Source organism: Carcharhinus amblyrhynchos, chromosome 30 (assembly GCF_965287045.1).
Source record: "Carcharhinus amblyrhynchos chromosome 30, sCarAmb.v2.hapA, whole genome shotgun sequence".
NCBI classification, from domain to species: domain Eukaryota; kingdom Metazoa; phylum Chordata; class Chondrichthyes; order Carcharhiniformes; family Carcharhinidae; genus Carcharhinus; species Carcharhinus amblyrhynchos.
The window spans coordinates 21597351-21741529 of record NC_137353.1 but is presented as its reverse complement, the minus strand read 5'-3'; the positions used below and the strand labels follow the sequence as shown (position 1 = coordinate 21741529).

The 144179-nt window shown below is 47.3% G+C and overlaps 1 protein-coding gene across 3 annotated transcripts; it reads right to left on the bottom strand.

The window, feature by feature from the left end:
• Nucleotides 1-55202: 55202 nt before the first annotated feature.
• Nucleotides 55203-115390, bottom strand: epha2b (eph receptor A2 b). 3 transcript variants are annotated; one of them, XM_080215184.1, is made up of 17 exons: nucleotides 115273-115390; nucleotides 104326-104393; nucleotides 102487-103144; nucleotides 76964-77119; nucleotides 76447-76776; nucleotides 73622-73746; nucleotides 70472-70637; nucleotides 69117-69207; nucleotides 67967-68025; nucleotides 67387-67512; nucleotides 67112-67294; nucleotides 66916-66977; nucleotides 65443-65652; nucleotides 64397-64546; nucleotides 62146-62339; nucleotides 58819-58974; nucleotides 55203-57209 (listed from the first exon to the last, which is right to left on the bottom strand). In XM_080215184.1, exons 1-17 carry the CDS (start codon nucleotides 115352-115354, stop codon nucleotides 57101-57103), a joined length of 2925 nt encoding a protein of 974 aa, XP_080071310.1. In that variant the 5' UTR covers nucleotides 115355-115390; the 3' UTR covers nucleotides 55203-57100. The 3 variants fall into 3 exon arrangements, with proteins under 3 accessions (XP_080071310.1, XP_080071311.1, XP_080071313.1); XM_080215185.1 differs by having other exon boundaries at nucleotides 69117-69210; nucleotides 70478-70637; XM_080215187.1 differs by having other exon boundaries at nucleotides 70478-70637.
• Nucleotides 115391-144179: the final 28789 nt, after the last annotated feature.

The following is a 144179-nucleotide window of genomic DNA, read 5'->3' as shown; positions in this document are numbered from 1 at the left end:
GGGAATCTTATTGAAACTTACAGAATACTGAGAGGCCCAGCTAAAGTGGCATTGGAGAGGGTGTTTCCACTAATAGGGCAGACTGAACTTGAGGGCAGTCTGAGTGAAGGGTGCTCCTTTAAAACCGAGGTAAGAGAGAATTTCTTCAGCCAAAGGATTGTGAATCTATGGAACTCATTGCCCCAGAGGGCTGTGGAGGCCAGGTCATTGAGTGTCTTTAAGGCAGAGATGGATAGTGCAGTGGGGAATTCTTCTGGGTGGCCTGATTAATTTAAAGACTAAATCTTTTCATTAGACATTTCATTTCACAAAGGCAAAAAAAGTTTATTCAGTTCAATGAAATCCTTCAATTAAAGTAGTTTTTATTAAACCATTGAAACGTTAGAATCAGAAACATCACAAATTAAAAATATTCAGACTAACATACAATTAAGGCAAGGCAAATTTCTTTCGGCCGAAAGGAAGATCTCTGATTTCACCTATATAGAAAATTAGTTATGAGGCTTTCTTAAAAGGTCTTAGATCTCATGCCAAAAAGCAGAATGGTATAATTTTTGTTATCAGATTATACAGCCCAGAACATAATTAAAAGCAATTTCATTCATTCACAGTTGTGTCCATCTAACAATGGCATGTTCTTCAATCAATTATATTTTGACACCTTCACGTATTGATCTGCCATTTGTCCATCCAAGTTCTCTCCCAAAAATGGCTTCTTGTGATTCAGCATTTCTCTAACCAGTTTAAACCGATTCTAATATCAAATGGAGACACCTTTATCTTTTGGCATTATCACCCGGCCTGGGTAATTTACTTTGATGTATAATTTGTGCCTGTCTTGTGCCGGTATCTTTCACGAATACATCTTTCATTTTACTGGCATGTTACAAATTCATCTCTTAGAGACATTATTAAGATGTCACTTAGATATTTCACATTATTCTCAAACCACATATTAAAACGTTAACTGCTAATTATCCTCATGTTGGGTATTTAAAATTAATCAGAATTCTCAGATACATATAGGTTCTTGATCGATAAGGGGATCAAGTGTTATGGGGGGAAGGCAGGAGAATAGTGTTGAGAAATTTAACAGTCATGATCGCATGGCAGAGCAGGCTTGATGGGCCGAATGGCCTTATTCTGCTCCTATATTTTACAGTCTTACAGTCTAACACAGAACAGACAATCTGGTAATTCATTGAATTGCTGTTAGTCAGAGCTTGCTGTGTGCCATACTTCTTACAGCACAACAGTAATTACATTTCAATGGTACATGTCCCCTGATGTTGTTGAAGGTGCTATACAAATGCAACTTATTTCTCTACTTGTTAGCAATGTTATCCCAGGCTGGGGGCCCACCGATTCCTCAGGATATTGTTGTGAGTAATGCGATTCTGCAATTGCCTGACTTTCTGTGTGTTAAGCTGGTGAATCGAACAGGGCCACAGTTTGAGTAGCGAGGGCTTTCGCAGCCCCTCAGCAGAGGCAACCTTCGACAAAGGCATGTTGAGGAGCGCTCATCCAGATTCCCGGGGTGATTAACCTGCTAACCCTTTGATCATTGTGTGGGCAAACCCAGAAAAAACCTGGTAGCCAAACCAAACAAAAGGGAAATAAAATGTGCTAGAATTAATCAGGGAGTCAGACACTATCTGTGAAATGTTCGTCAGAAGCTGTGCTGTTGGAGAGGAAGATTGTGATTACAGCTTGGTGGCAGTATGTTATAGAATGATCTTAAGACACTGGGTTCCAAAGCCTCCTATTGTTTGGACTTCCAATTTTCGACACCTCCAATGTGATATTAGAGCAGCGCAGTGGCACAATAGTTCGCACTGCTGCCTCTCAGCACTAGGGACCTGGGTTCGATTCCCGGCTTGGGTCACTGTCTGTGTGGAGTTTGCACGTCCCCCACCCCCGTCTGCGTGGGTTTCCTCCAGGTGCTCCAGTTTCCTCTCACTGTCCATAGATGTATGGATTGGTTGGATTGGTTATGCTAAGTTGCCCCTTTGTGTTGGGGGACTAGCTAGGGTAAATGCATGGGTTTATGGGGATTGGGCCAGTGTAGGATTGTGGTCGATCTGGATTTGATGGGCTGAATGGCCTCCTTCTGCATTGTAGGATTCTAAGATCACCTGTCATTCTTCTAAACTCCAAGCGGTGTAGGCCCAATCTTCTATGCTTTTCTCACAAGATATCCCCCTCATTCCTGTAGTCAGTCTAGAGAACCTTCTCAGAACAGCTTTGAACCCAATTATATTCTTTAAGCAAGGAGACCAAAATTGTGCACGGTACTTCAGACACAGTCTCACTAAGGCCCTGTACAGCTCCAGCAACACTTACCTACTTTTATATTTAATTCCCATTGCAATAAATAAAAAAATTCAATTTGTCTTCCAAATCACCTGGACACAAGTGTTGTGATTGGTGTACCAGGACAGCCAGATCCCTCTGTAACTCGGGAGTCCACAATCTCTCTCTGTTTAAATAACATGCTGCTTTTCTATTCTTCTTATCAAAGTGGAGAGGTTCACATTTCCCCACGCTATACTCCGTCTGCCACATGTTGCCCAATCACCTAACCTACCCATATCCCTCTGTAGGCTCTGTGCTGTGACCTGCGGGTTTGCCAGTATCAGATTTGGGGGGCATACCCCAAAGGTTCACAGGGGAATCCCTCGCGCAACTCCCCAGCTAAGCATTTGCATGGCAATCGTCTAGAAATGTGACCATCACCTGGGCAATTGCCCTGGGAAACATCTGAAAATCCCTAACTTTGGATAATTGTTCCAGGTTTGTGCTAATAATTATTCTGAAAATCTATTGGGCAGGTTGAGAAATTTAACATAAAAGTGCCAAGGGGGCGGGGCCTGGTGGGGCGGGGCCTGGTGGGGCGGGGCAATTAGTGGGGGCGGGAGGTTCTGCTGCCACTCTGCATAGGGACCAGCGGGGGAATGAGGTAGGCATGTGATTGGGGCTGGCTGGGGATGGGGAGGGGGTTGGGATTGTGGGGGGGGCACTGCGGGGATTACTGTTGGGAAGAAGAATCGGTGGGGGAGGAGGCTGGAGATTGCGGTGGGCCGGGGAGGTGAGAATTGAGCTGGGCCCTGGAATGTTCGAGGGCCAGCGATCGAATCACGCGGAGGGAATGGGGGGGGTGGGGGCACAGAGATCCGACAATGTGGGGGCCGTGGGGCTGGCCAGGTCGGGAGTGCGGGGCCACTGCGAGTGCGCCAATCTCGGGGCTGACAGAACTCGGCACTCACAGATCGGTGCACGCGCATTGGCCCACTCAACACACTGATTTCTACAGCAGGAATAGGCCCCGCATCCTGGAATTTAATGATATTCAAAATGGTGGCCTCTGCAGAGCGTGGGAGATTCTTCTCTGAACTCCCACTGAAAAATCAATGTGAATTACTCCAGTTTTCACACGAGTGCAACACTTGGAATTTTTTGGGGAGAATTCCACCCGTTGTCTTTCAATAGCAATCATGTGAGTTGCTTGATGTATCAATGCACGCTGCTTACTGACATGGGGGGGTTACTGAGCTGGGTAGGGTCAGTTGGTAAACGGTAACATTTATCATGATCATGTGATTTTAGCACGATCAGCTCCAGACCTGAAACTCGATCAATTATCTCATTAACATCTGACCAAGCGCAGCCACTTGCGAAACTTACAAGTCCTTTTGTTCCGGGTGAACGGTGAGCCAGCACGACCCAGGCTTCACCCTGGCCCACAAGAGGCTTCAGAACTCAGTTTATTTTTATGAAGGGCATTCCAAAGGTATTTTGAATTGATTAATCAATTAACAAGACTCGGGGCTGTCTCAAAACACTCAACAGTGTGAAAGGCCACAGCAGCGGATGTGCATCAGCGCCAATCCACCACCTTATTTGGGAAAGGTCTTTGGAATTATACATGCCTAAGGCAGCCACGTCTGTATCAGCTTTTAAGAATTACAGCAGAAGCTTTGTGGATCGGAGAGATACCACCTAAAAAGTCACTGAAACAGCTGCAAGAAATGGCGTGGCCAAGGTAAAACAGCTAAACCTTGAAAATGGGAGAAGGTATCTTTCTTAACCCGTCTTGACTCAAGTTCATCTGACGGCCGATCTCTTGGCAACTCAAACACAAGAAACTGCGAAGCTCACTGATAATCCTCTGCTTTTACCCAATCTCCACTCCAGATCCAGAATCAATTCAGCTGAGAAACTACAGGCCTGCTATGAAAGAGATTGAAATTATTTCAACTTATTAGTATCTTTCCCCCTCATTTGCACCTTACTTTTGCGCGGGTGAAAGTGTGAATGAGATGTCGCATTAAAATTCCAGGGCAAGAGTGCGATAATAAGTACTTGTCGCCATTTTTAAACTCACAAATGCTTGCTGCTGGAAAGTTTTTAAACCGGGACAAACTACTCTGAGGGTAAGACTACACACCAACCTCACAAATTAAAATGTTATACAATAAACACATCCACTCTGTCCACGACAACAGATTTAATCAGTGTTGTTGCATAACTTGTCAGAACGTTGTTCTTTTGAAAGTAAATTTGAATCTAGGCCAGAGGATTAACATTTATGAAATTAATAGCAATTTAATTACTGATTCAAGAACAAGTTTCTCCACATGAAACAGAAGGTGATGATGAATGGGTAAGATTGCCTGAAGGAGCAGTAAATATTAATGGGCTGTCTGAGTCTCTTGCTGCTAGTACTATTTATACACCTGGAAAAAGCGTTCTGCATCAGTATTGTTCCACTTAATGAAGATGCTAAGTTTTATACTGTCTCTTGTCATGCTATCTCATTGATGTGAAGTAGGTAAGTATCATTAAAAACGATCTGGGTGAATCAAGTAGGTGGCCAGACAGATAGATTTTAATACAAAAAATGTAAGGGATGGTATACTAGAGTGGCACAGCGGTTAGCATTGCTGCCTCACAGCGCCAGGGACCCAGCTTGGATCACTGTGTGGAGTCTGCATGTTCTCCCCATATCTGTGTGGGTTTCCTCTGGGTGCTCCAGTTTCCTCCCACAGTCTGAAAGACGTGCTGGTCAGGGGCATTGGCCATGCTAAATTCTCCCTCAGTGTCCCCGAACAGGCGCCAGAGTGTGGCAACTAGGGGATTTTCACAGTAACTTCATTGCATTGTCAATGTAAGCCAACTTGTGACACTAATACATAAAACAAATAAAAAGGAACATGAAATGCTACGTGATAAAGCGACGTTCACTAGCAAAATGGAAAATGTTAACCAGCCTGCGTTAATTATTAAGTTTAAAGTTTATTTATCACCAGTGGGCTTACATCAACATTGCAATGAAGTTACTGTGAAAATCCACTGGTTGCCACACTCTGGTGCCTGTTCGGGTACACTGGGGGAGAATTTAGCATGGTCAATACACCTAACCCACACGTCTTTGGACTGTGGGAGGAAACCAGAGCACCCGGAGAAAACCCATGCAGACACGGGGAGAACATACAGACTCTGCACAGACAGTGACCAAAGCCGGGAATCGAACCCGTATCCTGGTGCTGTGAAGCAGCAGTGCTAACCACTGTGCCACCAGGCCACCCATAATCAGTAACATCTTCCTGTCTTGACACACCGGAAAGAGTGGGGTAGGATTATTCTGGCCCCTTCCCCCAAACATCCCCCGGTACATTTTCCAGCAGCAGAGGTAGCTCGCCATTGGCCGCTGGGCGGGGTTTTCCAGTTTCGCCGATGTCTATGCCTGCTTGCCTGGCTCTCCCGCCCTGCCGTCAGGGCACCAGCCACGGAAGGTTGCCTTTGGCAGGACTGGAAAATCCCAGCGGCAGGAAGAGTCGGAAAATCCCACCACTTTCCTCTCCACCAATGCTGCCTGACCTTGCTGAGTGTTTCTAACGTTTCCTGTTTAGATTACCAGAACCCGCGGTATCTCTGTAATTGATCCTGTTTTGTTTACCTGGCCAGATATTTTAAATAAAGAATCTTGTAAAGAGCTCCTGTCACTTTGGCCATTATTCATCTGTCTGGTTGCGTGCAGCTGTCTGTGGGTGGAGGCTCATTTTACCAGTGAGAGTGGGACAGTGTTGAGCATCGATCAAGTCTGATCTGATCTAAAGCTGTCATCATGATTTATAGCTACTAAAGAAGAAAGTCCTTCTATATCCGCCTTTTATAACCTCCAGTAATGAAGCACTTTGGAATGCACTCTTCGTTACAGTATAAGAAAAACCCATGACGTGGAGATTTTGGACTGATGTGGGCACGGTAAGAAGTCTCACAACACCAGGTTAAAGTCCAACAGGTTTATACGGAATCACAAGCTTTTGGAGCACTGCACCTTCATCAGGTGAGTGATGAAGGAGCAGTGCTCCGAAAGCTCGTGCTACCAAATAAACCTATTGGACTTTAACCTGGTGTTGTGAGACCTCTTACTATAAGGAAAAGCAGTAGCCAATATGGATGCGGTAAGGACTCACTGATTCTAATGGGTTCAGTGATAGGGGCGGCATGGTGGCACACTGGTTAGCACTGATGCCTCACAGCGCCAGGGACCCAGGTTCGATTCCCGGCTTGGGTCACTGCCTGTGCAGAGTCTGCATGTTCTCCCTGTGTCCGCGTGGGTTTCCTCTGGGTGTTCCAGTTTCCTTCCACAGTCCAATAGACGTGCTGGGCTGGTGCATTGGCCCTGCTAAATTCTCCCTCAGTATGCCCCGAACAGGCCCCAGGCTGTGGCTGTGAGGGGACTTTCACAGTAACTTCATTGCAGTGTTAATGAAGTCCAAAGATGCGCAGGTTAGGTTGATTGGCCATGCTAATTGGCTCTGGTGTCAGGGGAATGGCAGGGTAAGTATGTGGGGTTATGGGAATTGTGGGTGGAATTGTGGTCAGTGCAGACTCAATGGGCCAAATGGCCTCCTTCTGCACTGTAGCGATTCTAATGGATTCTATGAATGTAAACCTGCTTGTGACAATAATAAATAAATAAACTTAAATGACCAGAGGGTCTGTTTTTTTAAGTGTTTACCAAGGAAAGCTCCCCAGCTCTCAGTGCAAGATAGGCTGTGCAAGCTTACGGGGATAAGGCAGGGGAATGATAACAAAAGGAAAAGAAGTAAGAAAAGTACAGGAACAGGCCCTTTGGTCCTCCAAACCCATGCTGATCATGGTGTCCTAACTAAAGTAAACTAACCTTCTGTCCTTACGCAGTCGCATCCCTCTATTTCCTCCCTATTCATGTACCCACCCAGATGCATTTTAAATGTTGCTAATGTGTCTGCTTCCACCACCTCCTCTGTGTCTTAGGCACCCACCACCCTCTGTGTGAGAAACTTGCCCCCACACATCTCCCTTAAACTGTCCCCCCTCTCACCCTGTACTTTGGCATTAGGTAGAATGCTCGTACACAGAAAATAGAAACATGAGTAGGCCATTCGGCCCTCCGAGCCTGCTCCACCATTCATTCTGTTCATAGCTGACCGACCAATTCAATATCCTGATCCCCCTTCCCCCCATATCCCTTGATCCCTTTAGCCCCAGGAGCTTTATCTCATTCCTTCTTGAAATCGCACAATGTTTTGGCCTCCATTTCTGTGAATTCCACACATTCACCACTCTCAGAGTGAAGAAATTTCTCCTCACTTCAGTTCTCAAAAGTTTACCCTTTATCCTCCATCTGTGACCTCTAGTTCTGGACACCCCCACCATTGGGAACATTCTTTCTGAATCTACCCTGTCTAATCCTGTTAGAATTTTCTAAGTTTCTATGAGATCTCCCCTCACTCTTCTAAACTCTAATGAATATAATTCTAACCCACTTAGTCTCTCTAAGACTTAGACTCTCTATGACAGACCTGCCACCCCAGGAATCAGCCTGGTAAATCTTTACTGTACTTCCTCTATAGCAAAGACATCCTCCCTCAAATAAGGACACCAAAACTGCACACAATACTCCAGGTATGGCCTCACCAATTCCCTATGTAATTGCTGTAAAACATCCCTATTCTTAAAGTAAAATCCTCTCGGTATGAACAGTAAGAAGTCTCAAAACACCAGGTTAAAGCCCAACAGGCTTACTTAGCTCTCTCTACCCTGTCTCATCAAAGATTCCCAGGTTGTAAATTATACAGGTTTGGCGCTGAGTGAGACTCCCTCTACATTACCCCATGAAGCAGACTAAAACTCCCTTGGAGTGCTGCTCCTTCGTCAGGTTAGTGACTCATCAAATGAAGGGGCAGCACCCCGAAAGCTCGTGATTCCAAATAAACCTGTTGGACTTTAACCTGCTGTTGTGAGACTTCTTACTGTGCCCAACCCAGTCCAACACCGGCAGCTCCACATCACGTTTCTTGGTGTGAAGGCCAACATACCATTTGCCGTCTTTATCTGCCTGTTGCACCTACACGTTTACATTCAGAGAGCCTGTCCAGACATGATGGGCTAAACGGCCTCTTTCGACACTGTGGAGATTCTGTGATTCTGATGTGCTGTGGGATCTTTCACAACTACCAAAGAGAGTCGCTCGACCTTAATTTAACACCTCATCTGAAAGGCAACATTCCTGACAGTACAACACTCCCTCAGTATTGCACTGAGGTATCAGGCGATGATGTGGAGATGCCAGCGTTGGACTGAGGTAAACACAGTAAGAAATCTCACAACACCAGGTTAAAGTCCAACAGCTTTATTTGGTAGCAAAATCCACTAGCTTTCGGAGTGCTTGCCGCCCCTTTGTCAGGTGAGTGGGAGTTCTATTCACAAACAGGGCATATAAAGGCACAAACTCAATTTACAAAATAATGGTTGGAATGCGAGTCTTTACAGGTAATGAAGTCTCAAAGGTACAGACAATGTGGGTGGAGGGAGCATTAAGCACAGGTTAAGGAGATGTGTATTGTCTCCAGACAGGACAGTTAGTGAGATTTTGCAAGCCCAGGCAAGTCATGGCGGTTACAGATAGTGTGACATGAATCCAATATCCTGGTTGGGGCCGTCCTCATTTGAGCAGAGACTGATAGCCAACTTCCGCACACATGAGGACAGCCTCAACCGGGATCTTGGGTTCATGTCACACTATCTGTAACCCCCACGACTTGCCTGGACTTGCAAAATCTCACTAACTATCCTGCCTGGAGACAATATACATCTCTTTAACTTATGCTTAACGCTCTCTCCGCTCACATTGTCTGTACCTTTAAGACTTGATTACCTGTAAAGACACGCATTCCAACCATTATTTTGTAAAGTGAGTTTGTGTCTTTATATGCCCTGTTTGTGAACACAACTCCCACTCACCTGATGAAGGGGTGGTGCTCCGAAAGCTTCTGGCTTTTGCTACCAAATAAACCCGTTGGACTTTAATCTGGTGTTGTGAGATTTCTTACTGTGTCAGGCGATGTCAGATTATGTGCTCATATTGCTGGTGTGAGGTGAAAACCTCTGATTCAGAGACAGATCACTGCCATAGGGTCAACTTGGAAATTGATATTTGCTGTTTCAACACTTGCTGGTTTTGTTTTGAGGTGAAATCTCTGCTGCAGGAATGTCAGCACTAGGAGTGGCACACTGCTTTTGAACTTTTCATAACCAGTGCCAGCACCAAGTAGGTCAGGGTAGAGCAAAGCTCTCTCTACCCTGTCCCATCAAACATTCCCAGGTTGTAAATTATACGGGTTTGGCGCTGAGTGAGCCTCCCTCTACATTATCCCATGAAACTTGTCCAGGTTAGAGATGGTACGGGTTAGAAGCAGACTAAAACTCCCTTGGCACTGCCTTAACCTCAGAACGGCACCTCTTTCTGCACCAGTTTAATATTCTGGCCATTCTCACACTGGCCATCAGGTGACAGGATAAGCACCAGCTGGGAGGTTGTATCGCTAATGAAAGCTCTCTTTTTCTTGTGAAAATATACTCTCATCACAAAACACCCGAACCATTGCAAAACATTTCAAACTGTCAAAACAAGATCGCGTTGCTCTGAGCTGTTTGAATACAACAAGGAGAGGGCTGTACGGCGGCACAGTGGTTAGCACTGCTGCCTCACAGCACCAGGGAGCCGGGTTCAATTCCAGCCTTGATTGACTGTGTGGAGTGCGCACATTCTCCCCATGTCAGCATGGGTTTCCTCTGGGTACTCCTGTTTCCTTCCACAATCCAGAGCTGTGCAGTTTAGGTGGATTGACCATGCTAATTTGCCCTAAAATGCATAGATTTGGGGGATTAGTAGGGTGAACATGTGAAATTATGGGAATAGGGCCTGGGTGGGATGCTCTGTTGGAGAGAGTGTTGCCTCGATGGGCTGAATGGCCTGCTTTTGCACTGTAGAGATTCTATGAAAACAAACATTTCAAAATGGTCATTATAGAAAGTGCAGTGATGTTGAGATTATCTTCATAAGTCACATTGAACTCAGAGGTGTTTCTAAACAGTTGCATTTACAATGTGCAGTCAAAAACAAGTTTATGGTCGCCAGCCCCTCGGTGTACTATGGCTGAAAGGTCTTTCCACACTATGCCTTGGCAACATCTGCCCCAACTGGCAACATCTGCCCCAAGCTGGCGTACATTTTGGACTGTGGAATGTGTCAGTCTGCAACACCCATTTGAGGATATCTCTTTGCAGAGGAAAGATCAACGGGTTTCGGGCAAATCAAAGCGCATCTTTCACCAAGTTCACAGATTCCCTACAGCGCAGAAGGAGGCCATTCAGCCCATCGAGTCTGCACCAACCACAATCCCACCCAGGCCCTATCCCCATAACCCCCGTGCATTTACCCTAGCTTGTCCCCCTGATGCTAAGAGGCCATTTAGCATGGCCAATCCAACTAACCCATACATCTTTGGCGTGTGGGAGGAAACCGGAGCATCCGGAGGAAACCCACGCAGACACTGGGAGGATGTGCAGATTCCACACAGACAGTGACCCAGGCCGGGAATCGAACCCAGGTCCCTGGCGCTGTGAGGCAGCGGTGCTAACCACTGTGCCACCGTGCTGCCCTCCAGCTGGCGATTCTCCTGCAGCAGTCACTGTGCGTCTCCGTGCGTGTGCCCCTGGGCACAGACCTGTGGAGCACAGAGTCCCGCAGAGTCACAGAGCTGTTCGGGGTAAACCTCACAGAAAACTGTGAAAGTGCTAATTCAGAACCAGTTTGTCGTGTGGGTGCAGGTTAGTTCACAGCTCACATCGGGTCCCTTCAGTCAGAAAAAGGAAGACTTATTTAAGATATCCTAATTTGAATATGTTTGATATTTCTGAATTTTCACAGTTGAAAAACACTGTCATTATCCGATGCAATCAGGGTGGGGCTGCAAGTTATTACAAAGAACAAACATCTCAGGGTGCAGTTCTTAGTATCAATTGTTGAACTTGTTTAAGATTTAAATATTGTTGAGCACCTTCAAAGGATGTGCCGGTAACCAGCTTCCTTCCCCACCAGCATTACGTGTGGTAACAGACCCAAAGGACAGTGAATCACTCAGCGTCAAACCCAATTCTTTGAGTGTGAATGACAACTCCATTGAAGCCAATCACGAAACCATTATTGACGTCTGACTGATTTAAATAAAGATATCTCTGCTGTTAAAGTCACCGGGACAATGTAGCAGGAGAAGGCCATTCGGCCCCTTGAGCCTTTTCCAGCATCCCAATAGATCACTGTTCACCACACTTTCCCCCTCTATCCCTCCATACTCTCACCCAGCCCCGATCCATCTGGGTTTTGAATTTTTTGATTGATTTAGGCCTGGTTTCCTGGCCCTGAGCTGGCACAACTGCCCCCCCCACAGAGAACGCAGTGACCCCAACAAAGGTTTGTTGACCTTCAGCGGGACCGGTCAATCCCGGCGGCGGGTACGGAAAATCCTGCCAGGAGCCTCAGAGGAAGAGTTCCAAACTCGCACTAGGGGTGCAACAGTGGTCAGCCTCACAGCACCAGGGACCTGGCCTTGGATCACTGTCAGTGCAGAGTCCGCACATTCTCCCCATGTCTGCGCGGGTTTCCTCTGGGTGCTCCGGTTTCCTCCCACGGTCTGAAAGACATGCTGGTTAGGTGCATGTTAAATTCTCCCTCTGTCTACCCGAACAAGTGCCAGACTAGGGGGATTTTCACAGTAACTTCATTAATGTGAGTCTACTTTGACACTCATAAATAAATAAGTGATATCCTGACGTGAAGGAGTGCTCCCTGTCATTGCCCCCGGAACAGCCTGTCTCAAGTTGTGAGATGATGCTGCCTTATTCTGCTTTTTTCTGGTTTCCCCTGCCAGAGGAAACAGTCTCTCTTTATCTACATTATTGAATTGTGAAGCATCTTAAAAATCTTAATTAGATTATTCATTAATGCTCCACAGTCCAAAGGAATGTGAACCTAGTCTGTGCAACTAATCCTCATAGTGTAACCCCTTCAGCTCCAGCTAACCGCACCGTAAGGTAAATCTATCCATCCTGAGATGGCAGCTGGTATTTCTTCCCCTCAGTCCCTAAGGGCATGTTCTCTAGTGGTAGATGTGACACACTATTGATTTGATTTATTATTGTCAGATGTACAGTGAAAAGTATTGTTTCTTGCGTGCTACACAGACAAAACAGTGTTCATAGAGTACATCAGGGAGAAGAAAGGGAGAGGGTGCAGATTGCAGTGTTACAGTCACAGCTAGAATCATACAATCCCTTCAGTGCAGAAGAGGCCATTTGGCCCATTGAGCCTGCACCGCCAACAATTCCACCCAATTCCTGTAACCCCGCATATTTACCCTGCTAATCCCCCCCCACCCCAACCCCAACCCCCCAACCCCTCCAACCCCAACCATGCTAACCGTGCTCCTGGGGATGTGGGAGAGGGGGGGTGGGGTGCACTACCTTCCGATTGTGCTGGTGGAAAGAACTGGAAAGTTGTGCCTATGGTGTCTGGAACTGGATGCAGTCCTCCAGCTGTGATCCAACCAGATACAACCACAATATAACATCCATTCCTCTTGTATTCCAACAAAATAAAGTCTAAAGTTCCATCAGCCTTTTAAATTAATATTTTGTACCCACTAGCTTCTTAATGATTTGTGAGGGTGACACAGTGGTTAGCGCTGCAGTCTCACAGTGCCAGCGTCCTGAGTTCGATTCCGGCCTTGGGTGACTGCCTGTGTAGAACAAAGAACAGGACAGCACAGGAACAGGCCCTTCGGCCCACCAAGCCTGTGCTGATCACATGGTCCTATCTAGCCCAACTGCCTGCATCCCTCTATTCCCCGCCTGTCCACGTGCCGATCCAGATAAGTCTTAAATGTGGCTAACATGCCTGCCTCAACCACCTACCTGGCAGTATATTCCAGGCACTCACCACCTCCCTTGAACCTTTTCCCCAAATATCTTGTGCCCCCTGTGACTATCATTTCTGCCCTGGGAAAAAGCTTCCAACTATTCAGCTTATCTATGCCCCTCATCATTGTATAAACTTCTGTCAGGTTGCCTCTCGGCCTCTGTCTTTCCAGGGAGAACAATCCCAGTTTATTCAATCTCTCCTCATAGCCAATACCCTCTATACCAGGCAACATCCTGGTAAACCTTTTCCGTACTCCCTACAGGGAGTTTGCACATTCTCCCCGTGTCCCAAGATGCACAGGGTAAGTGGATTGGCCATGGGAAATGTGAGGTGTTGGGGGGGGTGGGAGCTCTCTCAGACAGTCGATGCAGGCTCGCTAGGCCGAATGGCCTCCTTTGGCTCTGTCGGGATTCTATCACTCATAGAGTCTGCACCGTCTCTCTGATGGAGAATCCTCCCCAGGCCTTCTCTCCGCCCCATCCTGTACACTTCCCATGGCTAATCCATCTAACACACCTTGGGACACTAAGGGGTAATTTAGCATGGCCGATTCACCTAACCCGCACATCTCTGGACTGTGGTTCCTTTTTCTACTCTGCCACAGTTTCTAGCTTCTCATCATTTCGAAAATATTCTGCTCTTATCTGGCTTTGGTCAAACTGGATGAACTCACAGTTTCCCTACCCCTGAATGCCATCTGCCACAATCCGCCCACATGATCTATCCATGACTCACTTTTACTGCCATCTATACAGTTTGCAGCATCGGGTAACTAACTGCCATTAACAAACTTGGATAGATAGCTCTTTATTCCTTCATCAAAACCATCTATATATATAGTGAAAAGCCTGGGCCTCAGTACAGATCCCGAGGGAGGGAGGTGTGTGGCGGGGGGGGGTGGTGGTGGAAACAGTATATATCACATCAGGAAGCCAACATACAGCTAAACCACACAGACCAGGGAAACCCCACGTTCGCCCTCCAGCACTGAGTCCATTGATCTCATTCTGGCAGCGTTAACAGCACTTCTCCAAGATAAGGAGTGGAGAATGTTTGCTGCGACAGAGGGTTGGGGGGTGGGGTTGGTTGCGGGTGAGCAATCAGATTCTCAGAAAAACGATAACAAGATTCTTGTGACGCCTCCGCAGATGTATACTCCCTGTCTGGACTCACTGTTGAGGGATGTCCATTCGGGTGACAGTAACAGAGGACTGTAAAGCACCCTGGGTGATGTATCTCAACAAGATGTGGAGTTGCCGGCGTTAGACTGGGGTGGACTAGTAAGAAGTCTCACAACACCAGGTTAAAGACCAACAGGTTTATTTGGTAGCATGAGCTTTTGGAGCACTCATCTGGCAAAGGCGCAACGGTCCAAACCTGATGGGCTTTAAACCTGGTGTTGTGACACCTCTTACTGTATCTCAACAAGAGTCAGGGAGTACAGAGAAAGGGATTGTGAGTTATCAGCTCTATTTCAATCTTTGCTTTGATGCGGGACTTTACAAATAGGCACAGTGGTTTTACCTCTGAGAGTTCTACACAAGCCGCTAAGTATAATGCGGAGAAATGCACTGAGGGGTTGAAGAATGCACATGCAATAAATTCTGAGGGGTTATTCTGTAGTCTGAGGCTATGGGTGTGATTTTCCCTCCAATAACTAACTGCCCAATGAGTGGGAATACGGGAGCTTTTCCTGCCCCCTTTTTGGGCAAGCTAAGTTGAATGTGCACCTGTACATCACATCAGCTCGGGGGGTAGGGAGGAAGTGAGGGGGCTTTGGGAGGGAGGGAGGTGGAGCCTAATCCCGCCCGAGAGGCCAGCATCAGACAGTAGAGGGAGCTAGTGCGCATGCACGATCTCCCAGTATACTGGCAGATTAGTTGACAAGCGTTTGTCCCTCCCTCGATTGTCAGCCTCACGATCGCCGGCCCCGACCCCCACCTCTGCCGATCACCAGCCCTGACTCCCCCCCACCTCACTACAACCCCCTACAATGGCTGAACTCCTGATGGCCAAAGCTGGCTTCTGAACCCTGATCCCACCGCCAGCCCCCACCCCACCAGTATCAGGATCCGCAGCCCCACAGTCTGTGAGGGCAATAAAATATTCAGGGAACAGTTGGTGGGAGAACCCAGACACCCCCTGTTTTGTGATTTGATTTATTATTGTCACATCTACTAACATTGTATCTTGCACGCTATACAGGCAATGCATACCGTTCATAGAGAAGGAAACAAGAGAGTGTATTAAGAGAATGCAGTATTACAATAATAGCTGGAGTGTAGAGAAAGATCAAGTTAGTGAAAGGTAAGTTCATTCAAAAGTCTGATGGCAGCAGGGAAGAAGTTGTTCTTGAGTCGGTTGGTACGTGACCTCAGACTTTTGTATCTTTTTCCTGATGAAGAAGATGGAAGAGAGAATGTCCGGGGTGTGTGGGGTCCTTAATTATGCTGGCTACTTTGCTGAGGCAGCGGGAAGTGTAGACAGAGTCAATGGATGGGAGGCTGGTTTGGCTGCTGAATAATTCTGTGAGCGCTGGCGCTGGAAGCTTGAGCCTCCGTTTGCTGTTCTGCCACCTTCATCTGAAAGAACTTTCTTAATCAGCTTAGACACAGCGACACATTGAATACAAAAGGGCAAAGGTACCTGTCTCACGTTTGGCCCTACCCCTACAAGAATATGCAGGCAAGTTGGATTTGATGGAGGAAGAAGGTTCAGTGGGGACATCCATTCTCTCTGCCTCCTGGTTAGCACTGCTGCCTCACAGGGTCAGGGGCCCGGGTTCGCATTCCCGGCTTGGGTCACTGTCTGCGTGGAGTTTGCACATTCTCCCCATGTCTGCGTGAGTTTCCTCCAGGTGCACCAGTTTCCTCCCACAGTCCAAAGATGTGTAGGTTAGGTGCATGCTGAATTGCCCCTTGGTGTCCCAAGTTGTGTAAGTTAGGCAGGGTAAATCCCTGGGGCTATGTGGATGGGGCCTGGATGGGATACTTTGTTAGGTGCACACTCAATGTCCTCCTTCTGCACTGTAGGAATTCAATGATTCCTGACTGCAGTCAGGTACTCAGTTGCAGGAGGATCGCATTGAGAGTGGTGCAGCCCTCTCTTCATGCATTTAACACCTGCTCCTAGATCTTATGTACATCTCTGGCGTTGTGCGCCTTCATTCTGTGACCGCCCCAATCCAACGCTGGCATCTCCACATCATGATTCTATGGATAAATGGCTCACAGACCTCCCAGGAGCAGAACCACCGTCTCTGTCCCCATCACAACTCCCTCTATTTAAGAAGCTGTTTAAGAGCAGCTCCTTCACCCCCCTTTTCCCAATCTCCCAGCCAAACCATGTGAATGGGCCCGTGCCCCTGTAAAGCCAGGTCAAAATAGACAGCAGAGGCTGTGCTGAAAAATGGATAAGAGAAACTCCTCAAGTACAGGTAGACACAACTTCCGAATGCGTGTCATTGGAGACTCAGGGCCCAGCTGGCCCTACCCATGGCTTACCTTGTATAAAGCACCGCATAATACGCGTACCGCCTAACCTTGAGATCGGAATCTCTCAACTCTCGTCAGCATCTGCAGATAGCTCATCTAATTGAAGCTGGCAATTGCTGGTGGTGCAAGTTTAATCATTGGACCCCTAATTGATGCAGCCAGTCATTAGGAGGGAGGATGGGTGCAGGAAAATGTTGTCGCCTGTGCACAGAGACAGAATCAGAGGCAGTGCAGACATGTTGCACCGAAACAAGTATTGACATTTACCCACAGCAATTATACTTACCCACTGAAGCGAGCTGGAACTTTCAGCATCCGGCGAGGATGCCTGGGATAGTGGGCGCACACAGATAAGTGACTGCAAATTAGACTGGTGGAATGCGCAGCTCAGAAGCATCATTGTTCCGCTGACCCCAACCCCTTCATTCCCATTCACAATACCATGAGTTAATTCATTGCACTTGTTCCCAACTTGTGGAGTGGAGAAAGCAAGCAAAAGACTACAATCAAGGGCATTGTTTTATCATTTCCATTCCTCTCCTCCCATTAGGTGCTCCCTGAGTTTAAGCAAATTCCTGACATTCACATGCATGAATACAGCTTGACTGGAACCTTTAAATATCTCCCCGTCCTGTCGTTGCTTGTTATCGTTTTCTGAGTCAAACAGGCGATAATTATCTGCACAGGCGTAGTGTCTAATTCTTTCCGCCTGTTGCCTGTTTTTGCTGCAAGGCTCAGAACCAGCTGATGTGGAAACTTGCGGGCAGGGTCTGGGCTACAGGTTCCTGAGAGTAACATTTCAGGCTGCAGAAAGGTCCACCTTGCAATGCAGTGTGAGGAGCATTTCCCAAAGAAGCAAGCTGCTGTCTCCTCACATTGAGTGAGGGGGGACAAGGGAGAGGAAGTCTGGCCTGTCCAGGGACAAGCACAAATCCCGCGCCAACTTTTATATTGTTCACATGCCATGCTAATACCCAACCCCCCAACGCCACAGCTCCTGAACCAAAAGGCACCGATGTCCAAGTGGCGCCTCAAAGCAAACAGCTGCACGATGGAACAGTGCTGCCTCACAGCTCCTCGGACCCAGGTTCGATTCCCGGCTTGGGTCACCGTCTGTGTGGAGTGTGCATGTTCATCCCGTGTCTGCGTGGGTTTCCTCTGGGTGCTCCGGTTTCCTCCCTCACTCCAAAGATGTGCGGGTTAGGTGCATTGGCCATGCTAAATTGCCCCTTAGTATCCCAGGATGCGTGGGTTAGAGGGATTGATGGGGTAAATATGTAGGGTTACGGGGATCGGGCCTAGGTGGGATTGTTGACGATACAGACTCAATGGACCGAATGGCCTCCTTCTGCACTGTAGGGTTTCTATCTATGATTCAAATGGTGCAAGACTTGCAGAAGGCTTGTGTGAGGAAACTCGTGGCACTGAACTTGCCACAAAACTAAGGTAAGAGTGGTATGTGTTAGGAGTAGGAGGATAAAGTGTGCACAACAATGTCAAAAGGAGGGAGGAAGTGAAGCACAGAAGGGCAGCATGGTGGCACAGTGGTTAGCACTGATGCCTCACAGTGCCAGGGACCTGGGTTCAATTCCAGCCTCAGGTCACTGTCTGTGCAGAGTTTGCACGTTTGCTCCATGTCTGCGTGGGTTTCTTCCAGGTGCTCCGGTTTCCTCCCACAGTCCAGGTGCAGGTTAGTTGCGTTGGCCATGTTAAATATGCAGGGCTATGGGGATTGGGCTATGAGAGTAGCATCTTACCCAGGACTACCCCCACATGGGATGGGCCTGGGTAAGGTGCTCTCTGGAGAGTCAGTGGGGACTCGATAGACCAAAGGGCCTCTTTATGCACTAGCGGAATTCTGTGGTTCCAGGGAGGAAAAGTCACTTAAATTTCATACGAAAACAGTGATTTACTTACAGCAATGCATCTGGGGTTAGGCCCTCCGACAGAGTTTTTAGGGTTGCCTCCTCTCCAGGTTTTGGCCTGGAGCCTCCAGGGAATGAAGATCAATCTCCAGGACAAAGCTGTGTGCAGCCCTGGAGAGGCGGCACAGTGGTTAGCTTTGCTGCCTCGAGTGCCAGGAACCCGGTTCAATTCCCAGCTTGGGTCACTGTCTATGTGGAGTTTGCACATTTTCCCCATGTCTGCCTGGGTTTCCTCTGGGTGCTCCGGTTTCCTCCCACAGTCCACAGACATGTGGGTTAGGTGGATTGGCCATGCTTAATTGTCCCTCAGTGCCAGAGGATTAGCAAGGTAAATGTGGGGTTACGGGGATAGGGTCTGGGTGGGATTGTTGTTGGTGCAGGCTCGATGGGCTGAGTGGCCTCCTTCTGCATTGTAGATTCTACAAAATCACTGGGACATTTTTTTTACTTTGACTATTTTTTTCTTTACCAGATGTAAACATACTGAAAATGGGAGAAGGAAAGCATTATAATTGATAATGTCAAGCATTATCCAATTGAATAATGAGTCACTTTGCTTTCCAGTTAGCACAGGAAGGCGGTGCGTCACACAGTTGGATGTGTTGGTTGAATAATGGCTAGAGTGTGGGGGCAAATCATGTGATAATCTCCAGGAATATGTTTAATTACAGTTGCCAGTCCTCGGTGTTTAATATGTGAGGTCCATCAGTGTGAACCCAATGTCAAATAGAAATATTGTGCTGGGGTGCTTGTAAGTTGGAGCAGAACCTTTAGACCATAAGATATAAGGGCAGAATTAGGCCACTTGGTCCATTAAGTCTGCTGCCCCATTCAATCATGGCTGATATTTTTCTCATCCCCATTCTTTGCTCCATAACCCCTGATCCCCTTATTAATCAAGAACCTATCTATCTCTGTCTTAAAGACACTCAATGACACAGTCTCCACAGCCTTCTGCAGCAAAAAGTTCCACAGATTCCCCACACTCTGGCTGAAGAAATTCCTCCTCATTTCTGTTTTAAAGGATGGAGTTACAGGAATAAGGCCGAGGTGGGATTGTTGTCAGTACAGACTCGATGGGCTGAATGGCCTCCTTCTGCACTGTCGTAATTCTATGATACTGTGAGTGGGAAAAGAAGTTCAATAATGTGACTGGGCATGTCAAGGTGAGACATTAATTACTCACTCTTCACTTGCTTGGGGCCTGGCATAAACTTCACCTTTTAAACTAACTGGATCGGTTGCCTAATGCCACCTTCATTCAATCTTATCATGGGAGAAACTTGCACATGATGCCTGCAGAAGACAGGGCCCTGAAAGGGGTATCAATGTTAAGGATGGCATCCGCAAGAAAGAACATACCACAGACAGATTGTTGTGGTCTGAGCCAACTTAATGAGTGCCCACCTACAGTCACTGTGGCATGGCTGAGAAGCCACATGATAAAACCAAAGACCAATTAATATTGTCTCCTGTACAGAAGCAGAGAAAGCAACTCTGCTGGTACAGAGGCAACAGGTGAAATCTCAACCGGTGGCATTTGAATTCAATTAATAACAATCCGGAATCAAAAGCTAGTCGCTGTAATACTGACCATCAAACTATCAATTGCGGTAAAATCCCATCTGGTTCGCTAATGTCTTTTAGGGAAAGAAATCTGCCGTCCTTACCTGGTCTGGCCGATATGTGACTCCAGAGCCACAGCATCGTGGTTGACTCTTAACTGCCCTCTGAAATGATCTAGCAAGCCACTCAGTCAAGGGCAACTAGGGATGGGCAACTAATGTTGGCCTTTCCTAAGGGAAAAAAAGCAATCCTTGTGTGTCTTCTGCAAGGTATTTGTCATTTTTCTTTCTCAGCTTCCGTTATTAAATGTAGAAGGAAGGGGCATGGAACAAGAAAGGCCACTCAGTGTCGCTGAAAAAACACACATGTTGTCAAAGCTTTTTGTCTTGCACTCATCAGGACAATTTGCAAGAATACCAAATGTGAAGGGAACAGCAACTTATGAGAAGAGAATACTGATTGGATCTTGATCATGAAGTATGAATGCTTTTTCTCTTTACGCTTGGTATTCTTGCAAATTGTCCTGATGAGCGCAAGATGAAAAGTTTTGGTGACATGTGTCTTTTTACAGCAATGCTCAAATTTTGTACTACCAAGACCATTCAACCCATACAGCCTGCTCTATTATCAGACCATTTACATTTCATACTGTTACAAAGTCCCCCCATCTATTTCCTGTAGAATATCTTGTGTCAGCCCATTTTTCAAAATTGGGATTCATCTCAAAGAAAATCTTGAAGGATGCCAGACCATTCAACCCTTCTCAAATCTCCAATGTGTTCATCCTCCAGAAGGAACTTACCAGTTGCAGGCAATAAAATATCACTTATTTCAATTTATAAATCAAAGAAAAAGGTTTCAGTACCGCAACTGCATTACTCCAACACTTCAGGCCTCACCCTGGGCCATTCCCCAGCCTCAACAGGTGTTTATTTATTTATACTGAGTCAGCTGACCACCACATCATGTTGTCGTTGGTTACATAGTGCACTGGATCAGCTGACCCTTACAGGTCATTATAACTGGCCACACTACAACAGATCCAATGTTATCATTGGTTAGATTTTAACACAGTGTTCAATCCCAAACTGGCCATCTTCCAAAACAACAATGGCTTCCATTTATCCAGCTTTGTTATTGTAATGAAACATCCCAAGGCATTTCAGAAGAGTTTCATCAGATGAAATTTGACACCCATCCACATGAGGCAATGTTAGGGCAGGTGGCCAAGAACTCCATCAAACAGAAACATTTTAAAGCGCTTTTTGAAAGTGGGATGGAGAAGAAGAGGGCTTTAAGGAGGGAGCAAATTCCAGAACAGAGTGTTGAGACACCCAAAGGGGTGGTCACCATAGAATCCATACAGAACGAAGCCATTCGGCCCGTCAAGTCTGCACCAACCCTCCATCTCAGCATCTTACCCAAGCCCTATCCCTGTAACCCCATATATTTACCCCGCTAATCCCCCCATCTTGGGACACTAAGGGGCGATTTGTCATTTCCAATCCTCCTAGCCATCTTTGGAACATAAGAACATAAGAAATAGGAGCAGGAGTAGGCCATCTGGCCCTTCGAGCCTGCCCCGCCATTCAATAAGATCATGGCTGATCTGTCATGGCTCAGTTCCACATTCCCGCCCTCTCCCCATAACCCTTAATCCCCTCTCTTATCAAAAACCCATCAACCCGCGTCTTAAAAATATTTAGCGAGGTAGCCTCCACCACTTCAACGGGCAGAGAATTCCAGAGATTCACCACCTTTTGAGTGAAGAAGTTCTTCCTCAACTCCGTTCTAAACTGCCCCCCCCTTTATCTTGAGGCTGTGCCCTCTAGTCCTACTATCCTTTCTGAGCGGGAAGAGTCTCTCCACCTCTATCCTATCCATCCCATTCATCATCTTATACGTCTCAATGAGATCTCCCCTCATTCTTCTAAACTCTAACGAGTACAAGCCTAGTTTATTCAGCCTCTCCTCATAGCTCAACTCCGGCATCAGCCTAGTAAACCTCCTCTGCACTCCCTCCAAGGCCAAAATATCCTTGCGTAAGTACGGCGCCCAAAACTGCACATAGTACTCCAGCTGCGGCCTCACCAATGCCCTGTATAGCCGCAGCAAGACCTCCCTACTTTTATATTCAATCCCCCTCGCTATGAAGGCCAGCATCCCATTCGCCTTCCTGACCACCTGCTGCACCTGCAAGCTGGGTTTTTGCGACTCATGCACAAGGACCCCGAGGTCCCTCTGCACCGTCGCCTGCTGCAGTTTTTCTCCACGTAAGTAATAATCCTTCCTACCATTATTCCTACCAAAGTGGACCACCTCGCACTTGCCAACATTAAATTCCATTTGCCATTTCCTGGCCCATTCGCCCAGCCTATCTAGATCCTTCTGCAGACTCTCCACACCCTCCGCACAATTTGCCGTTCCTCCAATCTTGGTGTCATTAGCAAATTTCGACACCATACACTCGGTTCCCTCCTCCAGATCATCTATATAAATGGTAAATAGCTGAGGCCCCAGCACCGACCCCTGAGGCACTCCACTAGTCACCAACCGCCAATCCGAATAGCACCCATTGACCCCCACTCTCTGCCTCCTATTTGACAACCAATCCTCTATCCACGCTAACACCCTACCCCCAACTCCATGCCCCCTGACCTTCTGCAATAACCTCTTGTGAGGTACCTTGTCAAACGGCTTCTGAAAATCAAGAAAGACCACATCCACTGGCTCTCCTCTATCCACCGCCCGAGACACATCCTCATAGAACTCCAGTAAATTCGTCAGACACGACTTCCCTTTAATGAAACCGTGCTGCGTCTGCTCTATCAAGCAATTCCCCTCAAGATGCCTCGCTATTTCCTCCAACATTTTATTCCAACATTTTACCTACAACAGACGTTAAACTAACCGGCCTATAATTCCCCGCGTTTTGCCTGGCACCCTTCTTAAACAACAGCGTAACATTAGCCGCTTTCCAATCTTCCGGCACCTCCCCGGAATCCAGCGACGTCTAGAAAATAACCACCAAGGCATCCACTATAACCTCCGCCATTTCTTTCAGAGCCCTTGGATGCATTCCATCCGGTCCTGGGGACTTGTCCACAATCAGCCCCTCCAGTCTGTCGAGCACCGCCTCTCTAGTAACAGTAATGTCATCGAGACCCTCCAGTCCTACCACCTTTCCATCTCCAACACCCGGCAAATTATTCACGTCCTCCTCCATGAAGACCGAAGCAAAAAAGTTATTCAAGACCTCAGCCATTTCCCCATCCCCTACCACTAAGTCCCCCTTCTCATCCTCTAAGGGTCCAATGTTCACCCTAGCCAGCCTCTTCCTTTTTATATACTTATAAAAACTCCTGCTATCCTTTTTTATATTAAGTGCTAGCCTAGCTTCATAGTTTCTCCTACCCTTCTTTATCAATTTCTTTGTCAATCTTTGTTGACGTTTAAACCTCTCCCAATCCTCTTCTCGCCCACTACTCTTAGCTACTCTAAACGCCTCCGCTTTTAATTTAACACTTTCCTTCACCTCCTTCGTTATCCACGGCTTATTACCTCTCCTCCTACAGTCCTTTTTAACCATCGGAATAAATTTCTGCTGAGCACCAAGAAAGATCTCCTTAAAGATCCTCCACTGCTCCTCAGCAGACCTACCTTCCAACGTGCTCCCCCAGTCCACATTCGCCAATTCTTCTCTCATCCTACCGTACTCCCCTCTGTTCAAACAAAGGACGCGTGTCCGGGAACCCACTTTGTCCTCCTCCATCTGCACCAGAAACTCCACCATACAATGATCACTCTCCCCAAGAGGATCCTTCACCGCAAGGTCCCTGATTCTACCTGCCTCATTACATAGCACCAGATCCAAGATAGCTCGCTCCCTCGTCGGCTCCAACACACACTGTTCGAGGAAACTATCCCGGCAGCATTCCAAGAACTCTTCCTCGAGCCCACCGCGTCCAACATGGGTCGACCAATCAATATGCAGATTGAAATCCCCCATAACTACGGCTGTTCCATTCCTGCACGCCGCACTTATTTGCGCGTTAACAGCCCGCCCCACCTCCAGATCATTATTCGGACTGTGGGAGGAAACCGGAGCACCCGGAGGAAGCCCACACAGACATGGGGAGAATGTAGAGACTACACACAGACAGTGACCTGAGACTGTAATTGAACCCGGGTCCCTGGCGCTGTGAGGCTAACCACCGTGCTGCCCCATTGGTGGTGAAATTAAAATTGGAGTTACACAAGGTGATTGGAGGCGCAAATAGGTCAAAGGGTTGGAGGAGGGATGACAGGGTTGAATATTTTAAAATCAAGTCATTCTGCAATCACAATCTTTCCCAAATCAGACAGCATGTGATCTATAATGTCCTCTGGCACATTTTTTTATCCTATTCAGCACCAACACTGTATAACCTACGGGCTCCTTCCCAATAAGGTATCATGTAGGTGTATTGTTAAAGGAATTAGACTATACCATTCATCATTCGCAGGCAGTTACTGGGTGATTGAGGGTGGTGGGCACGGCTGATTCTCATCCTTTGCTCCTTTGGCCTATTAAGCCCATTCCACCCTTCAATAAGACCAGAGCTGATCCGACTGTGGCCACAAGGCCACTTTCTCACTTGCCCCCTCCTCCCCCAACCTTTGACCCTCTTGTCAATCCAAGGTCTCTCTAACCCAGTCTTCGATATATTCACGGTCTCATCTTCCAGTATTCTTTGTGGAAGAGAATTCCCACGTTTAACTGCGTTTAGAATAAATAAATTCTTCCTCATCTCTGAATTAAATGAAAGACCCCTTCATCTTTAAACTGCAAGCCCCCACCTCCTGCCACCACCACCCCCCACCACGATGCCCCATCGCCCCCCCCACCACCACCCCTCTCCCCCAGTGCCACTGCCCCCCCCCCCCCACCAACACCCCAACCCTTCCCCTCCCCCCCACCCTCTTCCAGATTCTCCTGCAAGGGGAAACATCCTTTTTTCTCACTCATTCATGGGTTGTGGGCATCGCTGTCCGGGCTAAGATTTATTACCCACTCCCAATTGCCCTTGGTGGTGAGCTGCCTTCTTGAACCACCGCAATCCATGTGTTGTAGGTACATCCACAGTGCTGTTAGGGAGGGAATTCCGGGATTTTGTCCCAGCGACAGTGAAAGAGTGGCGATAGATTTCCAAGTCAGGATGGTGAATGGCGAGGAGAGGAAGTTCCAATATGTCTGCCGTCCTGTCCTGCTGGAGAATAGCAGTAGTGGGCATGTATGGTGCTGTCAAAGAAGTGTTGGTGAGTTCCCCAGTATTTGCCCTGTCAAACTCTCTCTGAATCTCATATGTTTCAATAAATTCACCTCTCATCCTTCTAAACTCTAATAGTTAGAAGCTCAACCTATCTTCATAGGACAACCCCTTCGTCCCAGGAATCAGCCTTGTGGATCCTTCCAAATGCTGGGATATCCTTCCTTAGGTAAAGTGACCAAAACTATCCACAGCACTCCAGGTATGGTCTCACCAAGATCCAGTAAAGTTGTAGAAAGACTTTTCTACTTTTATACTCCAACCTCCTTGCCTGCTTCTTGTATTCATCACAGACATGGGCATCGCTGGCTAGGCCAGCATTCATTGCCCATTGCCTTTGAGAAGGTGGTGGTGAGCTGGTTCGCCCATCTTGTTCACTAATGTCCTTTAGGGAAGGAAATCTGCCATCCTTACCTGGTTTGACCTACATGCGACTCCAGATCCACAGCAATGTGATTGACTCTTAGTTGCCCTCCAAGGGCAACTAGAGATGGGCAATAAATGCTGGCCAAACCAGTGAGCCCATGTCCACTGAATGAATGCCTTCTCGAACTGCTGCAGTCCGTATGGTGTAGGTACACTCACAGTGCTGTTAGAGAGGGAATTCCAGGATTTTAATCTAAAGACAGTGAAGGAACAGCAATATATTTCTAAATCAGGATGGTGAGTGGTTTGGAGGGGAAATTTCAGTTGGATGGCATCCCAATAAGTCTGCCACCCTGTCCTTCCAGATGGTCGCAGTTGTGCATGTACATCCATGGTGCTGTTAGGGAGGGAGTTCCAGGATTTGGATTCAGATATAGTGAAGGAGCAGTGATATATTTCCAAGTCAGTGTGGTGCGTGACTTGATAGGGAACTTCCAGGTGATGGTGGTGTTCTTGTTTGTCTGCTGCCTTTGGATGTTGTGGTTTGGAAGATGCTGCAAATGGAGCCTTGGTGAGTTCCTGCAATTATTGCGATTTGCAAATCTTATTCCTAATTTGCATTGCTAATAACTAGCTGCACCTTCCTGCTAACAGAGTATGATTTGTGTAATCCTTCAGTCTCACACAGAGATTTAGGGGCGTGTATGAACACATACTTTGCCAATCTATTCCTCAAATGTGTCTGCTGTCTGTCAACCAGGTAAATCACACCGTGGTTATGGCACAGAAGGAGGACTGGCCTGTTCTGTCTGTGCTCAGTGTCCAAATCTCACGTCCCTGCCTTCTCCCTGCACATTTTCTCTCGCTACATAATTATCCAATTCTTGTTTGGAAAGCTACAATTGAATCTGCTCCTTGTGATAATGAGAAAGTGGAATAGTGATAGAAAAAAGATGAGAGACCACAGAGAGACACAGACCTGGAGGCAAAGAGAAAGGAGACAGAAAAGTAAATACAGAGAGAAGCAAAGAGGAAGGGCTCAGAATGGGGAGACTCAACGCAGACTGGGTGACCGCTTTGTGGAAACACCTTCGCTCCACCTGCAAGCATGACTTCCTGTCGCTTGCCATTTTAACTCATCATCTTGCTCTTGCACCCACATTTCTATCCTGAACCTGCCACAATGCTCCAGTGCAGCCCAACGCAAACCAAAACACCTCACCTTCCAATTAGTCATTAGCCTTCCAGACTCAACATTGAGGTCAACAATGTTCAACAGTAAACTTCCCTCTCCATCTTAAACTATCCCCTCCCCTTTTGTGGTTTGTTTTCCATTGATTTTCAGCTTCCTGGCCGCCCCCAATTCAACTCCATCCCTCCCCTACTTGGCCACCTGCCCCTGGTTGTTCAATTGCTCCATTAACACATTCTGCTCTCTCATCCTTTGCCCCGATTAACACTCTTCATCCCTAATGGCACCGTTAACACTCCCGTTGTTCTTATGTCCGGGACAAATGTGTCCCTATTTCCTTTGCCATGACCTATCCCTGGTTTTCTATACTGCCTAACCTCCTTCATTCCCTTTCCAAAATAAATTCTGTCCATTTCATAGGAGCACAGAATCCCCACAGTGCATCAATTCTGCACTGACTCCCCAACAAAGCATCTTACCCAAGCCCTATCCCCACAGCCCCACCTAGTTAACCCACTAATCCCTCTAACCTACACATCCTGGGATACTAAGGGGCAATTTCGCCTGGCAAAACCCCCTAACATGCACATACCTTGCTTCAGTTCTGTCAAAGGGTCACTTATATCTGAAACGTTAACTGCGTTCCCCCCTCCAAGGATGCTGCCTGACCTGCTGAGTTTATCCAGCATCTCCCATTTTCTACAAAGATTGGACGGTGGATTTTATGTCGAGCCTGGGCTAACTAGCTCTGAGGAATGTTCTGAATTGGAGAAGATATGAGGCTAATTGCAGAGTACCAGTCCACAAAAGGTGCCTGTCTGCCAAATACAGCAGTGTGTGTGTGTGTGTGTGTTGTGTGTCTCTATCCTGCAATTATAGATGGCTACATCATCTGGCACTGAGATTTTGGGTGGTCTCATTGATTTAAGAGAAACGTAAACATATTTAATAAATTGACACCGGAGGCTGCTGTGAGTTGAGTAATCCATTGGCAAACCTCAGTGTGAACAATCAGGAAGGAAATTCCACATGACAGCTGGATAGGTTTAAGGAAACAGCAGAAAGCCACATACAGATGTGTCCAAGACCTGCCAGTGTGTTTGCATACAATGCACTCAAGAACATTTTGCTAATTCTTGTCAATACCTCCTTTGCGGAAGTCTGATGATTTGAGATTGTAAAGATACGCACGGACCTGTCTGAGCAGTATCTGGCAATTAGTGATTACACAAGTTTCAGTCGGCTGACTCAATGAGACTCTCTGTGCTACCTGGAAGAGTAGGAGAGACTAGGGTCCAAGGACACTTGCCTCAGAGTGAAGGGACAAACCTCTGGAACTGAGATGAGGAGGAATTTCTTCAGCCAGAGGGTGGTGAATCTGTGGAATCCATTGCCACAGAAAGCTATGGAGACCAGATCATTGAGTGTGCTTAAGACAGAGATAGGTTCTTTGGCCTTTATAGTGACAGGGATAGAATATAAAAGCAGGGAGGTCTTGCTGCAACTGTACAGGGCGCTGGTGAGGCTGCAACTGGAGTACTGTGTGCAGTTTTGGTCCCCTTATTTACGAAAGGATATTTTGGCCTTGGAGGGAGTGCAGAGAAGGTTCACCAGGCTGATACCGGAGATGAGGGGGTTAGCTTATGAGGAGAGATTGAATAGACTGGGCCTGTACTCGGTAGGGCTTAGAAGGCTGAGGGGGGATCTTATAGAGACTTACAAGGTAATGAAGGGGCTAGATAGGGTAGAGGTAGAGAGATTCTTCCTGCTTAGAAAGGAAAACAGAACTAGAGGGCACAGCCTCAAAATAAGGGAGGGGGCAGTTTAGATCGGAGTTCAGGAGGAACTTCTTCACTCAAAGGGTGGTGAATCTCTGGAATTCTCTGCCCATTGAAGTGGTGGAGGCTGCCTCGTTGAATATATTTAAGTCACAGGTAGATAGATTTCTGATAAACAAGGGAATTAGGGGTTATGGGGAGAGGGCGGGAAAGTGGAACTGAGCCACGACAGATCAGCCATGATCTTATTGAATGGCGGGGCAGGCTCGAAGGGCTAGATGGCCTACTCCTGCTCCTATTTCTTATGTTCTTATGTCCTTGATTGATAAGGGGATCAAAGGTTATGGAGAAAAGGTGGGAAAATAAGGCTGAGAAACTTATGATCGAATGGCAGAACAGACTTGATGGACTGAATGGCCTAATTCTGTTCCTATATCTTATGGTCTTATCTTGTATGTTCCCTCGCTTTTTCAATAACTTCTTGGTGCTTCCACTTTCTCTATCTCCTCTCCAATGTTTTCCTGTACTCTCTCTCTCTGTTATTGATTTGCTCTTTCATTTTTTGGCTCCTGCCCAGTGGCAATTCTCCTGGCCTTGCTCGGAATGATTTGCCCAATGTTCCACTTTTGCAATCAGGCGGGGGGGGGGCTCCGTACTCAAGGCACTGAACCTTTGAATGCTTGGAAACAAATGATTTTTTTCCAGTTTCAGAGGTAATGCCACACACATCAGCTGGGCCCCCAGTAATATGCTATTCAGTACAATAAATCCCACAACTAATTCTCTTTGACTGTGCTATGGACTGAAGCCATAGAGAGCTTCAGCCTGTTCACTGACTGTAAGAAGTCTCACAACACCAGGTTAAAATCCAACAGGTTTATTTCAGAGCTTTCGGAGGGTTGCTCCTTCATCAGGTGAGTGGAGAGGTAGGTTCACAAACACAACATGTATAGACACAGACTCAATTGTAAGGTCATGGTTGGAATGCGAGTCTTTATAGGCAAATCAAGTCTCTACAGGTACAGACAGTGTGAGTGGAGAGAGGGATAATCACTGGTTAAAGAGATGTGAATTCTCTCATGCCAGGACAGTTAGTGAGACACATGGAAAGGCAGAATCACCGAGAGAAACTGATAGCCAAGCTCCGCACACATGAGAATGGCCTCAACTGGGATCTTGGGCTAATGTCACACTACATGTAACCCCCACCACTTGACCTGGGCTTGCAAAACCCTGCTAACTGTCCTGGCTTGGCACAATTCAAACTTCTTTAACCTGTTGTTATCCCTCTCCCCACTTGCCCGTACCCGTAAAGACGCGATTATGTCTAAAGACTGGCGTCCCAACCATTACCTTGCAATTATGTCTTTGCCCATATATGCCGTGTTTGTGAACCTACGTCTCCACTCACCTGATGAATGTGCGGTGCTCTGAAAGCTTGTGATACTAAATAAACCTGTTGGACTTTAACCTGGCGTTGTGAGACCTCTTACTGTGTTTCACCCCGTCCAACGCTAGCATCTCCACATCATTGACTGACTGTGCTGCAGCTAAAGGCCACACCAGCTGATGTAGGACCCATTGACTCTTCATATTGTTTTTCACTTGCCAAACTGAATTGTGTGCATTATAACAACAACAATTTGCATTTATATGGCACCCACAATGTAGTAGAAAGTCTGAGACACGTTCACAGATGTGATTGTCAAACAAAATTTGACATTGATCTGCATGAGGAGGTATTAGAACGGGTGACTAATAGCTCGGTCAAGGATTTGATTTGATTGATTGTTGTCACACGTATTGGGATACAGGGAAAAGTATTGTTTCTTGCACACTATACAGACAAAAACATACCGTTCATGGAGTACATAGGGGAGGAGGAAAGGAGAGAGTGCAGAATATAGTGTTGCTGTTATAGATAGGGTGTAGAGAAGGATCAACTAAATGTAAAGTAAGTCCATTCAAAAGTCTGGTGGAAGGAACTAGTCTTGAGTCGCTTGGTACATGATCTCAGACTTTTGTACCTCTTTTACAACAGGAGAAGGTGGAAGAGAGGGATCAGAAGTCTACCACCTGGCCCACCATGGAATTGGCATGGGGGAGGGTCAGACAATGGAAATCTCCGTTAACCTTAGACGGGAATTTCCAGTCTCGCCTGAGAGAGGCCGTAACATTCTGCCCAGTATGTCGGGGGTGTGTGGGGTCCTCAGTTGGTTGCTTTCCCCAGGCCTCGGAAAGTGTAGACGGAGTTAGTGGATGGGAGGCTGGTTTGTGTGATGGATTGGGCTTTGTTCACAACCCTGTGTAGTTTCATTGCGGTCTTGGGCAGAGCAGGAGCCACACTGAGCTGTGATAGAACCAGAAAGGATGCTTTCTATGGTACATCTGAAATAATTGGTGAGAGTCGTAGCGGACATGCCAAATTTTCTTAGCCTCTTGAGGAAGTAGAAAAGTCAGTGGGTTTTCTTGACTGTAGCGTTGGAGGAGAAAGTGGTCTATTCTTGTTGTTTGTTTCCCAGATGTTGTCAATAATCGCACTTGAAACTCGGAAAGATCAGAAACTTTTTTTGTTTCAGTTTTCCTTGCTATTTGGTGCAAAGAAGAATTGGATTTAACTGATACATCACATGGCTCTATTGTAGAGAGGCCAGATGTCCAGCTTTAGGCCGGACAGTCCGACTTTTGAGCACTCTATCCTCCGTCTGGCGCCACCTTGAGCCGGATGTTAATTTGTCCTTTTTTGGGTCTGACTAAAAAACTTTGGGATTTCATTCCCTGAGTTTCTGGTTTACAGCACCTGGTTATGAATCCTCACCGCCCACCCGCTGGATCCATCGCTCCCCCACCACTGAGCCGCCATCCCACCCACTCGCCGATTGGACATCAGATTACCGTCGCCCCATCGTCATTCCTCACACTGCACATGCTCCAGTCCCAGCCCCGCCCCTCATTCACTCCGATTGCTTGGAGGACCAGCTGCTCCCGCTCGGTCCTCCAGCCCTGCCGCCTCTCCTCCTATTGGTCCAGAGCTGCCGTCAATCAGCTGGGCATTGTGACGGTGACAGATGGTGGGCGTGGCCACAGCCTCAGGCTGACGTTTTTTTGGAACCGCACTATATGGTAACCGCATATGCAAAGTCCTCCTTTTTGGAAATTTGGAAATGGCCGCCTTACTGTAAAGTGGCCTCCTTCTGCACTGCCATGTAAAGTGGACCCCCAGAGCACTTACACAACAACAGTAAGTTCCTAGCTCAATGGTCCTAGCTCTTTGCGGACCATTCAACAATATTTAACAAAAGGTTTTCAGGAGAAGAATCAAATTAGGGGGGGCGAGGTCAAGAGGTTTTGGGAGGGGCATTATAAGCTAAGGGCCTAGGCAGCAGATATTAAAACCTGGTTGCTGTTTCTCTGCTACCAGAACCCAAAACAATTTGATTCCAGGGCGCTGCTCCTGTGGAAGCTCGGCCTACGTCAAGCCTAAGGGGATTTCCAGTTGTGTATGGGCATAAATGCCAGTCTGTGTCAGCTCCCACAACTCGGGAATTTTAGGAGCTATTTGATCTAAGTCAAAAAATGATAGCTTGGTTCAAATTGGCTTTTTAAAATCATTTTATCATTGGATTTACTCCTTCCTCCAAGAACAGTCTTATTCCAAAAATAGCCTCAGATTTGTGATCAGAGAGAATCATGTTAATCAGTCATATTATCCTTCTTTTCCAGGGGAGTGAGTCCTCTACCCTAAGGACTGGGCTGCTTACACATTAATTGGCACTGAGCTACAGCAGCTCCGCCTGAGGAAATCTTATCTGACGTTCCTCATCCTGAGACACCTGAAGGATACCTGTTGTTTGTCAGTCAAGTGGGATTAGGGTTCACGTCGCTTTGTGAGGAAGTTGACACCACTCCCAGGTTAGCTTCCAAGTGTCTGCTTTGACCTGTTCTCGATGTGTAACGACATGAACCGACTGTTGAGAGCTGCCAACCATGTAAGTCATTGCCCTGTGCCAGGAAACTGGTTCCAAGCTAAATCACTTTGTTCTAGAAGGCCAGTTACTCATAGAATAGAATCCCTGCAGTGCCATTCAGCCCAACAACAACAACAATCCCACCCAGGCCCTATCCCCAGAACCCCACATGTTTATCCTGCTAGTCCCCCTGACACTAAAGGGCAATTTTAGCATGGTCAATCGAGCTAACTCCCACATCTTTGGACTGTGGGTGGAAACCGGAGCACCCAGAGGAAACCCACACAGACACGGGGAGAATGTACAGACTCCACACAGACAGTGACCTGAGGCAGGAATTGAACCCAGGTCCCTGGCTCTGTGAGGTAGCATTGCTAATCACTGTGCCACCATGCCACCCAAATCCAGAGACATCGCATCGCTTCTGCCTCAAATCCCAACACTGTGCACAGTTGGGAGATTTCTTCCAGATACTAGGGAACAACAGGTGACAACAGGTGTAGGCCTCAAGGCCTAGAATCTCAGGCCTGTATTCGAACCAATAACAATACTTGGTTGCGAAGGGGTCACCTCTCATTTCTAAATAGTTCCATGTCCCTTGATACCCTTAACTACCAAATCTTTAGCAATCTCAGTCTTGAAAGCTCCAATTGACCCAATATCTACAGACTTCTGGCTGGGGTTCAGGGAGGGAGGGTAGATTCCACAGTTCTACCACCCTTTATATGAAAAGAACATTCCTGAATCCTCAAGCCCTAACTTTAACATCAAACTTTCTTTCTTGATTCCCCCACTAAGGAAAATTATTCCCCTGGACTTGGCTTAGGTAATTCCATCAAACACCTCAATCAACTCATCCCTTGTAAACCCAGGGGAATGAAAGCCAAGTTTGTGCTAAGCGTCCTTATAACTTAACCCGCCAAGATCTGGTATCATTCCATTGATTCTGCGACATTGCCTCGTCGGCACTTACAGAGTGCTAACATAATGCAGCCGGCATTGACAGAGAGTGTAGCACAGCCTAGCCAAAACTGACAGGATGCCAGCACAGTGAAGTAGCATTGCCACACAGTATTCACATTAATTAACTGGGCACATTCTCACTTCTATTCAGTATGGTGCAGGTTAAGCTCCAGTAGTCCTGAGCATGTAATCATGACTGACATTTCAACGTAACATCATAGAAATGTATAAAATAGAAGCAAGCCCTTCGAATCTTCCTCGCCATTCATCATGATCATGGCTGATCATCAAATTCAATATCCTGATGCCCCCCCCTTCTCCCCATGTCCCTTTAGCCCCAAGAGTTACCTCTAATTTCTGCTTGAAATCACACAAAGTTTTAGACTCAACTACATTCTGTCACAATGAATTCCACACATCCACCACCCTCTGGGTGAAGCAATTTCTCCTCACCTCAGACCTAAAACGTTTATCCCTTATCTTCAAACTATGGTCTCAGGACTCCCCCACCATTGGGAACATTCTTTCTGAATCTCTCCAGTGTAATCCTGTTAGAGCTTTGTAAGTTTCTATGAGATCCCCTCTCACTCTTCTAAACTCCAGTGAATAAAATCCTTAATTACTTAGTGTCCCCTCATATGACAGACCTGCCATCCCAGGAATCAGCCTGGTAAACATTGCTGCACTCCCTCTATAGCAAGGACATCCTTCCTCAGATAAGGACATCAAAACTGCACACAATACTCCAGGTATGGCCTCACCAATGCCCTATACAATTGCATCAAAAAAATCCCTATTCCTATACTCAAAGCCTTTTCACTATGAAGACAAACATACCATTTGCCTTCTTTACTGCATGCCGTAACTTACTTCCATTGACCGATGTACGAGCACACCAAGGTCTTGCCGAGTATCCACCTCATTCAATTTACATCCATTCGAATAATAATTGAAGGAGCATTGCCCTCTGAGAACTGTTACCTTAGTTTTAGAGCGTGGTGTGTCTGACCACATTTCACCTGTTGATTTACATGGACTGTGTACATACTGAGAAGAACATCAGAGTTTTGTTTGACTTGTGCAATCATTATAGATCTGTGTGTATCTGTTAAACAAAGTCAGATTATCCTCACAATTGGGTATAAAAATTCTCATATGGCTATTCAAAGAAGAGCAAAGGAGCGTTTGCTGGTGCTCTGACCATCATTAATCCCTCAATAAACGTCACTAAAATTATTTGATTATCTGGTTGTGGAACATTTCTGTGCACAAATTGTTTCTGGGGAATGAATTTAATGGGGCACCAGGGTCTGTCCCCCTTCCAGTGAGAATGTCAGGGGCGAACCCACCCCCACTCACTTGGTTTGCCCCACAGAGGTCAAATGCTCAGAGAAGCATTAATTGATTTAATTGGAACTTTCACCTTCAACTAGGCAGTGGTCCCACCTCAGATAGTTGCCAGCCAATCAAGTGGCCAGCAGCTCGCTGGTCTCCATTGGAAGTGGCTTCCAATCCTGGGACTGCTGCCAGGAAACAGAGGTTATTTTAAACAATCTATTTTTGTATTTGTAGGTGTTTGAAACAAGGTGTGGTGTTAAGTAATTTTGTGTTTCTGTATAAGAAAGGGTTAAACCTTTAGTTACCTTCATATTAAACAAAAATGCCTGCACATCTGTGGGTTTCAGTCAATTCAGTGGCTGCATTATAATGAAAGGTTTTACAATGTGAAAGAAAACAGGCTTTAAAGGAAATCTAGGTTGTTGCTTAGCAACCATGGGTCACCCTCACTGTAGTGTTCTGTTGGGCATGGCAAGGTACTGAACAGATTGTGTGGAAGCGTGAATACACATGGCAATCCATGGCAGTGGAATACTGAAAGGAGAGATTAAAATCCTGGAAGCTGATCCTTGGTGAAGGCATCTGAGAGAAACTCTTGCATGGGAGAAGATTCTAAGGTTTTTTTTTCAAGAGTGGACTTTGGAAACACTTGGGCGATAATCAGAATTCGGATGAGATCAGTTGGCTCACAGTTTGACAAGCATCTGGGGAGAATTGATGAGAAATCCACAGAAGTTAGGTGGTATCTGTCACTTAGTTTCAGAGTGTGGTGCATCTGACCACATTTAGCCTGTTGATTTACATGGACTGTGCACATACTGAGAACATCAGAGTATTGTTTAATCATTATAGATCTGTGTGTATCTGTGAATGTGCAGTGGGGGGTGAAGGAGTAGTGTGTTATAATTCATCTTTTCATGTTTATGGAATGTTGTATTCTTTTGTTAAAAGTTCATCAGCTGCCCTGCAACTCCACATCTCTAAACAAATATAAGATTTATGATCTATTGAGCCTGGGTTCCGCTCTGTGATCTGACTGCCCATCAGCTGGGATTGAAACACTGCGGGCAGCCCCTGATGCTGAGGAGCTGGAGTGAAGATAAATCGGGGGTGGTTGTTGCTATTGCTGGGGCCAGGCTACAGACATCTGAACTATAAGGTTCCAACATAGAATCCCTACAGTGCAGAAGGAGGCCATTTGGTCCATCGAGTCTGCACTGACCCTCCGAAAGAGCGTATTGCTCAGGCTCATCTTCTGCCCTATCCCTGTAACCCCGCACATTTATCATGGCCAATCTGCCTAACCCACACATCTTTGGACTGTGGGAGGAAACTGCAGCACTTGGAGGAAACCCACGCAGACATGGGGAGAATGTGCAAACTCCACACAGACAGTGACCCAAGCTGGGAATCGAACCCGGGTTCATGGCGCGGTGAGGCAGCAGTGCTAACCTCACCGAGGTGGGTGAGGTGACTGGGAAGCCAGGATAGATAGGCTGGGGTGGGGAAGGCAGTGGGAACTGGGATGAGTGTGAAAGTGATAAGGGGAAGACTTAAGATAGGACCAGGGGGCCCACTAAGGAGGCACCCTCCCCCCCCTCCCTGCCTGCCACCCGACTGCATAGTGGAAGCTACTGGGAGTTTGGTGTGGATCATTTCTGCCAGTGGCACAAAGCACTGAAGTGACTACCAGCCCACGGGCAAGGGGACTACTCACACTTCCCTGAATACAACAGCAACAGGGCAGGCAGTAGACAGTGGGCACAGCACCTGTGGCATTTTACAGGCACCCTTCCCCCAACATTTAGCTAAACAGGGTAAAAATTCTGCCCTACCTTACAGCAGCAACCAGATCCCAAACGCAGCTCTAAGGTGCTTTGAGGTTGTGAAATGCACTTTCTAAAAGAAAGCATTTTCTTTCTTTGTAGAAAAAGTCAAATGAGCATCGGTACACAAAATCATAGAATCCCTACAGTGTAGAAGGAGACCATTTGGCCCATCGAATCTGCACTGATCACAACCCCACCCAGATCCTATCCCCATGCATTTACCTTAGCTAGTCTCCCTGACACTAAGGGGCAATTTCGCACGGCCAATCCACCCAACCCGCACATCTTTGGACTGGACATGAATCAGATCACAACTGCTTTGCACACCAGATGTAAATGGCACAAGTGACACAGTCCCTCATCAAGTGGAGTGTAGAAATGTGGGATGTGTAATGCACACTTGACACCATCTCACACTTAAATTAGTGCTTCCACCAGGAACATGTTGCTTCTTCAGAAAGAACTCTTTAAACACAGACAATAAAAACATAACAAAACTAACTCCAACTTATAAATCAAAGAAAGGGTTTAATAAAGAAACTTGAGGCCTCGCCCTGGGCCTTTCCAAGCTTCCCACAACTCCCAACAGGTTCTTATTTGTAGTGAGTCAGTTGGTCAGCTGACCCTCACATCATGATGTAATTGGTTCCATGATTAACTGGGTCAGCTGACCCTTACAGCTTGTTACCATTGGTCATATTATATCCAATACAAAGTTGTCACCGGTTACATTCTAGTATATGTTACCTCAACACAGCATGGATTTCTGAGGTTACTTGCGCTGACCTCGTAATAAGAGGATTGTTGGTTCCCACAAGTGGCCTGAAGTGTATGAAAGCTGACGGCAGTAAAGAACGTAAGGTTTTTTATGTAGTGTGTTGCCAGGTATCAAGTCAAACAAACAGCAGCCACTATCACTTTCAATGGAATACCTGAGTGCTGAGGACATTGCTTACTCAGTATGTCCTGATTAGATCTTCAAAGCTGAAGGGAGTGGTGTATAATGAATGATTTCATCCAGACAGAATAAGCTGGAGCTGGAAACATTCCAAACCCATCACGGGATTACCTTCCCAGTGAAGGTTTCACAGGAGAACTAATGTCACCCTCATGGCCAGGCTCCCCACTCAGGAAAACCTTGACACAAGAGTGAGAAGTGGGAAGGATTCACTTGAATTGGGGGTAGTAACAGCTAGAAGAGTAGAATCAGGGTGGATGTGAAATGGTTTTGACTTTGCACTGATACAGGGTGTGATTCAGGTGTGAGGTGGCCCGGTCATGTTTAACAGCCGTCTAGGGGACAATTTAATACCTCTCTTTTACACCTCTTGTAGTGAACTCATCGAGATCTTAAAGATTACGAAGGAGTTTGAGCAAGGAGGTGTTTCAGCTTGTGGGGAAACCCAAAACTAGTACATTCAAAACATTCACTGATAAATTCAGTAAGGAATTCAGAAGAATTTTCTTTACCCGTGGAGTGGTGAAAATGTGAAATTTGCAACCATTGGGAATATCTAAGGGGAATGTACAGGAGGTCTTGTGGCAGAAGGGTAACATTTAATGTGCATCCATAACACGGCCAAACAGATTGATTATCAGTCTGTAAATCCATTCAATACATCTAATGGCAGGCGGTAAGGAATAGGACAATTATCGGAGAATTAAAATCCGTATCCCTCTATTCCCTCCCTATCCATGCACCTATCCAGGTGCCTCTTAAATGTTGCTAATGTGCCTGCTTCCACCACCTCCTCTGCCAGCGCGTTCCAGGCACCCACCACTCTCAGCGTGAAAAACTTCCCCCCGGATATCTCTCTTAAACTTTCCCCCTCTCACCTTGAACATCTGCCCCCTTGTAATTGACACTTCCACCCTGGAAAAGCCTCTGTCTATGCATCACACAATTGTGTAGACCTCTATCAGGGCTCCCCTCAGCCTCTGTCTTTCCAGTGAAAACAATCCTAGTTTATTCAGTCTCTCCTCATGGTCAACATCCTCAAAACCAGGCAACATCCTAGTGAACCTTCTTTGCATTCATGCCAAAGCTTCCACGTCCTTCTGGTAGTGTGGCGACCAGAACTGCACACAATATTCCAAATGCAGCCTAACCAAGGTTTTATACAGATACAACATAATTTGCCAACTCTTGTACTCAATGCCCCAGCTGATGAAGGCAAGCATGTCATATGCCTTCTTAATCACCTTGGGCACCTGTGCTGCATTTTTAGGGAACTGTGGACCTGCACGCCCAGATCCCTCTGTATGTTCTGTAAGGTTCTGCCATTTACAAGAAAATTCACAAATAAGTCTGATCCTTCAAAATGCATCACCTCACATTTGTCCAGATTAGACAGGTCGGATCAATTACCCACTGGCCACTAGGTTTCAGTTCCTCTTTCCTAATTGCAATGTTTACAAAGCACTTGAGATGCATTGAATTGTGAAGTGGAAAATAAGACAAAGCTCCTGGCTAGTGGGTAAGTGATACAACCTGTCAATCAAAGCACTTCAGTGGGGCCAGACACCAGATGCAGCTTTCTCAATGTTAGAATGCGAGCTCCCCAATGAAACTCGATGCCTGCCCCGATCTCTGTAAAGCCAGCGTGTATATTTTTAAATGGTTAATGTGGGTGTATGCCACCTGACGGGCTCTGCTAAACACCAATGGGAAGCACTCTGGTTTTCCCGCTGGCGGGAGCACTGAGAGTGCAGTCAGGTGAATCACGTTTGATGGCCGGAATTTTACTGCGACGCCTGCCCCGGAATTGGGGCGGACACAGCTCACAGAACGGAATTCTCTGTTGGCCTTGGGCGGGATTTTACAAGCCTCATCCAAGTGAGGTCGTAAATTAGCAGACAATATCTCTGTTATTCTTTAATTCGACAGATGTCTCTTTGCTACGTGAGGCTTCTGCTTTGACCAGAGAGGAAAGAGACATTTGTTGGAATAAAGAATATCGCAGAGCCTCATAGCAATTGCAGCATTTACCGCCTGGTGAATTTGTCATCTCACCTGCGCCCTTTCACTTTTAGTATGGGGAGTGCTGTAAGATATGGGCCTGGAAGCAACAAAGGGTGCAGTTGGAGCTCTCCATAGCTCAGGGCTAGACGCAGGTAGCTCTTACACACTGGAATATTTCCTCTGTAAAGTGTTTTAAGGACGGCTTCACTCTCAGCATTCCAAGAGTTGGAGGAAAGCCTAAAGTTGTGACTTTAGGGAGCGTCTCAGGTACCCACTCCTACTCACCATGCTGCAGCTATGGTTCCAGAGTAGCTGCACAGTCCTGGAGTGAAACCCCTTTCTGCTCAAGAAGGGGATAGTATTGGCCTGATGTGTCAGCAGGGTGCCAGTAAATCCCATCCTGCGCTTCTGGGGACATTGAGCCACACAGTCCGGGTGCAGCACTGCTGTGTATTCTCTGCTACACACGAGGATGTTTATCCGATCATTGGACCAGCACTGTCAGCCACTACCGATGGTGAAACTGATACTGGCCGCGATTTTCCAGCCGCACCGCGCCCGGCACAGATTGCGCTGGAGCGGAGCGGGGCCGGAGAATCGTTGGTGAGGGGTGTCAGCGCCAGAGTGAAACCCAGCTGTGACCCTCCCAGCCATCGCACCCAAATGTAAGGGGTGGGAACCAGATTAGCAAAGGTAAATAAATATTTAAATGTGCTGCGCCAGTTTGTGTCCAGGCTCTCCCGGCTCCCGGAATTCTCTGACACCCGGGCACAGTGAACCCGGTGAGAATCATTCCTGATTGCTACAAATAGAGACCAGGCATGATGGCCACACTGCGGGGGGGGAGCTCAGGGGCAATTGAAGCCCCCAGGTGGCCAGGGACATGGCTGGGCAGTGCCCATCAAGCAGTGCCAATGTGACACTGCCAATGTGACAGTGCCAACTGCACCATGGCAGTGCCAAGTGGGCACTGCCAGGCTGCTGGGGACAGTGCTAAGGGTGTGGGGCCCCAAGGGGGCTGGGCCATGTAGAGAGTCATAACAGAAAAGTCATAACAGAAAAGGGGGGCATTAAAGTTGGGGGGGGCAGTTGCGGAACTGGGTTATAAAGGAGGACAGGTCGGGGAGGCCCCAGTGTCCCACTGCAGTGATTTCTGTTGGGGAGGAGGATGGGGCAATATGCCTTTAATGAGACAGTGGGAAGGGGGGGGCTCCCTGATGTCCACTGGGGGAGGGAGGGGGTCTTCAATTTCACTTTGCGATCGTGACGCCCTTTAAAAACAGTGCCCGCTCCCATGAAGCTGGATTTACTGGCATGTTTAGGCCCCACTCCTCTCAGAACCAGAGCAAAACTCTCCCAAAAAAATGTCGGAACACTGCCATGTGATCACACTGGTTTGCTGTTTTTGGGAAAATCCCACCCCTTTTCCCTGTTGCTTGGAAGGATTGAATGGTATAAAAAGTCAAAGAATCTGAAGTCAAGGCTTAGTAACATTGGCAGTTACTAAATTCCCAATCCTTACCCTGGACTTGTTTTCCAGGTACGGCTACTTCCCTGGAAAACTGTAATTTCCCATGCAGCTGCCCCTGGACACAGGGAGGTATAAATGCCAAGGCCTAAAGACAGAGGAAGTGACGATCAGACGCACCACCAAACCTGTCTGACATTATCCTTCTCTTTCTCTCCAAACTCTAGAACTTGCAGAGGGTGAGGAATACTAAACTGGACTTCATTCACATTATTTAACGTGCTTCCACCTTTACAGTTTTCTTGACTAACAACCCCTGAAGCATAATGAATGTCGCTTCAAGAAGGAGTGAATGGTTTTCATAGAACTATAGAGTCTCTACAGTGCAGAAGGAGGCCATTCAGCCCATCGAGCCTGCACCTACAACAATCCCACACAGGCACTCACCCTGTTACCCTGGGTATTTACTCTGCTAACCACCCCCCCCCCGACACTGAGAGGCAATTTAGCACAGCCAATCAACCTAAAGTGTGCATGGGTGGCACAGTGGTTAGCACTGCTGCCTCACAGGGACCCAAGTTCAATTCCAGCCTCAGATCACTGTCTGCATGGAGCTTGCATGTTCTCCCCGTGTCTGCATGGGTTTCCTCAGGATGCTCCAGTTTCCTCCCACAGTCCAAAGATGTGCAGGTTAGGTTGATTGGCCGTGCTAAATTGACCCTAGTGTTAGGGGATTAGCAGAATAAATATGTGGGGTTACGGGAATAGGGCTGGGTGCATTTGTGGTCGGTGCAGAGCAGATGGGCCAAATGGCCTTCTTCTGCACTCTGGGGATTCTGTGATCTTTGGACCGTGGGAGGAAACCGGAGCACCCAGGGGGAAACCTATGCAGACGTGGGGAGAACGTGCAAACTCCACACAGACAGTGACCCGATAAAACCTCGGGTTCCTGGCAGCAGTGCTAACCATTGTGACGCCCAATTTTAAATGAAAGGGGAAGGAATAAAACAGCAACTAAGTATTAATTTTTCTGGATTAACATTCACGTATGTGCTTCAACGTTATTCCTTTCTCACACTTACACCTTCCAACAAGTCACTGCGGAGTGGGAACCCTCAGAATCCTGACTTCCTTAACCCCTCCCTACTCGAGAGAGTTAAGATCAAACAAAGTGTCCTAACTGTACAACTCAGGGTGCACCTGGTGAATAGCTAGGAGTTAAAACTCTGTTGTGTACAAAGATATTGCCAAGAGAGGTCGGACAATTCACGTCCTGTTCAAAGAACTGGGAAACAAATAATTATTAACTCTCAAAGTGGAGATTTGAAAGCATGATGGAGCGATGGGGCTCAAGGAAGGAGGGGTTAACAAAAAGAAGATAAGTGTCGTTTAGTCGGCTGTGCAGAGATTCTGAGGAAAAAAGCCAGGAATGATGGGATTCTTCATGTACAGAGCACCAAATGTTGATAAGGTCGCTATTTATTAATGTCACAAGGCTTACATTAACGCTGCAATGAAGTTACCGTGAAAATCCCCTAGTTACCACACTCCAGCGCCTGTTCGGGTCACCTAACCAGCACATCTTTCGGAATGTGGGAGGAAATCCGAGCACCCGGAGGAAACCCAGTTTCCTCCCGCATTCCAAAGATACACATGTTAGGTTGACTGGCCACGCTGAATTGGTCCTAGTGTTAGGGGATTAGCAGGGTAAGTATGTAGATCTATGGGAATAGGGCCTGGGTGAGTGGTTGGTGCAGGCCAGATGGGCCAAATGTCCTCCTTCTGCTCTGTAGGGACTCTACGATCTTTCGGACTGTGGGGGGAAACCGGAGCACCCGGCGGAAACCCACACAGACACGGGGGAGAATGGAACTGCACACAGACAGTGACCCAAGCCGGGAATCGAACTGGGGTCCCTGGCGCTATGAGACGGCAGTGCTAACCACTGTGCTAAGACAGTAAGTGGACAGTGCGAGGTGAGCTTTGCATGAAGATCTGTTTGTGCTGAGGAGGAAGGGGTGATGATGAGTGATTGGCAGGTACCATTAACAAATTGCTTCTTCAATCAGTGAAGACATGTTTTGTTGGCTGGACGTTCGCCTGTTTATTGATACTCGGAGCTCTGCCATACATTCAGAGTTTCCTGACAAGGTGTTGATGAAAGGACCCTTCTGTTGCACGCAATCATTGTCAAGTTGCGTGTCTTTGTTCCCAGTTACCCGCACTCTGAATCATGTGGGTGTATTGTGTTTGCTGAGTTATAACTAAGGCGGCTCACACAAAGCAGTTTATCTTGAGGAAAGACAGCTCGTTGCCAATAATGTGCTATTTACTTTTTTTTATTACCCTCTGGTAAAACAGATATAATGAGGTTGTTAATGAGGGCTGTCATCAGCAGATCACAAGTGATGGGCAGTTGATATTTGAAGGTGCAACAACACAAGTAATTGGAGCTGGAGTAGACCTGTCGAGTCTGCCCCACTATTCAACGCAATCGGGGCCAGCCCTGTTCTCCAACTCTATTTTCCCACCCTTGGCTTATATCCCTGAGAGATCAAACATCTGCCTATCCAAGCTTTAAATGTATTTAATAATGGAGTGGTCTGTGGGTGCGTGGGCATGGCGGAGCGGAGTGGGTAGGGCCTGGCAACCTGAGTGTGTATAGGACCAGTAGGGCCAGTCAGTCAGTCAGAAAATGAGGGGTTTACAGGGTGTAGTCAATAGTGTGACGTTTGGGCCCATGTTCGGGTTGGCAGAACGAACATTTGCAGCATTAGTGGTGAGGCTGATTCAGTGATACTGGTGGGTGGGGGTGGTGGGGGGGGGGTGCAGGTCCAGCCTGAGGTTAAGGTAATCAAAAGGCCCGAGAGGGAGGGTCATGCGAAGAACAGCTCTAAGAAAGATATCGGGAAGGCCTAGGATTCGAGGGGGAATGTCAAACAGAGGAGAGATGGTGGCACAGTGGTTAGCACTGCTGCCTTACTGTCAGGGACCTGGGTTCAACTCTTGGGTGACTGTCAGTGTGGAGTCTGCATGTCCTCCCCATGTCTGCATGGGTTTCCTCTTAGTGCTCCGGATTCCTCCCACACTCCAAAGATACGTGGGTTAGATTGTTTGGCCGTGCTGTTTGTCAGGGGGATTAGCAGGGTAAATTCATGGGATTACAGGGATAGGGATTGTTGTCAGTACAGAGTCAATGGGTCGAATGGCCTCCTTCCTGCACTGCGGGGATTTTATGACTCTATGAGATGACATTTCCAATTGGACAGCAAATAGTCCAGGGTGGTGGAGGGAGGTTGACCGGTTATAGAAAGGCGCAATGTGACATTGGGAGCAGGAGGAGAGTGGGGGTAGCAGGTTTTCTGCACAATTCTCACGGTGGCCATTTTTGTAATGCCTCCAGAAGCTGGTGCAACAGCAGGTCTGGCGATGCAATTGGGAGGAGCTCAGTGTGGTGTGGGTGGAGTTTTGTCTCTGGACAGTAGGAGTTGTCTCCCTGCCTCACACTCACTCCCAGCTCACTGTCTCCCTCACACTCACTCCCAGCTCACTGTCTCCCTGCCTCACACTCACTCCCAGCTCACTGTCTCCCTGCCTCACACTCACTCCCAGCTCACTGTCTCCCTCACACTCACTCCCAGCTCACTGTCTCCCTCACACTCACTCCCAGCTCACTGTCTCCCTCACACTCACTCCCAGCTCACTGTCTCCCTGCCTCACACTCACTCCCAGCTCACTGTCTCCCTGCCTCACACTCACTCCCAGCTCACTGTCTCCCTCACACTCAATCCCAGCTCACTGTCTCCCTCACACTCAATCCCAGCTCACTGTCTCCTTCACACTCACTCCCAGCTCACTGTCTCCCTGCCTCACACTCACTCCCAGCTCACTGTCTGCCTCACACTCACTCCCAGCTCACTGTCTCCCTCACACTCACTCCCAGCTCACTGTCTGCCTCACACTCACTCCCAGCTCACTGTCTCCCTGCCTCACACTCACTCCCAGCTCACTGTCTCCCTCACACTCACTCCCAGCTCACTGTCTCCCTCACACTTACTCCCAGCTCACTGTCTCCCTCACACTCACTCCCAGCTCACTGTCTCCCTCACACTCACTCCCAGCTCACTGTCTCCCTGCCTCACACTCACTCCCAGCTCACTGTCTGCCTCACACTCACTCCCAGCTCACTGTCTCCCTGCCTCACACTCACTCCCAGCTCACTGTCTGCCTCACACTCACTCCCAGCTCACTGTCTCCCTGCCTCACACTCACTCCCAGCTCACTGTCTGCCTCACACTCACTCCCAGCTCACTGTCTCCCTGCCTCACACTCACTCCCAGCTCACTGTCTCCCTGCCTCACACTCACTCCCAGCTCACTGTCTCCCTGCCTCACACTTACTCCCAGCTCACTGTCTCCCTCACACTCACTCCCAGCTCACTGTCTCCCTCACACTCACTCCCAGCTCACTGTCTCCCTGCCTCACACTCACTCCCAGCTCACTGTCTCCCTGCCTCACACTCACTCCCAGCTCACTGTCTGCCTCACACTCACTCCCAGCTCACTGTCTCCCTCACACTCACTCCCAGCTCACTGTCTCCCTGCCTCACACTTACTCCCAGCTCACTGTCTGCCTCACACTTACTCCCAGCTCACTGTCTCCCTCACACTCACTCCCAGCTCACTGTCTCCCTGCCTCACACTCACTCCCAGCTCACTGTCTCCCTGCCTCACACTCACTCCCAGCTCACTGTCTCCCTCACACTCACTCCCAGCTCACTGTCTCCCTGCCTCACACTCACTTCCAGCTCACTGTCTCCCTCACACTCACTCCCAGCTCACTGTCTCCCTCACACTCACTCCCAGCTCACTGTCTCCCTCACACACATTCCCAGCTCACTGTCTCCCTGCCTCACACTCACTCCCAGCTCACTGTCTGCCTCACACTCACTCCCAGCTCACTGTCTCCCTCACACTCACTCCCAGCTCACTGTCTGCCTCACACTCACTCCCAGCTCACTGTCTCCCTCACACACATTCCCAGCTCACTGTCTCCCTGCCTCACACTCACTCCCAGCTCACTGTCTCCCTGCCTCACACTCACTCCCAGCTCACTGTCTCCCTCACACTCACTCCCAGCTCACTGTCTCCCTGCCTCACACTCACTCCCAGCTCACTGTCTCCCTCACACTCACTCCCAGCTCACTGTCTCCCTCACACTCACTCCCAGCTCACTGTCTCCCTGCCTCACACTCACTCCCAGCTCACTGTCTGCCTCACACTCACTCCCAGCTCACTGTCTCCCTGCCTCACACTCACTCCCAGCTCACTGTCTGCCTCACACTCACTCCCAGCTCACTGTCTGCCTCACACTCACTCCCAGCTCACTGTCTCCCTCACACTCACTCCCAGCTCACTGTCTCCCTGCCTCACACTCACTCCCAGCTCACTGTCTGCCTCACACTCACTCCCAGCTCACTGTCTCCCTGCCTCACACTCACTCCCAGCTCACTGTCTCCCTCACACTCACTCCCAGCTCACTGTCTCCCTGCCTCACACTCACTCCCAGCTCACTGTCTCCCTCACACTCACTCCCAGCTCACTGTCTCCCTCACACTCACTCCCAGCTCACTGTCTCCCTGCCTCACACACTCCCAGCTCACTGTCTGCCTCACACTCACTCCCAGCTCACTGTCTGCCTCACACTCACTCCCAGCTCACTGTCTCCCTGCCTCACACTCACTCCCAGCTCACTGTCTGCCTCACACTCTCTCCCAGCTTACTGTCTCCCTCACACTCACTCCCAGCTCACTGTCTCCCTGCCTCACACTCACTCCCAGCTCACTGTCTCCCTCACACTCACTCCCAGCTCACTGTCTCCCTGCCTCACACTCACTCCCAGCTCACTGTCTCCCTCACACTCACTCCCAGCTCACTGTCTCCCTCACACTCACTCCCAGCTCACTGTCTCCCTGCCTCACACTCACTCCCAGCTCACTGTCTGCCTCACACTCTCTCCCAGCTCACTGTCTCCCTCACACTCACTCCCAGCTCACTGTCTCCCTGCCTCACACTCACTCCCAGCTCACTGTCTGCCTCACACTCACTCCCAGCTCACTGTCTGCCTCACACTCTCTCCCAGCTCACTGTCTCCCTCACACTCACTCCCAGCTCACTGTCTCCCTCCCTCATGTAATTCAATCGCTGGAATATCTACATGTCTGAAACATTCACTATTGCTGCAGTCGCTGGAGCAGAAGAGGCTGTGACAAAGGAGCGTTCTTGCCAACGAATATCAGAGGCCTTGCGCTAGCACCAGACAGGAGGCCTGGTCAGGAGGGCATCATAGAAGAAGTGATTGGCAGCAGGGTTGTGGCCATGATGCTCACCCGCCCTTTGTCTCCAGGAGGTTCTTTTATAGATGGCCATTGGCTTCAGCGGATCAGGGGAGTTCGCCAATGAAAAGTGTCCCCCACTGCAGAATTTTGTGCGCCCATGCCCACCATGAGAGAACCTTACAGCACAGAAACAGGCCCTATGGCCCTCCAAGCTCATGTTGATCAAGATGCCTTAACTAAACTAAAAACCCTCCTGTCCTTACTCGGTCCGTATCCCTCTATTCCCTCCCTATTCACACACACATCCAGATCCCTCTTGTATGTTGCTAATGTGCCTGTTTCCTCTGGCAGGGCCTTCCAGACACCCACCAGTCTCTGCGAGAGAAGCATCTGCCCCGCACATCTCCCTGAAACTTTCCCCCTCTCGCCTTGGGGATTTTCACAGTCACTTCTTTCCAGCGAGAACGTGAGCCTACTTGTGACGAATCAGTAAACTTTTTGAACCCTTGTAATTGACACTTCCACCTGGGGCAGGAGCCTCTGACTATCTGGTGAAAGGTGGTGCGCGCTGTCAGGCGCCGACAGAATCCCCCGCCCCGCCTGCTGCTTTTGGGCCAATCAAATAAAGGCAGAGCAGACTCGAGGGGCCGAACGACCTACTTCTGCTCCCGCTCGGTGTGGGAATCACCGCGGGCAGGATGGAAAACTCCATGGACCAGCAAAAGGCCCGGTGACTTCAGGAGAGGATTTCTCGACCTGTGGAGGGTCAGACCAGAAAACCCTGCCCTGAATCAACAAATTGAGGGCTAAATTTAATGGCTGCCCCGTAAAGGTAAATTAAAAGAATCTTAAAAGGAGGCTTAAAGCAACAAAATAAAATGCGATTAGTGGGGGAGGGGCCTAAAACACTCCAGTCCTGGTGGTGCTCAGTGATATGGAGATGCCGGCGTTGGACTGAGGTAAAACAGAAAGAAATCCCACACCGCCAGCTTAATGTCCAAATAGGTTTATTTGTAGCAAAAGCCGCAAGCTTTCGGGACAGCCTATCCCTTCGTCAGGTGGCTAGAAGTTCGGATCAAAAACTGGTGTTGTGGGATTTCTTTCTGCGCTCAGTGAGCACAGAGGGTTGTGTGTATGTGTGTGTGTGTGTCTGAGAGAGAATTATGGTTCATAATGAATGCTTTGGCTGGAATTTTTCTGTTGGGAGATGGGAATCAGGAGTTGGGATTACTCCTGCTGCTGTGATCCCACATTTGCCTCAGCAGTGCCACGATCTTCAGGGCTCCAAGCCTGGAGTTGGACCTGCCCATCAAGGCAATTAGCCCAAACCACAGGTGAGGCCGCAGCTGGAGTATTGTGTGCAGTTTTGGGCGCCGTACTTACGCAAGGATATTTTGGCCTTGGAGGGAGTGCAGAGGAGGTTTACTAGGCTGATGCCGGAGTTGAGGGGGTTGAGCTATGAGGAGAGGCTGAATAAACTAGGCTTGTACTCGTTAGAGTTTAGAAGAATGAGGGGAGATCTCATTGAGACGTATAAGATGATGAATGGGATGGATAGGATAGAGGTGGAGAGACTCTTCCCGCTCAGAAAGGATAGTAGGACTAGGGGGCACAGCCTCAAGATAAAGGGGGGGCGGTTTAGAACGGAGTTGAGGAAGAACTTCTTCACTCAAAGGGTGGTGAATCTCTGGAATTCTCTGCCCGTTGAAGTGGTGGAGGCTGCCTCGCTAAGTATTTTTAAGACGCGGGTTGATGGGTTTTTGATAAGAGAAGGGATTAAGGGTTATGGGGAGAGGGCGGGAAAGTGGAACTGAGCCACGACAGATCAGCCATGATCTTATTGAATGGCGGGGCAGGCTCGAAGGGCTAGATGGCCTACTCCTGCTCCTATTTCTTATGTTCTTATGTTCTTATATTAACACTGGAAAGCACGCTCTGAACACATGTGGATCACTCTCCACAGCCAAGTACGTAAACATTTATAGGGGGAAGGCGCTGGCCTCGTGCTGTTATCGCTAGACTATTAATCCAGAAACTCAGCTAAATGTTCTGGGGAAACCAAAACAGAAAATGTTGGAAAATCTCAGCAGGTCTGGCAGCGTCTGTAAGGAGGGAAAAGAGCTAATGTTTCGAGACCAGGTGACCTTTTATCAAAGCTAAAATGCCTAGAAAGTGGGAGATATTTATACATGATGTGGAGATGCCGGTGTTGGACTGGGGTAAACACAGTAAGAAGTCTGACGACACCAGGTTTAAGTCCAACCGATTTATTCGATAGTAAACTCTCAAGCTTTCGAGGTTCCCCTCTTCGTCAGGTGACCTGATGAACAGGGGAACCTTGAAAGTTTGTGAGTTTACTATCAAATAAATCGGTTGGACTTAAACCTGGTGTTGTCAGATATTTATACTGCATGGTAAGGGAATGAAAGATGAGGCATAGTCAGGAAAACAAGGGGAAAGGCTGCTAATGGCAGCCCATAGAGAGAATAGAGGGTGTGAATGGCTGAATGGCAGAGAAGCTGAAATCAGAAGGGAAAATGTGACAGATGAAGATGTGAGGGGACGGTGGGGGTGAGTGGGAGAGAGGTAACATTGAGATAAAGGGGAAGCAAAGGAAAGAAAAGGTAAGGAAAGGGGGATAAAATGAAAAGGAAAGAGTTGGGGAGGGGAAAGAAAATGTTCTGGGGACCCAGGTTCGAATCCTGCCATGGCAGATGGTGGAATTTGAATTCAATAAAAAGAATCTAGAATTAAAATCTACTGATGACCATGAAACCATTATTGGAAAAACCCATCCGGTTCACTAATGTCCTTTAGGGAAGGAAATCTGCCGTCCTTACCAATCTGACCTACATGTGACTCCAGAGCCACAGCAATGTGGTTAACTTTTAACTACCCTCAGCAAGGAGGGGATGGGCAATAAATACTGACCAGCCAGCGATGCCCATGTCCCACAAATGAATAAAAAAATTATAGAATCTCCGATTTATTTTTCCAAGCAAAAGTAAATGGCAGTGAGAAGCAGGAACTTGGAGGCTAATTCTGCTTATACAAAAGGTATTTTAATAAAAGCTCACACTTAACGGATGTGCAGAATCGCGTGCTCTTTTCGGATTAGTTAACTGAAATTTTACCCCTGCAGAAAGCAATGAGTAATTAAATGTATTAGCTGATACTGGGCTGGAATCCAAATGGAATGAATCACTAACCAGAGTGGACAGATTGTAAATGGACCAGGACATGGGATACAGACTGATTCACACTGTGAAATAACTCACGTATCTTTCTATTGTGGAGCAGTTTCATTGGTAAATGAATAACTAATTCTCGGCGCATTTTCTGGCAGTGGCACAGATTTCGGATCCGATGCAATTGGACGCCTACACTGCGCACTCAACAACCTTCCCAACATTGGTAAAGCTTCTAGAGTTCCATCCACCTGGCTACTGACATCTGAATCAGGGTCAGTGGGCCGAATGGTCTCTTTCTGCAGTGTCATGGAGATTAGTAGGGTGAGTATGTGAGGTTATGGAGATAGGGCTTGGGTGGGAGTGTTGTTGGTGCAGGCTCAATGGGCCAAATGGCCTCCTACTGCACTGTAGGAATTCTACGATGCCATTCCTCCCCAGTACCCGTATTGTACTAAAATGAACTGGGGCCTACACATGCCTTCCTCCACTAAACCCACACAAGGGTAGTTCTTGCTCCACCTCCAAACCACTGCCCCAGAGGTTTGGTAGGATATTCCTCCCCTTCTCCACAGCATGTCTTCCAGTGATAGAGGGGGCCTGCCATTGGCTGATCCCACCGCTGTCAACACAGCTTCCTATTGTTCACCAAGATAAAAGCAAAATACTGCAGTTGCTGGAATCTAAAACAAAACAATGCTGGAAAATCTCAACAGGTCTGACAGCATCTGCAGAGAGAGAATAGAGCTAACATTGAGTCTACATGACCAATGGCATTGCAAGTTTGGGTCATCCAGTTGTAGAGGCATAGAGGTCTACAGTATGGAAACAGGCCCTTCAGCCCAACTTGTCTATGCCATCCCTTTTTTTTAAAACCCCTAAGCTAATCCCAATTGTCTGTGTTTGGTCCATATCTCTCTATACCCATTGTACCCATGTAACTACCTAAATGCTTTTTAAAAGACAAAAGTTGTACCCGGCTCTACTGCTACCTCTGGAAGCTTTCTCCGGACACTCACCACCCTCTGTGTGAAAAACTGTCCCCCTGGACACTTTTGCATTTCTCCCCCTCCATCTTAAACCTACGCCCTCCAGTTTTAGACTCCTGTACTTTTGGGAACGATATTGACTATCTAGCTGATCTGTGCCCCTCATTATTTTATAGACCTCTATAAGATCACCCCTCAGCCTCCTATGCTCCAGAGAAACAAGTCCCAGTCTATTCAGCCTCCCCTTATAACTCAATCCATCAAGTCCCAGTAGCATCCTAGTAAATCTTTTCTGCACTCTTTCTAGTTTAATAATATCCTTTCTGTAATAGGGAACCAGAATTGCACACAGTATTCCAAGTGTGGCCTTACCAATGTCTGGTACAACTTCAACAAGACGTCCCAACTCCTGTATTCAATGTTCTGACCGATGAAACCAAGCCTGCCAAATGCCTTCTTCACCATTCTGTCCACCTGTGACTCCACTTTCAAGGAGGTATGAACATGTAGCCCTAGATCTCTTTGTTGACTCTATTCTCTCTCCGCAGATGCTGTCAGACTTCCCAGCATTTTCTACTTCTGACCCTGATGCTCGCACCCTCCACCGCCAGGGGTCGCTGTCAGCAGGACTGGAAGATTCCGCTGGCAAGAATGACCATAAACCCCTAGATCCCATTTGCAAGACACAATGTATTCCCTCCCCACTGATCGGCAGAGTGACAAGAATCCATAGAATCCTACAGTGCAGAAGGAGGCCATTCAGCCCATCTAGTCTGCACTGACCACAATCCCAGCCAGGCCCTATCCCCATAACCCCATGCATTTATCCTAGCTAATTCCCCTGACATCAAGGGCAATTGAATATGGCCAAACCACCTAACCAGTTTGTCTTTTGGACTGTGGGAGGAAACTGGAGCACCCAGAGGAAACCCACACAGACACGGGGGAAAAAAACATGCAAACTCCATACAGACAGTGACCCAAGGCTGGCAATCCAATCTGGGTCCCTGGTGCCGTGAGGCAGCAGTACTAACCACTGCGCTGCTCCGTGCCAGAAATAAGGCTCAGGATCTGCTAGATATTCAATGAGCTAAAACTATAATTTGATTTAACAAAGCTGCTCAAAAAGAAGAAGAAATATTTTTTAAAAAAAGCAGGTGAGTCAGTAACCTTGACAACACGGATTGAAAATAATTGCTAGAATTGGGGAGGCAGAAAGAGGAAACCTGCTTCTCCAGATTGGTTATGATCTGGGAAGTATTGCCTGGCGGAAGAAGATTCAAGAGGAATTTTCAACCTGAGAAGGAAAAATTATGAAGATCAGGAAATGGGATTTTTAAAAAGAAAACAGCCAACACAGGCTTTTCATTGTGTGCTCAAAGTTACAATGATTATTTAGTTATTGATGGGTTTCCCACACAGAATATGTTAATAGTATATTCATAGAGTTGTCCTGTGCAGCAAAGGCCCTTCAGCCCATCAAGTCTGCACCAACAGTAACTACCACTAAAGTCCTGCTAATCCCATTTTCTAGCACTTATCCCATTTCCTTGAATTTTCTGATGTTTCAAGTGCTCATCCAAATTCTTTTTAAAAGATTGTAAGGTTTCCAGCCTCCACTATCTTTCCAGGCAATGCATTCCAGATTCCCACCATCCTCTGGGCAGCACAGTGGGTTAGCACTGTTGCCTCATAGCACCAGGGTCCTGGGTTCAATTTCCCAACCTGGGTCACTGTCTGTGTGGAGTTTGCACATTCTCCCTGTGTCTGTGTGGGTTTCCTCCAGGTGCTCCAGCTTCCTTTCTCAGTCCAAAAGTTGAGCTGGCCATGTGCATTGACCCTGGTAAATTCTCCCCCAGTGTACCCGAACAGGCAGCAGAGTGTGGCGACTAGGAGATTTTCACAGTAACTTCATTGCAGTGTTAATATAAGCCTACTTGTGACACTAATAAAATAAGCTTGAGCAAATTTTTTTTCTCAAATCCGTTCTGGATTCTCGACACCCTCACCCCAAAACCGTGTCCCCTGTTGATTGACCCCTGAACCAAGCGGACTATTATTTGGAAATCCGAGTCACCAGAGAGATGAACGCTTTCCAGGTACACCACGCCATGGACATTCACACATTAGACCTCAGCTAAAAGTGTAGCTTCATCAGTGAGTCCTTGGCAGCACTCGATCAAGTGTCTCAACCCTGGATAAAAGTTTATTTATCACTGTCACAAGTAGCCTTACATTAACACGGCAATGAAGTTACTGTGAAAATCCCCTAGTCACTACACTCCAGCATCTGTTCGGGTACACTGAGGGAAATTTTAGCATGGCCAATGCACTTAACCAGCATGTCTTTCAGACTGTGGGAAGAAACCGGAGCACCCTGAGGAAACCCACGCAGACACAGGGAGGACGTGCAGACTCCACACAAACAGCGACCCAAGCCGGGAGTCGAACCCGGGTCCCTAGTGCTGTGAGGCAGCAGTGCTCACCACTGTGCCACCATGCTGTGCTATAAATGTTTCCCCTTCAGCTGTTTGACAAGAACTGCCTGCAGCATAGTTGAAGGGAGGTTGCTGAGTACTGCAGTGTTAATGTAAGCCTACAATCAACAAAAATTAAGAATAATACCAGTTTGCACCCATTCTCAGCCTTCTGCACTCAGATGGCAAATGCAGTGGAGAGTTCTACTCTGCTGGCTTGGCAGACGATGTGCAGGCATCTGTACTGAGCTCTGGGATTCAGCATCTCACGACACCAAGTATAATCTCAGCTCAGCAACAGAAACTGGCACAGATCCCAAATGGACAGGAAACTGTCCAACCCATCATGCAAACCAGTCTCCCGTCCATTGATTCTGTCTACACTTCCCGCTGCCTCGGAAAAGCAGCCAGCACAATTAAAGGACCTCCATGCACCCTGGACATTCTCTCTTCCATCAGGCAAAAGTCCGAGGTCACGTACCAACCGTATCAAGAACAGCTTGTTCCCTGCTGCCGTCAGACTTTTGAATGGACCTGCCTCGCATTACGCTGATCTTTCTCCACACCCTAACTATGATTGTCACACTACATCCTGCGCTCTCTCCTTTCCTTCTCTATGAATGGTATATCCTGATTGTATAGGGCGCAAGAAACAATACTTTTCACTGCGCACTAATACATGTGACAATAAGAAATCAAAATCAAAAACTCTAAAAGACAAGGAAGTCACAGGAAACTCTGTACTAGTACATCTGCTTTTATTACAAAAGACATCATTCTGCACAGACAGCCTGTCAATCTCTTCACCAGCTCCATTCACTTCGATCTGAATAAATAAACCACTTCCTAAATACAGGCAAATTTCAGGACAATAAGGAATGAAAAATTCACACATTTGCAGCTGGAGGGGACATAATTAAGTTGAGAGTTAAATAAATTAAAAGGTGTAATATGAAAGCAAGGAATAAATACAGTTTAAATAAAACATATTTCCACTTCTTTTTTTAAAAAAAAGAACCAGAGCTTCTATCAAACTATTTCTGAAAGGATTCATATACACATATATATATAAAAATCTGTCCAATCCCAATAAATCACTAAATAAAAAACTTAGGCTGTGCAAATTCACTCTTTTGTTTTTAAATTTTAAAAAAGATAACACGGATTTTAAAAATAAAGGATTCCACCCCCTCCGCCCTGCCCTCGCAGACACTGTGTGCAAATCCACAAGTTACGCCACTCCAACAGCACTCCCCCCGCCCCACACAACCCGCCCAAAGCTAAACGATTTTATTGCGATATTGATGACCGATCATTACAATTACACACAGACGTCGGGAGGTGGGGGAAGGTCTGAAATGGGAATGCTTGTAGGACAGGGAGATCAGACACTTGCATTTTGGGGAGGGGGGGGTGGAAAGTTTAACCTTTGGGGTTTAGCAGGATGGCGCATTGTTGGCAGAAAGCAGTCAGAAGTACCCGTCACTTGCACCTCCAGGATTGGCGCAGAGGTAGTCTTTGAACTGGCTGAGTGGCACATGACCACTATTGTTCGGATGACCTGCGCCGCGTTATACATGTGGAATATTGCCCAGCGGTCACTACTAGGGCACCTCGCGGATTTAAACACTAGCCCAACATTGAGTGAAATGTGTCAAGCGGCCCCGTTGCATGCTGGCCTTTTCCGACTGTTCAATCACGCACTGAGGGCGGTGATCTTCAGCAACCTCCGGGGCCAAGTTGTTGGATATTTGGAATGCAGTGTTAGAGTTGGAAATCATTCAACAGAACCCACCGAACAGGTTCAGCCAACTGGGGAAATGCTGTGCGGGATTTAGCCAGTCATGGCTTGACTGTAACACTTGTTTATGATGCCACCATAAGCTCTAGATCTAATGAAACCGGTTTTAAATTACATTTGTACACAAGCATCGAGAATTAGAATTCCACGTGCCATCTATTAAACTTCGCCTGCTTTGATGGCATCAAGTTTGCTGACTTGATGTTCGTGCTTCAGACCACAAGCAACAGGACGTGTAGCATTCCAAAAAGTCCATATTGCCCGAGAGTTTCAGCCTCAGTGTGGTAGTGTTTCTGTGGGTGCTGCTCGATATGGAGGCGTCTCTGGCAACAGGCTTAATAACTGGGCACCTGCCACCCTGTGGGATGAAGCCAAACCAATCCAACACACATGGACTGGGACAACAAAGTAGGACTGGATGCTGCCTGGATCCAAAGTAGCCAGTTCATTCCCTCTATACACACACACACACATATAAGCAAACACACACAGCGTACCAGCTCAGCAATTCAGTCACAGCCTCTCTGGCTCCAGGGCTTTGGAAGGTTCCCAGTCCTTACACAATCACGTTGGCCGCTCGCCAGCTGGAATTCCAAACACTGGACGAGAGGAGTCACGAGAGTCCGGGTGGTGAGGCATTCCCCTCTGTCCATTTCAATCTCCTCCAGATTTCAAAGGACCACAGGAAGAGAGATTTTCTTCAGCACCAGGTTCCTCCTGGACTCTTGTGTCAGTATATAAAGCCATTGTTCTGTTCAAGTATTGCAAGTTGTTTGGAGAAGGTTTTTGAGTTGTGAGCACCCTCCCAGGTGGAATGTGCAGGGGTAGGGGTGGGAGTTCACACAGTATATACACCCATGCTGGTAGCTTGTTCCTGCAATCCCAGAATGCTGTAAGCAATCCGTTTCTGGTGGCCTGGTAACCGCACTCCAATCTTTTTCACATCCCTGAATTAACATTTAAAAATAGGGATTAGTTAGCATACATCAAATTTTCAAAAACTTGCATCTATACAGTGCTTTTCTCAACCACCAACATCTCAAGGTTGCCAATGACAGGCCATTTGAGCATTGGGACATGACAACCGATTTACGCACAGCAAGCTCCCACAAACGGCAAGGTAATGACAGCCAGAAACTCCATTTGTATGATGCCGGCTGAGGGATAAATATTGCCCAAGACACCGAGAGCAACTCCCCTACTCCTCCATTAATCCCAGAGAGAGCAGACTGGGCCCCAGTTTGATGTTTTGTTCAAAAGGCAGCGCCTCTGACAATGCAGCACTCCCTCAGTACTGCACTAGAGTGCCAGCCTGGAAACGTGTTCGGGTTCTGATGTGGGACTTGAACCCAAACCTTCTGGCAATCGTGCGACTGACTGAGCCACGTCTGACATGTGGAAGGGGCTCAATCACTAACACAATGGTTTATTTTTTAGTTGCTCCTCATCATGTGTAACGACTTTGCAAACACATTTTATCTGCTTGGTGCGTCTGATGTAACTGTGATCATGCAAATGATAGGAAGAGCAAGGAGGAAGTTTTCCTGCATCTGGCTATAATAATACAGGTAGGGAGGTTAACGTGTCATTGTCGCATCGAAGCTTAAAGTTTATTTATTAGTCTCACAAGAAGGCTTATATTAACACGGTAAGAAAGTTATTGTGAAAATCCCCTAAAAAATCCCACGCGCAAGTGTGCATTTTCTGGTTTGTAAAACACTTGCTTTGTTCTCACTTCCCATTTTTCTATCTCACATTATGATTAATTCATTCTGTCCCGACTATTCCTGAGGGCCCATTTTTGCTTTATCTCCATCTTGCTGTCACTGCGCGCTGAATCCCATTCCACACTAACAAAGCGCTCACACAAAATGCTGGGAAGTTGGAGCGCTTGTTCAGAGCCAGGGATACATCTCGCCTCGGTTAAGACAAAACAACCTCTTTCTCATGGTCACGCAACAGGAGGAGGGAGACTGAACCCCAGTGACAGCAAGCTAGGCTGCACGCAATGTTTATTACGATGCGGAGGGTCAGTCGTGTTTATTTAGTCAAGTGATAGCTTCATGTCAAACTATGAGAAGTTAGATTGTCCTCAAAACTATTAATAGCACATCCTCGAAGTGGTGCCTAAACATCCATGCAAAATTCCCCAGGGAAGGAAGCAAATTCCCAGCAACTCCAGATAGAAATTCTCATGAAGCATCCTTTTTGTACGGCTCGGGTAGTAAACTGATGAAACAGAACGAGTTGAAGAATGTTGCAGATTTGGAAGACTGGGGAGACATGGGGTGTGTATTGGGGGAGGGGGGGGTGGAGGTGGACTGGTACGCCAGCGAGCTGAATACCAGAAAGAGGGGCATGAGCGTCATGGAAGGTTTTTACAAGCCAACTCCTCAGGGGCAACTTGCCCAGACACAGAGTCCACATCACTGAACGATCAGATATGCAACCTCCCAGAAAATTAGCAGCCTAAAGACTGACTTGAGTATTTCTTCCATTCTGCCACTCACTCCCCTAGGGGCAGTGCCATTAGGGGCTGTTCCTAAGCGTACTCACTCTGTGGTTAGCTGGACAACATGCTCCATTGTGTTGTATCCCGCTGTCAGAAAATTCTCCAAGTACTGTCCCATTTTTATAGACTCCAGCCACTCATTGACCGTACGGAAGATCATACCATCAGTCCCACTGGTGCTCGGCAAGCGGATAGACACACTACAGAGAATTAGGAAAACCATAGGCGATTAGAATTTATTGACAAGGTTGCGATGCAGAGTTACGTTCATTGTGGGCATTGATACACTATGAAATGCAACCTTCTGAGGCATCATTGTGGGGAGTGGCTGACATCATTCCCTTCTCTCTTACTGTCAAAGACGCAACAGGATCATAGAACCCTACAGTGCAGAAAGAGGCCCTTTGGCCCATCGAGTCTGCACCGAACACAATCCCACCCAGGCCCTACCCCCATATTATACCCATTAATCCCTCTAACCTAAGCATCCCAGGACACTAAGGGGCAATTTCTTAGCATGGCCAATCAACCTGACCCACACGTCTTTGGACTGTGGGAGGAAACCGGAGTACCTGGAGGAAAACCCATGCAAACACGAGGAGAATGTGCAAACTCCACACAGACAGTGACCCGAGCCGGGGATCGAACCCAGGACCCTGGAGCTGTGAAGCAGCAGTGCTAACCAATGTGCTACCGTGCCGCCCAATGCCAGGATGGAATGCCTACACAGTTATCCTTGTGACCAGCCTGAGTAGGCCTTAAATTGGACAAGTTTGTGGTTGATCCACTTCTCCAGAGAGGACTCCCTAATCTGTTTGAGCCTTACAGCTCACACAGACTGTGCCAATTCAGAGCCTCATTCTAGGTTCAACCTTATTAAATTGAGACAAATGTGGAGCAACACATGCATTTTGACATCTTAAGATCGCTAAGGTACCACAGTATGTGTTTAAACTGAGTCTCCTGCCTAATATTTGCCCAAAATCAACAGTTTGGAGTTGCAGCAGATTTTTCAATCATACTTTTCATTTTTTTCAGAAAAAATAGTGGTTATGATGGTCTTATTGCCAATGCATGTTGGTAGCTTAAATTTTATTTATTAGTGTCGCAAGTAGGCTTACATTAACACTGCAATGAAGTTGCTGTGGAAATCCCCTAGTCGCCACACTCCGGCACTTGTTCGGGTGCACTGAAGGAGAATTTAGCACGGCCAATGCACCTAACCAGCGCGTCTTTCGAACTGTGGGGGAGAAACTGGAGCACCCAGAGGAAACACACGCAGACACAGGGAGAACATGCAAACCCCACACAGACAATGACCCAAGCTGGGAATCGAACCTGGGTCCCTGATGCTGAGGCAGCAGCGCTAACACTGAGCCACTGATTTAAAGGTGATTAAGAAAACTCAAAGTTATCAAACCGTTCTTGCATCTTCTTCATTTGGTTTGGTTTACAGAGATTATTCTTTGCAAGAGGCGAAAACAGGTATCAGAGTGCCTGTCCCTTTAACCTCCAAAACCAGAGATTTACGTGACTTCCTCTGGAATGTTTTAATTGCCTCAGTGGCATCCACTGGTTTTATTGCAGTCTGTTTCATATCCAGTTCCCCGTGGGTGACAAGGGTTTATTTTGATCCTTAAATCTTATTTTGAGGTCAGTTAATCTCTGCAAATGTTAGCTCAACGCAGGATGGCCTTAAGCTTGGGAGTAACTGCAACCATGGCAGCGAGGGGTTAAATATCAGAACATAAGGACAACCAGTTCAGCGCAGAGGCTAATATTCCAATGCACCATTCTACTCAAGTTCACCCTTGGCCAACGTAATTCCTTCATTTCTGAGCTAGTCAGACAGACATTGATTGCTGCGCTCTGATCAAATTGCCCAGAGCCATTATTCAAATAAGAGGAGTTTTTTTTTGTGTGGTTTTTCCATTGTTCCTGCACCTGGATCACTGGAATGTGCGTTTCTGGGATTTGAGAGCTATCAAGTACAAAGTTGGATCCTCGCCAGCACAGAGATTTCATTACCACTGCCACTTACGCAGTGCAACAAATCTAAACCAGTAGTTAGGACCAGGTAGGCACCTCCCCACCTCCCATCCCCAACTATGAAGAGGGCCGGTCAGGGTCAGAGCTGTACTGCCCGAATGGTCAGTAAGTCCGACTGCATGTCATTAGTTCATCTACAGACTGTCCAAGATTGTTTCCCATTCATATGGGGAGGTCACTCAATCCCTCCACCTTCATGTTTTTTTAGGCAGCAGTAGATTTATTAACTGTTTGGATGCTTACACTGGAGGATATTGCTGTTTTTGTAACCAGAACTTTAAAAAAACATAAAAAGACAGGATTTGGACACTCCCCATTCCTTGCAGCTGCTAACTCCGATATCACACACATATGTGGCACAGTAGCACAGTGGTGAGCACTGCTGCTTCACAGCTCCAGGGGTCTGGGTTCGATTCCCGGTTTGGGTCACTGTCTATGTGGAGTTTGCACGTTTTTCTCGTGTCTGCGTGGGTTTCCTCCGGGTGCTCTGGTTTCCTCCCACAGTCCAAAGATGTGCGGGTTAGTTTGATTGGCCATGGTAAATTGTCCTGAGATGTGTACGTTACAGAGATTAGTGGGTAAAATACATAGGGATATGGCGGGGGGGGGAATTTATTTACCTTGGCAGTCTCCAAATGAAACTAACAAAACATTCCAAGCAAATCCCTCGCTTAAACCTTGTAACGGGCAGAGTTGAGCTGTAATCCCAATAGGCCCATCAACTCATTGCCAACAGAGAAGCTGGGAATGCCAACAACAGCATCTGTGGAGCTCACCAATCTCCAAGCTGTTTTGGACAATTTCCTTTTGATATTGCAGTCAGTTTTCAATCGCCCAATTGTTGGTGGTTTATCAGGTCAGTAAAGCCTGCTGACCTTCACTTTGTGGGCATTGATAACATTGATGTCCATCTTCAGAGGAGCTTGTCAGTGCGTACACAGCGAAATGGTGAACCGCGTTGGAGAGTGATTGGTGTATAACCTTTTCATGGCATTAATTGGTGCTGGGGTGTACGTTACACAGAACCAATTGTTACATTGAAGGTTCAAACACAGTCACCGCCTGGGAATATCACAGCCGATCCCCAATCCAACATTGACACGTGCGCTGAGCTGGGGGTGGATCACAGGATAGCAATCAGGACTGACTCCTCTCCTCCGACCCACCCACCCCAAACTCCACATGAGCACCTCAGCGGCACTGAGCCCAACAGCAGCGCCCCTTCTACAATCAGCTAGTGAGGTTTTGGGAAATGAGCTCAGGAGCACCCAGTCCTCCGGTACAGAAGGTGGCAGCATCTTCTTATCTCACAGGGGCCTTACCGGGGATCAAAGTCCGCAATGTTTTTCAAGGAGTCTGGGTTGCGGATCAGTTTGTCGAGGATGTTGACGATGTCACCAAACTTGGGCCGTTTGGCCCTCTCCTGTTGCCAGCACTGCATCATCAGCTGGTAAATGGCGGAGGGGCAGTCCATTGGAGCAGGCAAGCGGAATCCTTCATTAATCGATTTCATCACCTGCAAAAGACACAAACGTATAAAATAATAACCCAGTGCCATTGGCCTGCAGCTGACAGATGCCAACAACAATCCAGAGATTGTACTTTCTTAAACACCAGGGAGAACATGGTGTCTGAGGCTGAGGCCTACAGTGCAAGAACCATTCTCACCACCAATAGCAGTCTGGGTTGAAGGACGATCTGATGCCATTGGCGGTCTGGTCAGTAGTATCCAACCACAGCAATGTTGACAACTCAGGGTCCAAAAGGTAATTTTTATAGGAGGTGGGTGTCGCTGGCCAGGCCAACATTCATTGCCCACCCTTAATTGCCCTGGAAAAAGTGGTGGTGAGCTGCTTTCTTGAACCACTGCAGTCCCTGAGGTGCAGGTACACCCACAGTGCTGTTAAGGAGGGAATTCCAGGATTTTGACCCAAAGACAGGGAAGGAATGGCCGATATATTTCCAAGCCAGGATGGTGAGTGGGAAATTCCAGCTGGTGGTGCTCTTAGGTACCACTACTCTTGATCTTCTAGATGGTAGAGGTCATGGGTTTGGAAGGTGCTGCCTAAGGAATTGTGGTGAGTTCCTGCAGTGCATCTTGTAGATGGTGCACACTGCTGCCACTGTGTGCCAGTGGTGGAGGAATTCAATATTTGTGGAAGTGGTGCCAATCAAGCTGGCTGCTTTGCCCTGAGGGTCACTGAATGGTGACAAATTCTTAAAATGTCACCCAGCCAAACTGTTGGGTGCAGGGCTCCCACTTGAAACGAGATAGTCCAGTATCTAATGAGCATGGATTCCCAGGATAAACAGTTCCTAAACAGGCAATCCCACTCCACTGGTGGGTAATGGATTATACCACCCTGGCGCAGTGGTGTGCTTTCCAATGCCAGGGGTTAAGAAGTGCATTATATCTAACTGGGTCAGTAACCAAACTGGTGGTGCCTGGTACCATCCCAGGTGACCGAAACACAAAACATTCCCCACTAACTTTATCCTCGACTTTAATTAGCATTTGACAAGCTGCAGAGAAGTGAAATGGACAAACACTTCTCGTGTAAACTGCAAAACAACAAGAACACGCAACAAGAAACCATCCTCAAAAATCATTTGGCCAGGAATCTTGTTCCCATTGATTATTAGTCCATATCTGCATTTTGTGGCAGTTTCTTAATTAATAGATTAAAAAGCATGTTTAAAATTGGCTAAGTTCGAGAAGACTGCATCTGATCATAGAAACTAGAAGCAGGAGTAGGCCATTCAGCCCTTCGAGCCTGCTCTGCCATTCGGTTTGATCATGGCTCATCATCAAATCCAATATCCTGATCCCACCTTCCCCCCATATCCCTTCATCCCCTTAGCCCCAAGAGCTAACTTGGCCTTGGACCTAACAGCTATCTCATAAATAGGATGGGAATGGAGAGATACGGTCCCCGGGAGGGTAGATGACTTTAGTTCAGTCGGGCAGCCTGGTCGATGCAGGCTCAGAGGGCCGAAGGGCCTGTTCCTGTGCTGTAATTTTCTTTGTTCTATCTCAGAACCCATCGGATTGGAAATCATCCTCAGTCCTGAGGGACTGTCTGAGGAGAAGAACATTCCCAGTTCTCTACCCTGCCTCGCCCACCACAGAATTTATGAGATTCCCCCCCCCAACTTCCAAACTGCAATGAATACAATCCTAACCAACTTAGTCTTTCCTTTATACGGGGACCCGGTATCAGCCTGGCAAACCTTCCCTTCACTCCCTCTATGGCAATTCTGGACTTCCCCACCATCGGGAATGTTCTTTTTGAACCTATGGACATTTGTCCCTCTGCACTGCACTCCCTGCCCCTCTATTCTCCCAGACTACTTCTGAACCACCTCTACTCATTGGTGAGAGTTGCCACTTTTCTCCTCTATAACATAGTCTGCCCCGTGTATTGCCCTTTATGTTCTTCAAGCTCCCATGTAGTGCTTTCCTGCCCCCATTGAACTCTTGGTTGCCTTGGAATCTCTGCTCCCGGGCCTCTTAAGTTTGTTAAATCCTGTGCACAAAGAGATTGCACTGTTCGATAGGCCTCTGACTCTTACCTCATGATTGGACATATCCCAGTAAGGTCTCTCGCCGTAGGACAAGACTTCCCACATTACAATGCCAAAGCTCCACACGTCACTTGCCGAGGTAAACTTCCGATAAGCGATTGCCTCTGGAGCAGTCCAACGGATGGGAATCTTCCCTCCCTGAAAGGAGACGCGTCATCAGCAACTGAGGATGCCAAGGTTTTTCCAAGTGCATTGAAAAGAATAATAGTACCACAAAAATCGGAGCTCGTGTGACAATTCCCATCGCAATATTGGATTGCCACGTTTATAGACTGTGCAATTTCCGACTACATTTTCCACATCCTTAAACCTGCCACTTCTTGGTGGTGCACGGGCACCATCTGCCACAAGTGGACAACTTGTAGGGTCTTTTAAGAGACGTGGATAAGTGCACGGAATTTAGTAAGATGCGGGGGTTATAGGTAAGCCTAGTAATTGCTAAGGTCGGGACATGTTCGGCACAACTTTGTGGGTCGAAGGGCCTGTATTGTGCTGTATTTCTACCACGGGCAATTATCAGCCTCTATAGCAGACAACCAATTGCTGTTCAGAGGCCAACAATGCCCCGGAGAAAACAGCAGCCGCCATATTCATGAGGCACTTACAGAAATCCAGGAAAATCTATTGACGACCTGCAGGTTAAAGGTTAGGATCATTGGAACGAGAACAGAACTATTTGCAAACCTTTCTAAAACCCAGAATTTGCAGCACAACGGGAGTGTGTTACCCAGAAAGGACACTGAATCAGACCATATCAATGGGTTATCACAGAATGTGGGTAATACGGTAATTGGCTCCCAGATCAATTCTTCCCACTTCTAAAATTCTTATTCATTATCCAGTGTGCCCATGTTACATTTGACAAATGACAAGGACAACAGGTTTATTTGGTATCACGAGCTTTCGGAGCGCTACTCCTTCCTCAGAGGAGTGCAATAAAATCTGTTGGACTTTAACCTGGTGTCGAGAGATTCCTTTACTGCTCCCACCCCAGTCCAACCCCAGCATCTCCCCCTCACAAAGGATATACTCACACTCGTGGTGTACGTCCCCTCGGGATCATCTTCCAATACCCGCGAGAGCCCAAAGTCTGACACTTTGCACACCAGTTGGCTGTTCACCAGGATGTTGCGAGCTGCCAGGTCCCGGTGGACGTAATTCATGTCGGAGAGGTACTTCATGCCGGAGGAAATTCCACGCAGCATTCCGACCAGTTGGAGGGAGGAGAAGTCACCGTCATTCCTCTACAACGGGAGAAGTGAATTCCTGTTAGCAGCACAATCAGCTTCTCCAGCCCCACTCACTCCCAATAATCATTAACCAAACATTGAATGCATTCAAGAGGTGGCTGGATACAGCATTTGGGACGAATGGGATAAAAGGTTATGGGGAGTAAGCAGGATTAGGCTAACGAGTTGGATGATCAGCCATGATCGTAACGAATGGCAGAGCAGGCTGGAAGGGCCGAATGGCCTCCTTCTGTTCTTATCTTCTATTTTTCTATCTAATCCGTATTGGGAAGGATGACAGAGGAAAAATCATGGACTGTGCTGGAATTCGCCTGCTGTGATTCCCAATGTTTGCTTGCAGACCAAGTGGTTTTAATAAGCTGCGTGCCTCACAATATCCACACAGCGCTTGCTGTGACATCTTCATTCCCATACCTCAAACTGCAAGGGTCAAAGGGCAATCATCTGCTGACCTTTGACTCGTGGCAAGATTGTTTGACACATTTTGGAGATTAATGAAATCATCCTCAAGGAATTGATTGTGTACAATCAGTGGGGTGGCCATGGGGCTGGAATCCCAGAATCCAGGAGGAGGCCATTCGGTCCGTCAAGCCTGCACCAACTCTCCAATAGAGCATCTTACCCAGGCCCATCCCATCCCCGTAACCACAGGACCATAAGACAGAGGAGCAGAATTAGGCCATTCAGCCCATTGAGTATTCTCCACTATTCAATCGTGGTTGATAAGTTTTGCAACCCCCTTTGTCCCACCTGTTCCTTTGATCCCCATGTATCTACCCCACTAATCCCTCTAACCGAAACATCTTGGGACACGAAGAGGTAATTTAGTGTGCCCAATCCACCTAATCTGCTCATCTATGGACTGTGGGAGGAAACTGGGGCACCCAGAGGAAATCACACAGACACGGGAAGAACATATAGACTCCACATAGACAGTCAACCAAGGCCAGAATTGAACCCGGATTCCTGTCACCATGAGGCAGCAGTGCTAACCGCTGTGCCACCGTGCTGCTCTGTTGGAAAGCGCAGAGAAATGCATAACTCAAGATTTGTACAAGCTGTGTAGCTTGGTTCGCTTTCAATACTGAGTGTTGCATGGAGACATGATTAGGAATATTGTTCTACATGGAAATTAGGGTAAAGACTGCAGTACACAAGGTGCTTCAGAAATTTTCCGCTTCATTGCTTAGAACTGATTAAATGTTCCAGATTTTTTCAAGTAGACTCCCACCAAGGATGTGAACCGCAGGTACTCACCCGGAGGTAGGCATCGAGTGCTCCGTTCTCCATATACTCGGTAACAATCATCAGGGGTTTGTCTGTAAGGACACAGTGTGTAAAGTTAACATATCTTCCAGCAAACAGATTCACTCGCTCCCTCCCCAGGCCACTCCACAAGTTTACAACCTAACTGTATTCTCAATAAAATACTTCATTCAACCCAGTTACTCACATTTAGTGACAACTCCCTCCAGGTGGATAACATTGTGATGACTGAACTGCCCCATGATGCTGGCTTCACTCAGGAAATCAATCCGTTGGCTCTCCGTGTAGCCGGCTTTCAGGGTTTTGATGGCTACACCAATCTCCTTCCGCCCTTTCTTCAGAATCCCTTTGTAAACTTCACCAAATTCACCTGTTTGGGTACAGAGCAGAGAATACGGTCATGGTGCTGCTCGGCACGCACTGCCAGATACTGGGTCATTTTCCTAGTAAAATGTTACCTACCGGCTCCAATCACTTTTTGTTTGGTGATTGCGGAGGGGTGGATCTCGTCAGCAAACTTCAGGATGGCCTGGTTTGGGTCCTCGTAGGTGTGGGGATCAACGTAAGTCTTCAGAGGCTTCAGCTGGTCTAGAGGCACAAAGAAACACAAACATTTTCATGTTCTCATCCACATCTGTTAAAACATTGGGCTAGACACTAATATTAACGGTTGCACACGTGATTTTCATATGGTCCAAGTCAGTGCAGAGGCCTGTGGACCACCAGGCCAGCAGGAAGCATGCATTTATTCAGACAGAGCTAATTGAGGGTGAGGCCTATAGGCCTAGCAGGCCGAAGGTGCCTGTGGAAGCCTCAAAGGACTGACTTTTTCAATATTTGGTCAGTAACGCAGAGGGTTTGAAGTACCAAACACATAAATTTGAGGTAATTAAAATTAAAAATCTGCATTTTCAAAATGTGAGTGGTAAAAAGGGAAGACATTCCGTAGCTTATGAATAGGAAATCAGATTTCGCTGTCTCCACTCTGACTGGGTTTCTCTCTCGGAAACAGGAATTTTAAAAAATTTCAAATGAGACTTACCAGAGTGCTTGGTGAAATAAATATCCTCGGGTCCCTGCCGTGCCCGGGAACCGCGCTTCCTAAACAAAAAGATTTAAAAGAAAATCATTCACGGCCTGAGTTCAGAGGAGCACTCGGTAATTTTAATCATTGAAAGCCAGGCAACCAAAGATCTCGGTGGGATTTTCCCATGTCCCTCACCACCCCACCCCGGCAGTGGAGGTGGTCGCCACTGGGCTCTGGTGGGGGTGGGGGGGGGGGATTTCCCAGTCCTGCTTCTATTGGTGGGGCTTCCCGTTATTCCCCTTGTGGTGGGGGGGGGCTCATTGTCGGTGGCACCCCTCGGCCTGGCCAGCAGAAACGGCGAGAAAATCCCAGCCCTCATTTTCAACGCACGAAGTGAACGGAAGAGTTTGATTCCTTCCACGTGTGGCTTTAAAGTTCATTAGGGTCACAAGTAGGCTCACATTAACACTGCAATGAAGTTACCGTGAAAATCCGCCACACTCTGGCGCCTGTTCGGGTACACCGAGGGAGAATTTAGCATGGCCAATCCACCTAACCTGAACATCTTTGGACTGTGGGAGGAAACCGGAGCACCCAGAGGAAACCCACGCAGACATGAGGAGAATGTGCAGACTCCACACAGACAGGCGGGAATCGAACCCGGGTCCCTGGCACTGTGTGGTGGCAGTACTAACCACTGTGCCACTGCTACTGTTTTGAAAATAATACACATCACCCCCCCCCCCAACCCCAATTGTTAATGAGCGGAAGAAAAATGTTCCCTCAGATTAATTTGGTCAATGCAACTGAAACCTATCTGCTTGAGACAGACCTACTGAGACTTTTAAAACCCCAACGCTAATCGCTCACAGCCCCTGAGGGTGTAACTGGGCTAGGTCTAAACCTGGAGCACTTCACACAAGTTATTCAACTGGCCCGGAAACAACAAGTGGGATTTACCCCCGTGTGTTTCACACTGCCATTGGCCGGTGGTGGGATCTTCTGGTCCCGCCGTTGCCAACAGGGTTTCCCGTTGAACGCGCACCCCTCACCGCCGGGAGACCCGTTGCCGGGGATGCGCCACCAGTAAACCGGAAGGGCTGGAAAATTCCGGCAACGAACACAGCGTTCTGAAAGCGTCTTTGCGATTGCTGCAGTAACTCACCTTCGCTTCAAATAGAAAATAACCAACAGCAGCAGGACGATGATGACTCCTCCAACCACAATCCCCGCGATAAGGGTAGACCAGTTAGAATCTACTGAGAGAAGCGGACAGGAATTATTTTCTGGTTTTAAGCGTTAGCACGTTTCCATTTCATTTTAGATTCACACCATGCATGGTTTTCCTTCCGACCAATGGCTGTTTCACGTCAATCTCTTGGGAACTGGGAAAACCCACTGATCCATCAAGCGGACGCTGGCCATGTGGGATCAGCCCAAGCTTGCTCTGGAAGCACACAATTCACTCCGGGCCGTTAAGCCTTTATTGCCCAAGACACAGGGTACAAGAGGCCCTGCTGCAATTGTACAGGGCCTAGCCGAGACTACGCCTGCACCAGCACACCATTCATTTTGGTCTCCAGGGCTGGGATTTCTTTGCTCCGTCGTGGTGTTGACCCACCGTGGGAGATTCGGAAGCTGGAAGTCCACTGACGTTGGGTGGGGCTGGACGATTCCAGCAGTTGGGGGGGGGTGGGTGGGGAAATCACAAAACCCCAACCCAAACCCAAGGGTTGGAGCGCTACAATGGCGTTGAGGCAGAAGATCAGCTGTGATTGTACCAAATGGCGGAGTAGACATTGGGGGTGGTTTGGGGGGGTGGGGAGGTTGTGTGGTCTACACCAGCTCCTATTTCTCGTGACTGTAGGCGCAGCAATTGACAAAACACCAAGTGGATTCAGTAAACTCTCAGACCAAACTGGCGAGGCACGGGAGCCTTTGATCTGCTAACCTGCCCTCTTGGACAGGATCGTAAGGCCGTAAGCAGCTTTAGAGGTAAAGGAATCACTGAGGGGGGGGGAACAAAACAAAATGGTGGAAACTGGGTCTAAAAGCTTCCAAATGTTGACAATACAATGCAGATTCCACCAAAATGAGAGTTTCATAGAGTCCCTACAGTGCCGAAAGAGGCCATTAGCCACGTGTGGAGCTATGGGGATAGGAGGGGAAAAGGGCCTGGGTAAGATAGTCTGTCAGAAAGAGTTGGTGCAGACGCGATGGGCCAAAAGGCCTCCTTCTGCACTATAGGGATTCTACAATTCATTCGGCCCATCGAGCCTACACTGACAACAATCCCACCCATTAACCCCACTGACAGCAAGGGGCAATTTAACGCGGCCAATCCACCGAACCCGCCCATCTTTAACATCTGACAAAGGTGCCCCCGTGAAACCGTTCTCCTGCATGATGGCGGACCCATATCTGTATTCGCATCTTGAGAAAAGAGAGACGGATTTACAAACGTATTAAAAAAAAAGAGAGGAAAAAGGACAATCCGGGAATACACCGACAAGACTTTACCTTTACCTTCAGGAAGGGTCAGGAACTCGTAGGTCTCACTGTAAAATCCAGCTCCTTCGGGCGTCAGTGCCTGCACTTGGAAAACGTACATGGTTCCAGGCTGCAAGTTTGAAACCTTCACAATGTTACTGTCAGACCGCAGCACCGTGTAGCTCTGCTGATCCACCTACAGGCAGAGAAACAGGGAGAGAAAGGACCGGTAAAACAGCAGCTCCCATCATCAAGGCAATGGGGCTGACCCCAGTCTCTTGGGGGTCACGGGGTGGGGTGGGGTGGGGGAGGAGGGCGGTGTTGCTCTCAACAGAACGTGAACTAAAGTGAAGAGAATTAACCTTCTCCTTTTCTGTGGTTTCCCTTGTTCTGCATAGCAATGGCGTCCTGGTGATTAAGAGGCAGTAATGATCTCTTTGGAGCAGTGAATGGCCACAATCAGATAAAGGGAGGGAGGTGGGGGGGGGGGAAGGAAATCACACATCTCTCAGGGTGTCTCATTATTATGTAAACACTTCAATGTGCCCAAGAATCAAGCACAAGGAATACACGCATGTTAAACAGGAGAACAACACAGCTTTTGTCATTCACGAGAGAACAAAAGGGTTCGCGCCGTAAAGCGCAAAGCAAAACCTTTTCAACTCAATCACCAGCCACTGCAGTGGCTGTGAGTTTGATGTTGCAATTTGCAGCAAAACAGCAGAGAATTCCTTTCGTTTGAGATGGCGATACATTCGGGAATCTGGAGTGGGATTGGATCGCCTTCACCTCAAAGGCCATTCTGCCCGTTTCAAGCCAAATAGTGAATATGGTTGGACTATTTGGCCATTGTGTGCATCGTCGCCAACCCCCTTCTCCAGCCCAGCGGTGATGTGGAGATGCCGGTGTTGGGCTGGGGTGGGCACGGTAAGTAATTTCACAACACCAGGTTAAAGTCCAACTGGTTTATTTTATTGCCCAGGGACAGATTAACACGCACACACCCCACCCATCCCTGCATGAAGAGACCAGTTTATTCAGTAGAGATCAGGGAACAGAGTGGCAGATCTTCCCGATTATTTTACGGAGCTCGATGCTGGCACAGGAATCCACTGGCATCCATTCACTTAATTTAATCATGAGATGTGGGCATCGTTGGCTGGGCCAGCATTTATTGCCCATCCCTAATTGCCCTCCATTTCAGAGACAACCACATCTGGTTGTCCACATTGCTCTGGAGTCACATGTAGGCCAGACCGGGTCAAGATGGCAGTTTTCCTTCCCTAAAGGACATTAGTGAGCCAGATGGGTTTTTAACAACAATCGATAGTGGTTTCATGGTCACCAGTAGACTTGTAATTCCAGATTTTTATTGAAGTCAAATTTCACCATCTGCCTTGGTGCGTTTCGAACCTGGGTTCCCAGAGCATTACCCTACACCTCTGGATTAATAGTCCAGCGACAATACCACTATTCCACTGCCTCCCTGATCTGTGTTGTTTCTCAAACTCCTGGGAATTTCTGGTGTGCAAGATAGAGGAACGCTCAAAATCAAGGGTTTTTTTTCATACCAAGGTAATTTTGGAGAAAGAATTTCACAAAACTAATTCCCTTCCCACAGGATATGGAACGGAGCTGTGAGCTACAATTCCACTAATTCCCACTGACAACCTGTCAGTTTCCACTTAACACCTCGAGGGATTGAACTGGCTGTTTCTCACTCATCTCAACGAGGGATTAGTTGGACTGGTTCTCAGATATGTGTAACAGTATCTGTGTTTCAGGATGTTACACTTATTACCCACTACACAACCTTGCAGCTGTCTAAAGTCCAACACCCTCACTCGCCTGTTCACTCCCTTAATTAAACCGCAGGCTGGTTTCAGTTCACTTGTTTAAATGCATAAACTGGTGCGAAATTCCTTTGGTCAGCTGAATGTTAGATACGCATGAGAACCATCACCATAGGATCACAGAATCCTTACAGTGCATTGAATCTACGCTGACTCAGCATCTCACCAGATCTCCCCCCCCACTCCTCCCCACTCCCCTCTATCTCCGTAACCTCACGCATTGGGTGGCATGGTGGCTCAGTGGTTAGTACTGCTGCTTCACAGCACCGGGGACCCCCGGTTCGATTCCCGGCTTGGGTCACTGTCCGTGTGGAGTTTGCACATTCTCCGCATGGGTTTCCTCCCACAGTCCGAAAGACATGCTGGTTCGGTGCATAGGCCATGCTAAATTGCACCTTTTGTCCAAAGATGTGCAGGTTAGGTGGATTGGCCGTGCTAAGTTCTCCCTCAGTGTACCCAAACAGGAGCCAGAGGGTGGCCACTAGGGGATTTTCACAGCAACTTCATTGCAGTGTTAACATAAGCCTACTTATGCAACTAATAAATAAACTTTAGCTTATTTACCCCCTATCCTACACATCTTTGGACACTCAGGATCAATTTAGTTTAAAGTTCCGGTTTCTTCCCAAAGTCCAAAGATATGCAGGTTAGGTGAATTGGCCATGTTAAATTGCCCCTTAGATGGTATTAACCATGTGTGGGATTACAGGGATAAGGCTGGGGAAAGGGCATGGGTAAGATACTTTGTCAGAGAGTTGGTGCAATCTGGATGGGCTGAATGGCCTCTTCTGCACAGCAGGGATTGTTGATTTGATTTATTATTGTCACAAGTATTAGCGTACAGTGAAAAGTATAGTTTCTTATGCCCTATACAACAATGCATTCCGTACATAGAGAAGGAAAGGAGAGAGTACAGAATGTAGTGTTACAGTCATAGATAGTGTGCAGAGAAGGATCAACTTAATGCAAGGTAGCTCCATAGGATTCTATGATTTGGAGTCCATGCTGCCATTTTTTGGGAGTAGTGCTATGTTATGGTAGAGCCACGTTGAGTTGGGTGAGTTACTGAGGGGAGACTGGTATCTGGGGATCTGTGCCTCAGTAAATCAGCACTTTCAGGAAAGGAAAAGGATAATTGGAAAGCTAGCTCTTTTGGGCAGGCCTGTATGGAAGACACAACCATCTGCTGGGATTCTGGACCGAAAAGCAGAGTGACAGCTCTGAGGTTAAACCACACGCAAAGGGTTTTTCATGAATGGGAAGAGGACAGAGACGAGGATGTGGGGAGTAACAGCACCCACTGAACTGAAATGGGTCAACTTCTCACCTTCTTGCTGTACATGAGTTCGTAACCCGAAACCCCACTCATCTGTCTCTTGGGAACACTCCAGGATAGAGTAAGGCTGGACTTCTCCTGTTTCTCCATAATTATCGAGGTGATCTTGGGAGGCTCTGTAAGAGGGAGAAAGGAGGAGGTCAGTATTGTTGTGCAAGTGTCTCGGTCGGACGGTTGCCAGTGCAGGACCATATTCCAGGCATCAAAGCATCCCTACAATGCAGGAGGCCATTTGGCCCATAGAGCCTGCACCAACAACAATCCCACACTGGCCCTATTGCTGTAACAACACTATTTATCCTGCTAATCCCCCTGACAATTTAAAATAAAGGGGCAATTTAGCATGGCCAATCAACCTAACCCTCACATCTTTGGACTGTGGAAGGAAACTGGAGCACCCAGAGGAAACCCACGCAAACTCCACGCAGTGACCTGAGACTAGAGTTAAACCTGGGTTCCTGGTGTTGAGGCAGCAGTGCTAACAACCGTGCAGTTCAGTTAGAGCCAAATCAACCTAAACCAAAGCTTTGGATCGCGTGCAAACGTGGTGACCTGGCTGGATGTGAACAGGATTTGCAATAAATAAGTAAACAGATTGGACTGGATAGTACAGCAGTTACCATTGCAGACCACACCCAAGAGCTAAACACTGGCAATCCAAACATCAGCAGACAGTGCGGCTGCAACGCTGAGAGGTGGTTGTGAAACTCATTGACCGCTGCCCAAATCACCCGACCCAGGCACCACCCACACCCACAAACACAATGCCAAAGGCAACCCACCATCTTTTCCGTTACTCCACAACTTTGACACTGCCCTGGCCAACATTCCCTCTTCCACCAGAGTGACAGAGTTGGACAGCGCCTTACTCATTCACTTGCTGGTTATGGGGATGTGGCTATCTATCAGTTGGCTGCCACATTTACTTATGTTGCAGCGGCTACACGTTAACAATAATGAATTGGCCGTGATACACTCTGGGACATCCTGGGATGTGACAGTTATCACTTAAGTAAGTTTGTTTATTAGCGTCACAGTGCAATGAAGTTACTGTGAAAATCCCCTAGTCGCCACACCCTGGTCGGGGATGCCGAGGGAGAACTTAACATGACCAATGCACCTAACCAGCACATCTTTTGGACTGTGGGAGGAAACCAGAGGAAACCCACGCAGACACGGGGAGAACGTGCAGATTCCACACAGACAGTGACTAAAGCCTGGGTCCCTGGCGCTGTGAGGCAGCAGTGCTAACCACTGTGCCAAATGTGGCATTGAGTTTAAACCCAGTCTAAAAGGAAAGGCTACCATAATACTCATTGATTAAAGTCACTGTATGAAAAGAGGTGAAGTTATTCAGGCCTCAACAAACAGGAGTTTGGGTTACTGGGATATCAACGTTGCACTGGTAAAGGCAGGGCAGAAATCCCAGAGTTGTTTCTTTTCGTTGGCATTCAGCATTGTAAAACAGTTCCCGGTAGTCTCACAGCCTCTCCAGCACCTAAAGGGATCTGGACGAGCCCTTCGTTTTCCAATCTCTCTCCAAATTAGATAACATTGCAAATAAACAGCATTACATTGCTGCATTCTTCACGTTAAACAAGATGGTAAACATTACTGAGTGCGGAGCTAGGCAGAGTTTCAGCCTCGAGCTGCAGCTCCTTTTCACCACCGCGGGACACGGGGTTGATCAATATTCTTATAGTGAGTGAGAGGGGCCTGGACAGGGAGCAGCTTAGTTGAAGGGCCAGTTACGAGGGGACGCCATTTCAAAGTGAGGGGTGGGAGGTTTAGGGGGGATTTGAGGAAAAGCCTTTTTACCCAGAGGGTGGTGACGGTCTGGACTGTGCTGCCTGGGAGGGTGGCGGAGGCAGAATGCCTTACATCCTTTAAAAAAGTGTCCGGATGAGCACTTGGCACATCATAACATTCAGGACTATGGGCCAAGTGCTGACAAGCGGGATTAGGTGGGCAGGTCAGGGCCTGTGTTGGTGCAGACTCAATGGGCCGAAGGGCCTTTTCTGCACTATAGTATTCTGAGAGAATTTTGGGTAAATATGCATTATTCATAAATCCAAAGACAGAACATGTTAAAACCCGTACCTTTTTTTGAACCTCACCAATCTTTGCCGTGGGAATTCGGTGATTCAAGATGACATGAACCTCACCGACACACCCGATGGTTATTACTCAGAGGGACATCTTCCTCTTCTGGCCATTAAGTGTAAATTTACTTCAGACTACAGCTGGCCTAGGCTTCAGCCATTGTAACACAAGTAGGCCTCAGCCTGCGTGTGGTGGGAGAAAACTGGAATGGTCAGAAATCCGAAATGCAGTCAGCCCCAAGGGGCTTGGATTGAAGATACTCGACCGTACCGAGGGATACAAGGATAGTGCGGGGTCCTCGTGTATAAAATGGAATTGGCCTTGGCTGAGAATCTGGAATTGGACACGAGTTAGTGCCCAGCTGTTGTTAGAGGAATAGTACAGGACTAAGTTAGGCTGATTGGCCTTGTTAAGTTGTCCCTGAGTGTGAGGGGATTAGCAGGGTAAATACATGGAGTTACGTGGATAGGGCCTGGGTGTTGCCGGTGTTTGGCTGGATGGGCCAAATGGCCTCCTCCTGCACTGTAGGGATTCTCTGATTCTCTCAGCACCCTCAGTGGAGGGGAAGGGAAAACAACTCTGGAGAATCATGGAATCCCAACATTGCAGAAGCAGGCCATTTGGCCCATTGAACACCAACAATCAACATTTCTGTTTGGTACCCGCACCCACTGGGAAAGCTGCCTCATATTGCCGTGCAGTTGACCGCTTACCTATCTCGTTAACGAAGGCGACGATGCTGGCGACACTGCGGGTAAGGCTCTGGTCGGACACCCCGTTCCTCGCTTCGACCTTGAAGGTGTAGTTGGTGTGTGGCTCCAGCTCCAACACACTCACCGTGGTCTCCTTGGAGGGGAACTGGCGGGTGAAGCGGATACCAGCCTCGCAGGGCCTGCAGTTGCCCGTGTCCCAGGCACAGCGCTCGCAAACCACGCTGTAGGTGATGTCCGTGCGGCCCCCGGTGTCACTGGGCGGCTTCCACCTCAACACAACCATGGAGCCCACAGCAGCAGCAGTAAGAGCCTCTGGTGCGGACGGTGCCCCTGAGGATTAAACACAAATCGAGACGTCAGTCACCGCATCGGAGGCTCACCCAGCAAGAGAGAAGTCAAGTGAACAATCAATCATCATCGCATAGTGCCCACGTTGGCAAGACCAGAAGCTTATACCCCAGAACATAGAGCATTCAATAACAGAAACCATTACACGTACAAGTACACACATACTTACGAGAACAAGCAGAGGTGGCTTGGTCACCGGGGGCTCGGTAGAAACCTTCCTCGCATGGACACGACGTGGAGCCTGCTTCAGAGAGCTGGGTGTGGGCAGGACATCTCACACAGGGGTTGTTGCTGGCCTCCGCTTTGAAGAACCCCTTCTTGCACTCTGAAAGGCAGATCCACCATTTAGCACAGGGTCAAATCAAAGCAAGATACACCAAGAACAGCTCAAGAGAATCATCACACAAGTCTCCGATTGCATCCTGCAGCAATATTAATATCAGCACCACATGTTCCGTTGTTCCCACCCTCCCACCTGTTTTTGATAGCTCCCACAAATGCCTATTCTGCATATTGCCAGGTGGGTCAACTGTGAGGCCATTTTAGTAACAAAGTCTGCTATTGGTCAATTTAGTCAAATTCAAAGCACCACTTTAACCTGGGGCTACCACATTTTTTTATTCCTGAGACATGGGCATTGCTGGCTGGCCAGCATTTATTACCCTAGTTGCCCTGGTAGGGCAGAATCATAGAATTCTACAGTGCTGTTCGGCCCATCGAGTCTGCATTGACAACAATCCCACCCAGGCCCTATTCCCATAACCCCATGTATTTACCCTAGCTAGTTCCCCTGACACCAAGGGACAAGTTAGCATGGCCAATCCACCCAACCTGCACATCTTTGGACTGCGGGAGGAAACTGGAGCACCCGGAGGAAACCCACACAGAACTTGCAGACTCCACACAGATGATGACCCTCGCTGAGAATCAAACTCGAGCCCCTGGCTCTGTGAGGCAGCTGTGCTAACCACTGTGCCACTGTAGTTGTGAGTCAACCACATTGCTGAGGCGCATGAAGGCCAGACCAGGTAAGGATGGCAGTTTTCCTTCCCTAAAGGACATTACTGAATCCAGTTGGATTTTTCCAACAATCAAGAATGGTTTCACGGTCAACAGTAGATTCTTAAATCCAGGTTTTTTTTTATTGAATTGACATTCTACAAATCGCCGTGGTGAGATTCGAACCCATGTTCCCCAGAACATTAGCTGCGTTTCTGGATTTATAGTCCAGCAATAATACCACTAGGCCATCGCACTTCAAGAAAGCCTGCCTTACATTGACTGGGGAGCTGATTGCCGCAGGCTACACATTCTGCTGTTATAACAGAGTCCCAGACAGGATAAACACAAGTTTTCACGGATTTACAGTTCCATCTGGAAGCTGGCCTTGTTTACACTATCAACTGGAGCTGAACGTGGCAGAGGCTGTGTGTCTGCAGTTAAGCTGACCTTCTGTCGAGCAAAAAGCCTTTTATTCAAAAGTTTACCAGGAATCACTGCTAAAACAGGTGAAGCAACATCAAACTAGAGGAGGCCCAGAAAACAACTGTTTCAATATTTGAAATAAAAACACAAAATGCTGGAAAACCTCAGCAGGTCTGGCAGCAAAAACAGAGCTAACGCTTGGAACCTGCGTGACACTTCTTCCGAGTAGCTTTAATATCTGGTTTGCTGGGAGGTCGGTGCTACAGTCACTGATAACTCAATTGCCAATATGGTAACAGGAAGGGTCAACTGAGATTTCCTCCTATTTATTAGTGTCACAAGTAGGCTTACATTAACACCGCAATGAAGTTACAGTGAAAATTCCCCTAGTCTCCACACTCTGGCCCCTGTTCGGGTACACAGAGAGAATTTAGCACGGCCAATGTACCTAACCTGCACATCTTTCAGACTGTGGGATGAAACCCACGCAGACACAGGGAGAATGTGCAGACTCCGCACAAACAGTGACCCAAGCTGGCAATCGAACCTGTGTCCCTGGCACCGTGAGGCAGTGGTGATAACCAATGTGCCACCCTTTGGCTACTGAAGAGTTTCCTACCCAGACCATGTTATGGAGCTTTTGTATAGAGTCATCCAGTGCAGAAAAGGCCCTTCAGCCCATCAGGTTTGCACTGATAATACTGTACTTTATGCATCAATTTGTTCCAGGAATGAGGCAGTTCAGTTCTGTGGATAGATTGGAGAAGCTGGGAATGTTCTTCTTAGAGAAAAGGAGGTTAAGAGAGGATTTATGGAGGGCTATTCAAAATCTCGAGGCAGAGTAGATTGGGGGGAAACCGTTCCTATTGATGAAAGGGTCAAGGATGCAGAGGACACCAAACAAAAGAACCAAGGACGAGGGGGAGGGAGAAACCTGCAGGGATTATGATCCAGAATGTACTGCCCGAGTGTGTGATGGAGGCAGATTCAACTGCAGCTTTCACAAGGGGATTGAATCATCAATCTGAAGAAGTTTGCAGCTCAATGGGGAAAGAGCAAGGCTGGAGGGTTAGCAAAGCTGCTCTTGCAGAGAGCCAGCATGGGATATGATGGGCCAAATGGCCTCCTCCTGCCCACTAACCGTCCTCTTAGAAAGCATTCTTTCTGGTTGCATCACAGCTTGGTATCTGACCAAGAACGCAAGGAACTACTAAAGGTTGTGAACGAAGCCCAGACCATCACACAAACCAGCCTCCCATCCACTGACTCTGTCTACACTTCCCGCTGCCTCGGAAAAGCAGCCAGTATCATCAAGGACCCCACGCACCCCGCACATTCTCTCTTCCACCTTCTCCCTTTGGGAAAAAGATACAAATGTCTAAGGTCACGTACCAACCGATTCAAGAACAGCTTCTTCGCTGTTGCTGTCAGACTTTTGAATGAACCTTCCTTGCATTAAGTCGATCTTTCTCTGCGCCCTAGTTATGACTGTAACACTACATTCTGCACTCTCCTCTTCTCTGTACATCACGCAAGAAACGATACTTTTCACCGTATGTTAATACAGGTGATAGTAATAAATCAAATCAAAATAAAATCAGTTCTCACTCGAACGGATTGCTGGGATGACGGGTTTTGTCCTCAGGAATTTCCACAGCCTGAATGAAGCTGATGAATCCGTTTTGCGCGGTTGGCATCGTTCCACAAGGTGGAGATAGCCAGTTCTAAGAACCCGCCAAATCCCACGAGTGCTGATGTTACACTCGGGAGTGAGATAGAGAGCACAAATTAGAGGGGTTACTGCATGACGGACAGCCTGGGATGTCTCTACAGTCGAGAGGGCCTGAGCGGTTGGGTAGGATTTCAATTTAACTTGTGTAAATAGAACGTCTACCGCCTGACAATCGGCCTATTGTAACCATCGGCCCATCACTCCAATGAAAGGCGCCAGCAGGTACGGATTGTGCTGCCCTGAGCCTCAATCCGAGGGCCGCTTCTCCCACTTTGGGGCGGAATTCCTGGTATCTCTCCTCAAACACGTACCCAACAGCTGAGGGGGAACAACTGCTCCGAGCAAACAGCCACCTCCTGTTGGTTACACAGAGTGGGTTCAGAGCTGGAGGCCAAGGCAGCACAACAGTCCCTCTGTGCACACGGCGCAGGGCAGCTGACCTTGGTGGGCCAGGGTCCCCCGATCCCATCCACTCACCCAGGGAGAGAGAAAACATTTCCCAAGACGGACATAAAGGCTGAAGAATAAGATGGGGAGGGGGTGGGGGAGCAAGGGTGCTTCACATGACCTCGGGCATTCTCACCCCAACTGTCGCCTTCATTCCATCTCTCCAGCAACCAGCCAACAGGGAGATTTAACTGGCTCATTAATTAACCCTGAGAGCACAGCAGCAGAAAACAGAGACGCCTTTCCCCAGGACCGCACACAGTATCGACCTGCTCACAGGCACTTGATAAGCTTCCAGATGTTTTGTTCACTTATTGCTTGGAAGTGACCATTTGTAACCCGAGACAGCGATCGCTCTCCATCTTCATAAGGGCTGCCTGAAATTTCCATTAACACTGTTAACCATCAACTCAGAGCAGTGGACTGTCAGGCAAACACGCAAAGACAAAGCCTTCATACCCTAACGACACGCATTGCAAATCACCAACCTAAACAGCTTCAGTGATGTTTTGTATTTACGTAATGAGAGCCAGGCGGCACAGTGGTTAGCACTGCGGCCTCACAGCGCCAGGGATCCGGGTTCAATTCCAGCCTCGGGTCACTGTCTGTGTGGAGTTTGCACATTCTCCCCGTGTATGCATGGGTTTCCTCCGGGTGCTCCGGTTTCCTCCCACAGTCCAAAGACGTGCAGATTAGGTGGATTGCCCATGCTAGACTGCCCCTTAGTGTCGGGGAGATTACCAGAGTAAATATGTGACGTTATGGGGATAGGGCCTGGGTGGGATTGTTGTCGGTGCAGGCTTGATGAGCCAAATGGCCTTCTACAGTGTAGGGATTCTATGAAACTTCTAATTGTGGGGGAAGGAAATAACTATGTACATTCATATAGCACCAGTCCCACCTTCAGGATATACATTCACCCCCACACAATGGAATTTCAAAAGTACTTCATTCCTTAAGGCAAGATACATGATAGCCAATTTGCACAAAACATGATCCCAAAAAAGAGCAATAATAACCTAATCATCTACTTTACAGATGTTGACAGAGGGATAGATATCGGTCAGGACAATGGGGCGAACCCCACCCCCCTCCACTCCTCTTCTATGAATGACTCCAAGTGGGATCTTTCACTTGCACAAGACGTTGAATGACTCATTGGAAGACAGCATATCCAGCATTGCAATGCTTCCCTGAGACAATGCCGCAAAAGATCAGGGTGGAATCTGTGTTCAGTTTATTTCTTAGTGTCACAAAGTAAGCTTACATTAATACCGCAATGAAGTTACTGTGAAAATCTCTCAGTCGCCACACTCCGACGCCTGTTCGGGTACACAGAGGGAGAATTTAGCACGGCCAATGCACCTAACCAGCACGTCTTTCAGACTGTGGGAGGAAATCGGAGCACCCGGAGGAAACCCACGTAGACATGGGGAGAATGTGCAGACTCCGCACAGACAGTGACCCAGGTCTGTGGCACTGTGAGGCGGTGGTGCTAACCACTGTACCACCCTTCAGATCGCTAGCAGGGGAGCTGAAGCCTACAATGTTCAAACACAGAGGCTACTGCTGAACCAGTATAGAACACTTCACATTATAAAATGAAACACAGCTATTGCAAAACGATGAAAGATGACCTGGAATGATTGAGTATCAGACCATAAAAACATGGCATTGTCTAAACACCCCCATAATACCCCTCATCTTCATCTGTCACAGTTTATCCTCTGATTTCAGCTTCTCTGCCATTTGGCCATTCACACCTTCTATCCTCTCTGTGGACTGCCATTAGCAGCCTTATTTCTGTGGCTATTACTCATCTTTCATTCCCTCACCCTGCAGTATAAACGTTTCTCACTTTCTACGCCTTTTAGCTTTGCCAAAGGGTCGTCTGGACTCGAAACGTCAGCTCTTTTCTCTCTTTACAGACACTACCAGACTTGCTGGGATTTTCCAGCATTTTCTCTTTTGGTTTCAGATTCCGGCAACTGAAGTAATTTGCTTTTACACCCACCCCCCCCCCCCCCCCCGACCCTCCCCTCTCAGCAAGTTAGAGGCAGTAAGAATAGCTCATCTCTCAAAACCGTGCGCTCTGCCCAATTCATTAATCATCAGCAGAATCAAAAGGTTTCAGAGCGCCGCTCTCATTTTTCTTCTCCATTCCAGGGGACGTTCACTGACGGGACTCGCGTTGACATTGATGTTCTGCTTAATAATGTTGTTAGACAGCTTCCCAAATAGCAAGGGACCTCAAACGACTCAAGTGTTTTATTGCCAGGACCCAGGGAGAGCAGGGGGGTGGGCGAGGCTGCTTTGTGATTGTATTGTGCTCAGAGCTCAGATTCAGCCAGGCTTGCAGTTAATAGAATAGGAGTATCTATCTGGGCAGGAGTAAAACTGATGCACGCTGGGTTCAATCGGAATGCCCAACCGTTCTCTCTGTTCATCGCCCAGCACAAAGCCAAGCCTTACAGACTGCTGGTTGTTAAGGGATTAACACTGGCCCTGTATCTATCCGGATTCCCGTGGCTTGGAGCACACCCTGAAGCACATGGTATTTCGTGAATGGAAAAGGGTTTAGATCACCTGATGACACCAGTGACCCACAAATAAGTGTTCGTCGCAAAACGAAACCGTCTCTTTTTCAGGTAGAGTTCCACTATTTCACCAGCATCCCCCACCCCCTCCACAAAACAAAAGAGAGGAGAAAGTTCCCAAGGATGTGGGGACATCCTCCGTGTGCCTGGGGCTAGCAGCAGAGGCCAGCGCACAGCATTGTATCCACAGCACCCTTGGGAACGCAAAGCACCCAAAGCAAATCTAAATTTAAAAAAAAAATCACTGCTTAAAAGACATTCTCTGTCATTGAATGCCTACACTGCAGCCAAAGGAGGCCATTCGGCCCATTGAGTCTGCAACAGCAACAATCGTACTCAGGTCCTATCACTGTAACCCCGTGTATTTACCTTAGCCAGTCCCCCGACACAAAGGGGCAATTTAGCAAGCAACCTAACCCGTACGTTTTGGAGTGTGGGAGGACACCGGAGCACTTGAAGGAAACCCACACAGGCATGGCAGGAATGTGCAAACTCCACACAGTCATCCAAGGCTGGAATTGAACCCGGGTCCCCGGCGCTGTGACGCATCAATGCTACGTTATGAGCCCCGAAATGAGTAGCGCTGAGGCAGACAAACCAGGAAGTTTCAGGTACAACGCCACATCTTTTATCTGAATCAGTGGACGGCAGTCAGAGGGGTGTAAACAATTGTGCTTCAGGGAAGGACTGTTACCCGCTCAGAATCTCAATCTCAGCTAGCCAATTGTACATGCATGGAATCATCCAAGGACATTAGACATGGGGATACTGATCTCTTAACCCCTGCAGAGACCCCTCATACATGGAGAATGGCCACTATCAGGTGGGCAGAGAGCCCATTAGTGTCCTCGGCAAAATTAGGGAGGCACAGTAATTAATATTGCTGCCTCACAGCGCCAGGGACCCGGGTTCAATTCTGGCCTCAGGTCTGTGTGGAATTTGCACATTCTCCCCGTGTCTGCATGGGTTTCCTCCAGGTGCTCTGGTTTCCTCCCAAAGATGTGCAGGTTAGGTGGATTGGCCATGCTAAATTGTCCCTTAGGTGTCCTAAGATGTGCAGGTTAGGGAGATTAGTGGGGTAAATACATGGTGCTATGGGGATAGAGCCTGGGTAAGGTGCTTTGTTGATGAGTTAGTACAGACTTGATGGGCTGAATGTCTTGCTTCTGCACTGTGGAGATACTATACTATGATAGTAAAGAAAAGGGGTGGGGGAGGCTTGCATGGTTGGGGGATTTGTACTACCCAGTGCTGGCCATCTCTCCACAGATGCTGTCAGACCTGCTGAGATTTTCCAGCATTTTCTGCTGTTCTTTTTGCTGTATATTGGATAGCAGAGGCACAATGGGCTGAATGGCCTCTTTCTGCATCCTGACATTCCTATGGTTTTTATTGGAACTGAAGTAACTGTGCTTTGTGGTGCTTGCAGGGTACATTGCTGCCTGGTCAGGACACACATGTTGACAGTTCAAAAGCACTCCTAATTCCCACGCATGCAAGACAGAGATCCATCGTTCTAATCTCTCTTGGAGAGCAGGAATTCTAAGAATATCTCAGCTTGTTCTTCCAGGTCAGTTGGCAGTTGGGAGTAGAAATTTGGTTTAAGGGTTTGGGATAATTGCTTCACATCTCCACTGATAGCTCAGAGGCTGAAGGAATACGCTTCTAAATCCAAATAAAATTATACTGAGAAAAAAGTTAAACGGTCTTCTTCCCTGTACGAGTCACCCTGAGGCTAGAATTCCATCCAGCAGCGGAACAGCTGGAAAACAAATCCGGAGTGTCTGATACTGGCCTTTCATGTTAAAAAATGTTATTCCTTTCTCAGAGTTACAAAGCCGCTGTGCAGAGTGGACAAAGAAAGCCCTTAACCCATCTCCACGCTTGCTCCAAAAAAACCAAATCAAATCAAATCCAATTCATGATAATATAAGAACATAAGAAATAGGAGCAGGAGTAGGCCATCTAGCCCTTCGAGCCTGCCCCGCCATTCAATAAGATCATGGCTGATCTGTCGTGGCTCAGTTCCACATTCCCGCCCTCTCCCCATAACCCTTAATCCCCTCTCTTATCAAAAACCCATCAACCCGCGTCTTAAAAATATTTAGCGAGGCAGCCTCCACCACTTCATCCCCACAAAGAGGGATATACTAGATCCAAATTGACACGCAGAGGCATTGGTTAAAGTCCAACAGGTTTATTTGATAGTAAACCCACAAGCTTTCAGAAACGGTGTTCCTCTGTCAGGTGAGCAGAGAGTTCTGATCATCTTGGAGATCCTCTCCACTTGAAGCCGGCAGTTTGCGGTGGAGACGGTCTTGGAACTCTCCACTCACCTGATGAAGGAACAGCGTTTCTGAAAGCTTGTGGGTTTACTAACAAATAAACCTGTCGGACTTTAACCTGGGTGTTGTGAGACTTCTTACTGTGGAAGTGCCCAGCAGACATGTTCCTAGGGTTGGGAAGAGTTAGCGGTCGTTGTGGTGAAGGCAAAGTAGGGCCAGAAAGTGCGCTTGGGGCCAAGATGTTGATGCTGCAAATTGTCGAACGAAGCCCGAGGCAGTGACCGGAGGAAGATGAAAGAACTGGTGGCAAGCCAGTTTGTAACCATGATTTGAATCTAACCAAGGCTGGGCTGGAAGAAGTTATGACTGAATATTTCTCATCTACCCACCTTGACTTTCCAAGCTTGTGGGGTTAAGATTGTCTGAAAGAGCGGGGTGCCCTCAGGGTGCAGGGATAAATCCTCCGGAAATTCCAGAGGCGACAGATTGGGAAAGGTGAGGAGTCAACCCGGGAAATGCATTGGCCGCGTTTGACAGACTCACAAAGCTGGAGCAATGGAAAGGACATGACGGATGGCGAGGTTAAGCGCATGACACGTCATCGGGAGATTTAGGAGAACGAGCAAGAGGAGGATGGTTGCACTTAGAGGGCATGTAGTTTCGAACAGGGCTGTTTGCGGTGCAGGGAGGGCTAACCACAGCTTTTTTGCAGAGGTGATTTCTTCATTCTGGCATTTCCTGGGTGGGGAAATGGCACATTGTGATTTTTTTTTACATCAAACGACAGGTCTGTAAATCAGTACCAGAATGTAAACACACAGCCCAGCTGTTCCCTTTCTTAATCGGTTATGTGTCCCTGCCAACATACCAAGGATATATAACACAATGACCTTCACTGCGCAACGGGCTGCCCTGTTTGTAAATGCTGTATGGCAATTCTAAACCTGCTGAACTCAACACCATTGACTCGGCAAGCATTCCCAACTCATTCCCAATCCTGTTCCAAAAAGGGAAAAGGATAGAAAGATGAAACATGGTGACAAGGAAGCTCAGATTGTGCGTCAGTTCTTCAGGTACCTGTGTTACAGTCAATGTGGATCACATACAATGAAACCCTAATAGCAGCGCTTGCATGTAAACCTGAGCTGGATTCACGTTGGAGTTAATATAGAACAGTTTTTTTTATTCATTCACTGGCTGGCCAGCATTTATTGCCCATCCACAAATAGCCTTTGAACCAAGTGGCTTGTTAGGCCATTTCAGTTAAGAGTCAACCACATTGCCGTGGACCAGGAGTCACATATAGGCCAGATTTATGGAAAGTGTGGCTGATTAATGAGAGGCGATGGCCCAGTGGTATTAACGCTAGACTACGAATCCAGAAACTCACCCAATGATCTGGGGACCCAGGTTCGAATGCCGTCACGGTAGATGGTGGAATTTGAATTCAATAAAAAAAACCTGGAATTAAGAATCTACCGATGACTATGAAATCATTGTCGGAAAAACCCATCTAGCTTACTAATGTCCTTAGCTAGTCTGGCCTCCAGAGCAATGTGGTTGACTCTCAACTGCCCTTGGGCAACTAGGGATGGGCAATAAATGCTGGCTGCTAGCAACGCCCCATGTCCAACGAGTGAATGAAGTCAATAACATTATCTGGAATTGCGCGCATGCCAGAGCAGATCAAGAAAGCAAGATTATGGTAGCTGAAGGTTTGATCTGCGGTGGTGGGGAAGCCCAGGGTTAAAGAACCTGAGGGCATGAGGAGGTTGAGTGAGTGGCTGAGGGAAAGGGAGGCAAGACCAGGAGGGAATTTCAGCCAAAGGCAAGCAGATCAAAGATTCTATTCATCTTTTATGCAAAATACATTCAACAAACTCAGGAAGACAACAGGCTTGGAAGTTAATTCCCGAAGCAATGCTGTTTATTTTGTTAAGGAAACACACAATTGGACTTTGGAATTTTTAGTTTTAAATGAATGGAAATCTTGCATCGAGATGCATGTTGATAGGTTTCTGAATGAAATCTGGTCTGAAGAGCGAGAATTTCAAAGGCAGCCAAGGTCACGTTGGGTGGGTTTCATCGGTAAAGGGTTTGAAGTAGGTGTTTCATAGCAGACGAGAAACAGCAACATCTTTTCTGAGATGGTCACGGTGATAGTGCCCGCCACTCACTGCGAATACATTGCGGCTGACTGGGGCTGATCTAGGGAGCGAGCAGCTAGACAGAGAGAGGTCACAGCTCTTAACCTTTCTGTAAGTGAGTGGGGTTGAAAGGAAGTTGAAAGCCCAGGGTTTTATCACGTTGGGTGCACAGGGCTTTAGGAAGGGATAATGACTCGTCATTAGGAGTAAGCTGTCAGCACCAGCCTGGCTACACTTCCGTTCTATGTGATCCTCCAATTAACTAGCAACACAAACACAAATGCATCAGTCCCTCAGGGACAATGAGGCCTCAACAATCAGACCAGAGCATTTACAGAGAAGGATATGACCTGGAAAACGAGGGTGGTGATCAGCGCGATTGGACTGGCAGCTATCAGCACACAGAGAGCCCGATGAAAGGTGCTGCCCAGCCCTAGAAGTACAGCCAGTCCTCGTGGAAACGTCACAGGGGGCAAGGTACAAAGAGACCTGCAATCCTTTTCCCAGAGATACTCAAAGGTATTTGCACCGGCCAAAGTTCACACCAGCCAAAGCTGCCAACGCAAACAGGAGACAACCAAACAAAACAGGAGCCCGATATAACACTCCTCACTGCACTGTCCCACCCAGCACCAACACCAGCCAGCTTCTCCGACACGCATCGCACAGGTGCCAACTAGCCTCAGGTGGTTCCCACAAGTGGCCAAACTTCAAAGGTTAGTCTAGCTGCTGAATCATATGTGGCTTCACGCAAATCCCGAGCGGAATCATCCCAAAATTACAGAGCGTGGGATCAGGCGGGAAAAGCTGGATGGAACTTGCCGGCTTCACAGGCGCCTTTTCCCGCCTGATCACATTGCAGAGTGTTGGCGAGGATCTCACAGCCAGCTGGAGGGGCGGGGCCTAAACACTCCAACACCACTGAGATTGGGTGTCCCGATCCAAAAGTTTAAGTGAAGGGCTACCCCACTCTCCTCACCAAAGGACATTGGGGCCACTCCTCTCCCAGTAACCAACAGTTCCCCCCACCCACAATGGATATGGGGCATACTTCCCACCCCCCACCACTCCCAAATGTAGAAGGGGTTCCCCCAAATAGAGAGTAACCCTCCATGCCAGTGTCCATTGGCGCTCACAGGGAGATGTTATGGTGCTAAGCCTGGTAATTATATGTTAATGTATTAAGGAAAATTAGGTTTGCGTCCTTTCTGGGCACGTCCTTCATGGGGAGGGGTCAGGGGAGAGTAAATCCCAGTTTTGGGTCACTCGCAAGATCTGGCGGTTATTATTACAGGATTTGCGCCCACAGCTAACAGGGCCGCGATTCACATTGGCTCTCTCCTGTAGGGCAGGGTGAGGGGTCACTGATCAGGAGCTTCCTCTGCCTAATCCAGAGGCTTCAGTGGCCTCACTCCTTGCTGAGATCAGCAACAGGACAGAGAGGGGGCTTGAAACCAAAATTTACTTGGTATGATTGGCCTGTAAAACATCGGCCCAGGACATTTATCCGCTCGCTCTTTGGCTGAGGGATTCGGAGAGAGATTGGGATCCGAAACTAACCCTGTTAATGATCCCCCACCATTCCCTCCCCCTCCTGGGGTTGTGGCCAGTGACATCTTGCAGTTGATTGCGGCAAACGGGTGAATTGCCCGCTTTTGCCAACAGCACCAGTGGCTCAACAGCTCAGGTCTGCTGCTGGATAGGGAAATGTGGCCCAGTTAACGAGGGAGCTGAAAGAGGCCACAATAGAGAAAACAGGGGCAGAAAGCCCAAAATCAGTGCAGAGCGGGAGAAAAGGAACAGAGTGAAGGGATAAGGGAGCCCCCAAGGTAAAAAAGGACAGCACAAATGTGAGCAGATTGCTTAGAAAACAGAGCCGATGTGTGTCAGCTGGATAAACCTTTCGGGAGATGAGTGAAGGGGCCAAGGAGCAAATCGATAGTTGCACACGGTAGCGCAATCCTAGTGCCAAAAGCAAACCCACTTGGCCACACAATGCCAACGTGCCGCTGTTTCCCCATTTAACAGCAGCCTTGAAACACTCTGTTACACAATAACAAGACGACAAGTCCAGATCTGGCTCTTCAATGCCATACTGGTTTGCCCGGAAGCCCATCAGTATTTGTAGGATTGTCCAAAAGCCACGAGAAGGAAACCAGTGGAAGAACCAGGACTGGCCTCGATCCAAGGAGCCTCATCCATCTCCAGCAGGATGACAAGTCAGCACTTTCCTGATGCTGCCCCACATCTGGCGCAGTCTGAGGAAGTTCGGAACGATTGCCAGAGTTACTGTGCACATCCTCCGGAACCAGGGATTCAAATCTATGAATAGAATGATGTCATCCAGCATGAGGCACCAACTTTTGTCCAGAAATTCCATTAACAATTTTTAAAAATTTCTCATAAGCAGGTGCTGCCATTTCCAGGAGCGGTGCACACCCCGCACAGAGCAGAGGGGGGTGGCACACACCCCACAGAGCGGGCAACGCCTGCTTGGGGGCACATGGTGCAGCAGAACTGGATTCAGCTGGCTCTAGTGTCCCCCCACCATGACGTCTAGCAAGGGGCGGTTTACCCACTGACAAGTTCAGACCCTCCTGCTGTCAACATGATTCCGAGATCCTAAGGGCAACATTGTCACAAGGTGCTCAGGAATGGTGGCAAGAGTCTGGGAGGAGCGCGTTAGGGGGAAAAGACAAGCCCAGGCATATCCACCAAGTTCTAACCTACAACTAAGGAAATGAGCAAAGCCTTCAAGAATGTCAGCAAGAATTCAGACTCGGTAATGCCACACTGTAACTTCATACAGTGTGAGACTGAAACACGCTGGGTCTATACCAGGCAGGACTGGGCCTGTTCAAATACAGGCCATTATAAAAAGCCTTTATTTTGCACTTACTAATCAGGGCGTAGCCAAAACATATACAGATTAACCCAATAAACGCCAAATTCCATTCCAATTATGGCCAACTCCCATTCTATTCCCACCTGGGTAGAACCCTGGGTGTTTCACACGCTTTTGCTAAGTCAGAGATATAGTCCAATTGTATCAACTCTGCCACAATCTTAGCCGCCAATTTAGCACAGGCCAGACATCTCGGGGACTTTCCTGGCCTGAATAGTTCAGATTCTTCCTTGCCTTAACCGGCCAAACTACAGGTATTTCTACATAGTCGATGTGCACTCCTGTAACCGAGTCTATAACTTACATCAGCACATTACCCCACATCGCCAAATGACAAGGTAAGAGGCGTTTCTTGGCCAGATGCCTGTCCTCCGGAGTAATCAGCAGTAAATGTGAATTCAACAAAGCTGGATGAAGGTTTTCTTATGGGAGGGGACAAATCTTCTTTGTGCCCTCTGAACTGCTCTGGAGGGAACAGAATGAGCAGGGGCAGCACAGTGACACAGTGGTGAGAACAGCTGCCTCTCACAGGGACCAGGGTTCGATTCCTGGCTTGGGTCACCGTCTGTGTGGGTTTCCTCCGGGTCCTCTGGTTTCCTCCCACAGTCCAAAAGACGTGATGAGGTTGATTGGCCATGTTAAATCAGCTCTCAGTTAAGGGGACTAGCTAGGGTAAATGCATGGGGTTAGGGGGATAGGGACTGGCTGGGATTGTGGTCAGGGCAGACTCGATGGGCTGAACGGCCTCCTTCTGCACTGTAGGAATTCTATGATTCTAATGAAGGGTGCGCGGGAGAGCACTCCTGGGGGAACGTAACGTACTTTGGACAACATGCCTCGACCGGCAAAAAAAAAATTTCCAAGATTCAAGCCCCAAGTCAACAGCAACACATCTGGAATGGTCTGGCAACATCTGTGTTGAGATTGTGAAATATTTTCTCCGCCACAACTTATGAAAACTTTCCCAAATGCTGGCAGGTCAAAGAGGAAACAAAAAAGGGTCAATGTCTCAAGGAAAGATTTTTTTCCATTAGAACCGAGGGGGTGGACAGCCAAGGCGTCGATCCAAATCTTCCCTTTCATGGAAATTCCTGGTTGGCTATCCTGAACTCATTTTCCAGCCACTCTAGACTTGGATACCGGAGGCAAAGGTTAGAGAAGCGATCAGTGTTCAGATGTAGCCAGGTTAGGGGTGAAGGAGGCCTCCTTTCTCATCTGGGATCCAGTGCACTAAACAGGTTTTTTTGTGCTTGGGATAAAGTCCAGCTGGATAAAAGTCATCCCTCCTGCCGTGACAGGCCCAGGACTGATGTGAATCAACAGTTTAAGTACATAGTTACGGCCTAACACTGCCCTGGAGTCACTCCACAATAAAACTGGATACTGACATAAAGCTGGAGAGGAGAGAGAGGAAATTAAAAACATCATAATCACAGCTGAGCTCAAAATGGTGCCCATAAATTAGCACTTCTTGAAAATTAAATGCCTTCCCATTTACAACAGGATACGGTGATAGCGCTGTGACAAACTCAAGATTAAAATGTTACGGACCGTGACTCTCCCTCACAGGCAAGTGTTGCCAAACACACCCAGGTTAGCACTGACACAGATAATCCTCAGAGTTGCAGTTTATATTTTAGTCAACACTGCCTACTTTATTACCATGGGTAGCTTCTCATGTCAATTATCTCTGTTACTACTCATTATAATTAGTAATATGGGCTATTCTCTTTCCTCCTTCCATGAAGGGACTGGCGCTGACTGGAGTAAGCTCCACAGGTGGCAAATACAATCCTCCACTCACATGTGACCCAGGGGGTGGGAGAGGGGTGGTTAACCTCAACTGATTATTCCCCCCACCCCCATCTCCAGCCCTGACCCAAAGGCACTCACTCCAATTCATAGATTATTGAACGCTTACGGTGCAGGAGGTGGCCATTTGGTCTATCGAGCCCAAAGATGTGCAGGTTAGGTTGATTGGCCATGCTAAATTACCCCTTGGTGTCAGGGAGACAAGCTGGGTAAATACGTGGGGTTACAGGGATAAGGCCTGAGTGGGATTGTTGCAGGCTCGATGGGCTGAATGGCCTCCCTCTGCATTGTAGGAGTTGTATGAATCACCCAACTCTTAGCCACGCCCTTTCCCCCACTCTATCCCTGTAGACCCACACATTTTACCATGGCTAATCCATCTAACCTGCACATCTTGGTGCCCCAAGGAGCAATTTAGTGAGGCCAATCCACCTAAACTGCACATCTTTGGATTGTGGGAGGGAAATCGGAGCACCCAGAGGAAACCCACGCAGACATGGGGAGAAAGTGCAGATTCCACACAGACAGTGACCCAAGGCCAGAACTGAACCCAAGTTGCTGTGAAACAGTGATGCTAACCCACAGATGTGATCAGTTAAATGGAGATGGCAGTTTAGTTCAAATCCAATCTCACGATGGTGACTATTCCTGGTTTCCCTGGTGGTGGACTTTCTAGTAATTTGATGTGATTTGCTAGACCTCTTCCAGGAACAGCTAGGAGTCAGTCACATTGGATCACACATTGACAAGTGTGAGTAGCGTGGGTGTTTTCCTTTTCTAAGCGGCCCACGATCCCTGGTGTAATTAAATATTGCACTTAGCCAGAGTCTAGGGGGCGGGACAGATAGAATCAGAGAAATTACAGCACTGAAGGTCAGCTATTCTGAACCCGTGCCAGGTAGCAACCTGCTTAACCCCGGCAAAAAACAAAACCAATATATAAAAAAGAGAGTGGATTAGTTGATTAACAAGAAATATATCTGAAAAGTAGTGACTCTGATCATAAAGTATGAGTGTCACAAGCAGGCATACATTAACACTGCAATGAAGGATTACTGTGAAAATTCCCCAGTCACTTTGGATTCTGTTCGGGTACATTGAAGGAGAATTTAGCACAGTCAACGTACCTAACCAACACATCTTTTCAAGGTAGAATGAAAATTCTCCAGACACTTGGTGTTTGCACTGGGGACAAAGTCTGTGAAATGAGGTTGGCTGTGTTTATAGCAAAAAAATACATCAGTCTGGTCCTCATCTTCCCAGCTCTTGGGGCACTGAGTGTCTAAGTCAAGCTCCTCATCCTTTGGGCTAAGATCAAGAGTCAATCTTGATCTTAGCCCAAGATGGACGCAGTGCCTTATCCTGTCAGCTCAGATCAACTTTGTCTCTCTTGCGGGGACCTTGAATTGGATTAAATTTGAATTGGATTTTTGGAGCAGGCAATGAGATGGATTTGCATTTTGCCCCATCTGCTCTGAGCATTGGCTTTGTAACGTCGAGAATGGAGTTAAAAAAAAAAGTTTTAAAGAGTCCAGAATAGATCATTAAGTGATGTCCTTGCTCATGCCCGCTCATCAAAAATAGCACAGACATTCATTTCATCAGTTAAACCTCTTTTGTGAAAAGAATGATGAAAGAGAAACTTCCGGAAGGTCTAAAGCTTGTTTGTCTTCGGACTGATTGAGCCATTACATTGCCAGAGTGGGTCAGTTCCTGAGCATTGAATAATGCTGTCACAAAGGAGCCAGGCAACCTTCCACCCACACACAATACAGAGGGGGGGGTGGGGGGAGAAAGAATCACAAGACAAAAACCTTGTGACGGGAGTCAAGGAAGGAACTGACTGACCATTCAAAAAGATAACAGGGTGACTCACTTCAAAAGAATGTAGGTGGGGCAGAGAGGCAAAGCCTGAGGCGGTTGTCAAGCCGGCTGGAAGAGAAGCCTTACGGCAGGGAGTGAGCTACACTCTGGCCTGTCGAGATAAGACTCAATCTTTCCTCGCCTGGGAGAGTGACTTGGCGATAAAGCCAAGGACTGGGAAGGGGCAAAGAGCGTCCAGAAGGGAAGTAGAGCAACAAGCCCTCTGTAGCACTGACCCAGCCTGAACATTTGTTTGTCTAAAGGCTTCCGCCAATGGAAAAAACAAGGACATTCCACTTTGGGAATCTCGCAAAAAAAAATCTGAAATCAGGTCAAACCAGAGGGCGAGGTGGGCTGGAATCATTCCCATATTAGCATGAGAGGGAAAAGTCTCCATATTGAGCAGAGAATGATGCATTGTCCTTTTATTTTAAATTTCAGGGTCCCATAGACACTCAACAATCGTTAGTAAAATCATTGGCAGATTTGCGAATAGCCTTGGGCTGGCTGTGATGGATCGAATCCAACCAGTCACTGCATGTGGTTCACCGTCACTGGGGGAATTCCACTAAACCCCAGCGCGTCCATCCACCCACCCAACCCACAACACAGCAGGCAGGTCGCAGCGACTATTCCAGTTAATAGTAACCCACCCCAGTCTTTGGTCAGTCCAACAATTTCCCTGCAGCCGTCTCTCAAACTCATCCCCTCCACCACATTATTCTTGCGGCTGATAATTTCACCACATAATTGAATTGTGTACAACCACACACACACACACACACACACACACACAAAACTACAACAAAACTCACCAAATTTTGAAGAGTTGTCGTCACATCTGGCGGCAGATGACACCAGCATTCTCTGTCAATACACCAGGGATTTTAAACATAATGGTGACAACTTCTCAGATGGCATTCCTTCATATTTAAAAACTCGATTTCCCTCCTGGAGTGCTTCAGGTACAATGTCAGAATCTGGAGTGCCAGTAGCCCTGACACTCCTCAGTACAGTATGAAGTCACAAACATGCAATCAGAACTCTCCACTCACCTGACAAAAGGGTTAGAGACCTGAAAGCTAGTGGCTTTTGCTACCAAATAAACCTGTTGGACTTTAACCTGGTGTTGAGAGACTTCTTACTGTGTTTACCCCAGTCCAACGCTGGCATCTCCACATCACTCCTCAATATATACATACATACATACAGGTGAGGCTTCCCGTTTGAACAGGCTATCATTGCCTCAATCAGGGAGCTCATACTTCAAGAGGCCAACCTCACGGGCCTCGCCGAATCATTACAAAGACAGAATCCAAGCACTGTACCAGTCACATTGTTATCAACAGGTGCCATCAAGGCACAGCAAGACTCCCCACCGCTTCCACTCCCACATAATTGAATAAATTAAACTGTGTTACAAGTAGGCTTACATTAACACTGCAATGAAACTACCGTGAAAATCCCCTAGTGGCCACGCTCCGGGGCCTGTTTGGGTTCACTGGGGGAAAATTTAGCACAGCCAATGCACCTAACCAGCAAGTCTTTCGGACTGTGGGCGGAGCACCCAGAGGAAACCCACACAGACACAGGGAGAAAGTTCAAACTCCGCGCAGACAGTGACCAGAGGCAGGAATTGAACCCAGGCCTCTGGCACTATGAGGCAGCAGTGCTAACCACGGTGACACCTTGCCGTCCTATTAATTAAGGAGGGGGAGATGCTCGGTAGGAAGAAAAAGCACCAAGGTTAAAGTTGTAGGAGAGAGCAGAGAGAAAAAAAAAATCAAGAAATACTGATTAGCTGACGCCAATAAAGTGTATTTAATCTCTGTTCCTGGGCACCAGTGTAGATTTAGAATGTTGCTTTACCTAATCCCTATTTAGATACCAGTGGAACTAAAGAGTTTTCAGATACCTCGCTCTCTGGCTGGTCTTTGGGAAGGTGGTCGAGATAGCAAGAGCACGTTATCCAGCAGGGAAATCAGTGACAAAGCTCTCTAATTGGAGCTGACAGACTGAGTGCCAAAATCACCACCAGACTTCACACAATCAGTGTTCTGATTGTGAAATACATTACTAGGAAACACTGAACAATGTGTGGGCATCAATTATTGAGATTAGCAAAGATTTTTGTCATTGTCTACATTTGCACATTTTATGAGGCAGACGCAGAAATGAACTCCATCTTGTTGTACTTAAAAATGAATATTTACAGAAAATACACATCAATTATATGGTGCTTTGGAGAGAGTGCATCCAAACCTCCCAGCCAGGCAGCATGCTGAGGCAGCTTGTTTGGTCTTGATTTAGATGGCACTGTGATTAGCACTGCTGCCTCACAGCGCCAGGGACCCGGGATCACTTCTGGCCTTTGGTCACTGTCTGTGCGGATTCTGCACATTCTCCCTGTGTCTGCATGGGTTTCCTCGAGTGTGTGCAGTTTAGGTTGATTGGCCTTGCTAAATTTTCCCTTAGTGGGGACTAGTGGGGTAAATATGGGGGTTACGGGGATAGGGACTGGGTGGGATTGTTGTCGGTGCACACCATGCTGGCACACAGTGGTTAGCACTGCTGCCTCTCAGCGCCAGGGATCTGGGTTCAATTCCTGGCTTGGGTCACCGTCTGTGTGGAGTTTGCACGTTCTCCCTGTGCCTGCGTGGGTTTCCTCCAGTTTCCTCCCACAGTCTGAAAGACATGCTGGTTAGGTGCATCGGTCATGCTAAATTCTCCCCCAGTGTACCCGAACAGGTGCTGGAGTGTGGTGACTAGGGGGTTTTCACTGCAACTTCATTGCAGTGTTAATGTAACTTGTGAAGCTAAAAAATAAACTTAAACTTAATACTGTAAAATAAAATTGACGCACATCCTATTTCCTCCATCTTCTTCCCTGAGTGGGAACTTTGTTTTTGACCTCTCCCTGTCCTCATGCATCTTTTTTTGTTAAACCGCTCCTCGTCTCTCTCACTTCTCCCAGGGTTTATGCACCCTTTGAGTTTGAGTTTTCGCTTATTGTGCGGGCACGTGGGATCTTTGTCTCCAGCTCCAAGTCCCATTGGATTTGTACATGGGCCTCACCAAGCAAATAATCTAAATCGCGCCAGTGTGGGAGGCCCAAGGTTCATTGCGTCTTGGAGGTGCTGACCACAGAGCTTAAGACGAAAGTTAGCCTTAAATTTAGTCACAAGAGCTTAGAGTCTCTCTTTTTTTTGTAGCACACTTGGGAGATCTTCACAGCACGACTCACTGCTTGGGCACTCCTGACCTAGCGACAGGGTGCAAACCTGCCCTTGTGGCTAAGAGACTGCTAGTGTGACTTGTCAGGAAGGGAGTGAGCATTCGGGTGAGGGAGTGCCAGCGGAGGTATTGCCCATGGAAGTGGCACCCCCAGCAAGTGTCAAAACAGTCAGGGGGGAATGAGGTGGGCGGAGGTCACAGAAGGGAGAAGATTTAGCACAAAACATCTATCCAACAGGGAGCAGCCCGGCAATTTAAAACACAGAATGATTGCGTTCTGAATACTTTGAGAATATAGATTCCTGCCCCTGGCAAATACCAAAGTGCCCATCTAAAAACAACATTCATCACAGGGGAGTTTGCTGCTGTGACTGCAGTCAGCTTAATGCCATGTTATCCTGTTTTCTCAATGCTTTAATGAGTAGGTTGTATCGTTGCTCAGAGTCATACGTTTCTCTGACTCCAGAGAGAGAAAAAAAAATGGTGTTGTTTCTGATGCAGCCCCTGTGGTTTTGCTCTGCTGAGTCTCTGTCTGTGGTTTCACATTCCATCACTCCAGGGCAGTACTGTGGAGAGATTTGAAATTCTAACGCATTAACCCCAATCCTGCCATGCTCCACCTGCCCATTACAGGAGGATGCAGCCAGGGAGTTTGTCCCCTGTAACTGCAACACCACCTTCTGCACCCTTTCCTTCCCAACATGTGCTACATCTGTGTAACGCGCAACAGAAAATACTTGGCACTGTATCCCAATACATGTGACAATAATAAATTGAGTAAATAAGACATGGGGCTTGAGTGGCTAGCAGATTGTCCTATACAACATCATCCCAAGTCCAGTTCCAAGCCAAGACTTTGAAACATTGCACTCCAATTGAGACCCTCTCTGCCCTGGAAAGGTCTCTGCCAAAGCCAAGCCTACTTTGAAATGTCTCACAATGAAGCACGTTTATTGTCAGATTTTGCTCCCTCACAGGAGCCTTTTGAACCCCTTCTCTGCCCTCCCAAATTCAACCTTTCCCCGTACTTAGCCAAACCAGTCCTTCACGCACGTAACCCACAGATAGCGGAGTACGGAAAGTATCACAAACAAGCCCATGCCAGTCCTCACCCAAAGGGGTGGGATAGCACAGTGGCGGGGCAGGATAGCACAGTGGCAGAGTGGTTAGCACTGCTGCCTTGCAGCGCCAGGGGGCCTGGGTTCAATTCCAGACTGTCAGTGTTGAGTTTGCACATTCTCCCCATCTCTGCATAGGTTTCCTCCAGGTGCTCCGGTTTCTTCCAAGATTAGGTGGATTGGCCTCGCTAAATTGACCCAAGTATCAGGGGATTAGCAGGGTGGGATTACAGGGATAGAGCCCGAGTAGGATTGTGGTTAGTGCAGACTCGATGGGCCAAATGGCCTTCCCCTATACTGCAGGGATTCAATGAAATGACCCACGCACCCCCTCCCCACTGCCCGATCAGTTAATGTTTGCCCAGGAACAAGGAAACTCATTGCCCTCAGTTAAGATCAGCCAATTCAGCATAGGATTGGAATCAATGTAGCAAGTTTCCTGTCCTGTGAGACCCTTTCTCTTCAGGTCAGTCAACTCGGCACAGAACGAGATTCAACGTAGGATGTTCCCTGGGAGACCTTTTGGTACATCGAGACATCAAGGGGAGCTCGATTTGGAATTGACGCCTAGGGTCTGGGCAGCACAGAGGCCTGAGAGAGATAGTCTTTGGAGCTAAAAATCCCTACCTTTCTCTTGGTGAAACTTCATTGTAAACACATCCCGGTATAATTACAGATTATCAGATTAACCGTCAAACCAGATTATTTAGACCTCCTTGAAAGAGTTGGCTGGTGCCAACCAGTCTGACACTCAGGTCTGTCTTTAACGCGTACAGTTTGTTTAGCTCAGAAAAACAAGAGTTATTGAAAATATCCAATATGATGTTGGACCCCTGCCAGATTCGACCTACAATCGGATCTTGTACAAAAGCTAAGATTATCGAATTCCTCCCCAGCTATCACCCACTAATCTTTCTCTACAAAGAAAACAACACCGGCTAAATGGAAGGTTCCCATTACCGTCAAAAGTCAACCAAATTCATGGACCTCCCGGCACCCAACAGTCCAGGGAGAGCAGCGTGTACGGACATGGGACTTCTACACGATTATCTCGCCCACTCAATTCAATGCCTTTTGTCCACTAATGCTACCTCTACCTCAGCTACTTCCGATTTTGGGAGTGAAGGACATTCCACAGCACGCTGGTCTGTAATTAGCTAACAAAAAAAGGGTGCACAAAGCTCAGGAGGGGCCCAGGCAGAGGAAATGGGTTGGGACACATAGGATTACACAAGCTCCCCACAGTTAGAGCAGCTTCTTCTCAGGCAACTGACACATTCCCTTCGTCTCCGCACAACAGCAGCCATTCCCAAACTGGAGCTACATACCTGGGACGTAGGTTAATGATCTATCAAACTCCCACTTCATCTCACTTGCCCAATTGAAATAGAGTTGCATGTTTCAATAAAAGGACCTTTGGTTAAGTTTCAAAATGTACTTTTTAAGTAGTCTTACATTAACACTGCAATGAAATGACTGCGAAAACCTCCTAGTCGTCACATTCCGGCACCTGTTTGAGTACACAGAGGGAGAATTTAGCATGGCCAATGCACCTAACCAGCACGTCTTTCGAACTGTGGGAGGAAACCCACTGACACAGGGAGAATGTGCAAACACAGGCAGTCACCCAAGCCAGAATTGAACCTGGCTCTGCAAGGCAGCAGTGCCAACCACTGTGCCACCCTGTGGTATGCTATCCCTTACACTTTTTGCATTAAAATGAAGACCCCCTATTCGCCACGCTCCAGTGCCTATTCGGGTACACCGAGGGAGAATTTAGCATGGCCAATGTACCTAATTTTAAAAGAGGACAAATACCAAATGACCCTTTGATGTTATGAACATCAGGAGACCAGTGTAGCCCTGCAAGACCTCTCTTGTAGCTGGTTTTGCACTTAACTAGAGTGCGTGATGGGTTTTGGAATAAGAATAGAGGGAACGTTCATCCCCATTCCATGTCAGGAAGGACAATCTGTTTTGGAAATCAAGAGGCAATGAAATGTCAAGTTGACCCATTTAAAGTTGGCGGGTTCTGTAGGGAATTAGAGAAAACCATTCTAGTCATTTTCTTTCTCGCGCTGGGAGTGAGGTTTGGCCAGGGCTAACGAGTTGAAATTAGGAATCAGCAATAGGAAAGGAAGTCAGGAGAATTTTATTTACCCAAGAGAGTGGTTCCCAGGGAAGAAGAGGACAGCAGACATGGTAGATGTAATGGGACAATTGGACATGTTTATGGAGCAGGAACTGCTCAAAGGAAATGGAGAGTAGATAGGTCGAGCCATCACAAAAAAGAGGGGACAGACTCATTGACCTCTTCCTGTGGCTAAAAGTGACATTGTTGGCAGTGGGGACGGAAATTAGCCTCACCGGTGCAGTTAAACCAAGAGATCAGAACTAAATACTTCACATTCCAGCCTCACCGCAGGAGCAAGTGAAGTTATATCCCCACCCCCCAGGTTTCTTGAATTCATTTCACCCACAACCCAGTCAAAAGTGAGGACAATGAGGGTCACAAATACAAACCCACTCCCCTGTTACCACACAGTAAAATTGCCTGAACTCATGAGGAGTGGGGGAAGGGGAAGAATCCAGTAACAGGGAGGCAGGGACTGTGGAATGTCTGTTTATTATATATGGTGATGGAATTTCACATATGCCTAGAAATAGGGAGGGTCTCCAGTAAATCACCGATGAGTGATGAAGGCCATGTCTCATTAAACAAACTCACTGCACAACAGTGCCCATTGTCCGATGAATTCTTTCCAAAACTATCTATCCCTACCCCCTTTGTCTCCCACCCCCGGCAACATATAACGTTCCCTCATCAAAATTTAAAGCATGGCTGTGTTCGGTGAACAGTGCTCTCTCAGCCAGGCACCTTGCTTCCAGCGTTGCATCAGAATGAACGTGGTTCCAGGGACTAGAACCCAACGCAAAAGTCCACCGGTGCAATTTAAGTCAAGCAAAACAAAGAAGGGATTTGTACACACACTGACACCACACAAGAAAAAAAGGGACTGATCTCTGATCGAATTGAGTCTAAACTCAAGCAAATTGTCTACAAAACGTCTTTACACGTGAATCAATAATCTCTCCCTCAGTAAAACAAAGGAGCTAGTCATCGACTTCAGGAAACGTAGCGGATGACATGCCCCCGCAACGGTGATGAAGTGGAGATGGTCGAGAGCTTCAAGTTTCTCAGTGTGCAGATCACCAATCTGTTCTGGTCCCGCCACACCGCACTAACTAAGGTTAAGAAATGCTTCTACTTTCTCAGGAGGCTAAGGAAATTCGGCATGTCCACTACGACTCTCACCAATTTTTACAGACTCACCAACAAAAGCATCTTTTCTGGATATATCACAGCTTGCTATGGCTCCTGCTCTGACCAAGAAATGAACAAAGTGTTGTGAACGTAGCCCAGTCCGTCACGCAAACCAGCCCCCCACCCACTGATTCTGTCTACACTGCCTCAGATAAGCAGCCAGCATAATCAAGGACCCCACACACCCCGGGCATTCTATCTTCCGCCTTCTCCCGTCCAGAAAAAGACACAAAAGTCTGAGATCACATACCAACCGACTCGAGGACAGCTTCTTCCCTGCTGCTGTCAGACCTTTGAAAGATCCTATCGTACATTAAGCTGATCTTTCTCTTCAGCCTACCCTCAACTGCAACACTGTATTCTACACCCTATCCTTTTCCCCTTTGTAGTTCACGAACAGTATCTTCTGCCTGTAAAGCATGCAAGAAACAGCACTTTATACAGTATCCCAGTACACGTGACAATAAAACAAATCATACCCATATAACATAATGGACACTCCCAACTTAATTTCAAACATTAGATGTGTGGGACAAGCCAAACATTGGTCAGGGATGGAATGCAAGAGATAATTGTGACTAGAACTTCAGTATTTAAAAAGATCAGTAATATAATTGTCAACAAAAACATTTGAAATAAAGCAAAGGGGATGAATCTGGAACCACATACTAATGCAGAGGTGAAATGCAGCCCTTGAGGTACATATTATCCTAGTTTCCTCAGCCCCTATCTCTCAAAAACGATCCTCATTATTTTTTTTAAAGACAGGAGACCAAACTGGAGAACACTTAGCCACACTTACCTTGGCAAGTACCATTCACGACCTCGTACGCAGCCTCACACACACATTGACCAACTGGGACCAGCCACTCGCCATCACTGTTGCAGTGCATCTTAGGTGGTTCTTGGGCCACTGCGTGGTCAACACAGGTCCCAATAACTTCAGAGGGCGCTTGGGAAGCTTCCCCGGCTATCGTTTCTGGAAAGGCAGCCATGTTGCGCACGTTGGCCGGACACTTCTTGTAGTACACACGCACGGACAGCAGGGCGACACAGGCTCCGACATCTTGAAAGGCCAAATAGAAGCCGTTCTGCGTGAGTGGGCCAACAGCGCGCACTTCCACGTTAATCTTCACTTTTCGCGAGCTTACGTCCTCTTGTCTTGTGACTTCATCGGGCGCGATGGTGTCAATCTTTTTGAACTGGGTCTTCCGGAAGATTGTCCCGAAATCGTAGTCCGACTCGGCGTAATAGAGGTTGAAGGTCTCCTTGCAGGAAGTCTCAACCGGGAAGCTGTTGCAGTCTCGCACGGTGAACTTGAGCTCGACAAACACGCGCTGCACATCTCCGCGGTAGATCCAATTGGTCCGTAACCAGTTGTCCTGATTGCCTTCAGCCACATTGCACACACTGTACATGTATATGGGTGTGTCATTCCATACAGTCTGGAGAAGATCCCACTTTAAAACAAAAACCAGAGAAAAGAAATGCACGTGATCAGCTACTTAAAGCTGAAAGTTATTTGTCCCCTAACTCCCATATCTTCTCTCTTCCTCCCCACTCCTGAAGGTTACAACTTTATTAAGTCCGATAGGAGTGACCTCCAGTGCGCCACTGGCATGTAACTATTCACAACCAGTCTTAGCAGATCACAAAGCCATCATAACCAAGCCTAGCTCTGTCCTCACCCAATTCTTACACTGGTACACTTTCATACATGAATCTGTGTGGGCAGCACAGTGGTTAGCAGTGCCAGGGACCCAGGTTCGATACTGGCCTTGGGTAACATATGTGGAGTTTGCACATTCCCCCCGTGTCTGCGTGGGCTTCCTCCCACAGTCCAAAGATGTGCGGGTGAGGTTGATCAATTGCCCCCTGGTGTCCCAGGATGTGCAGGTTAGGTTGATTGGCCATGCTAAATTGCCCCTTGGTGTCCCAGGATGCACAACTTAGGGGGATTGGCCGTGTTAAAATTGTCCTGTGTAGGTTAGGGGCATTAACAGTGCAAATACTTTGGGTCACGGGGATAGGGCCTGGGTTAGATGCTGTGTTGGAGAGTTGGTGCAGACTCAATGGGCCTCCTTCCGTACTGCTGGGATTCTATGAATCACAGGATACCGATTTGACAATAACCACTCTCTAAACCATGGGGGTGACAAGGAAAGTTGAGACAGAGAAGTCCAGCTTACTACTGTGACCCTCTGACCTTTGGTCAGTAAGTGCACAGTGAATGGGTTTAATTGCATTTAAAGGTGAGGCTTCCACAGTGGGATAGTCTGTAAACACTCCCAGGTGAGGAATGGCCGGTTAGAGAAGATACAAGGCAGGTGGTCACGGAGGGAAATCCCTGAGAGAATCTTTGCTTCTCCGGAAGATGCAGCCATTGGGAGGGAGCAGAGGGAAAGACCACAGTGAGCAGCCTGGACTTTATTTCCAATGGTCCATGCCAACAACTGTTCCACTTCAATCAAACATCCCAGCCACTGAGAACAACCACACATCTCCTCTCCATAGGCTTTCAAATGACCAACTGGAACCCTCCCCCAACTCAGTAAAAAACTCATCGCCAAGTGGAAAGTGGAGATGGGTCGGAGTGGTGCTGCAGTGAGGGGAAGGTTGCCCAGCCAGTGGCTGTACTCACAGCTGCATTATATGGATCCGTCAACCAGCCAAGCTCGCCATGAGCAGAGGCAAAATCCAACAGGTCAACTGAAAGACAAAAAGATACAAGAGCATGTTAGAATGAGCAGACGGGAATCCATTCCACTATCGCGACTTAAAAACACTCAACAAAAGGTCAAATACAGACAGTATCCAACAACATTTAGCTATTTTTCTATTCAATTAGGCATTGGATGGAATCACTCGGGTAGGTGAAACGCAGACAGAGATATGTCACAGTGCAGAGCATCCAAAAATATCCAACTCAGATCAACCGGAGTTTTTTTGCTGAAGACTTGAGGTGACTGTTTAATTTTTAATGGACTCAAGATTGACATGCATTTGCACAGGATGCAAGCCATTTGCGGAGAACATCAGCTAAGATCGTGGGTTTCCTCCCACAGTTCAAAGACATGTAGGTGTAGCCATAGTAAATGCATGGGGATGGGGAGCCTGGGTAAGGCGCCCTTTTGAAGAGTTGGTGCAGACTTGTAAAAACAAGAGCAGGACTAGGCCAATTTGCCCCTTCAAGCCTGCTCCACTATTCATTTCAATCATAGAATTCAATACCCTGATCCCTCTTCCCCACCACCTCCCCCCCACAATGTTCCTTGATCCTTTTAGTCCCAAGAAATATACCTAATTCTTCCTTGAAATCAGATATTTTGTCCTCTATTACTTTCTGTGGTAGTGAATTCCACACATTCTGATGGGCCAAATGGCCTCTGTCTGCACTGTAGGGACTCTATAGAAAACCTGCTCAGAACATCAGCGCAAGCACCAGCAGAGACCCAAATCGTGTCCCTCCTGTGTCAATATTTCCCTCAGAACTTTCTCTCATTCATGTTAGGCACCAAATGCCACATCGAAGGGACATGGTGACGCAGCAGTCATGCCCCAGGACTAGAGCTCCAGAGAACCTTACTAATGCTCTGGGGAGCTGGGTTCAAATCCCATCATGGCAATTCAGTTAATAAAATCTGGACTATAATGCTAGTCTCAGTTAACAGTAACAATCATCAGTGGGAGTAAAAACCCGTCAGATTCACCGCTATCGTTAAGGGAAGAAATCTGCCGTCCTTACCTGGTCTGGCTGATCCAGACCCAGTGCAATCTGATTGACTCTTAACTGCCCTCTGAAATGGTCTAACAAGTCACTCAGTTAGGGGTAATTAGGAAGGGGCAACAAATAATGACCCAGCCGGGGATGTCCACATCCCATGAAAGAATTTTTAAAGATTCCTACACTGTCCTCATTTCTCCATCCTCATTCCATAGATAAAGAATTATCGCACTGACTCCTATCCCAGGTGTCAAAAGCTGAGAAATTCCTTGCATTTCTAAATTCTTTTCTCTCGCCATAACTTGTCACCCATTTTTGGCATCACATCATCAATATTTTTGGGTTGATTCTGTCTCCCTGACTCTCAAATCTGAGAGCACATACCAACCAAGAGAACAGCTTCTTCCCTACTGCTATCAGAGCTTTGGATAAAGTTCATTTATTAATGTCACTAAGTTAACGCCGCAATGAAGTTACTGTGAAAATCCCCCTAGTCGCTACACTCCGGCGCCTGTTCAGGTACATTGAGGGAGAGTTTAACATGGCCAACGCACCTAACTGGCACGTCTTTCGGGCTGTGGGAGGAAACCGAAGTACCCAGAGGAAACCCATGCAGACATGGGGAGAATGTGCACACCGTGACCCAAGGTTGGAATTGAACCCAGAGTAAAGGATCTATTATATATTATGCTAGTCCTTCTCTTCACCCTATCTGCAACACTATATTCTGCACCCTTTCCTTCTCCCCTATGTACTCTATGAATGGTATGCTTTGTCTAGCACGCAAGAAACAACGCTTCCCACTGCTAAAGTTAATTTATTAATCACAAGTAAGACTTACATTAACACTGCAATGAAGTTATTGTGAAATTCCCCTAGCTGCCACATTCCACCGCCTGTTTCAGACTATGGAAGGAAACTGGAGCACCCGGAGGAAACCCGCACAGACACGGGGAAAATGTGCAAATTCCACACCGAGTGACCCAAGCTGGGAATCAAACCCAGACCCCTGGCGCTGTGAGGCAGCAGTGCTAACCTCTGTGCCACCTGATCTGTATCCCAATATATGTGACAGTAATAAATCAAGTCAATGGCATCCCGACTTCTCAATTTAAAAACACCTACAAAAAAACTCATCAAATCAAGTTTCTCCCCAAGATAAAATTGCACAGCGCTGACACCCTTCGCCATCACCCCCTACTCTATATATACACACACACACACACACACACACACATCTGCAGCTTATTAGGAAGTGCCCTCAAAGCGAAATGCAGTGTGACCCCTGAACCTCACAAAAGTTGATTCATGTCAATAAATGGGTGCCAAGGGTTCCTTTCCTGTAGCAGACAATCTCCTTTTCAGTGTTACTCACAGACAACCTGTCAGACCTGATCAGTGCCCGATCCACACTCGGCCTTTGAACATTTCAGCGGGCTGTCAGTAGAATTCCACAGAGTCCATCATTAAATAAGATGAGAGGACTCTAGTGTAAAACTATCCAGAAGCCAGCAGAACAAAGATGACAAGGGTAGAAAGACGCGCAAAAATTTCCCACACCCGCCACCTCCCCCTACCCCCCCCCAACACCCAATCAAGTCGTATCCCCTTCTTATCCCGAGAGCAACAATTTAATTGGGTTTACATCCCACAAGAGCTGGTGCCAGCCGTTAGTCTACCCAGGCCTTTATTTGTCAGCCTCGGTGAGGATTATCCCCCCCAGTGGTGATATGAGAAGGTTGGACTCTGTCCCTTTCCAGCCTCAGGACATGGAATTTCAGGAACAGGACACATGGCTGATGGAATAATCACCCCGTCCCTCCAAATCTCAGATCCAGGTTAAAAATCCAATCAATGTGAGGAAGGGATCTGGGACTTTCCTCACCTATTTGGCACAATACCTGAACCAAGAGGTGTTCTGACTTGTTAAGTTGTCAAGGAAGCCACTTTGGCACTGCAAATGTCAGAGGTTGAGCTCATGCCTCGGCCCACGTGAATACCTGAGATCACTGCAGCCCCTGGTTCAATTCCCAAATTGAAATCCACCCCACTCCCCCCCTGCCCACCCCCGCCCCCCCCCCCCCCCCCCCCCCCCCACCCTCCCCAACCCGGACACTTCAGAATCATTTCCATCCAGAAGCTGACAGGTCTGAGACATTTACTTTCATTCTGTCTCCGCAGATGCTGCCAGGCCTGCTGGGTATTTCCAACATTTCCAGTTCCCAGTGCCTGACAGTGTTGTGGTTTTGTATTAGAATTAGAAGAGAGAGAGAGAGAGAGACACACACACACACACACACACACACAGAGAGAGAGAGACACACACACACAGAGAGAGAGAGAGAGACAGAGAGAAAAAAAAGAGACAGAGAGAAAAAAAAGAGACAGAAAGAAAAAAGAGAGACAGAAAGAGAGAGAGAGAGAAGCTGGTTGAAGATGACACATGGATCCGAGAAAGGGTGGAGGAACCAAAAGCACCTTTTATTGAGAAGGTTGCTCACTACAGGGAGGGACAGGCTTGTGGTCTGTGACTGGTTTGTCCACACGGAACTGCAACTGATGACAGCAAAATCCCACATTGTAGATGGGCAGCAGTAAAAAGAGCATCGCATCATGCCCCACTGAACGGCACATAGAACGTTACTTGTTCACCTCCTTAAATATTTCCAAACGGCCTGACATTAAACACTCCCACTCCAATCAGACCTCACTCAAGGAGGGGGGGGTCTTAGACAGGAATTAGGGGATAGGACTGACAGGCTGAATTAGTCCCCGGAAGCCCTACTTTCCCCCAGCTAATCATTACTTCTCCTTAGCTAATTTTACATTCTCTTCTGCCCCTGGTTGCTGTCCCTCGCCTCCACTGTCCTTTTTAATTAGTGTCACAAGTAGGCTTACATTAATGCTACAATGAAGTTACTTTGAAAATCTCTTAATCACCACACCCCAGCGCCTGTTTGGGTACACTGAGGGAGAATTTAGCACAGCCAATGCACCTAACCAGCGCGTCTTTCGGACTGTGGGAGGAAACTGGAGCGCCCAGACACAGGGAGAATGTGCAAACTCCACACAGGCAGTAACCTGAGGCCAGAATTGAACCTGGGTCTCTCGCGCTGTGAGGCAGCAGTGCTAACCACTGTGCCGTTAAGGAGAACAGTCCCAACCTCTCACCTGCGTTTCTCAGTTTTAGTGAAAGAGAAACACATCCTTAAGCATCTGCTGAGAATAAGCAATCTAACAAATTTAGATTCATCACTCAACAAACTACATTACAGCAACTTCCATTGGCAAAATACAACACATTTGCAGCACAGGAACAATCCATTCTGGCCAAATAGTCCCTTCCCATCTGGATGCTCCACACAAGACTTTTATTTAATATTCCTTTCTCCACTGTATTTACCAGTTTCCCCTTAAACATTGACATTCTTCGACTCACCCAAGTCACGTGGTAGTGAATTCCACATTCTGGGTGAAAATTCATATCGGGGAGGTGATGGCCTAATGGTATTATCACTAGACTATTAATCCAGAGACTCAGCCAATGTTCTGGGGAATCTGGGTTCGAATCCCATCACGGCAGATAGTGGAATTTGAATTCAATTCTTTTTTTAAAAATCTGGAATTAAGAATCTACTGATGACCATGAAACCACTGTTGGGAAAACCTATCTGGTTCACTTTCGGGAAGGAAATCTGCTGTCCTTGCCTGGTCTGGCCTATATGTGATTCCAGAGCCACGGCAATGGGGGTTGACTTTCAACTGCCCTCCGAACAAGAGCAACTGGGGATGGGCAATAAATGGTGGCCAGGCAGCGATGCTCATGTCCCACAATTGAGTATAAAAAAACTTCCATGATTATCTTATATTTATAGCCCCTGGCCTCTAGCTCATCGAACCCCTTGATAATCTCAAAGAGCTCCCATCAGGTCATTCGCTTCTCTAGAGAAAAGAGTCGCAGCTTTCCAATCTTTTCTGATGGGCAGAACCTCAATTCTGGTATCTAATAATAATTTCTCCAATGCCTCTATCATTTCCATTAATATGGAGACTGAAGATTCCATGCAGGTTTCACATGACCCTCCCTGCTTTTTAATTCCATCTCTCGAAAAAAACCCCAGCACTGTGACTTTTTTTAATTGCCTCATTAACGTGCACATGGTGTATTTAACACGAGACATTTCATCGAGAAATTATATGGGGAACAGATGCCAAGGCAACAGGGAAAGGTCAATGAAGGTTAAGTCACAAAAAAAAGGGAAATGGGTTTCGCAAAGGTTCTAAAAGAGACACAGGAAGTTCATTATAAAAGCAAATCACTGTGGATGCTGGAAAATCTCAGCAGGTCTGACAGCGTCCATGGAGAGAGAATAGAGCCAATGTTTAGAGTCATCCAGTCTCTTCAGAGCTCTGACGAAGAGTCGTCCAGACTCGAAATGTTGGCTCTATTCTTTCTCCACAGATGCTGCCAGACCTGCTGAGATTTTCCAGCATCTTCTGTGTTTTTGCATAGGCGGTTTGTTGACAGCAGAGTGTGGCAGTGTATCTCACGATGTTCTCCAGAAATCCCCCCACCTGAATACAGTGACAGAAATGGGAACCTTTGGGGAAGTCCAGGTGAAAAGATTATTTGAGTTGGGGTGAGTAACATGAAATCAGGAGCAAAATATTTCAAATAGATTAAGGTAAAGTCGCCATAGTCCCAGATGACCATCGGCTGCCTACTCCTTTGGAGGGGGAAGGTTGACTAGTGGTGATTTAACCAAAGGATCACCACACCTCAGGCGAGGGGCAAGATTGAGAAGGCAACCTCAGGCAATACGGGAATTAAAACACATATTTGGGTAGCAGGTTTTGAACTGGTCTAGGCAACCACAGAGACCCCTCCTCATGGTAAAATGAAAAGTTTCAAGGGTCTAATTTCTAAATTGAAAGTTTTAAACAGAAAATGCCAGAGATAAAGAGTAAGGCAGCATCTCCACTGCATCCTGCTGGGAGACTTCCTTACAAAACATTTTCCATTCCGATGGAAGCATTAGAAAAAGGTGTTTCCAAAATTCTCTGCCTTTGGTTCAAGTAGCTAGTTGCAAGGAATTATTATTTCGCCACCGATTCCCAAGTCAATCATAGGGTTCTATGATTCAATCTTTTTGACTAATTAATTAAACTAAATCAAATTCACTGAGGGACAAATTAAAAGGGGCAGCTCCCAGAAAGGGAACCACCCCAAACAAAAGACAAAGTAGAAAGGAAACTTAAAACTTCAAACTAAAATGTGATTAAAGGGATCGATAATACACCCCAGCCTCTGCAGTGCCCCACAGGCACGGAAGTCATCGGCACTGCCCTCGTACAGTGCATGCTCCCTCTCCAGGGACACCTGCCCACTAACGTAGCCCTGGTAGAGAGGCAAATAGTCAAGTCGGATGACCCCATCGGTTGACCGCTGCCTACCGATTCCCTAGTCAAGAACAACCACGCTGCCCAGACTGACAGTACAGATAAAGTCCAACAATGCCTCTACTTTCTCAGGAGACTAAGGAAATTTGGCACATCTGCTACGACTCTAACCAACTTTTGCAGATGCACCATAGAAAACATTCTTTCTGGGAACATATCACAGCTTGGTATGGCTCTGCTTTGTCCAAGACTGCAAGAAACGACAAAGGGTCATGAACGAAGCCCAGTTCATCACGCAAACCAGCCTCCATCCATTGACTCTGTCTAAACCTCCCACTGCCTCGGAAAAAGTGGCCAGCATAATCAAGCACCTCACGCACCTCGGATATTCTCTTTCACCTTCTTGTGTCGGGAAAATGATACAAAAGTCTGAAAAAAATCAACGCAAGGGCAGCTTCTTCCCATTAGATTTTTGAATCGACCCATCTCATGTTAAGTTGATCTTTCTCTACACCCTAGCTATGACTGTAACACTACATTTTGCACTCGCTCCTTACCTTCTCTATGAATGGTATGCTTTATCTGTATAGCGCACAAGAAACAAACTTTTCATTGCATACTAATAAATGTGACAATAATAAATCAAATCAGTTCCATTCAATTTTCATTCCGATGGAATAAGATGTTCCCAAAATTCTCTGCGTTTAGTTCATGTGGCTAGTTACAAAGGAATTCTCTTTCTCCAGCAATTCCCTAGTCAAGGACAAGCAAGCTTTCCTGGGTTGTGTGGCCACACATCATGGAATATCACGGGCTACAAACAAAAATTTAAACACACATCCCTATTAAGCTGCATACACTTCTCTTATTTATCATTGGCACAAGTAGGCTTGCATTAACACTGCAAAGAAGTTACTGTGAAAATCCCCTAGTTGCCACTCTGGCATCTGTTCGAGTACACTGAGGGAGAATTTAGAACAGTCAATGCATCTATCCAGCATGTCTTTCAGACTGTGGGAGGAAATCGGAGCTCCCAGAGGAAACAAGCAGATACGAAGAGAACATGCAGACTGCACACAGACAGTGACCCAAGCCGGGAATCGAACCCAGGTCCCTGGTGCTGTGAGGCAGCAGTGCTAACCATTGTGCCACCATGCCGCCCAAGCACTCTTTGACGTTCAGATACTCAGTGCTAAAGAGCAGTCTCCAACACATCTCTCAACATTCAGACGTGACAAAACAATCCAATGAGAACCGTGCTCACAAAATCAGCAGGAGTTTGTCTGAGATTCATATACCAAAAGTGACAGAGCTCAAGCAACCCAGGGCGATCACTCTTGTCTGAGAGTTCGGCTTTTGAAAGATACACTTTTGGCCTCAAATCTTTCTGAACACCCCCATTCCACTTCCCTCCAGGAACCATGCTCAGCTAGTAACAGGATACCAGGAGCCCTCCCCTGAGAGTTATTGTTGGTTTTGCAGGAAAAGCAGCTCCGCAGCAACATTTCAACATCATTCACATCCTCTCAGTAACACAGGCAAGAGCCAAATGGGAAGAGGCTATGACAAAACAAGGGGAATCTACAGGAACTCCTGCAGCTGCATTTCAACTTCACATTTTCTGAAAACAGGAATCATTCTTGCTCACAGTCAGCAGCATTCCGCCTGGTGTGGCAACAGGATTCAGGGGGGTGGGTTACACCAAAGGCACAGCCATTCAGGGCAAGGCACTTCAGTTAATTTCACTGCCACCCTTTTTTTAAAAAGTTAAAAGTTTATTTATTAGGGTCACAAGTAGGCTTACATTAACACTTCAATGAAATTATTGTGAAAATCACCTAGTCGCCACACTGCGGAGACTGTTCAGGTACACCCAGAGAGAATTTAGCATGGCCAACGCGCTTAACCAGCACGTCTTTCGGACTGTGGGAGGAAACCCACGCAGGCATGGGGAGAACATGCAAGCTCCACACAGTCAGCCAAGCCGGAAATTGAACCCGAGTCCCTGGCGCTGTGAGGCAGCAGTGCTAACCACTGCGCCACTGTGCCTTTAAGATGCTTAAAGCCCATGCCCGCTTTAACAGGTGGCATCGTGGTTGGCAGCATGACTGGGTAAGATGCTCTTTCAGAGGGGTGGGGAGGGGGTCAGTGCAGACTCCATGGGTCGAATGGCCTCTTTCAGCACTGTAGGGATTCTATGGTCGTAAGTTTCCTTTTCATTCGATACAAAACAGACACAGTCCTAAATTCTCAGCAAATAAAAACACCCTTTCATAAACCATGAAAACAATCATTGCTGGGTGTACAGAAATGTCCTGACAAAGTCTGCGTCTGCGAACAGCAAACAGGAGACAGCCTCGTTACAGCTTCAAAGGAGTAAGCCCCTTCTTTGAAATCTAAACCAACACCTTTCAGTTCACACATCAAACATTCAGCACTTTAAACTTCCAAGTGCACCGTGTCCCCTTCTCTCTTTGGCCTCCCCACTCCCACCCCCACCCCTCCCGCCCGGGTCTGAGGAGCTGGACTCCCCTGATAGACCCCCACCCCGCAACACACACCTGGACGGCCACTGGCTATTCCACCAAGAGCGGCATCACACACAACTTTGATCCCAACGGTGTCCACACTGGACACGAGTGACACAGGGTGGGAGTCGTCCCAGTGTGATCGGGAACAGACCCTTCGGCCCACATATCGGTGCTAGAGGCAATTGCTCTGCATTTGGAAGACGCCAGTCACATCCCCCACAATCCGATCAGAATGAAAATACTGGGAAAGTGCAGCAGGTTTGACATTCAGGTGGAAATCCATCCCAGAGAGTGTGGAATTCTGATGGGAGGGTTTAGCTACTACAGGATTTTAATCTTCTATCAGATACCAGCCCGGCTGCTGAATATCCCAGCATTTTCTGGGATTTTTTTTTATTTCCTATTCAACATTTGTAGGTCTCCGTACCTCCCGATACAAGCCCGAGATGTGACCATTTGATCGAATATAAGTTTCCCTGTAACACCGAATGGGGAGCAGCTTTCCCACCCCGGAGATTTACCTCCGCCCCAATGGAATTTGGATTGGGGGGGGAGGCGGTGGGGAAAGAGTGAAACTAATCAGATAGCTCTTCCAAAAGGGTGAGTACACGCGTGATGGGCCGAGTAGCCTCCACCTGTGCAGCCCAGATCTTATTCACATGGTAATTTTAAAAATTAATGTAGAAATAGACAGATTCTCGCTGAACCCAGGGAGTGGCAGGTGTTAAAAAGGACTGGCACCCAACTTACAGAGGGAGAAATCGCAGATAAGTTACAGAAAGAAAAAAATACAGACAAGAGAGGGAGAAATCGCAGACAATTTAAGTTACACAGAGAGAAAGAGAAATCGCAATTTAAGTTACACGCAGAGAGAGAGAGAAATCGCAGACAATTTAAGTTACAGAGAGAGAGAGAAATCGCAGACAATTTAAGTTACAGAGTGAGAGGGAAATCGCAGACAATTTAAGTTACACAGAGAGAGAAATCGCGGACAATTTAAGTTACACAGAGAGAGAAATCGCGGACAATTTAAGTTACACAGAGAGAGAAATCGCGGACAATTTAAGTTACAGAGAGAGAGAGAGAAATCGCAGACAATTTAAGTTATACACAGAGTGAGAGGGAAATCGCAGACAATTTAAGTTACAGAGAGAGAGAGAAATCGCAGACAATTTAAGTTATACACAGAAAGGGAGAAATCAGACAATTTAAGTTACAGAGAGAGAAAAATCGCAGACAATTTAAGTTACAGAGAGAGAGATCGCAGACAATTTAAGTTACAGAGAGAGAGATCGCAGACAATTTAAGTTACAGAGAGAGAGATCGCAGACAATTTAAGTTACAGGGAGAGAGATCGCAGACAATTTAAGTTACAGAGAGAGAGATCGCAGACAATTTAAGTTACAGAGAGAGAGATCGCAGACAATTTAAGTTACAGAGAGAGAGATCGCAGACAATTTAAGTTACAGAGAGAGAAATCGCAGACAATTTAAGTTACAGAGAGAGAAATCGCAGACAATTTAAGTTACAGAGAGAGAAATCGCAGACAATTTAAGTTACAGAGAGAGGGAGAAATCGCAGACTATTTAACTTAAGGGAGAAAAAAATCACAGGCAATCAGTCCAATTGAAACAGCATTCTTCCAGTATCGACCCAAGTAAAACCCACTCAGAAAAACTTAATCAAATTCCTCATGCCTTTTTCAATATTCTTATAAAGGGTTACAGAAGAGGGATATTGGGACACCTGCCGGACTGTAAGCCCCTGATGCCGATTTCGATTGGGAATAAACACAATTCAGACGCAAGACAGGAGTGTTCCCAGCCCTGAACAACCGTCCGAGACATATCCACTGGGGAATGAATCGATTTCCTGGGTGGGTGAACATTTAAGAGTTGGGGGAAAAAAAGGATTAACAAGAGTGGATATTTACCTTCCTCTGCCTGGTGTGTGGGCACCACGCTGGAGAGCAGCAGGAGCAGGGTGCCGAGGTGCAGGTGGCGTGGCTGTCCCATGGTGAATGCAGCCCAGAACTCCGGCAAAACTCCAATTGAAACTTTTCAGGAAAACTTTTTTTTTCAGAGAGGGAGGGGGGAGAGGAAGGAAGGAGGAGGCGGGGCTTTCATTCATATCCCAGTGACGTCACCGGCCCCGCCCCCTTCCTATTGAACAATGAGATTTCTACCTGGAGACATCCAATCAGCAGCCTTCCCAAATTCCTGAGCAGGGTGTCAGTTTCACCCTGGAGGGAGTGGGGTCTGGCTGTGTGCCCGGGACTGGGAGGTGTCTTGGGAGCCTGAGAACTCTGCTGCGTTCTCACATACTGCACCCTGACTTTGCCCTGTCATTTCTTTTCTACACAGGCAGACAGGCCCGGGCAGGTCATAACGTTACAAAAAAAGAACCTACCCAGGGATCTAATTCTCCGGTTGGAAAGACTTTTGGAGTTAATCCAACACCGAGTCGGCTCATCGCACCTTCCCGTCGTCTCCAACCTGTCTCCGCTCTCCGTTTTTATGTATTAAAGTTTATTTAGTCTTTATCAGATACCAGCCCGGTATACCGGCGGCACAGTGGTTAGCACAGCTGCTTCACAGCTCCAGGTACCTGGGCTCGATTCCCGGCTTGGGTCACTGTCTGTGTGGAGTTTGCACATTCTCCTCGTGTCTGCATGGGTTTTCTCTGGGTGCTCCGGTTTCATCCCGTGGACCAAAGATGTGTGGGTTAGGTTGATTGGCCATGCTAAAATTGCCCTTAGTGTCCTGAGATGCATAGGTTAGAGAGATTAGTGGGTAAATATGTAGGGATATGGGGGTACGGCCTGGGTGGGATTGTGGTCGGTACAGACTTGATGGGCCGAATGGCCTCCTTCAACACTGTAGGGATTCTATGATTCTCTCTGCTTCTTTTGTTATCGTGTTTGCAAGCCCTGTTTTACATGAAAAGCAACTCTCTTCCTCCCCGTCCAATTCTTCACTCTACGGCGATTGAAGCTTCCTCTGTGGCTGTGTTCACACCACTGGATACCTCTCAGTTAGACTCAGATTCTCAAACAAGCTTTATTTACTGCTCAAACACAGCAACTGAATTACATCAATAGTCATTAGTGTCTGAGGCTAAGGAGACAATCAGAGTGCCTCTTAGCTATCGCGTGTTCTTGAGTTGCGATAGCAGAAGCTGCCCCTAAAATAGTTGCAGTGACACGTAGATAACCCTTTATCACGGCTGAAGGAATATCTTCCCTCCACTGATATGGACTGAGCTGCAATGTGTTTCCAACACCTTTTGCTAGTTGTTCCTTCCTCCACTGCCCCCAGGATTTAGAATCATAGAATAGAATCATACTCCGGAATTCTACCGCCCCGCTGGCCATGGAATCAGAGCGGCGGACAAGGGAAATGTCCATTGACCTCGGGCGGGAATTTCCAGTCTCGCTAGAGTGAGGCCATAAAATCCCACCCTGCATTCCTAGAGTGCAAAGGAAGGCTCATCGAGTCTCTCTGACAGAGTATTTTACCCAGAACTTATCCCTGTAAACCCACATATTTACCCCGCTAATCCCCCTAACCCTCACATCTCGGGGCAATTTAGCACGGCCAATCCACCTAACCTGCACATCTTTGGACTGTGAGAGGAAACCGGAGCACCCAGAGCAAACCTATGCAGACATGGGGAGAATGTGCAGACTCCACACAAATGGTGACCGAAGCCGGGAATTGAACCCAGGTCCCTGGCGCTGTGGGGAAGCAGTGCTAACCACTGAGTCATTTACCAGAAGGCTGCTGTCACTTAGGCAAATAGGTCAAATTGGCTTCCAGTGCACCAGCAAAATGCCTCAGGGGACTGATCCTGGCAAGTTGCCAGTTTCTCCAACAGCCTGAGGCCCAATTTGTGTTGTGTTCCTGGCCTCTTTGGACCAGATGCAAGTATGCTGTCATTTGGGTGCCTTGAAAAGGGTGTAGCAAATTTAATGCCCCAAATATCAGCTCATCTGAGACCAAATGCGAAGAGCAGGAACCAACCTCTGCCAAACAATGCTCAAAACATTTAACAATATCTCTGCTCTCTGTTATCACCAATCCAATGCAATTTACCACCCATCCCCAGCGCATTATCTTCCCAATTAGTCTCTTGTTAAAGGTGGAAGCAATTATCTGTGAGAGTGTAAATAGAAAATGTTAAAATCCAGGTCCCCTCACAGACACAGACTTTGACATCAATCCCAATTCCATCCTCCGATCCCAACTCAACATCCACTGAGTTCAAACCTAGGGTCGCGTGACTGAGTCCTGCGATAGATTTTCCGACTCCCACACTTTCGATTATTCTCTGAGGTGAATGCCTTTTTTTTGCCATTCAGGGATGTACTCACAAGACTTTAAATGCAGGTAGGCTTTCAGTTATCTGTCCAGGATAATTAATGGAACAAACTTCCCAGTGATTAGTTTTAACGACTCAAATTATCCTGGGCCTCGATAGGATTTCAGCTCCCATCGATAATTAAAGAGCAGCACAACATCTGGCCTCGTTTTAATGATACGTTATTCAGAGAATTCATTCCAAAGAAACAAATAATTAACAATCATGCAATACATATCATTTATAACACATTAACCTTTTTATATCGTAGAATACCTTCAGCGCAGAAGGAGACCATCAGCCCATTGAGTCTGCACTGAACACAATCCCACTCAGGCCCTATCCCCATTTATATATCCTAGCTAGCCCCCCCCGACAATAAGGGGCAATTTAGCATTGCCAATCCACCTAACCCACACATCTTTCCGACTGTGGGTGGAAACCGGAGCACCCGGAGGAAAGTCACGCAGACACGGGGAGAATGTGTAGACTCTGCACAGACAGTGACCCAAGGCTGGAATCGAACCCTGTGAGGCATCAGTGTTAACCACTGTGCTACCTTGCCGCCCAGTTCATTAGAAAATTGCATCTGTGTGCACTTTCTGCTTAATATCCCTTGATTTTTGGTGTTATCTGTTTGCCACGTTCACACGAATGAGGAGCAAGAATAAGCCATCCAGCTCATCTGATTAGGGCCTCCCCTCGACTCTCCTGCCCACTCCTCCATAACTCTGGGGTGGGCGGCACAGTGATTAGCACTGCTGCCTCACAGCGCTAGGGACCTGGGTTCAATTCCCAGCTTGGGAGTCTGCATGGGTTTCCTCTGGGTGCTCCAGTTTCCTCCCACTGCCTGAAAGACTGGTTCGGTGCATTGTCCCTGCTAAATTCTCCCTCAGTGTATCCGAACAGATGCCGGAGCACGGTGACAAGGGGACTTTCACAGTAACTTCATTGCAGTGTTAATGTAAGCTTATTTGTTACATTCATAAAATAAATTTAAACTATATCCCTAATCGACCAAAAATCTAACATTGCCTTGAGTGTATTCAATGAGCCAGCCTCCACGGCTCTCTCTGAAGAAGAGAATTCCACACATTAACTATCTTTTTGTCTGCCAACTTTGCAAATTATAAGTGTCCACATTTACAAATGCACCACCTATGTAAATATGTTATGCTATAATTATATCGTTCTGGCGCGCAACACCATCATGGTTTTGCATCTCACACCTCTCCAGTCTGTACACCAGAGAAACTCCCATCGTTCAACCACCTAACACCACTTCCTAAATTTTTGTAAGCCCAGCTACTTCATCATACAAATCAAAAGTGTTATGCAATAATAAAGGCAGGCTGTATAACTTTAAAATGGTGATTAAATGATGTCTGCCAACTATGGTCTAATTATTGCATTCTCCACTCTCTGACTCCACATCACCTAAAGACTGGGTGTCCAAATTTTCAATCATAAGGATCTCACTCCCTAAGCCTTCATAATTGTTTTCATTCATCGTAACAGCTAAGTGATATACATCACAGGTCAGCGAAAGAACCACCTTCCTGACAACTTTTGTTTATTGCTGGAATTGTCCCATGTTCTAGTCGAATCCCTCCTGGTTTGATTAGCAATGGACTTCTTCATTTCTCTTCCCGGAGGCAGCTCCACCCAGCGCCAGTTATCAGTTCTCAGCCGCAGGCCCTGAATCCACCCCAGCCAGAATGCTGAAATCCGATCCACGCTAGCCATCCAGCCAACTCAGCCGGTTGGACCTCCGAGGAGTGTGAGTTGCTGTGGCAACATATACCCTTTGACATGCGGCACGATGGCACAGTGGTTAGCACCGCTGCCTCACAGCGCCAGGGACCCGGGTTCAATCCCAGCCCTGGGTGACTGTCTGTGTGGAGTTTGCACGTTCTCCCCGTGTCTGCATGGGTTTCCTCCGGGTGATCCAGTTTCCTTCCACATGTGTAGGTTAGGCTGATTGGCCATGTTAAATTGCCCCTTAGGGTCACGGGGGTTAGCAAAGTCAAAACGTGCGGTCACGGGGATAGGATCTGGGTGGGATTGTTGTTGGGTGCAGGCTCGATGGGCTGAATGGCGTCGTTCTATGATTTTACACAGGCTTCAGCCAGGAACTATGGATAGTGATGGTAACTGCACCAATTACTTTCCACCACATAGCTGGCCAGGAATCTCTCCCACTCTTACTGCCTGAATGTTGGATGAATTAACATTTGGCAGCATTGCAAACACACCTTCCTTGACATCAAGTCCTGGACTGGGATGCAGAGCCAGGGCTTCTGGGATGATAGGGTGGAACAATGGCATATTGTTTAGCACTGCTGTCGCACAGGGACCTTGGCTGACCGTCTGGGTGGAGTTTGCACGTTCTCCCTGTGTCTGAGTGGGTTTCCTCCAGGTGCTCTGGTTTCCTCCCACAGTCCAAAGATGTGCAGGTTAGAGGAACTGGCCGTGCTAAAATGTCCATTAATGTCCCAGGATTTACTTATTTATTTGTGTTACAAGTAGGCTTACATTAACACTGCAATGAAGTTACTGTGAAAATCCTCAAGTTGCCACACTCCAGCGCCTGTTCAGGTATCCTGAAGGAAAATTTAGCATGGCCAATGCAACTAACCAGCACGTCTTTTGGACTGTGGGAGAAAACTGGAGCACCCGGAGGAAACCCATGCAGGTACAGGGAGAACCTGCAAACTCCACACTGACAGTGACCTACACTGGGAATCGAAACCGGATTCCTAGCGCTGCAAGGCAGCAGTGCTAAGCACTCTGCTGCCCCATTGGAACCGGACGTGTGGGTTAGGCAGATTAATGGGGTAAATAAAGGGGGATAGGACCTGGGTGCGATGCTTTGTCAAAGTGTCAGTGCATATTTGATGGGCTGAATAGTCTCCTTCTACACTGTAGAGATTCTATGATTTCTATGGTATCCACTGTACCAGAAGAGCTTCTTCCCAAGTGATTACCACAATTCATTTTACAAAGGTTGAGCAAGTGAATAACAGACAGTGATATACTACACTGTCATGTTTAATAGGTTTCATTCACATAATTGAGCCAATTATACAGTCTGTACAAGCTGAAATCTCCAGCTCCATTTATCATAAGGCTACCGTCATGGAAAAAACTAATAAACCTCGCTGCCCACCCAACTATCCGAAACTCTCCAGCTACCCATTTCCAAACCTACCACACAGGTCTCTGAAATCGTAAAACATAAGAACTAGGAGCAGGAGTAGGTCATCTGGCACCTCAAGCCTGCCCGGCCTTTCAATAAGATCATGGCTGATCTTTTCGTGGACTCAGCTCCACTTACCCACCCGCTCACCATAACTCTTAATTCCTTTACTGTTCAAAAATTTATCTATCCTTGCCTTAAAAACATTCAATGAGGTAGCCTCAACTGCTTCACTGGGCAGGGAATTCCACAGATTCACAGCTCTTTGGGTGAAGAAGTTCCTCCTCAACTCAGTCCTAAATCTGCTTCTCCTTAATTTGAGGCTATGCCCCTAGTTCTAGTATCACCCACCAGTGGAAACAACTTCCCTGCTTCTATATTATCTATTTCCTTTATAATCTTATATGTCCCTATAAGATCTCTCCTCTTTCTTTTGAATTCCAATGGGTATAGCCCCAGTCTACTCAGTCTCTCCGCATAAACCAACCCTCTCAACTCTGGAATCAACCTAGAGAATCTCTTCTGCAGTGCCAGTATATCCTTTTTCAAGTAAGGAGGCCAAAACTGTATCCAGTACTCCAGGTGTGGCCTCACCAGCACCTTATACAGCTAAACATAATCTCGTTTTTAAACTCCATCCCTCTCGTAACGAAGGACAAAATTCCATTTGCCTTCTTAATTACCTGCTGCACTTGCAAACCAACTCCTTGAGAATCCTGGACAAGGACACCCAGGTCCCTCTGCACAGCAGTATGCTGCAATTTTTTTACCATTTAAATAATAGTCCATTTTGCTGTTATTCCTACCAAAATGGATGACCTCACATTTACCAACATTGTACTCCATCTGCCAGACCCCTGCCAATTCACTTAGATTATCTATATCACTTTGCAAACTTTCAGCGTCCTCTGCACACTTTGCTCTTCCACCCATCTTAGTGTCATCTGTGAATTTTGGCACACTACACTTGGTCCCCAACTCCAAATCATCTGTGTAAATCGTAAACAATTGCAGTCCCAACACTGATCCCTGAGGCACACCACTAGCCACTGATCGCCAACCAGAAAAACACCCATTTACCCCCACTCTTTGCTTTCTGTTAGTTAACCAATCCTTTTTCCATATAATACATTACCTGTAACACCATGCACCTTTATCTTATGTTGCAGTCTTTGGTGCGGCATCTTGTCAAATGCCTTTTGGAAATCCAAATACACCACAGGTTTCCCATTGTCCACTGCACATGTAATGTACTCAAAAAATTCCACCAGCTTAGTCAAACGTGACCTGCCCTTCATGAATCCACCATCCCACCATCACTAACTTAATTTCAGTACAAAATTTCCCCATCCTAAATCCACCTTCTGTCGATCCTAAAATCCACAGACCCTTCTCTATATACGGTATGCTTTGAATCATAGAATCTCTCCAGCACTGAAGGAGGCCATTCAGCCCATCAAGTATGTACTGATCACAATTCCACCCAGGCCCTATTCCCATAACCCCACATATTTACCCCACTAATCCACCTGACACTAGGGTCAATTTAACATGACCAATCCACCTAACCCACACATCTTTGGACTGTGGGAGGAAATCAGAGCACCAGGGGAAACCCAAGCGGACACAGGGTAAATGTGCCAACTCCACACAGACAGTGACCCAAGATAGGGATTGAACCTGGGTCCCTTGCGCTGCGAGACGGAAGTGCTAACCATTGTGCCACCGTGGTGCCTAGCCTAGCAGTAATACCACTAGGCCATCTCCTCCACATATTGTCATATTGACAGTGCCTGATGTATGATGACATGATTAGGAAAGTATCCTTGTCACAGCCATACAATAAGCTGCCAAACTCTTAGTTACATGTACTGGGATATCCGTGTAACAATATGTTTGGCCCAAGCCACAGACTGTCCACGCTTACACACACAGAAAAAAAGTCACTTGGCTGGGGTACAGGAGAGTTACTGTGTGTGCTTTTGACAGCAGGAAACCCTGTTGCATTGGTGCGGGTGCCAATTATCAGGCTGTGTGAAGTGGAAGAATTGCACAGACAAAGAGGAACATCAGAGACAACAGCCAATAACCCCATGGGGTCAATAATGATACAAAGGGAAAGGCAAAGCTGTCACACAAAGCTCATTCCTTTCATTTTGCCTTCTTTTAGTGAGTGCCCAGGTTAATTCTACTGGAATAACCTGATACCATTTTTAACGATGACACAACAAGTAGGATCCTGTTAAAGGCAAAGGGCCCGTTTCTTTCCCCCTTCAGTCATTGTACTCAAACAGCAGAGGAAGAAATGAATTGAATCTCATTCAGCCACATCGGTCAGCTTGAACCTGATTGTAAAAAGCATGATTTATTTTACTGTCACTCAACCAAAAGGAGCTTTTAATGTCAATGGGACCTTGAATTACTGACAGTTTGCGTCAGAGGGGCTTTGGATTATTGGTTGTCTGTGGGAGGGGCTTTCTATCGCTGCTGCTTTGAAGCACTAATTGTCAGCATAGTTTCTGGATTAATCATTGGGAGGGAGATGGCTCCACTTTCTCTCTCCACTGATGCTGCTTGACCTGCTGAGTATTTCCAGCCTTTCTGTTTTGCTTTCAGATTCTGCAGTGTATTTGCTGTTTGTTTATTTATTGGTATCTCAAGTAGGCTTACATTAACACTGCAATAAAATTACTGTGAAAATCCCCTAGTCTTTTCACATTAGCTTTCATTGCAGACGCCATACTCTGGTGCCTATTTGGGTGCATCGAGGGAGCATTTAGCACAGCTAATCAGCTGTGGGAGGAAACCGGAGCATCCAGAGGAAACCCACACAGACATGGGGAGAACATCCACACCAACAGTTACATTCATAGAAATCATTGAATCCCCACAGTGCAGAAGGAATCCATTCGGCCCATCAATCTGCACTGATTCTCTGGCAGAGAATCCCACCCAGACCCTATCCATGTAACCCCATGTATTTACCCCACTAATTCCACTAACCTACACACCTTGGGGCAATTTAACATGGCCAATACACCTAACCTGCACATCTTGGGACTGTGGGAGGAAACCGGAGCACCCAGAAGAAACCCACGCAGACACGGGGAGAATGTGCAAACTCCACACAGACACTCACCCAAGGCTGGGAATTGAACCCGGGTCGCTGGCGCTGTGGGAGGGCAGTGCTAACCACTGTGCCACCGTGCCACATATATATCAATTTTCATGGTGTCAGATCATCTCAATGCTTTACCACTAATACACTAAATTAGCACTTCCGATACGTGCACAGCAAGGTCCCCCAAGTAGTGTGGGGACACACGACCAGGGAATCTGCTTAAATCAGGGGTAAGTATTGACCTGGACATTAGAAGAACAAACTTTTGTGATCCACTTCAAAAAATGCCATGGGAGCTTTTACTTCCATATGAGATGGGCATGGTGGCACGGTGGCACAGTGGGTTAGCACTGCTGCCTCACAGCTCCAGGGACCCAGGCTCAAGTCACTGTCTGTGTGGACTCTGCATGTTCTCCCCGTGCCTGCGTGGGTTTCCTCCGGGTGCTCTGGTTTCCTTCCACAGTCTGAAAGACATGCTGGTTGGGTGCACTGGCCATGCTAAATCCTCCCTCAGTGTACCCAAACAGAGTGTGGCAACTCGGGGATTTTCACAGTAACTTCATTGCAGTGTTAATGTAAACCTACTTGTGAGACTAATAAAAAAAGAGAACAAAGGAGAAGAGATGATAGACTGAGTTCAAAATTCCAGGAATTGCTGAATGATCTGTTGCCAAGCTAATCCCTGTGATGAAATGTCAATTTAGGAAATACTATCTTCCCACACCTTCCTTAAAAGGTCTCCAGGAGAAGATCAAAGAGATTAATCACTGACCATATATCTTTAACACCAATGAGTCAGGTTTTTAACATTTACCTTTGCTCTCAGGTTTCAAGCTGCCTCAAGCTTTCAGTTTGACTTTTTCCAACCGATAATCAGAGCAGCTGCAACTAATGTCCTTTCGGGAAGGAAATCTGCCATCCTTACCCGGTCTGGCCTACATGTTATTCCAGACCCTCAGCAATGTAGTTGACTGTCAACTGCCCTCGGAAATGGCCCAGAGAAACCATTCAGTCCAAGCGCAACTAAGGGTGGCCAGTCAGTGACGCCCATGTCCCACTATTGAATTAAAAAAGAATGGACCTAGTTTTATACACTGTTCATTTTGTCCGCTTCCATTCATCTCTCTGCACCCGCACGTAGCCAACTGGGGTGCTGGGAGGGGGGTGGTGGGACGGTGGGGTTTGGGGTGTTGGGGGGTGGTGAGATAGGCAGATGCAATCCATAGTTTCATTACTTTCTCCCCCCTCAAAAAAATGTGTGAATTCGAGAGACAGGTTTAGGCAGGATGGGTTGGCTCTTGGGCACCACACAGCCATCCACAATCCTGGCTTTCACCTCGCGTTGACAGTTAGGTACTTTCCAGCAGAGTTTATCGGATGTTGACCAGAGGCTGGAGTGCTGTAGGAATTTAATCTTCTAGTTCAGGGTTCCTCTACGTCCCGGACTCCACCTGATTCCTGTCCCAAAAGCAACTTGGGAGTTCTTCAACAGACAAAAGAAAAGTACTTTGATAGAACTATAGAATAGAATCATAAAATCCCTAAATTACACAAAAGGCCATTCAGCCCATCACGTCTGCACTGACTCTCCGACAGAGTATCTTGCCCAGATTCTCTCCCTTGCCCTATCCCCGTAATGCCATACATTTCCCATGACTAATCCCCCTAATTTACACATCTCGGGACACTAAGAGGAAATTTAGCATGGCCAATTCACCTAATCTAACCTAACCTAACTTAAAGATGCACAGGTTAGGTTAGGTTGATTGGCCATGCAAAATTGACCCTTCCGCTGTAATTCTACCACCATGGAATCAGAGCAGACAAGGGGCGGACAACAGACTTATCTGTTGACTTTGGGCAGGAATTTCCAGTCTCGCTTGAGTGAGGCTGTAAAATCCTGCCCTTACTAATGGGGAGATTAGGGGGTTAAATATATGGGGATATGGGGAGAGAGCTTGGGTGGGATTGTGGTCAGTGCAGGCTCAATGGGCCAAATGGCCTCCACCTGCACCGTAGGGAGTTTATGATTCTAACCTGTGCATCTTCCACCCCTTTCCGCGTTAGAGCAACCCTCCCGCTCCAGCTACATGGCCACTGAACATGGCGAGATCTTCCCAACTCTGTCAGGAAGAAAATGCTGATGAGAAAGAAACATTTGGTTTTTCAAAGGGAACGCTGCAAAATGGTGAAACGCGAAAAGAGAGATCGCAGCACCAACTGGGAATAAAAATGCAGCAAAATGCAACAGAGGTTGAACATGTCGGGACATTCCACCCTGAGCTGACACAGCCGAAAATCACCATCGAAACTGTGCACGAGATAAATGGGCCTGAAGAGAACTGGAATTGAGCAAGATAACAGGGTCATAAAGTTTATTTTGTTAGTGTCACAACTAGACTTGTATTATAACCTTAACGAAGGACTGAAAATCCCCTAGTCGCCACACTCCAGCACCTGATCGGGTACACTGAGGGAGAATTTAACATGGCCAATGCACCTAACCTGCACCTCTTTTGGAGCGTGGAAGGAAACCAGAGCACCCGGAGGAAACCCATGCAGACAATGTGCAAACTCCACACAGACAGTGACCCAAGCTGAGAATCGAACCCAGGTCCCTGGCATTGTGAGGCAGCAGTGCTAAACACTGAGCCACTGTGCTCACCTCAGCTAGTGGGCAAGCTGGCCGCTCAGACATGGTGCCAGTACTAAAATGGGATTTCAATAAATTAATGGAAAGCACGCTGTAATCATAGAATCCCTACAGTTGCAGAAGGAGGCCATTGGGCCAATCGTGCCTGTACCGACAACAACCTCAGCCAGAGCCCCAGCCTCGTAGCCCCATGCATTTACCCTAACTAATCCCACTAAAGGTCTATTTAGCATGGCCAATCTATCTAACCAGCACATCTTTGGACTGTGGGAGGAAACCAGAGCACCCAGAGGAAGCCCACGCAGACACAGGGAGAATGTGCAAACTCTGCACAGACAGTGACCTGAGGCCGGAATCGAACCCGGGACCCTGGTGCTGTAAGGCAGCAGTGCTTCTCAAAATGAGAGTGCCCAATGTGGAGCTCGAACCCACAACCCTGAGAATAAAAGTCCGTGCCCTACCAGCTGAGCTAGCCAGGCTGCTAATAATAAATCACTCTTATTTTCACCTGTTGAGTAAATACTCTTTAATATTTGTATGGTAATATCTTTAGTTATTTTAAGAAAATCAGTGCAGGGACTTGGATGTTATTAACAAGCCCAATATTTATTTCCCATCCCCAGTTGTCCTCCAGGGTGGCAATGTGGTTAGCACTGCTGTCTCACAGTGCCAGGGACCTGGCTTTGATTCCCGGCTTGGTCACTGTCTGTGTGCAGTTTGCGCATTCTCCCCGTGTCTGCATGGGTTTCCTCCGGGTGCTCCAGTTTCCTCCCACAGTCCAAAGATGCATTGGTTAGGTGGATTGGCCATGCCAAATTGCCCCTTAGTGTGAGTTGGTGGAGTAAATACATGGAGTTATGGGGATAGGACCTGGGTAAGATTCCCTGTGGGAGAGTCAATGCAGACTGAATGGACTGAATGGCCTCCTTCTGCACTGTAGGGATTCCGTGAAGAAGGTGGTGATGGGTATTTTCCTTGAATCATAGCAGTTCCTGTGGTGAAGGGCCTCTTACAGCACTGTTAGGGGTTCCAGGATTTTGACACAGTTACCATATAGCGACACAGCACATTTCCACATCTATCTGACTCAGAGATCTATGGCAGATGCCTCAATGAGTTGCTGGTTCTTCAAAAATCCACAGATTCCTCACTAAACTAATAGATCACATTTGGGAAGACGTTGGCATAGTGGTTCTGTTGGTGAGTTAGTAATTCAGTGGCCCAGGCAAATGCCCGGGTTCAAATCCCACCATGGCAGCAGATGGAATTTGAATTCATTTAATAATCCTGGAATATGAATGTAGTTTCAGTAATGGTGATCATTGAAACTACCATTGCTTGTTGTAAAAACCCCACCTGGTTCCTTTAAAGGAATGGAAATTGTCCGTCCTTATCAGGTCTGGCCTACACGTGACTCAAGACACACTGCAATGTGATTGACTCTTAACTGCCCTCTCAAATGGCATAGTGACCTCTCAGTTCAAGGGCGACAAATATGTCCACACCCCATGAAAGAAAGCTTCATATCTCAGGGTTAGGAGAGAGGGGGGCCAGACTCAGCCAGGATTCTCAGTCCTTATTTCTATCAGGGTTCTCCACTCAAAAGTGCAAGCTTGAATGCTAAGCAAGGATAGGATTGAGTTTAATGCCATGTCTCTCGAGTCAGATAGTTTGCCAAGTCTCATTGTCTGGATGCTCATATGATCAATGGCCATTTCAATCTAGTTTCAAGTTGGGTTAGGTTCATATGGAACCCCAACACCAGCAAGAGTGAGGAGAAATATCCATAGGTTGATACAAGTAGAAAGGCTGTCTTTACCAGATCAAGTGGGACCATAAGCATAATGTGTTGTCTTCATAGATCAGTGGCACAGTGGTTAGCACTGCTGCCTCACCGCACCAGGAACCTGGGTTCAATTCCAGCCAGGTTCAGTTCTGGCTGTGTGGGGTTTGCACATTCTCTCCGGGTTCCTCTGGGTGCTCCGGTTTCCTCGCACAGTCCAAATTGCTCCTTAGTGCCCAAAGATATGTATGTTGGATGGATTAGCCATACAATATATGTGGTGCTATAGGGATAGGGTGGGGGAGAGGGCCTGGGTAAGATGCTCTGTCAGAGAGTCAGTGCAGGCTCGATGGGCTGAATGGCCTCATTCTGCACGGTTGGGATTCAATGACGATTCCATGAAAATTTCCCCAAGTAGAATTTATGGATGGTATTCAAGGTAATTTCCTTCTGAACATTTTGACAAAAGGAGGATTAAGACATACGCTTTGATGAAACTACGTTTCCAGTATTGTTTCACCCGGCCTGGACTCCTTGGCTTGCAAAATGAGGCTGGGCCACAGCCTAGAGCACGTAGGAGGAGTCACTCAGTTGAGAAAATCCAGGCCGGAGGCTAGGAGGCAGGGTGGCAAAGATTACCTTCAAAAGAGACAGTGGTGAAGTCACTAGACTAGTAATCCAGAGCCCCAGGCTAAAGTTCAGGGTCACGGGTTCAAATCCCATCCATGGCAGCTGGTGTTATTTGAATTAATAAATCTGGAATATGAAGCTGGTAATGGTAACCTTGACAGCTATCAGTGATTGGAGTTAAAACCCATCTGGATAGATTCAGAGACACTTACAGCACAGAGAAAGGCCATTTTGACCCATCATGTCCACACCAGTCAACAAAGCTCTGACTACACTAATCCCATTTTCTGGCATTGCCCTGGAGGAGAGCAATGCCAATTTTTAAATCATTTGTGGGACAGGGGCGTCGCTGGCTGTGTAGCATTGATCACTGGTTGCCCTAGAACAGATCAGAGGGCAGTTAAGAGCCAACCACATTGCTGTGGCTCTGGAGTCACATGTAGGCCAGACCGGGTAAGGATGGCAGATTTCCTTCCCTAAAGGACATTAGTGAACCAGATGGGCTTTTCCGATGACTGACAACGGTCATTAGTAGATTCTTAATTCCAGATTTTTTTTATATTGAATTCAAATTCCACCATCTGCCGTGACAGGATGCGAACCCGGGTCCCCAGAATATTAGCTGAGTTTCTGGGTTCAAAATCAAGTGACCGTCGCCTCCTCTTCATCAGACATTCTTTTCATAAATCTGGCTTGCTTGTGACTCCAGACCCACAGCAATGTGGCTGACTCTTAACTGCCCTCTGAAATGGCCTAACAAGCCGTTCTGTTCAAGGGCAATGAGGGATCAGCGACAAACACTGACTTTGCCAGTGATTCCCATATCCCAGAAGAGAATAAAGAGACCTGCAGGCTCAAGCTGGAGTCAACCCATTCTTACCCAGGAGTTCCTGGTTTTCTTTCTCTCCGACATCTCCAATTCCTAAGGGGGGGATTACAGGCAGCAATCTGATTCAGCGAACAAAAATGTAAGCTTCCAATAGTCAGGGAGAAAAATCTCCAGGACTTTCCAAGTAAAGTGTCTGTCGTGGCTGGTTTAGCAGTTGCTGAGTACAAGGCCAGGCTGACTCAACGCATCACTATTCTCACCAATGTGTTGACTCAAATCTGAGACACAGGTTCCTCCGATCCCACCTTAGTTATCAGCGTCAGTTCCTCAACCTTGCTCAAAACCTCAGGGCAAATACAGAGAGAGAAAGATCATCTCCTATTATGGAAAATTTCAATTGTGGCCTGCGCACCAGCAAATAGCAGAGCTTCGGTGGCAGACACCGAGGCGGAAGATGAGCTTTTGACCTAGTCAGGTTTTTTTTATACATTTGTGGGGCACAGGCATCGCTGGCTGGCCAGCATTTATTGCCCATCCCTAATTGCCCTTGAGAAGGGGGTGGTGAGCTGCCTTCTTGAATCACTGCAGTCCACGTGCTGTGGGTCGACCCAGAGTGTCGTTAGGGAGGGAATTCCAGGATTTTGACTCAGTGACTGTGAAGGAATGGCAATATATTTCCAAACCAGGATAGTGAGTAGCTTGGAGGGGAACTTGCAGATCGTGGTGTTCCCATGTATCTACTGCCTTTGTCCTTCTAAATGGAAGTGGTGGTGGGTTTGGAAGGTGCTGTCTAAGGATCTTTGGTGAATTGCTACAGAGCATCTTGTAGATGGTACACACTGCTGCTACTGAGCGTTGGTGGTGGAGGGAGTTGATGTTTATAGATATGGTGCCAATCAAGCGGGCTGCTTTGTCTGGATGGTGTCAAGCTTTTTGAGTGTTTTTGGAGTTGCACCCATCCAGGCAAATGGGGACTATTCCGTCACACTCCTGACTTGTGCCTTGTAGATGGTGGACAGGCTTTGGGGAGTCAGGAGATGAGTTACTCGCCGCAGTATTCCTAGCCTCTGGCCTGGTCTTCTAACCCAATTGAGTTTCAGATCAATGGTAACCCCAAGGATGTTGACAGGTGCAGGGAAGCCTGTGGAAACTGTCCATGCAGAGAGGCCAACATTGCAAGAGTGTGGGAGGAGTTCTGGGGGATCGTAATCTGTATTGGGCAGCCCGATAGCACAGTGGTTAGCACTGCTGCCTCACAGAGCCAGGGACCCGGTTCAATTCCAGCCTTGGGTCACTGTCTGTGTGGAGTTCGCACATTCTCCCACTCCTCCAGGTGCTCTGGTTTCCTCCACAGTCCGAAAGACGTTCAGGTTAGGTGCATTGGCCTGTGCTTACTTCTCCCTCAGTATATCTAAACAGGCACCAGAGTGTACTGACTAGGGGATTTTCGCAGTAACCTCCTTGCAGTGTTAATGTAAGCCTACTTGTGACACTAATAAATGAACTTTTATCCTAGATTTTTATATAACACAAACAAACCTGGTAAACTTTTCAATTTTATTGGATGGCCGACGGTGAGGGCAATTATTGGAAGGTAACAAAACTACTGCATTTAGGGCAGGGTGGTGTAGTGGTATTATCACTGGACTAGTAATCCTGGAGCTCAGTTTAATTGTGTGGAAACACGGGTTCAAATCCCAACAGGGCAACTAGTGGAATTTAAATTCAGTTAATAAAAAATCTGGAAAGTACAAAGGCTAGTGTCAGTAATGGTGATCAGGAAACTATCATAGATTGTTGTAAAAACCCATCTGGTTCACTAAACGCCCTTTTGGGAAATAAATCTGCCATCCTTACCTGGTCTGACCTACATGTGATTTTGGCTGGAATTCTCTGGCCGTTCACGCCGGCGGGATTCTCTGCTCCCGGAGATATGGCTAAGCGCCAAAGCCTCCACCCTCGCCTGCAGCGGCAGTGGGGAGAGAACGGCTGCAGATCCACGGCAATGTGGTTAACTTTGAAATGGCCTAACCAGCCACCCTGTTCTGGGGCACATGGGCAACAAATGCAGGCTCAACCAATAACGCCTGCATCCCATGACAGAATAAAGAACATTTTAAATCATTGTCCTCTGTGGTCCAGCAGTCACTGTCAACTGTTGCCATTTGGGCCAGTGACTGTATTCTGCACGAACACATTCCCTGTACATCCGTTGCTCACTGACTGACTTCCACTCCTTTTCCTAGTCACCCAGTAACATTTCCTTTCTAATGGTCGGAATGTATCAGTCACCGTCCAGCGCACCAACTGGATAACAAAGATAGGGCTTGGTTTATCAAGATTCTGGGTGTACGTCTCTGTGGGACTGTGAGATTCTGAATCACTACTGAGAGGGTGCTTGTATTCTTTTACTGGAATTCTTTCTAAGTAAAATATAATCACTCTCAGTGACTTTTTTTTTACTGAGTTTTTCACTGACACCAGGAACTGTCTGACAATATTACAGTACAGCTTATGCTGCCTCGATCACAATGTGGTTATAAGGCATCCTGTCCCTTTAACTGAAGGAGGGGGGCAGCTTATACTGTCCCTTTAACAGCAGGGCTATATGTACACTTCCCCTTGAACAGCAGGGCGTCAGATTTACTGTCCCTTTAACAGCAGGGCTGCATTGTTCCTTTACCAGCAGGGATATAAGTAAACTTCCCCTTAAACAGCAGGGTACAGGTAATAGAAGCCTTTTTAACAGCAGGGGTACAGGGTGTAGTGTCTCTTTAACAGCAGAGGTACATAGACACTGGCCCTTTAACAACAGGAAGACAGGTATTGGGTGGAAGCTTATAAAAAATAGCGGAATTGTATCTGGCAAGAAAACCGACGTGTTTCTCCAGGTTCTACCACACTCTGTCAAAAAAAAACAAGGGGGTGCAATTCAGGCCACCATAAAGGTGGGTGGGGTAAAACCCGGCTGCTCCAAGATCGGGCACCATCTTTAAAGAGTACCCCGATCGAAAACATCAATCAATATCCCCCCCCCCCCCCACCTCCCAACGGAGGCCTCAGGGGCTCCCCACCCAACTGGACCAAGATGTAACTCCAACCCCTGCCCTGCCCACAGTCATCGGCCCCTTGTCTCTCTCTCTCTCTCTCTCTCTCTCATCCCCATGATCATTGGCCCCTTCTCCCCTGCAGTTGGAGCTAGCAACCCCCACAGCGCCCCCCCCCCCACGCCCCCTCCACCTCTGCCCTCACCGGTATCCCCTCCTTGCCGGGACGCTCCCGGCCCACAAGCACAGCAAAATTAACCCCCTCCCCCATGAGGCTCCATTGGGGCACTGCTGTTGGCACCGTTTGGCACTGCCGTTGGCAGTGGCAGGGTGGCGTGATGCTGACCTGGCAGTGCCAACCTGTGCCAAGGGGCAGTGCCTAGATTACCAGGGCACTGCCTGGACATGGTCCCTCTCCCCTGGGGGGGCTATACTCACCTTTACCACCCCGGGGAGACCCCCACGATAGGTTCATGTCTGGGTGAACCTGTTATTAACCATGCCAATATGACGTCATAGCAGCACAATGCCAATATCTGGCAGGTGGGTCAAGATTTGGCAGAGGAGGTTAATAAGACTAAAATGCATGCAAATATGTGCAAACGTATGCAAAGTATTTGATGATACCGCCAGTGTGGCTGCGGGGTAGATGCAAAGTTGTGTTCTTGCCGGCGAGTACTGTGATGTCCAGATCTCGAGCTCCCGTTGGCGTCCGCACGAACAGCGATCAGAGGCTCAAGATTTCACCCATTATGTTCCTCAAACAGCTCCAGAAATCCAAATGTGTTTTTGTCAACTTATCCCTCAGACGTTTCATAGAATCATAGAATCCCTACAGTGCAGAAGGAGGCCACTCAGCCCATCAAGTCTGCACCGACCACAATCCCACCCAGGCCCTATCCCCACAACCCCATATATTTACCCTGCTAATCACTTGACACTAAAGGGGCAATTTAACACAGCCAATCAACATAACCCGCACATCTTTGGACTATGGGAGGAAACCGGAGAGCCCTGAGAAAACCCATGCAGACACGGGGAGAATGTGCAAACTCCACACAGACAGTGACCCAAGCTGGGAATCGAACCTGAGTCCCTGGCAATGCTAACCATCGCACCGCCCCAAAGTTGAATCTCAGGCCTATTGAACAGGCTCCTAATATCAACCAGGCTTTTCTCACCTTATGCATTCTCCAAACCCTTCCTGACCAAATCAAAACATGGAGCAAAACCTCAGGAAGGATTGGAATGGACGGTCAGAAACATCCTCCTCCACTCTATCTCTTCAAGGATGGGGGAGGGGCACACTGTCTTCCAAGGCGTTTGCCTCAGCTGTGGAATCTGGTATCCAGGTGGTTTACTGAGCCCCCCAGGAGAGTGGAAGGTGGCTCCTCTGATTATCATCTTTCCTTCCAGCAAGTCACCATTCCCCATCACTCACTGTGGTGCTTTGCTTGTGTGGAATTTAAAAGTATCCCAACCGTGGTAGCGTAGCTCCTTTAAGTCGTGGCGGGGAGGGACAGTCCCTGAAGACCTTGTGATTGGGCTGGACCCTACGTTAGGGTAGCAAGGGAAGCTGAGCCAATCAGGTTGGAGAGAAACCTCAATTGGAGTCAGAGAGTAGAAGAGAGTAGAACTATCTTGTAGTTCTGTAGACCATCCCTTACGCATATATAAATATTGTTGTTAATAAGCGCTTCAGAAGTTGCCTTTGAAGTTATTACATCAACTTTTTTTTATTCATTCATGGGACATGGGCATCGCTGGCTGGCCAGCATTTATTGCCCATTCCTAGTTACCCTTGGGAAGATGGTGGTGAGCTGCCTTCTTGAATCGCTGCAGTCCACGTGCTGTGGGTTGACCCACAATGCCATTAGGGAGGGAATTCCAGGATTTCGATCCAATGACTGTGAAGGAATGGTGATATATTTCCAAGTCAGGATGGTGAGTAGTTTGGAGGGGAACTTGCATGGGGTGGTGTTCCCATGTATCTGCTACCCTTGTCCTTCTAGATGGAAGTGGTCGTGTGTTTGGAAGGTGCTGTCTAAGGATCTTTGGTAAATTGCTGCAGTGCATCTTGTACAAAGTACACACTGCTGCTACTGAGCATCGGTAGTGGAGGGATTGAATGTTTGTCGATCAAGCGGGTTGCTTTGTCCTGGATGGTGTCGAGTTTCTTGAGTGTTGTTGGAGCTGCACCCATCCAGGCAAATAGGGAGTATTCCATCACACTCCTAACTTGTGTCAATACCTTTTCATTTTTGTTTAAAAACAGAAACATATCGATATTGCACCTTTACTGTAATAAAATGGCCCACAGCAGCACTGCCAAACAAAATATGACCCTCAGCCACAGAAGGAGATATTAGGTCAGATGGTCAAGTTTAATCAAAGAGGGAAGTTTTAAGGATATCTTAAAGGAGAAAGAGATGTGGAGAGGGAAGTGGCCTGGACTGGTGAAAGTGCAGCCACTAATGATGGAATGTTTAAAATCATAAATGTGCAGGAGACCAGAATTAGAGAAATACAGATCTAAAGGTACATTCTACTTTATCCCCAGCATATTTTCCTGCTGATTTTCTCTCTCTGTCACTGCTGGAGGAACAACTCTGGGATGAGTTTCTATAGATTGGGCCTTCTTCCCCTATCTTGTTCAAACTTTGATTTGATTTATTATTGTCACACGTATTGGGATACAGTGAAAAGTATTGTTTCTTTTGAGTTGTACAGGCAGAGCATACTGTTCATGGAGTACATAGAGGAGAAGGAAAGGAGAGAGTGCAGAACGTAGTGTTACAGTCATAGCTAGGGTATAGAGAAAGATCAGCTTAATATATGGTAGAACCGTTCAAAAGTCTGATGGCAGCAGGGAAGAAGCTGCTCTTGAGTTGGTTGGTACATGACCTCAGACTTTTGTCTCTTTTTCCCAATTGGAGAAGGTGGAAGGGAGAATGTCCGGAGTGCGTGGGGCCCTTAATTATGCCGGCTGCTTTTCCGAGGCAGCGGGAAGTGTAGACGGAGTCAATGGATGGGAGGCTGGTTTGCATGATGGACTGGGCTACGTTCACAACCCTCTGCAGTTTCTTGGACAGAACAGGAGCCATACCTTCCAAGATGGTGGAAGAGAGTATATCCAGGGTACGTGGGGCCCCTGGTTACGCTGGCTGCTTTCCTGTATGTCTTGTGCGAGGTTTGGCAGAGATTTGATGCCTGGCACTGATTAACCTTCAGTCAGGACTGACCCTGCCCTCAGCCTGCCCTCCAGTCACGTCCGCCTGCCAGGAGGGAATGGAATTAGCGGCAGGATTCCTGACTGACCCTGCCCCAGCCTGGGGTGCTGGAGATCAATTGCAGTTGAGATAACGCACTTGTAAAAGGATATCTGTTGCAGCCACTGACAGAAAGCAGTCATCAAAACTAGCCGACAGATACACCGGCTAACTCATAATGAGGTGCTGGCGCAGGGTTTGAAGCAGGTGCCTTCATATGTATGGTTACCATGGAGACTGCTACAACAGAAATGGGACAGGGTTGTTTAATGTGGGACACACGCAGTGATTCACAGAACAGGCTCAAGCTCAGTATCAGATCAGATAATATCAGTTTGATGGTGGAGGTAGCCTGCTCTGTAACGTGAGTGTGTGTGGGATGGAAGATTGATAAGGAGAGGTAAAACTTTGAGTTAATGAGAAAAACATATTAACCAGAAGCATCATAAAGCATTTCGTTTCCAGTCATGTCAAGATCTGGAGTTTGTACCCACAAGGTCTCCGCAGATAGACTAAACCCCACCCTGGAGTCCTTGTGAAATTCCAGATGCTGTCAGGTAAGAGTGTGCCCCTCCTAGTGAGTCACTGCGGGGCTGCAGAGTTACAAATGGTCATTGAAACCTCACCAATCCGCCAATCGTTACATTCATTCCAGTAGAATGATTCTTGGAAGCACTTCTTAGACTAAACTATTGCATAGTTCCAAATGAATGAAACCTATTGGCCTGATGTAGATCTGTGATACAGTCCCAGGAAGCCCCAGCCCCAGTCTGAGCTGTGTCACCAGCCCTCAGTCAGGGTGACAGTGCTGGAACTATTTGGTTAGGGAGGGGGATATGAGCCAGGATTCCTGGTCCTTGTCTCTAGCCAGTCATCGCGGCTGGAATGTGTGTGTGTATTTGGCTTGATTTGATTGGATTTATTATTGTATTGGGAGTGAAAAGTATTGTTTCTTGCGCACAAAACATACTGTTCATAGAATACATAGGGGAGAAGGAAAGGAGAAGGTGCAGAATGTAGCATTGCAATTACAGATAGGGGGCAGGATTTTACAGTCTCGCTCATCCCGAACCTGTAAAATCCCACCCAAAGGGCAATGGACCTTTCCGTGGTCCGCCCTCACCCGCTGCAATTCCCGTGGCAGGTGGGATGGTAACATTCTAGTCTGGGGGTAGAGCAAGATCAGCTCCATATAAGGTCGGTCCATCCGAACATTTGACGACAACAGGGAAGAATCTGTTCTTGAGTTGGTTGATGCATGATCTTATGTATCTTTTTCCAGGCGGAAGAAGGTGGCAGAGAGAATGTCGTGGGGTCCTTGATTATGTTGGCTGCAGTGGGAAGTGTTGACAGTGTCAATGGATGGGAGGCTGGTTTGTGTGATGAACTGGGCTTCACAGCTTTTATCATTCCTTGTGGCCTTGGTCAGAGCAGGAGCTGCACCAAGCTATAATGCATCCAAAAAGGATGCTTTCTATGGTGCATCTGTAAAAATTGGTGAGAGTAGTAGTGGACGTGCTGAATATCTTTAACCTCCTGAGAAAGTAGAGGCGTTGACGGACTTGCTTAACCCTGGTGTCAGTGTGGAGGGACCAGGACAGATTGTTGGTGATCTGGACACCTAGAAACTTGAAGCGCTGAACCATTTCCATTTCATCACCGTTGATGTAGACAGGGGCATGTTCTCCACTACACTTCCTGAAGTTGATCTTCATTTTGCTGACATTGAGGGAGAGATTGTATGTGAGTGCGGATGTGATTAGGATCGGGTACTTCAGTGTTACCCTGCGTGACGAACAATCTACGGAGACTATTGGACTCAGTTGTGAGGAAGAACCACTTCAGTGGGGCAGTAGCACAGGAACGTCAAGCATAAAGTCAACAGAACTGTTTTGCCCCATCTGCCCATAGAGACTCTAAGCAGGCTGGCCAGGTTTCATTCTGCTTCAGGCCTGGAGTGTTGAGGCTAACAACCCAATGACCAGGACTTTGACAATCATAACATCTCAGGGAGAAACATAGAACAAACCAGCATGAAATCAAGCTGCCCGCTCCGGGCAGTCAATCCAGCAGCTCCGAAAGATCCATGGTTTCTTCAGCTTACTTTGGTTTCAAAATAAATAGTGGCAGCTATGCCCAAGGTACCTGCACTGCACTGATAACAACTCAAGTATCAAGCGTTTGTCTAATATAAACATAACTGATGGAATTATCTGGCATTGTGAAAGTTACATTCCAATACCTGTCCCGGTGAGAATGAAATAACATTCCGAAAAGGGAAAATGCTGGAAAATCTCAGCAGATCTGACAGCATCTGTGGAGGGAGAACAGAGCCAACATTTCGAATCTGGATGACCCTCCATCAGAGCTGCTATGAATAGCGTTCTTTATCAAAGTATAGAATGATATGTTATTTATGTTTAGGTGAGTGTCCATCATTCAGTAACTGAAGCTGTTATTTTGTGCCAGATGGGAAGGGGTACATATAGGAAGCACTGATTTTGGAATCAGTTAAATCGCAGTTATAACAGCAAACAGCAAAGTTTGTTAAAAGTGTCTTAAAGAAAGATTTAGAGAAGCATTTTGTTTTATTCATTGGATGTGGGTGTCACTGGATGGGCCAGCATTAGTTTGCCATCCCTAATTGCCCTTGAATTGAGTGGATTGCTTAGCCATTTCAGAGGGCAACAACATCCCTGTGGATCTGGAGTCCCATGTGGGCCAAACCAGGTAAGGATGGCAGATTTCCTTCCCTGAGTGAACCAGATGTGTTTTTACGACAATTGACAATGGTTTCATGGTCACCATTAGACTCTTAATTCCAGATTTTTATTGAATTCAAATTTCACCTTCTGCTACAGCAGGATTTGAACCTGGGTCTCCGGATTACTAGCCCAGTGACAATACCATTACGCCACCCAGAGCTTGGGACCTAGACAACTGAAGGTATGGCCACTAACGGTGGGGTAATTCTAATTGGGAATGCTTAAAAGACCAAAATTAGACATGCACGGGTGTCTGGGAGGGTTGTAGTGCTGGAGAGGATTGCAGAGATAGGGAGGAGTTGAGGGCACAGGGAGGATTTGAAAATAAGAATTTGAAAAGAAGGATAAAGAATTAAAGTTGAGGTATTGCTTAACCAAGAACCAAATGAGCACAGGGGAGGTGGGTCAATGAGACTTATGACAGCAGGGTTAGAAAGCTAAGACTCATCATAGAATCCCTATTGTGCAGCCAGAGGCCATTCAGCCCATCAGGTCTGCACCAACTCTCCAACAAAGCGTCTTACCCAGGCCCAGCCCCCTGTCCATTCCCTGTAATTCCACACAGTTAGCCTGCTAATCTCCCTAACCTACACATCTCGGGACACTAAGGGAGAATTTGGCATGGCTAATTCACTTAAACTCAGTTGGTAGTAAGGGTGTGGAATGCCCTGCCTGCAGCAGTATTGGACTCGTCAACTTTAAGGGCATTCAAATGGTCATTGGATAGGCATATGGATAACATTGGAATAGTTTAGGTTAGAGGGTCATTAGATTGGTTCCACTGGTCGGCACAACATCGAGGGCTGAAGGGCCTGTACTGCGCTGTAATGTTCTATGCTCTATGTTCTATGTTCTAAACAGCATGTCTTTCAGTCTGTGGGAGGAAACTGGAGCACCCAGAGGAAATCCACGCAGACATGGGGAGAATGTGCAAACTCCACATAGATAGTGACCCGAGGTCAGAATTGAACCCGGGTCCCTGGTGCTGTGAGGCAGTAGTGCTAACCATTGTGCTACCCTGGTGCAGAAAAGCATTTTTAAAAAATGAGTATCAAGGAAATGTTTCAAAAAATAAAATCTAAATATAGTTACATAAAATTTACAGCAGAGAAATAGGCCATTCAGCCCATCTGGCCTATGACAGTGTTTAAGGCCTAGAATAGTTTCCACCTTCCCATCTCACTCTATCAGGGTAACCACCTATTCTTCTCCCTCATGTGTTTTTCGAGCTATCCACGGTATTTGTTTAAGGGGTGCTCCATGTAACAGTGAGTTCCACATTCTAAACACTCTTCGAGACGACACGGTGATCAGCACAGCTGCCTCACAGCGCCGGGGATCCAGGTTCAATTCCAGCCTCAGGTTACTGTCGGTGTGGAGTTTGCATATTCTCCCCATGTCTGCGTGGGTTTTGTCCAGGTGCTCCGGTTTCCTCCCACACTCCAAAGGTGCGCGGGTTAGGTTGATTGGCCATGCTAAATTGGCCCTTAGTGTCAGGGAAATTGGCAGGATGTGAGGTTACGGCAATAGGAACTAGGTGGGATTGTGGTCAGTGCAGAATCAATGGGCCGAATGGCCTCCTTCTGCACTGTAGGGATTCTACAATTCAAAAGAAGTTCCTCTCCAATTTCCTATTGGGTTTCTTGATGGTTTAATTTATGTGCTTATGGCCCAATAGAGCAACATATAAGGAAGAACCAATGTGGTTAACCACTACCCATTCCTATTTTAATATTGTCTGCTGAATGTGACTCACACCAGTGCTAGGATATCAGTTCAGCATCGCAAGATCAAGTGAGCTTGACTCCCCCGCATTAGGAGACAACTAGTATCAGTGGGACTGTAACAACAGCACAACTCAGCACCTTCAGAAACACAAGAGATAAAACAAATTTCCTTATTTCTAAGACGGAAACACAGTGTAACTTCAAATGAGCATTGCGGATCAGACCGTGTAGCGTACGAGGCTCCTAAACTATGGCCATGGTCAATAAAGAAATGAATACTGGTATTTATAGAGTGCTGTTCATGACCTGCAGACGTTTCAAAGTGCTTTATAGCCAGTGCAGTATTTCTGAAGCGTGGTCTGTGTTGTAGTGCAGGAAGCATGGCCGCCTTTGCGCACAGCAAGCTCCCACAAAGAGCCATGTGAAAATCGGGCATCACAGTGGCACGGTGGTTAGCACTGCGCCAGGCACACAGGTTCAATTCCCAGCCTGGGTCACTGTCTGTGTGGAGTTTGCAAGTTCTCCCCGTGTCAGCATGGGTTTCCTCCGGGTGCTCTGGTTTCCTCCCACAGTCCAAACTTATGCAGGTTAGGTGGATTGGCCATGCTAAATTGCCCCTTAGTATCAGGACGAAACTAGCAGGGTATGTGGGGTTACTGGGATAGGACTTGGATAGGATTGTTGGTGTGGGTTCGATGGGATAAATGGCCTCCTTCGGCACTGTAGAGATTCTGTGACTAATTTGGTTTTATTTTTTATGATGTTGATTTGCCAGCTGTCCGGGGAGAACTCTTCACCTTCCTTCAAACACTGTCACGGGATCTTTTGTGACCCCCCAGTCAGGCAGATGGGGCCTGGGAGGAGATCTAGGAAGCCATCTTAAACTGAGGTCACTTGGAATGTTGACCAGTGCCTCAGCGTACTGTCATTTGTTTTGAATTCTTTGCCCATTGCTTAGAAGTTAAAATATCATTTTCAACTGAAAAACAACACAGCAACTTACAACAACAACTTTTATTTATATAGCGCATGAGTCTTTGGTCAAAGAGGTAGGTTTTAAAGTGCATTTTAAAGGAGGAAAATGAGGTAGAGAGGCAGAGATGTGTGGGGAGTCAACGGCTGGGATTCCATGGAGAGTAACTCACCCCCTGACTCCCTAAAATCTGTCCACCATCGATAATGGTAGAATCTCTCCACTTGGATGAGTCCAACAACAGTTAAGAAGCTCAACACCATTCGAGACAAAACAGCCCATTCACCTGGCACCCCTTCCACAAACATGCACTCCCTCCTCCACTGACCATGTACCATCTACAAGACGCACTGCTGGAACTCACCAAGGATGCTTCAACAGCCCCTTCCAAATCTGTGACCACCACCATTTAGAGGAAAAAGGGAAACAGACGCAACACCTGGACATTCTTCTCAAAGCCTCACATTATCCTGACTTGCAAACACATCACCGTTTCCATCGCCGTCATAGAATCGCTACAGTACAGAAAGAGACCTTTTGGCCCATTGAGTCTACACCGACAACAGTCCCACCTATCCCCATAACCCACTAGCCCTGCTAAACTCCTGATGCTAAGGGGAAATTTAGCACGGCCAATCCCCCTAACCTGCACATTTGTGGACTCGCTCGGTCAAAATCCTTGAATTCCCTCCCTAACAGTGGGTATACCTACACCAAGAAGGCAACTCACCCCCATCATCTCAAGGGCAACTAGGGATGGGTCATAACAATTCTGGTATAGTACACAACGCCCACATCCCATCAAAGAATGAAAAAGGAATTCCAGAACTTGGGACCGAGAAGGCTCGAACACCAATGGTCGAGTAATTGAGACTATAAGGCCATAAGATATAGGAGCAGAATTAGGCCATTCAGCCCATTGAGTCTGCTCTGCCATTCAATCATTGCTGATAAGTTTCTCATCCCATTCGCCCACCTTTTCCCCGTAACCTTTGATCCCTTTACCAATCAGGAACCTAGCTTTCTCTGTCTTAAATACCTTCAATGACCTGGCCTCTAATGTCTTCTGTGGCAATAAATCCCATCCATTCAACACCCTCTGACTGAAGAAATTCCTCCTCATCTCAGTTCTAAAGGAGCATCCCTTTACTCTGAGGCTGTGCCCATGGATCCTAACCTCTCCGACTAATGGAAACATCTTCTCCACGTCCATTCAATCCAGGCCTTTCTGTATTTTGTAAATTTGAAAGAGATATTCTTCTAAGCACCTTCGAGTACAGACACAGAGTCCTCAAACACTTCTCATATGTCAAGCTTTTCATTAGAATTATAGAATCATACAATCCCTACACTGCAGAAGGAGACCATTCGGCCCATTGAGTTTGCAATGACAACAATTCCACCTAGGCCCTATCCCTTTAACCCCACATATTTACTCTATTAATCCCCTTTACACAAAAGGATAATTTAGCATGACCAATCCACTTAACCCGCATACCTTTGGACTGGGAGGAGACTGGAGCATCCAGAGGAAACCCACACAGACATGGGGAGAACGTGCAGATTCTGCACAGTCACCAGAATCCAGAACGTTCGGATTATGCCAGAATCAAACTCAGGCCCCTGGCGCTGTAAGGCAGTAGTACTAACCACTGTGCCACCTAGGGATCATTTTTATTCCCGGGATCATTCTCATGAACCTCCTCTGCACCTCCTCCAAGGCCAGCGAGTGTTTCCTTACATACAGGGCCCAAAAATTGCTCTCAATATTCCAGAAATCGGGAATGCACTAGAGGTCAGGATTACGGGAGCACAGGTATTCTGAAGGGTTGTCGGTTTGGAGGAGATTACAGAGATAGGGAGGGGCAAGGCCAGCGAAGGTGTTCGTTGTCAGGGAGCCAGTGCAGGTCAGTAAGCACAAGAGCTAAGGGCAGTCTTGCAACAATTTCAAGTACAGGTAGCAATTGACAGGATGACAATTTTACAAAGATCTCCTGTTTACAATAGACAACCTAAACTCCAGCAAACTTGTGATAAAATTATTTTTAAAAAAATCATAGAATCCCTACAGTCCAGGAGGAAGCCATTTGGCCCATCAAGTCTGCACTGACCACAATCCCAAACAGGCCCTATCCCCACAGCCCCATGCATTTACCCTAGCTAGTCCCCCTGACATTAAGGAACAATTTAGCATGGTTAATCTGCCTAACCCGCATATCGTTGGACTGCGGGAGGAAACCAGAGCACCCGGAGGAAACCCACGCAGATATGGGGAGAACGCACAAACTCCACACAGACAGTCACCTAACCTGGAAATCAAACCCGGGGCCCTGGCGCAATGAGGAAGCAGTGCTAACCACTGTGCCACTGTGCTGGCCCAAGATGCAGACTTTGCATTTAATTGTCTTTTAATCTACTGAGTGTCTCAGTCAGCAGCAGCTTTATCACAGGGTGGGGTGGATCATGTGAAACACCAGACAGACAA

Coding starts and splice junctions, on each gene's coding strand:
- epha2b (XM_080215184.1), bottom strand. CDS start 115,354: ATGGGACAGCCACGCCACCTGCACCTCGGCACCCTGCTCCTGCTGCTC. Junction 65,653..66,915: donor CACTCGATGCCTACCTCCGG/GTGAGTACCTGC, acceptor CTCCCGTTGTAG/AGGAATGACGGTGACTTCTC. Junction 57,210..58,818: donor GTTGTCCAGCTAACCACAGA/GTGAGTACGCTT, acceptor ATGTTAATTCAG/GGATGTGAAAAAGATTGGAG.